This window comes from Saccopteryx leptura, chromosome 6 (genome assembly GCF_036850995.1).
Source record: "Saccopteryx leptura isolate mSacLep1 chromosome 6, mSacLep1_pri_phased_curated, whole genome shotgun sequence".
NCBI classification, from domain to species: Eukaryota; Metazoa; Chordata; class Mammalia; order Chiroptera; family Emballonuridae; genus Saccopteryx; species Saccopteryx leptura.
The window spans coordinates 151,660,256-151,782,151 of record NC_089508.1 but is presented as its reverse complement, the minus strand read 5'-3'; the positions used below and the strand labels follow the sequence as shown (position 1 = coordinate 151,782,151).

Sequence of the window (121,896 nt, the reverse complement as noted above, 5' to 3'; positions counted from 1 at the left end):
GGGTGTCAGCATGGTCCAGTGAGTGCCCTCTTCTGGTTGCAGACTTCTAGTTGTATCTCCACATGGCAGGGCAGGAGTATGGGATCTTCCAGAGCCTCTTTTTTTTTTTTTTTTTTTTTACAGAGACAGAGAGAGTCAGACAGGGACAGACAGACAGGAACGGAGAGAGAGAGAGAGATGAGAGGCATCAATCATTAGTTTTTCGTTGCGCATTACGACACCTTAGTTGTTCATTGATTGCTTTCTCATATGTGCCTTGACCGTGGGCCTTTAGCAGACCGAGTAACCCCTTGCTTGAGCCAGCGACCTTGGGTCCAAGCTGGTGAGCTTTTGCTCAAACCAGATGAGCCCACGCTCAAGCTAGCGACCTCGGGGTCTCGAACCTGGGTCTTCAGCATCCCAGTCCAATGCTCTATCCACTGCGCCACTGCCTGGTCAGGCTGGAGCCTCTCTTATGAGGAGACTAATCCCATTCATGGGGGCCCTACCCTCATGAGACCTAATCATCTTCCAAAGGCCCCACCTAGTACCATCACCTTGGGCATTACTAGGCTTTCAAGATGAATTTTGGAGGAACACACACAGTTTATACCGTATAGTGACACAGTGCAGTGACACAGTGATGCCTCAAGGTTCTGTGAATTCAAGGAAACTAGTTCAGGGGAAAACCAGCTTGGTGGCCAACAGCTTGACTACAGCCTGAGACTCCCCCTTTCAGCAGAGAACACCTATGTTGTGAATCTACTCTCCCCCTTGGCCTACAGACTAATGGCCAAACCCCACAGTTTAGTTGCCACCTCTCCCACCATGTAGCCCCTTCCACAGGTAGCCTCTAGGAGCTGACTCATTCTGTGACAGTGCCTTATGCTCCATGATGTTGTCCATGCTTCTCTTTTTCAAGGACCACCTCTGCTAGAATACTCCCATTCCGTCCAGGTTTAGCATTCTCAGCTTCTTGCCCACTCAAGGGCGGTCAGTCTCTTCCTCTTCTGTGCCCTCATTACCTCTTACTCACTAGTACTTCCACATTTTGCAAAATTGTCAATTGGATTGTATATTTCCCAGGCTAGGCCCCTCCATTTTCTTTTCAGGGGTGAGCCACCACCCCAAAACTCAGTGTTTGTAAAGTAGAACTCCCAGCATTGCAGGGGGCATCTCCTAGGGCCCTTGACCCAGTTCAGGGCTCTAACTCCCTGCAGTCATCTTAAATTTGCACCATGGCCCTGCCTGCCCTGGGCTCCTCTTAGGGTAGACTCAAAAGAAAGTGAATTAGCTGTTGTCTAATAAGAGGGTGGGGCTTGGGGACATTACTCAGGTCACTTGTGAGTTTCATTGTTAGGTGCAAACCAGGTCAGTAGAATGCCTCCTATTGAGAGAAAAGAGCTCAGGCCGGAGGAGACTGACCAACTGCTGCTTCTCCAGGGTAAGAGCCTCCTCCTCTGTTTAGCTCCTGCCTGCCTCAGTCCCCACTTGGTCTCAGTGCTTGGTCTCAGTGCTTGGCCCATACTGGAGGTATGGAGGCTGGAAAGACCAAGCCTTTGGTTCCCAGTGGTGGCTCTCTCCCCAGCAAGCATCCTTGGGATAGCTGACTCAGCTGAGAGAAGCCAAGAGGCCCACAGTTCTTCAAATGTGTGCAGACCCTGGGCTGGGGTCTGGGGATCTAGTAATATGGGAGACATGACCCTCTCCATGGAGACTCTCAGCTGGAGAGACAAACATGGATACATTTACGGAGACTGTAAATGCTGGGGTTCTTTGGGGGAAGTTTCACAGCCCCTGGCATGGAGAGTGCTGAACAAATGCCAGATAGAAGAACGAATGAATATGAGAGTAAATGAATGAATGATTGAGCCGGCTAGGCCTTGAAAGGAAGTGAAATCTCCCCGCCTGTGTAGCCCTTGGCCCTTTCCAAAGGTAATTGCCTCAGTTACCCCATTTTATTTTTGAAACTGATCTATAATGTATGTGGAACTAACATTCCCATTTGACAGATTTAGAAAGTGAGTGTAATTATATGTGACTCTGGGGAGGATTGTTACAAACTGATTTCTTGGTTGTCTGAATAAGACCACCCCACCCACCTCCAATTTTATAAGCTGTTTTAGCACCTACGTATGCCAAACCCTGCACTGGGCATTGAAGAGGCAGAGATGACTCAGGGAACACTGTGGACAAGGGCAGGTAGACATTTCCTCTGTGTAACAGGTGAAGAAACTGAAATTCAAAGAAGTCATAAATGACTTGCCCAAAGTTTGTGCCACTAGTGAGGGCCCTTACTGAGTCACAGAGCTTCCTCCCCCCATCTGCATCTCCCTCAGAAAGGACCCATGCACCTCAGCTTGACATAAAGACTGTCTGCGGTCCAGCCCACCTGTTTCTCCATCAGGTCACACCCTTCCTTCCAAAGGCTCCTACAGGCGTCCCCAAACTATGGCCCCGCGGGCCACATGCAGTCCCCTGAGGCCATTTATCTGGCCCCTGCCGCACTTCTGGAAGGGGCACCTCTTTCACTGGTGGTCAGTAAGAAGAGCACTGTATGTGGTGGCCCTCCAATGGTCTAAGGGACAGTGAACTGGCCCCCTGTGTAAAAAGTTTGGAGACCCCTGCCACGTCCCTGAACTCCCAAGCACAGCAGCAGGACCATCTCAGGTGATGTCTGTGTCCACCCTACATGACTGCTGCAGGGCTGTGGGGCCCCTGATGGTGGGACCTGGTTGGCTTTGTCTGTTCCCCAGCAGCCAGCACAGGAGGCATCAGGAACCAGTAAACGTGAGTGAATGACAGAATGAATGGTGGCACTGGGAACAAAAATCAGCCTTCCTGGCGCCCTCTTATTACACATGCTTCTGGAAACAGAGCCTCTGGTTGATCACTAAGGGATCTTTAATGGTCAGAGGTTCTGAGCTCTGCCTATAGCTTCCTTCCTGTCCCTTCAGAAGGAAGAAAGTAAAGGGTGTGAGTCACAGCCTCCTTGGGGCCTGCAGAGTGAGCCGCTCACCGGGGCTGTCCCTTTCCTCCCACAGGTGGCCACCCGCCCTTGTGGAACTACATGGCCTCCATTGGGCCTGAGCAGGTGCAGCAGGAAGGCGTCCCCGGCTACCCTCAGGAGGGCTCACCCTGTCTCCCAGATAACTCTGAATTGGTGAGGGCAGTACTGGGCTCCCATCACATGCCCGTTCAGGGCTGCCAGGAGCAGGACTGGCTGAAGATGACGTGGGCTGTGGAATCACACCTGTGTGGCCTCTTCCAGTTTCCCGAGACTTTCAGTCTGATCTGGTAACTCTCTCTCCCGAGGTCCCACACAGCTGCAAGGCAGGAATTAGCTCCTTTCTTTCCAGCTCAGAAAGAGAGGGATCAGAGTTGACAGGCCTAGGGTGAAGGCATGATGGGCCTGAGCTGAGCTGAGGAGTTTCGGTCCCAAATGTGTTTCTTTGGCCACCTTGCCAGCCAGGTGCCGCCTCTGCCCCAGACAGGTTGATGTGGTCTAGTGAGGTCCCTCACAGGGTTCCCTGGTAGAGAGCTGTGTCCTTAAGGCCCTTCCTTTCCCCACCTCTCTGGTCACTCCCGCAGGGCCCCCTCCCTCCCCTCCACACTGCTACAGGGTCAGGTGCACAGAGGTTACAGTGCAGCTTACCACATCCTTAGGCAGGAAGCACTTGTATGAGTCATTTCATATCCCTTAGTCTGTTTCCTCATCAGTGAAATGGAGGAAAAGACCCACACGTGGAGGGTCAAGTGCGTTTCAGGAGATAAGGAAGGAACCCGCAGAGCAGCCTCTCGAGGGTTCTGCTGGCACTCCCTGCAACTTCTAGGGTTTTCCAGCTTGTTCTGACATTGCTAGACTTGGCTTGTTGCCTGAACTGTGCGGGCGTCACCCCTCACTGTGTTTCCTGTTCCTACTTCACACAGGTCCCACCTCTGCCCCAGACAGGCTGCCACCATTCCCTCTGGGAGCCACTCACAGCGGCGGTGGGGTGGGGGGTTGAGAGGAAGGCTGCCAGAGGCTCCCACTTGCTTCATGCCCCACCTCCTGAGTCTCCTGCAGGTCCCTCATGGCCCTGCCTGATCATTTTGCACCCCTGCAGGGTGCAAAATGGCCTCTGACTTTGGAGACTTCACAGGGATGCCGTATTTCCGTTGTCTTGGCTGCCCTTCAGCACCACAGGCTCCCCCTTCCCATGGTCATCTGAGGACTTGAGTTAACGATGTCTGGTCAAAACACAGCCCCTTCTCAGAGCCCCCCCCCCCCCCAGCCCCTTCCCGCAGGTCTCTCTGTCACCAGCGGGGCAGTAAAGCAGGCTCTCCAGGCTGCTTTACTTGTGCTCTGAGGAGAGGAAACCCATGTTTCAGTGAGCATGTCCTATAGACCACCGCTGTTCCACCCTTCTCAGTCCTCAGAAAAGGTGGGTGTTAGTTTTGCTCCTGTGGGATCAAGCAGAAGACCTGCTCAGAGGGTGAGGCGCTGGGCCAGACAGGCCCACACACACTGCCAGAGGAGCCACACTGAAGCCATGCTGGGCTGGCTCAGCCTCTCTCTGATACTTTGCTTCTTGCTCTCCTGGTCTCTCCCCACTCTTCCCAGGACGAGAGGCAGTGGGGGAGGGAACACTCCAGGAGTTTCTCCTGGCAGGCTGTGGCACAGCCCCCAGAGTTTGCCAGGGAAATCCCCTTGTCTTTCTCTTGGCTTCTGCCATCTCCTGGTCACTCCTCTTGCACCTCTCCCTGACCCAGGAGGACGAGGAAAAAACATTGTCTGCCCAACCATTAACTCCATAGTTCTGCTCTTGTTGTTAAACAATAAAAAGACATCCCTTACACCTAAACAGCACTTTACACTTTCACTTACATGATTCCCTTTAATTCTTATGCTCACACAACCACTCAATTAACAGACCCTTCCAGAATGGAATGTCTGGCAGGGAGCCCGCTGCCCCACGTGGCCCTGAGATGCAGCAGTGAATAAGACTCAGCCCCTGGCACTGGGGGCTGGGGGCCTTCTGAATGTTATTATTCTTTTGGTTTTTCGTGAGGGGTGATTGTCATCTCAGAGAGAGGTTTGACTTGCCCGGGGCCACATATCCAGGAAGTGTCAGGGCAAGGACTCAGTAAGTTTTCTCATCTCAGGTCCTGTGGGGTTTCTTTGCTGCAACCTTCATCAGCTTTGGGTTCTTATAAAAATTGCTAGTTTTTACAAGGCTTAACATTTGCGTAGAAACATCTCTACAGACAGATTTGTGTTCAAATCTCACCCTGTGCCTTAATAGCTGCTTGGCTTAGACAGATGACTGTACCTGTTTGAGCCTCAGTTTTCTCATTTGTAAACAGAAATAACCCCTCAGCATACATGGCTGAAGTAAGCATCTGCTATGACGTAAACACGGAACTGGGCACCTGGCACTCCTGTTGGGGTCATTTGCCACCTTAGGGACCTGCTTCCCAACTCTTCCAAAAGCAGAGGTGGGACAGAGCCATCCAGCTGCCTCAGTGGGCAGGCAGCCTCTCTTCCAGTTGTCTCCTGGCCTTCTCATCTGGGTGCCCAAGTGATTACTTCACAAATACGGGTCCAGTCTGGGGCAGCAGGTTGCAGAAACAGAACTTGTGAGCAACAAGATGGGGGAGCCTTGGGAAGACCAAGCCCAGGAGAGTGGAGTCATGGACTGGGACCCTCCAATGAACCCAGGGCCGCTTCTGGGCTTCTGTAAAGGACAGGCCAGGGGGTTGTCTGGGGGAGGTTTCCACATAGAGGGAGGTAGTGGGGCTCTTTTCAAGCTCTGCACTGTGGGCTTGTGATGAAGAAACACATGATGTCCTGTGCTCTATTTTCTCTGCCTGCTCACCTGTCCCTTCACTCCAAGCTCCCTGGCCCAGCCTCCCTGGCAGTCATCCCCTGCACTGGGAAAATCCCGTATGCTTTTTCCCCAGATGGCTCATTCCCTTCGTCTGTTTATCTGCTTATTTTCAGCCCCTGCACTGGAGTCTGAGGGCCACAGGGCAGGGCTCAGTGGGGTTGCAGCATTCGGTGCTGGGCTAGGGGGTCCCTCAAGTGATGTCTTTGGTGGGGCCGGCCAGCTGGGGGCGGCTTACCTCTTCATGTGGCCTCTGAAGTGTCCTCACGACAGCACCTCCAGTCCCTCTGCCACGTTTTCCCCAGCTCTGCCCTCTTACTTCAGTTTCCCTCTGTCACACGCTGATGGCAGGTTTGAAGGCGTCATGTGATCTCTCCCGTGAGTCCTGCTCCTCCAGAGGGAGCTTTCCCGGGTGGGACTGAGCCCTGGGAAAGCCTGGGGGTGGGCTCACAGGCCCTCGGACTACCACCAAGCCACATGGCCCACAGGTGACCACCCTGCATGGAGGCCCAGCCCTCCCAGATTCAACACTGTCTGTCGGGGAGAGCGGAAAAATAATACTGATGGTGTACTCTTTTTGTTTTTTGTTTTTGTTTTTTTAAGTGAGAGCTTTGCTTGCTTAGGCTCCAGAGTCAGGTGGATTTGGAGAGGGAAACCCTGAACTTGAAGTTTGATCACAAGTGTGTTCATTCATTTGCTCCTTCAATGACAACTCACTGAGCAGCTTGGCTCTGGGTACTGGCGACTCAGAGCCAGTCAGTTATGGTGTGATGAGAGAAAGGAAAGGCCTGAGTTCAGTGAAATAAAAGGAGCCAGGGCCCTGGCCAGTTGGCTCAGTGGTAGAGCGTTGGCCTGGCGTGCAAGAGTCCTGGGTTTGATTCCCGGCCAGGGCACATAGGAGAAGAGCCCATCTGCTTCTCCATCCCTCCCCCTCTCCTTCCTCTCTATCTCTCTCTTCCCCTCCCACAGCCAAGGCTCCATTAGAGCAAAGTTGGCCTGGGTGCTGAGGATGGCTCCATGGCCTCTGCCTCAGGTGCTAGAATGGCTCTGGTTGCAGCAGAGCAATGCCCCAAGATGGGCAGAGCATTGCCACCTGGTGGGCATGCTGGGTGGATCCCGGTCAGGCGCATGCGGGAGTCTGTCTGACTGCCTCCCCGTTTCCAACTTCAGAAAAATACAAAAAAAAAAAAAAGGAGCCAGGGGTGCAGTGAGCTGAGTGAGGGGCCTCGAGGGAACAGAACAGGAGGAAGTGGGTGGGTCTTTCCTCCAGAAAAGGGCCTTCTGAGAGTGCAGAGTTGGCACAGGCTTTCTGCCACCAGAGAGCCAGCGGGTGTGTAGAGGCAAAGGGGGGCACTGGTGGTGCTTGGGGGACCAGCAACGCTCAGAGAGAGCACAGGCCGGCCCTTAGGAAGCTGACAGAGGGCTGTGGGTCTGCACTGGTGAGAGGAGGTGTGAGCTGGGCAGGGCTGTCCTGTTTTGAATGGAGTTGGGAAAGTTGCCTAGGCCAACAAGACTCCTGCCCAGATGTCGGCCTGTTTCTCCCCAGGTGCAGGAGTGCGTGAACCAATTCAAGGTGGTGGGTCTACAGTTGCAGCAGATCCAAAACAGCCTCCTGTGCTCCATGGAGCAGGCACTGAGGGGCCAGGCTAGCCCTGCCCCTGCTGTTCAGATGCTGCCCACATGGCACTGGTGAGTGACATAGACCAAGACGGGTACCAGGTCTCGGGAGAGGGTTGTAATCTGGGGGAGGGAGAAGTTTCTTTACCCCTGTCTCTATCTCTGAAGTTCCCATCTCTGTGGCCCCTTGACAAGACTGCAGGCGTTGGGAATGTTTCTGGGAGGCAGAGGGCTTGAACTCAGCAGCTGCATGCCTCTCTGTGACCTGCTTGTCCTCAGAGCAAGGATAATTCCTGGTGCTGGAGCTGGGAGCTACGGGGGCCTCACTGCGTGTTCTGTGGGTGACCCTGACAGGCATTGAGGGGCACTGGAGAGAGCCCTGGAGCCAGGAGTTTTTGATCCCCCAAGAGGTGATGATGGGTCCTGGTCAGCAGGTGAGGGCTCACTGCCCAGGCTTTGGGGCCAGCCGGGTGGCTGGGGTTCCAGTGGGCAGAGCTGAGCCCCCCACATGTCCCACAGCTCTTTGACTTTGCTGCCTGCTGCCTGTCTGAATTCCTGGATGGGCTCCCTGTGGGCGACCAGGGCCTGCAGCTTAGGTTCAACTTCTCCATCCCTTGTCACCAGACGGGCCTGGACATGGTGAGGCAGAGTGGGCATGGGGATAGTGGAGGGAGTGGCCACAGTCTTGTGATGGCCGTTGGAGAAGTGACCTTGTTTTTCTGCCCCCAGATCACCCTCATTTCCTGGACCAAAAGTTTTAGGTGCAGTGATGTGGAAGGCCAGGATGTGGTCCAGTGCTTCGAGATGCCATTGAGAGGCAGGGGCCACGGGAGGGCTGCCCATGTGGTCTGCCCTGTGCTTCTGAGGGCCTGCTTTCTTCCCCTGCTTACACCTTTATGCAGCTTACCCTAGGGCAAGTGTGGCTTCCATTCCCATCTTCTAGGTAGAGACTGAGGCCAAGAAAGGTCACATCAATACTTAGCACTGTGGGGACAACAAAGATAAAAAGGCTTGGCCCTGTCCTCAAGTACCTTACAGTCAGGTGGGGAAAGCATTCCAATAAAAGATTGTCCTTGTTGAGGAGGTATTGTCAATGACTCTGGGAGCACCGGGGAGGGCCCATGGTGACTTGAGCGGGGACTGGAAGGAGGAGTTTGCCAGATGCATGAGCAGGGGATGGGCAAGATCTAGTTTCAGGGAAGTGAAAATGCAAAATCTGGATGCCTGAGGAGGTCAGTCTGCCTGGACTAATGGCGTCGTGCTGTGTAAGCGGCTGGGAATCAAGGCTGAAAGGAAGGGGTTTGGGGAGCACACCAGGATGATGATGGTGCATCCAGTGCAGTCTTCAGGGTGCCACAGTGGCTCACCCTGGTCCCGGTTCTGTGGGGACACTGGTGTTCTGAAAGGGATAGCTGAGGAGACCCTCCCGGGCCTTAGCTGGCGGAGGAAGAGCCAAAAGGGTGTGGGATGGGGGAAACCTTCCTCTGTGGGGTGGAGGGCTCAGAGTGTCTGTCCTTGACACAGATGTGTGAGGCACATGGACATGTCCTTCATGAACTCTGGGCATCTCCGGCAAAGATAGGGCCCCAGCCCTGCCCACCTCCAGGTTTCTCTGCCCTGCTCTCTCACTGTCCAGGCCTACAGCAATGATATGGTTGCTGTGGTGAACAACACAGTGGACACCATGATGGGCTGTGAGCTGGGGACCCAGCCATGTGAGGTCGGGCTCGTTGTAGGTGAGCTGTGCACTATTTGTGGCAGGGGGAAAGGGGCACGCTGCCTGGTGGGCAGGCCCTGATAGGGTCGTCTCTGCCAGACACCGGCACCAACGCATGTTACGTGGAGGAGGTGTGGCACGTGGGGGTGCTAGATGAGGACTGGGGCCGCATGTATGTCAGCATGGAGTGGGGCTCCTTCGGCAATTATGGGACCCCTGGGCTAGTGCTGATCACATTTGACCGTATCCTGGACCAGGAGTCCCTGAATCCTGGTTCCCAGAGGTAGCCTGACCTTCTGCTCTTGACTCTATCTCTGCCCTGCTCCCCACCCCCTCTGCTGTCCCTATGCTCCAGCCTTTAGGGTCCAGCCTCTCCCTCCCAGCGGCTCTAGGTGGCTCCCTGAGGGGCCCTGGCCAGCCTCAAAGAAGGAAGGGCTCAAAGTTCTAGAATTCAGTTTTCAACCTTTGGCCCTCCTTTATTCCTGACTGGTTAGCCCTGACAAGAGTTGGATATTGGGGGTAGTTAAGCAAACTGTCCCCTCCCTCCTTTGGGTCCTATCACTCTCCAGAATCCCCCTAAACTTCACCTAAACTGGAGGGGGCAGTGGGACCTCAGGAAACAGCCCCTGTCTCCTCGGTGGCCATTTGCTTCTGGAACTTCCAGTCTGGGGACCCCAAAGAAAATGACCCCTCCATAGGGCTCTTACAGGTAGGCCCCCGTGAGCCAAGGGTTTGAAAGGCCCAGGCCCACTCCCCTTCCCACCTGTGGGTTGAGAAGATGATTGGAGGCCTGGACCTGGGTGAGCAGTACGGCAGGTGCTCGCTCACCTGGCCCAGCACAGGATCATCTTTGGTGGCTACACCTCCCTGCCCTGCTGAGCTGAGGGTGCCTCCTCCCGCAGCACGTGGCTGAAATGGCAGAGTGAGTGTGGGAAGCCAGGGGGATTAGACTGCGGGATCTCTGCTTGGGAGAGGGAGGATGCTCTGTCCCCAGGTAGCCATGGGGTTTTGGGGGAAGAGGGCAGGGAGCCTGTGGGATACTTGAGCCTCAGAGCAGCACCCTGTTCCCTCAGCTCCTTGGCTGGGACAGCCCATGTGCACGCTATCCTGCAGGACTTGGGCCTGAGCCTGGGGGCCGCAGATGCTGAACTAGTGCAGTGTGTGTGCGCAGCCGTGTGCACTCGAGCTGCCCAGCTCTGCACTGCTGCCCTGGCTGCCATCCACACCGCCTCCAGCACAACTGGGAGCAGCAGAGGCTTCAGATTGCTGTGGCCATTGGAGGCCAAGTGTTCGAGCAACACCCCAGGTATTAGGAAAACACAGGATCCTGTGTGAACAGGTAGCAGGAATACAGGTAACACACACCCAGAGGGGCATTCTGGTGCCACGACTGCAGGGCAGTGAGTATGAATGGCATCCAAGCAGAGTGAGGCCAGATGAGGGCTGGCGGTGGCAGAAGAAGTTAGATGCTTCTGCCTGGCTGCGCTGGAGAGGGTCCCTGGGGCACTGGGCATGTAGTTGGTGCACAGCTAAGCCTAGAATTAAACTGATTGGAAATGATGGGGCCCAGGCTTCAGTAAGCCTTGGGGCCAGGGTCTTGTGCCAAGTCAAGGTGGGCCTGGCATGTGTCTGTGTAGGTTCCTCAGCACACTGCAGGAAAAAATGAAGCTCCTGGCCCCCGAATGTGATGTCTCCTTCACTCCCTCTGTGGACAGGGTGTGACTGCCATGGCTTCCTGTCTGGCTGCCCACCGGTGCCTATTGGAGGAGACGCTGGCACAGTTCTGGCTGACCCACGAGCAGCTGGCAGGAGTGCAGGCACGGATGCAGGAGGCCATGGCCAAGGGGCTCCGAGGGGAGGCCTTCTCCCTCCGAATGCTGCCTACTTACGTCCAGGCTACTCCTGATGGCAGTGGTGAGGACCTGGCCTGAGTGTGTGGCCAGGACATGAGCTCCTGGGCATCACAGTGTGTGCTGGGTGAAGCCATCCACTCTGTCCTGGCACTGAGGGTTTCTGCCCCACAGAGCAGGGGACTTCCTGGCACTGGGCCTTGGGCACCAACTTCTGAGTCCTCATGGTACATGTGACCACAGAGGGTGTGCAGATCAGCAACCAGGTCTATTCAATCTCTGAGTGTGTGGCTCAGAGCTCTAGACAACAGGCACCCACAGCTTGGGTTGAGGCAGGGGCGAGGAAGGGCCACCCCAACCCCCACCACGTTGACTTGGCCTGCCCCCCAGCTCTTCCACCACGTCGTGGACTGCATCCTGGACTTCCAGCAGAAGCAGGGCCTGAGCGGGCAGAAACCCCCTGGGCTTCACCTTCTCCTTCCCGAGGTGCAGGCAGCTCAGCCTGGCTCAGGTGAGGGATGGGTGCTGGGAGAAGCCACCTGCAGGGGCTATTCATCCACAGAGCCTACATGGAGTGGGCGCAGGCTCCTGGCGCCCTGGGCTGGGAGGAGGGGCATGCCGAGGCAACACTAAGCTGAGCCTGCACTTAGCCTCCCTTTCCTTAGATGCGCTGTGCCCAGGTGGATGGGTGTGGTAAAGTGGCCTGGAACCCAGGGTCATGAGGAGGTCTGGGAGGGAGAAGGACACATGGACCCCTGGAGGCTGCCAATCAGCAGGAGGGCTGAGCCAAAGTTAGGCCCAGATCTGCCCGACTGCAGCACTGATGTTCTGGCCTGGGGACCTATGGGAGCAGCATTTATTTGCTCCAGTCTCTTACAAGGTCAGTGCTCATACAGGTCCTTTGTCCTCCCTCCCCTTCTGAGCCTTGCTGGGGTCCCTTTCGGTGCCCTGCTGGGTTGGGTGCCTAATTGGGTTGGCCAAGCAGCAGGCGCTCAGCACACATTTCTGTCCTTCAACAAAATGCTGGAGTTTTCATGCACATACCTGAGGCCTGTCACAAAAACCGTCTCTCCTGGACCTCTGGTCCAAGTTCTGAGGAGTCCCCTCCTCATCACCCCAGGTTTCTGCTGAGGAGCCCGCTGCCCCTGCCAACCCCTTGTGTTCTACACCTGCGTCACTGAGAAGCTCCGCTTCCTCTGCGCCAACCAGCCCTGTGTGGCTGTCGCTCTCTGCTCTCACTCCGACTCCCAGATGTGTGCCACTGCACCTTGTCCCCCTCTGCCCTGAGCAGTCCACAGTGTCTCTGCGGGTCCTTCCGGCTCCAGGCGAAGCAGCAGGTGCTTTTTGACTATCTCTTGTAAGGTGTGAGAAACAGGTGGGACTCAAGATACAAAAGCACGTGTGCAAGACACGTGACCCTATTGCCCTTCTATCGCTGAACTGTTTCTGTGTTGAGCCCACATCCTTTAGAGGGGTGAGAACTAAATGTTAACCAATTCAGAGACCCCCTCCCCCAGGTAGGGGTCCCTCTTGGCTACACAACATCATTCTTTGCTATAAAGAATGTGCAGACAAAGCCTTGGCCAGCTGGCTCAGCAATAGAGCATTGGCCCAGCGTGTGGAAGTCCCGGGTTTGATTCCTGGCCAGAGCACACAGGAGAAGTGCCCATCTGCTTCTCCACCCTTCCCCTTCTCTTTCCTCTCTGTCTCTCTCTTCCCCTCCCACAGCCAAGGCTCCATTGGAGTTAAATCGGCCTGGGTGCTGAGGATGGCTTCATGTCCTCCGCCTCAGGCACTAGAATGGCTCTGGCCACTATTGAGCAATGCCCTAGATGGGCAGAGCATCACCCCCTGGTGGGCATGCTGGATAAATCCTGGTTGGGTGCATGCGGGAGTCTGTCTGACTGCCTCCCCACTTCTAACTTCAGAAAAATACAAAAAAAAAAAAAAAAGAATGTGCAGACACCAGGGAGAACTCATGGGGACACACTCAGGCCTCGACTGTCTGGATGTTGCTACTTCCTCTCTTGAGTCTTGGCATCTCCCTAGCGAAGGAGGGCAGAGGCCTCCTCTGCTCTCAGACCACACAAATCCTTTGTCTCCTTCTCTCTCCCCCAGGGTGGGCCCAGGGTTGAGGGCATAGAATACCTTTCCCAGGAAGCCACCTGAAACCTGACTCTGACTTTCCCCCATCCCCGGGACCAGGGATTCTTTGTCTTGTCTTGGAGCAGGAAAGCTTTGCTAATCCTTGTGAGCTGGTCTCCCCAAACTGGCCTCTCTCTCATTCACTCTTTCTCATTTCTGTTTTTGGGACAATGAGCACAAAACACCCTAGGTGTGGTCACATGAGAAAAGGAATAAAAGGAAACATTACTGGGGAAAGTGTTGGTTAGTATTTCTGAAGTCTCCTGCCCCAAAGGTTTTCAGACCTCCATGCTCTCCATGCTCCTACTTGGGATAGAGTGGCCACTTTCTCCTGTGGTGGTGGAATAATCGCCCACCCCTCCCACTGTCACTAAGTTCACAATGTAAGGCCAATTTCTCCCAATAAAGGCGAATCTGTCTTGTCCCCTCCTGTCCTGCCCCGGTGTCGGGTTCTGGCTTTTCTATTAGCCCTTCACTTCCATTTGGAACCACGAGCAAGTCTCCCACTGATGCAGCTTCGTCCCAGCTCTAAGAATTCCTTCTTCAAGTGATTCTGGCTAGTTCTTTTTAGAAGGGCAGAATCTGCTGTCACGAGGACAACTGAGTCTTCCTCACACACACCACTCATTTCACCAGCCTTGTTTCTTCCTAACCCACTTACATTGGCCCATTTCTTCTGGGCAAAGCTCTTAAAAATGGCCATACCCTGAGACCATCTGAGCATTCTGGTACTGATAAAGAAGACATTGGTGGAACAGTTATTAATAGGTTTCTTCACACTGGAAGGCTTCTGAAGGTTGACAGGGGGCAGAGGGTCAGGCCCTCAACTCTATGTCAGATTATTGTGCCTGGGATCCTGCTTGGGGAGAGGGATGTTGTATACTTGAGCAGATGCCAAGTGAGATTCCAAGGGGCCTCCAGCTTCCTGCCCCGCCTTGGCCTCACTCCAGGGCATCCTCCTGAACTGGAGGAAGGGTTTCAGTGCATCAGTTTGTGAGGGCCAAGATGTTGTGTGTCTGCTGCGGGAAGCCAGTGGGCGCAGAGAGGTAAGGAGTCTGCCTCAAGGGTGTTTTGGAACTGTGGCAGGCCTTGAAGGGAGCAAAGGGTCTCTCACTTCCTGAGAGGGGGACCTTCTGCAGTGGAGACCTCTGGGTCCAACACTGGTTGCCATGACGACCATGTTGCCCAGCAACTAGCAGCATCCTTTTGTGTTCAGGCAGTGGAGCTGAATGTCATTGCCATTATCATACAGTGGGGACCATGATGTCCTATGGCTATGAGGACCCCGTTGTGAGGTCAGCCTTATCATTGGCAAGGAGGGCCCTGCTTTTTTGTGCCTCTACTGCCTGATGCTAATTTGTTGTCTCCTGTTGCTTCCTCAGTTTGGATAATTCCCTGGCCTTGGGGATGTGGGCTCATTCCTGTCTGACCCAATGGGCCTCTATTGGGCTAGAAACCTGGAGCTGGGCGTGTGTAGCCCAGCTCGGCTGCTGACTCACTGAAGCTCCTTGACTTGAGATTCTGTTTGCCCTTCTGTTAAATGGTTTGGCATCAGATGAATTTGGGTGGAAATACTGGCTCTGCCAGTTCTACCTGTGTGACCTTGGGCCAGTCACCAAAACCTGTTTCCTTATCCCTAAGATGGAGATAAGAGTAGTGCCCATCTTGAGGCAAAGTGTGGCACAGTGCCTGGCTCATGGTGTGCTCAGTGCTTGGAGCTGTGGGTGGCTGCGGGTGACAGAGAAAGAGCTGTGAGGGTCCTTCAGGCCATCTGAGATTTTAAGTCTTTATTAAGCACCTATCTTGTGGCCAACTGGGGGCTGGAGGAAGGGACAGAAAGACATATAAAGAAGGGGGGAAGCCCCTGCCTTCTCAGAACTGACCATTTAGCAGAGGCAGTCAGAGAGAACTGACTCTGACTCTGTGCGGAGGCGACAGGCTGAGCTCAGAGAGGAAGGGGTCCCAGGATGAGTGAGGCTTGCAAAGAAAGGCTGGAGAGAAGGGATCTGGCCAGGCAGGGGAGGAGGGCGCCTGGTCCTTGGGCGTCAGTCTCTGAGAGCGCACTGTGTGTGATAGCTTCTCATGGGACTGGGGACTTCTTGAACAGAGAGCTCAGAGGGGTGCCCAGATTGTTGTAGTAATAAACCACTGGATGGAGGAATTCCAGGAGGGGCCAGCAAGGGCTCCACCGGCCTAGAGCTGATTGGTGTTGGGGAGAGGGAAGGGATGCCTTTGCCCTCTGCCTGGAATGCTGTTCTTTCTGTGCTTCTTGGCCTTAAGGCCAAATCCCAACGTCATTTTCCCTCTGTAGTTTCTCCTGACCTTCTAGGCAGGAAGATTCACCTTGCACAGGTCTCCCATGATGCTCTTCTTTGCACCTTTATTTGGGCACATACAGGCAGTATCTGAGCTGGCTGCTCATTGCCCCACCTCTGGTTTCTGTGGGGCTCCTCTAGTCTGACTGTCTACCTCCTTTGCTCTTAGCCTGTCACCTGCTAGTTTAACTAAAGTCCCAAAGGCTAGTTCAGGGAGCTTAGGCCTCTTGCATGAAGTGGGGGGCCATTACATGTCTTCCAGGGGAGTGACATGACTGGTGGCATTTTTTTTTTTTTTTGGCAGGGTAGCATGGGAGATGCACTGATGGTGCTGGTCAAGGAAGTAACAGAGCCTGGAGGGCTTGGTGCTGGCAGGTTCTGCAGAGGGAATGTCAGGAAGGAAGGAAGAGCAGGACCTGGGGCAGGGCATCAGAGTGGGGAGATGAAGAGGTAAAAAATGAGACCAAATTTTGCCATCTTAGTATAGGAAAAGCTTAGAGGGGTCTTGTCTGCATTAGAAAATGGCTCCCACACCATCTGGTCTTCCTACAGGAACTGGTACCAATGCCTGCTATATGGAGGAGCTCCGGAATGTGGTGGGCATGGCCGGGGACTCAGGCCACATGTGCATCAACATGGAGTGGGGTGCCTTTGGGGATGATGGCTCACTGAGCATGCTTAGCACCTGCTTTGATGACAGTGTGGACCAGGCATTCATCAACCCTGGCAAACAGAGGTGTGGGCCAGGCTGAGCAGGGTGGCTGGTGGTGGCTTCTGCTGTGGTGGTATTTGGTGGGGTCTCCTGCCCTGTGGGCACAGATACTTTCATGCAGGTTTGAGAAGATGATCAGTGGCATGTACCTGGAGGAGATAGTCTGCCACATCCTCTTGTTATTGGCGAGCATTGGAGTTCTCTTCTGGGGTCAGCAGACCCAGCGACTTAAGACCAGAAACATTTTTAAGACCAAATTTCTCTCTGAGATCGAAAAGTGCCAAGACCTGCATTACCACATCCCACCTCCCCAAGAGGTCTTACTGTTCACTTTGTATGGAATGCTGGTTGGAGAGGGGTCCGCCCTGGAAGATAGAGGTCATGAGAGAGAGGGCCAGACCCTACCTCTCTGTGCTCTATTCCTTCCTGTCCCCAGTGACAGCCTGGCCCTGAGGCAGGTCCGAGCCATCCTGGAGGAGCTGGGGCTGCCCCGACCTCGGATGATGCCCTGATGATCCTGGAGGTGTGCCAGGCTGTGTCCCAGCGGGCCCCCCAACTCCGTGAAGCAGGGGTGGCTGCCGTGGTGGAAAAGATCCATGAGAACCGGGGCCTGGAAGAGCTGACTGTGTTCATGGGCATGGATGGGACCCTCTACAAGCTACACCCCCAGTGAATCTGGGTGCCAGGTTGGGTGGGGAGGCATGGCCAGGTGGGGCCTGGTTGGCTCAGGCTCATCTCAGCCCTCCCCCCTCATAGCTTCTCTTGCCTGGTGGAGGCCACTCTGCGGGAGCTGGCCCCTCGCTGTGCGGTCACCTTCCTGCAGTCAGAGGATGGGTCAGGCAAAGGTGCAGCCCTGGTCACTGCCATTGCCTGTCGCCTGGCCCAGCTACTTGGGACTCCCAGAATAGTCTGTGTGTCACCCCTCTAGGGCCACTGGCCTCAGTCTCTGGCTTCCCCGAGAGAAGCAGCACTTGGGTTAGCAATATATATATATAATTTATTTACATTCACGTCCGCTAAAATCCCTACGCGCCCCGGCGGCCGGGCAAGACTGTGTACATAAGGCCAAGTGTAAGTGCGTGAATGCACTTAAGACAGAGTCAGGGCACGAGCTTCACACGACAGACCCCAGGAGTGGGCACGCCACGGCTCGCACACTTGCCATTGTCCAGCCCGGGACTCCCATTGCATATTCACACGCCCCGTTGGGCAGGGCTCCTCTTGGCTAGGGGCAGGGGGAAGATCAGGGAGGAGCCATTGGGTGTCCCTGCGTGGGTGGGAGAAGGGCAGCATGTGAGAGGCAGGTGTGGACTGATACCGGGAGTGAGAGATGTGAGTGGCCTCCAGGTGTACAGCATGAGATGTGTGTGTGGGGGGATGCGGGTGAGATGCCACACAAGACACGCATGGGCACATACCCATCTGGGGGTCATGTGCCTGAATCCAGGGGCCATCCCCCACCGGCTGTGGCCCTCAGTCCCACAGGCTTGGAGCCGGGCCCCTGTCCGGCAGGCACAGAAATGTTTGCATAAGGTCCAGCTCAGGCAGGAGCCCCGGGGCCATGACCCAGCCCAGTGTGTGCACGCATGCCGTGTGTGCGGCCCAGCCAGGGGCGGGAGGAGAGGTAGCACCACACACATACACACACACACACAGATGGGCTGGGCTTGGTTTGGCTCTCGGGACTGTTCAACCTGGGCCCTTGGGGCAGGTGGCAGTGCCAGCCTGGCTGGGCAGGCCATGGAGGGGCGGGAGCATGGGCAGGGTCTGAAGGGCCAGTGTGAAAGGACAGTGTCCACCAGGAGGGAGCCTGTCCACGCAGCTCCCCTAGGTGTGGCGGAGGGGCCCCTTCCGGCATCTGCCTGTCCCTGGTGGGTCCCAAAGCTGGTGAGAGTGTAGGTGTTGGGGGCCTGGCTGGCCTCAACATTCAGCCTCCGACACTGTGAAGAGGCTGCTGGCTGGCTGGCCCAGTCCAGCCACTGCTGCAGCCAGCTGGCTGAGGTTGCCATTGGGGAAGTGTCTTGCCTCCCACAGGTTGAGGATCATGGCTGTGGGGCTGGGCTTGGAGGCAAAGAAGCCGAGATGGCTGCAGAGGAGAGGGGAAGAGGGAGCCCATTAGTGGCCTGGCTTCAGCCCAAGCTGCTGCCCCTGCCATGCCCCTAGCCCACCCAAACACAGGACCTCCTGTCTGCCAATCATATTGGATGCCTAGGCTGCTAGTGGATAGGTCACAGGCCCCACTGAGTGTCCTGTCCACCCCACCCCTCCTACCCTACCAGGCTGGACTGCTGGTGGCCTTTGCAACCCTTCCCTGCCCATCCATCTCCCATGCACCTGTCCAGGTGGAGTTTCTGGGCCAGAGTCCGCCAGTCAGCACCCCGGCTGCAGGGTGGGTCCAGGCTGGTAATGATCTTCTGCCGAATGAGGAAGGGGATCTTGAAGGCACTGGGACCCACGAGGGCTGGGACCCCCCCTTCACTCTCCAGAGCCAGAAGCTCTGTGAATCTTGTGTCCTGGGGGTGCGAAGGGGTAGAGATACTGTTAGAACTTTCCCCAGCCCAGGCCCACAGCAACCTCCTGCTGGGGGAGCACCCAAACCACCCCAGAGCATGGCACCACATAGGCACCAGTGCTTCCTGGGCACCCCTCACTGGGGCTCAGGGGTGACCTGCCCAAAGCCACACAGCCAGTGAGCGGTAGAGCCATCTGGTCTCGTTCTCCTCCTCCCTCCCCGCAGCTCTCCCCCAGTCACTCCTGCCTGGCTTCTGCTGAACACTCAGGACTCACCGTGCTCCTCTCACTGCCTGTGTCCTTGAACTCAGTGCCTGCTGCCAGAAATGCTGACCCTCCCTCACTGCTGTCTCTCTAACTCATGGATCCTTTGAGGACCAGTACAAAGTCCTTCCTCAGGGAGGTCTGGGGTCCAGGCTGCCCACCTCTCCTTCCTGGGCTCCCACATCCTCTTCAATCCCTTTCCAAGTCCCGCTGCACCTGTCTGTTTGCACCTGCCCCTGCCCCTAGGGACTTGGAGGAAGAGGCCAAGCAGTCCCTGGTTTCTAGGAGGCGGTATCAGGATAGGCCTGGGAGTGTGGCGCACATTGTAGTGGTACTGACGCCCCTCCTGCCCACCTTGGTGATGTTGAAGTTGATGTTGAAGTTCTGCCCGTCACCCTCCACCTGCCACACCCACACCTTGCAGGCCAGGTCACTGGTGCTGGCGCTGACACGCTCCAAGGTGAAGGTGCAGTGCAGGTACTGCTGCGTGCCATTCCAGATGTGATAAAAGGGAATCTCCTGGGGCGGGGGGAGAGGGGCGTCAGGTGTGCCTGCGGCAGGTGAGCCAGGCTGTAGGCACCTTGAGCGCCCTCACCTGGTAGCTGACGAGGAGCTTGCTCTTCCACAGGGAGCTGGGCATATCGTGGATGGACAGGCGCAGGTTGTGGTAACTGTCCTTCAGGTGCAGGACACGAGGCTCCTGGATCAGCTGTCCTCCCAGCTGCTTCTCCAGCTGCACCACCTCCTGCAGCACCCCAGGTGGTCAGTCGAATGTGGGCACTGGGAAAGGCTCCCTCCCCAAGGGCCAGGGCACTCAGCCCTCAGTGCCAGGCACATGGCCTCTCCGCAGCGCGTGGGGGTGAGCAGTACCTTGAGTGCATCTCGGGTGTCGTGTAGGCAGTACACTCGGATGTTGTACTCCAGGGAGGTGCAGGCCACCGGGGCAAACAGAAGCAGCTTGAGGCGCTTGGCAGCAGCCACGCTGAGGGCCTCTCCCACCAGGGCGAAGCGGCCCAGCTGCTCGGTGAAGATATAGCAGGCACCGGCCTCCAGCTGGCAGTAGTAGAGGTGGGCGGGTGCCTCCTCACCCAGGTGCAACACGTCCTGCAGGCAGGCCCGATTGGTCAACTCACACGAGCGTAGCTCTGAGAGGTGGCCTGAGACTGGGGACAGGGACCTGGCCCACGGGCCAGCTGGGAAGCTGGGCTCCACTTGGAGGCCTGTGCTGGCTCCCCTGGGTGGGCGGGTGGGGCTCACCTCCCAGCTGCCCTCGCAGGATTGCTTTTTGAGGCGCAGGCTCCAGCTCTCGGGACTGGGCTCCCCACAGTGGTCCATGGCAAGGATGACAGGCCGGGTGAGCAGGACTCCGGGGGGCCCGCAGCTAACGATGGGACTCAGCAGGGTCTGACAGCCGGCTAGAGGCAACCTCAAGTGGGGAAATGCAGGTGGGGAGGGAAAGGCATCAGTGGACCACCCTGGAGCCAGGCAGGACAGGGCAGGGCAGCAGCACACAGTCAGGAGCAGAGCTGGGCTGAGCTCGGGGGCAGCTCTTCCCGAGGCCCCTCAGGCCAGACCAGGCAAGGCCCAACAGCGATTGGACAGGGTGCTTTCCAGTGATTGCAGGCACAGGGCAGGACCCACCCAGCCCCAGAGACAGGCCGCACCCACACCTCACGTCGTCGGGCTTGTGCAGCGTGAGGTAGATCTCGTAGATCTTTCCACGGGGTATGGCATCCGGGGGGATGAGGAGGCTGATCCCTGTGAGAGAGCGGGAGTGCGGGGTTTACCAGGGCGGCAAAGCCCCCAAACACCTTGGCCGGACCCTGTGTACGCCTCCTTTTGAAGACTGATTGGTACCAGCCTGTCCTGCAGACAGAGGTGCCACAGGGACTGTCCAACTACCCACATAAGCATGAAGCTGAATCACAGTGACCCTGAGAGAGGCCATGGAGCCTGGTTGTGAAAGCACGCCCAGTTAGCCTAGACACTGAAAACACAAACAAAAGGTACCGGGCATGCCGTGTCTGCCTCCCCATCACCTGCTTAACTGTAAGGCCTTTCACCTCCAGCCTGACTGCCTTCCCTGCAGCACTGAGAGCCCAGCCGGTACCGTACACTCGCTGTTCTGGAACTACTGCCCCAAGCTGCCTCTGACTCAGTGCCTTCTCCCTCGGCTCCGGCCACCTATGGCAGTGGTCCCCAACCTTTTTTGGGCCACGGACCGTTTAATGTCAGAAAATATTTTCACGGACCGGCCTTTACGGTGGGACAAATAAATGCACAAAATAAAATTATGCGACCCACATAAAAACTGGTATTTTAAAATATAATTGTCGAACTTACGAGACAATCATCAAGAATGAGTCTTAGATGAATGTAACAGAGGGAATCTGGTCATTTTTTAAAAATAAAACATCATTCAGACTTAAATATAAATGAAACGGAAATAATATAAGTTATTTATTCTTTCTCTGTGGACTGGTACCAAATGGTCCATGGACTGGTACCGGTCCACGGCCTGGGGCTTGTGGACCACTGACTTATGGGGTAGTGGCTCTTTGCCACCATGCATGACTTTGCTCCTCACCTGGCAGGGGCCCCGTCCAGGTGGGACCAGGGCCTTGAACAACCTTGTGCACTGGGTAGCCCTCCCTGGTCTGGGAGCCATTGTCATGTGTCTTCCTGTCTGGCTGATTCCTGTCAGCCCCAGCGCCTTGCAGGGCTGCATCACAAAGTGCTGCCGAGGGAAGAGTGGCTCCAGGGGCCAGGCTGGGGGCCAGGACAGGGAGCCCAGAGGCTGGGGAGTCACTCTGGGGATGTGGCGAGGGATGGTCCGGCCCACCTTCCAGCCCTTTTAGGACAGGCAGCCCCTATATTAGGAGGGGGAAATTGTTACTCTGTCCCACCAGTCTGGAAGCACGTACATGCTCTCCAGAGTGGGTGGCTGGTGGGCCAGCTGGAATGTCACCACTTTCCAGGAACTGAAGCCCAGGAGTGGGAAACCAGTGGAGTATTCACAGCTACTGCTCCCTCACCAGCCTGCACTGCCTCCTGGTACTGGCTCCCAGTGTTGGGGACAGTCCCAGAGGTCTGAGCATGTACACACCTGCATTCTCCCTCAGTGAATGCTCACACCAAGTACAGGTACTCAGAAAGATGAGAGAAAGCCACAGGCCCTGTTCCCAAGTACCTGGCCCACGGGAGAACAAGTGGATGCCAGCCGAGAGTCCTGGGTACTGGGGAGACTACCCTGTGGTGGTCACTGAACACCCATGTGTGCCTGCCCTTCCCTAAGAGCTTGGCATGGACCCTCTCACCTCATCCCTGTGGCAGGGACATGAGGCACAGAGAGGGGAAGGCACAGACATGGCCCAGCAGGTGGGGGAGAGGGACTCGTGTGTGCAGAGGGCGGCACAGTGTGCGTGAGCTGCTGGGAGCCCACTATGGTTGCCCGTGCAGGAGGGAAGAGGCCACCACAGCTGGCCAGCAGGGAGCGGGCCATTGTGGCCTTGTCACATGGGCTTTGCAGGGGGTATTGGGGAGCCCTGGAAAGGGTTCAAGCAGGACAGGGACATGATGAAGTGTGGCATCACTGGGACCCATGTGACAGGCAGGGGTTGTGGTCAGGCCAGGTGAGGCTGTGGGGAAGACAAGCAGAGGGATGCAGGAGCATCTGAGGACTGACAATGGATGGGTGACTGAGGCTGGTGTAGAGGTGAGGGGGCAAGTGAAGAAGAGCAGATCAAGTTTCTGACTCGACTGCGATGTCCCTGAGGTGGGGAAAGCCAGGAAGCAGGAGATTGTGGGGGAGGGTGGGAGATGGTGCTGCTTTAGGTACAGGGAACTAGAGGTTCTGTGAGACATCCAGATGGAGCTGCCGGGAGGCAGCTGGGTGTCTGATTCTGTCGCCCAGGAGAACTGCAGCTGGGAACTGGGAGTGGGGGTGACCTGCAGAGACATGGTGATTAAAGCTGTGGAGCGGGAGAGGACTGGCGGGAGCTCTGACGAACACCTCCGTTTAGGGAGCAGACGCCGGAGCAGCGGAGAGGGGCCAGGACACAGGCCTATGTGGGCTCATCCAAGCTGTGGCCAGGGAGAGCTTCAGGCTGGGAGCAGTGACCAGTCACAACAGGGCTACGGGGCTTCTTCGAAAGTTGACCACAGAAAAGGTCCGCAAACTCTTTCAAGGTGTCTCAGGGACCCTGTCAGAGGAGTTTCTGTGAGGTTAATTCTCTGCTGTCTGTTTACCTGCCCCACCTCAGGGCCTGGGCCAGTGGTTCTCAACCTGTGGGTCGTGACCCCGGCGGGGGTCGAACGACCAAAACACAGGGGTCGCCTAAAGCCATCGAAAATTACATATTTATTATACAATACATTTTTAAATAAAATATGGCCTGGGCCCTCCCATCTTGGCACAGGCAGGCTGGCTGGCTGTGTGCATAAAGGAACAGTCCTGTGCCCCAGGCCATGGAAGGGAGACAGCTCTGGCCATGACCTCAGTGCCAGCCCCACGACCAGCCATGACTGGATCGTCTCCCCACTCTATTGCCTCTCTACGGCAGCCTGGCTCAGAATTTGGGGTGAGGCTGAGCAACACAGGAAGAACATCGGGGAATGTCCTTATCCTCCTCCAGGAGGGACACAGGGGCCAGTCTTGCCTCTCAGAGCTCCCCAGGGCACTTTGGGGCCCCTCCCACCTGTGTGAGGGATCATCAGCCGGCCCCCAAGGAAGTTGAAGGTCCCGTAGGCCATGTTGCTGGTGCCGCGTGGCAGGGAGCGGAAGTAGTTCTGTGCGGACAGGCGGGAGACAAAATCCTCGGCCTCGGAGGTGGGTGAGCTGTGGTGCAGCGTGTGGCGGCCACCACTCAGCGGGCTGAGCAGGTGCCCGTTGGTGAGCTGGAACTTGGGGCTGCGCCCGTCCTGCCGGGGACACAGGCTGCCCTGGTAGGTGGTGGTGGTGGTGCTGAGGTCTGGCTGGATGGTGAGCAGATGGGGACTGTCTACAGGATAGAGACAGAGTCAGAGAGTGGCATTGGGAGTGGCCCCCTCAGAGGGCCCCGGCATGGGGCCCAGGGCAACAGCGCTAGGGGCAGGGGCACCACACCTGCTTTGCTGGGCTTGATGCTAACAGGCTGGAAGCCTGAAGTGAGGATGGAGGAGTCTGCCACGTCCGAGTCTAGCCCCTCCTTCTTGCGGCAATAGACTAGGATGAGGACAAGCAGCAGCAGGAGGAGGCACACGGCCACGGCAATGAGGCCCACGTAGAGGGCCACGTCCTCAGGCCCAGAAGCAGCTGTGGGAGAGAGCACAGCCTTGGAGGGGCAGGTATGGGGGGTGGGGAAGGAGAGGTCAGGGGTCTCAGCACCATCAGGATAGCCAGTCTGGTGCAGGGAGCCAGGAGTCAGCGTGCATGGACCCCAGCCCTGCATCTGCCACCATCTTGCTGTGTCATTCTGAGCAAATCACATTCCTCACAGGCCCGATTCAGGCTGGGGCTGCTGCTCCTGGAAAACAGGGAAGGGATACTTCCCCAGAGGGCCTAGCATGGGGCTGCTAGACTAGCCCTGCTCTTCTGGGGCCTGGGGCAACGGGGGCTTTGGGGAGCTCTCGGGGGTCCTCAAGCAGGGGGTATACTTCCTGGTGGGCCTGCCAATCAGGTTCCTGGCAGGTCCCTGCCAGGGTTCCTCTCCTTGTCTGCCTCTCCAGGCCTGGGGCAGGGCTGGGGAGAGCTGATTGACTGCCTGGAGGAAGCTGTATTGATTTTAGAAGGGCTTTGCATAATGGAAGAAATGTCCATCAGAAAGGAATTGACACAGATAATTAGGTTTTTAATTGAAAGAATGGGGGAGGGTGTGTTCTAGAGAAAAAAATCCAACAGAGATCTTTAATTGTTAGTTATGGCCTTGTAATTAACAGGCCTCACAACCTAGTGTCCCCAAAGGACTTGCATGTGCACTTGGGGGACAGGAGGAGGGGAAGCTGCATGGGAGGTGGGGGAGGGTGGGAACTAAAACCGGGCTGCATGTGCACAGTAAAGGCTCAAATGCATGCAAGTCCAGGGGAGGTGAGGGATGTATGGGGTATGCAGAGGCATGTGTGTCGGTTTTATGAATGAAAGCCCCTGAGGGTCCTGAGCTTTGGAGAGGGGTACAGCGTGTGGCAGACTGAACCCCTCAGCCACCACCTTCCTGAGGCTGGGCAGGGCCAGTCCTGGCAAACTCGGGACTTTCAGGCGGAGAGGACTCACTGTGCACACAGAGGTCGCTGGTGCAGTTCCGGGTCTCCAGGTCCATGCCCCGGCACTCCTCACCTCCGTTGCGGGGTGCTGGGTCAGAGCACTCGCGGCTTCGCCAGTGGGTGCAGTCAAGCCCACAGGCTGACCACTTGCTCCACGGGCTCCAGCTGCCATCCACTAGACAAGAGACAGACACAGATGGAGAAGACACAGCGCTGTCAGCCTGGGAGCCAGCTCAGGCTCCGAGTATAAGGCCAGGCCCAGGCCCAGCAGTCTGCATGCCCTCTGGTGTCCAGCTGGCCTGATGACACATGCTAATGATGGGAGGCACAATGACACCTGCCTGTATGGCTCTACCAGGGGGCCATCCTGGCCCTGGGACAGTGTGGGGGCCCCAGGCGGAGTCTGGCCCTTGCCCCACAATGACTGTACCTGTCCTGACTATCTCTCAGACCCTGGGAATCAGACCTTCTGCCAAGACTGAGCCGGACATGGACTAAACCCTGCCTCCATCACACTGAACCCCATCCTGGCCTCAGACTGAGCCTGGCCCTCTGTGAGGGCGGGTGGGATGGAGCCATGGGGGGCAGGCTGGTGGGTGCGATGGAGCCAGGGCACGAAGATGGCGAGGTGAGGAGCGATGTGGGAGGCAGCGGCCGCTGGTACCTGGGCACAGGGTGGCGCAGGCTGTTTTCTGGACATTCTGCCCCTCACAGAAGGCACCCCCGTTGAGAGGCGCCGGGTTGGTGCAGCTTCGGCTCCGTTTCTGCCAGCCGCGCCCACAGCTGGCGCTGCAGACGGACCACTCGGTCCACGTCGACCACCCACCGTTCACTGGCCGGACAGAGAAGGACTGGGGTCAGGGAGCGGGGGCTTCCTCAGACATGCTGCCCCAGGAACAGGGGCAGGAGGGCTGGAAGGGAAGCCCTGGAGGGGAGGCCATGCTATGCCAACTGCCCCTGGGGCTGGGCAGCAACCACTCCACAGCCCCTTCCTTCTGTCAGCAGGTGCTGTGGGCAATAGGGACAGCCAACCCTAACTGTAGCTCCCGGGCCCTCCGGCTCAGACTCTAGCCTTTTACAGGGGCAAACCCCGCTCCCCTCCCTCTGCCTGCTCCTGGGAGTGCCCACCGCGGTCACTTTTCCTAGTCTCCTTCTGAACTCTCATCTCTGTTTGCACAATGCCCCTTGCTCACAAGTAAGCCAAGTGAATGTGTGGCCATAGATGACCACCGATCTGCCCCACACCTTTGCCCAGACATGCCCCTTGGCTCCCCAGCTCCCCAGTGGCCTTCCCAGTCAGGCCACAGCCTGGCTCACCTGGCCCTGGCGCCCAAGAGGGCCTGCATAGTGCCACCCCCTCCCCCTCCCTGCCAGCACCAGGGCTCACCATAGACGATGACAGCAGCAGAGGCGCTGCGGCGGCGAGCGACGATGTTCTTGGCCACACAGGTGTAGTTGGCGGTGTCGGCCAGGCGGGCCTGCCGCACCACCAGGCTGTGCTCCTGCGTGATGTACACGTTGGGGTCCACAGACGGGTCCACCAGGTCCTCATTCCGAAGCCACTCCACCTGGGGGAGGGAGCCACACCGTTGCACCGCCTGCCCCTGCTGGCCCTGCCCTGAGCGGGAGTGTCCCCTGGTGGGTCAGCCTATGGGCTGGGCAAGCAAGATCCGAGACTGGGAGACCCCTCACCTCTGCTGGGGGGATGCCCTCCGGTGGGCGGCAAGGCAACACGATACCCTGCTCCAGGGACACCTCCTTGGCAAGCGGCTCCTGCTCAAAGTTCTTGCGCAAATCTGGAAGAACAAGAGCGCCCTCCAACCTGAGTGCCCCACGGTGCAGCCTGGCCAGCTCTGCTCCTGGGCCCTGTGGGGCCATGGCACACGGCAGGAGGGTGTGCCAAGTGCCCAAGGTCAAGGGGTGGCTGGGCACTGTCCATAGACACTTCTTTCCATCAAGGCAGGACCTGAGGCTGATAGGATCTCTCCCCCAGTGACACCCTTGAGCCCCCCACCCCTGCCCCAGGGTGGGGCCCAGACTCACAGGCAATGCGGATGTAGGCCTTCTGGCTCTTGGTGGTGCCTGAGGAGCTCCAGGCCACACACTGGCACCAGTACTCCTCCAGCCCAAACACCTTCTCCACCTGCTGTCTTGAGACATTGATGCGGACCTCCATGGCAGGCAGGCCTGGGGACAGGAGGGGTGGGTAGCTAGGGCCGGGGGCAAAACTGAGCCTCCCCAGTCCTGTCCAGGAGAGCAGACACTGGGTGACTCTCAGCCTGGAAGCAACTCGGGACCCGAGAGAGCTCAGTTCACATCTCCTGAAGGCCAGGAGTAGGTTCTTAGCACTTCCATTCTTTATACTTTATTATCCCGGGCCTGTCTCTCTGGAGTCACTTATAGAAATGTTCCTAACAGGGCTTGCAGCAGCAGGGGCTGGCCTCCCAGGACCCCAGCAAGAAGGGGTGGGGCAGACTGGCCAGCCCTGAGAGCTTTGTGGGTCCAGAAGGCTGAGGAAAGACCTGACTCAGCTCCCTGGGGGTTAGCAGGTAGGTCCTGACAAATGATAACATAATAGTAGCTATTAACAACATAATTACAGCCATTGTTTAGTATGATAATAGACCCCTAGATTTAGCAAGCAATTCCCCCAGGCTGCTTATTCTGTTCCGCCCTCCACGCCCCTTAGCCAGCACTGCTCCCACTCTGCGGATGAGGAAGCTACGGGAGCAGTGGCTTGCCATGGGTCCTCCTCCTATGGCTGTTTTAATCCAAAGCGTGTTGGGGCACCCTGTAGTCACCCCGTGGTGAGCTGGGGGTACCCAGGCCATAGGAAGAAATGTTGGCGCGAGTGAGGAGGTGGCCCACAGGGGGAAGCTGGCCTGTGATGGGGGTTGGGACCTGCTCTGCACCAGGTGGGCTGGAGGACCTCTCTCAACAATGGACTCAGGCCTCTGCCCTTTGCCACTCTGGGATGGGGAGGGGTGGTGCGAGGAGGGCCTAGACCTTCTGAAGAACCAGGAGGGGGCACAGCAGCTTTTCTCTAGCTTCCTGGCCCTCTGCCAGAACCAGCATCTTTGATTGAGAAAAGGCTGTTTGTTTCTAATTTCTCCTCCTTCTGACCCCAATTTCCCCTGGGTCACTGGCTTATCAGAAGGCAGGAGAGAGGCCTGGCAGCAATGTGTTCCCATTGTTAACAGAGAAATTCAATTAGGGCCGCATTGCGGGAGGAGCAGCCTCCCGGCTGAGCAGTGGGGCCAGCTTCTCTCTTAATTTCTCTACCGTGTCTCCCCTGACCTCCGCCCACACCTTTCCTCACCAGTCTCTCCGGCTCACACACCGGGCCCCCAGATTCTCCTAGCACAGCTGTCAAGCATACTGAGTCTTGAGGCATTTGAGTAGAGGCCATGCACACACCCCAGGGGTGCAGACCTCCAGAACATTCTGAACTAGGAAGTTTCTCTCTCCAGGTGGACAGGCCTATGGATGGGCCACTCCATCCCCATGGAGGTGGGGGAGCTCACACACCTCCAGGCAAGTGAGCCTGGGAGAATGGCACTAACTTTAAGCACGCCTGTTTCTTCCTGCCTCCTTCCACTGTGTCCTGCCACCTCCATCCTGCTGCTATGAATGGGGGCCGAGTTTGTCTGCCACATGCCACCTCCAGGCAGCACCCTTGACCCACAAGCTCCAGGAGGGCAGCAGACCCGGAGGAGACTCAGATGCTGTCCTGACCAGTCCATGAGGTGAGGGGCTGTGCCCTCTTGCCTGCAGGTCACCAAGCAGCCTGACTCCTGGGAGCAGTTTCTGGGCACGGCTGTGTCTGCACCTGCCTGGGAACTGTGGGCGGAGGCCAGCTTTGGGGAGCGATGGGGAAGGTGGAGGGGTCCCTGCCAGCTCAGGAATATGTGGGGTGTGAGCAGGAAGCATGTAGGGAGGCCTGGCTGGGGGTGTGAGCTCTGAGGCTAAGGTTGGGGCCCAGGTTCTCACCTGCTCATCAATCACATCTAATGACCAATCAATGTGTGCAATACAGGAAGTCTCACCCTGATGGGACTCCGAGGCTTGGCTTCAAAAACCAGACTTTTCCGGCATCAGCAGGTTTGGGTTGAAGGTTGCCTAGTTTTGGTCCCTAAACCCTGGCCTTCTGGATAGCGAATGGGCGTAACTGAGGCGGCACAGGAGTGCTCTCTCCTGGGGTGTCCGCCCAGTCACCCTGGCCCCACACAGGAAAGGGTGTGGTTGCAGTTCTGGGCTGACTTCTGATGGCCGCTATGCCTGCCTGACCACAGAATGTTTTAGAGTTAGGGTCCTTGGTCTGTGTGCCTGCATGGTGCCACGCTGTGGCATTTGTTTGTGGGTGAATGAGGGAAGCCTGTCTCTGAGCTTCAAAGCACTCAATGGCTTTGGGTTGAGAAACCAAGAGCAATGGAGTCAGATGTGCTGGCTGTGGCAGCCCTGAAGCTGGTGCTCAGGCTGGGAGGGTCCCTGTGGTTACAGGTGGGACTTGTCCCCATGAGCTCTGCTGCTCTGGCTGGCTGGAAGGGAGCAAGGCCAGCAGAGCCTGCCGGGACTGTGGGTGGGGGACCCTTGGTGTGCATGCTGGGCCTGTGTCTCCGCCAAGCCATGGAGTCCAGATCTCGTGACAGAAGGAGACAAGGAAGGGGAGGCTGGGAGCGGCAAGGTGCTAGCCTGGGACCTTCCAGAGGGTCCAGGACAGACCCTCAAGGCTGTGAAAAGGCAGGTCTCTGGTTGGGGCTTCCTCCTTGCCTGTTCTTTCCATGGAGGACCTGCAATAGCAGTGGGAGAACTCATTATGCCAAAAAGTGACTCCGGGCCTGGGAATCGGTAGGGAGTGAAGGCCTGGAGCCGGGCTCCGATAGGAAGTATGAGATCTCATGACTTCCCCAATGTACAAGGGGCCCTCCTCATCCTCATATATAGATGAGGAAATGATGCTCAGGGAGGGCAGCAGACCTGCCCTAGGCGGGTCAGACTTTCCCACTGGGACAGTGTGAGTCCTAAAGCTGCCCATGTGGGCAGAATGGTTCTAGCAGAGGCTCTGGCTCTGGGAAGTGCTGATGGGTCCAGGGACTCTCTTGGGCCTCAGAGGTCACTGACTTTCTCCATTCTTTCACGGGTGGAGGGCAGAGCTGGGTCACCTGCTCCAAGAGCCTTGGGGACTGACTTCCTAGCACCTAACTCAGGCCTGGCACAGAGCAGGTGCTCAATAAACACCCAAGGACTAAGGAAGGGAGCTGCCTGCAGTAGGCATGTAGTTCAGGGCACTGCTGGGCTCAGAGGCCTGGGCAGGAGTCACCAAGGGGGCGCTGCTACATGCAGGAAGGAGACGGTCCCTGCTCACTCTGGCAGGGGAGGACAGAGCGTGAGTTCTGTGGACCAGGACATGTGGTTGGAGCCCTTTGGGAGCCCTGTAGGCGTCAGAGCCAAGGCCCCCATCCCATCTCTAACTGACAGGTTAGTTCTGAGGACTGAATCACACCTGGCCTAAGCTCAGAGCTTGATGGATCTCACCCAGGCCATTGTGGGAGCCCCTCCAGCCTGCCTCTGCCCTGCACCACCCTTACAGTGCGTCTGGCCACAGCCTGCCTCTCCCGTACAAACCCAGTCCCACTGCTGGCCTGTCAGTCCTGCTTCATATCTCTGGGCCTGGCCTGGGAAACACTGGTTCCAGGGGTCTTAAGATGAAGCTTGGATGGTGCTCTCCTCTGGGGTCCTTCCTGGGTCACTCAGAGCCCCCTGCCTGAAGCATGGGTCACCTCTATGGGCCCGTGGTCCTCTGCCTGCCTCAGCATCAGCGTGAGTTGTCCTGGGCAGTAGGCTGGGGGTAGGGAATGGGGTATTCCACAGAAGGGTACTTCTTGGGTCTGCTCATTGCCCTGGAACCCCTCCCTGTGCGTCTCAGCCCAGTCCCACCAGTTCCCTCTCCTCAGAGTCTCTGGATCTGCCTCTCCCTTCAGGGCCCATGTGTCACCCAGAGCTCTGTCTGTTACATGGCCGGTGGACATCACTCGGGACTGTGAGCTCACTCCAGAGCCAAATGGGTGAGGCTCCCGATGGCACCACTGCCCCGTGCACACGCCACTCTCCCTGCTGAATCAGTGGGCACACGGCTCCTCTGCCTACATGGCCGTTCTTGCGCTGTGTCCCTTGCCTGGGACGGCCTTCCCCTCTTCTCTCCCTGACCAGTTCCTATGCCTCCCGCTCCGTTTCCCTGCTATCTCCCCAGGCAGCCCAGTCCTGCTCCCCTCTGGGCCTTCCTGAGGTGTCACCATGCTGCCCATATCTCTGTGAGGGTTGGTCCCCCACACAGAGTGAGTGCTCAGGGAATGTGTAAAGTGGATGCAAAAATTAAATAATCACAGATTGCGAGGTCTGTGAACTCTTCAAGCATCTGGAACCCACTGCCTCCAAACCCTTTCTCTGCCGCACAGCTGCCTGGGTCCTCCCTGGGTGACACCACTGTGGGACTGCTCCTCCTGCCATGACTCCCGGCACATCTTCAGGGTCTTCCCTCTTATCTCCCCAATGAGCTGTGAGGTCTGGTGAGGGTACTCCTAGGGCAGGCCTTGGTGGAGGTAAGGGAGCCCTCGGTGTGGAGTCCGGCCTCTACGGGGATCTGGGTGGCAGACACAGAGCTGGCTACATCCTGACCTCCTGCCCACGGGCTGCAGCGGGATGGCTGCTGGCCCCTTTCTGGGCCCCCACCTCATGTGGCCCACCTGCCACCCAGCCCGCCTCACCACTGCTCCCATCGGTGCTGCGCTCAATCACGTGGTCCACCTGGCGCACCCACTCCCCATTGCACTTGAAGAAGATCTGCGTGGCAGGCATGGCCTTGCACACCAGCAGCACTGGCTTGTTCTTGACGATGTACACATCCTCGGGCTCCACCAGGAAGTTGGGAAGCAGGTCTGGGTTGGTGCCGGGCACTGGGTTAGCTACAGTGGCACTCTGCTGGGCACCTGCAGCAGGGCAAAGGTGGAAAGTGAGCCAGGCCTCCATCTGCTCAGGAGCAGGGCCAGGCCATGGAGGCCTGCTGCTGGGGCAGATGGCGGAGTGGGCAGTGCAGACTGCCACTGCCAGCTTGGCTATCTGGACTGCTGATGCCCACTCGCCTCTGCACTGGGGGAGCAAGTAGACCCCCTCCAGTTCTGTGGAGAGATGAATGAGACCCCGGAAGAGTAGTCAGGCTTGTTATGACCCTGGTAGGAGTTCAGGGGTCCAGGAGAAAGCAGGAGGGAGGGAGAGGCCCCAACAGGCTAGGAGTCCTTCCCTCTGCTGCCATGGCTGGCTCTCAGCCGCTTCTGAGTTGATCCTCATTGCAGGCCCCTCGCACAGTGGGTGTTCAAAAACCATCAAGCCAATGAGGAAAGGGAGGCAGCAGAGCCTACAGGAGAGGCCCTGGGGGGGGGGGCGGGAATGCACCAGGGCTGCTCTGCGGCCCCAACGGGATGGATCCAGCACAGTGTGTCTAGGAGCCTGAGGGACCTGGGCCAGTCCCACCCTTTACGGAGACCTGAATTGGGTTTCCTTCTAATTTTAACTGAAAACCACAACCATCCCATGAGTCATTTGTTGCTAATTACACAGGTAATTGGCTCTGAGGCTCTGGCAAAGGTAAACCCCAGCAGCCTGACAGGCTGCTGAACCAGCAGGGCCCCTGAGAGGCTGGGGGCAGGGAGACAGGGGGAAGGGGTGAGGAAGGAGTGGGGGCACCCTCAACCTCCCCACCCAGGTGCCCACTGAACAAGCCCCTGACGGCCTGGCCTCAGGGCTGCAATGATGTCCCCACAGCACATGCACAGCCCACAGGTGCCTCTGCGCTGAAAGAGGCTTCAGAGACCCATTCTGCCCCCTGCTAGTGGTGACCTTGGGCAAGTGACCATCTGTGCTATGCAGGTCTTGTCTGTCCATGGGGAGGTCTGGAGGAACCTCACCAGGTCAGCCTCCTGGCTCCACGAACCTACCCATAGGCAGCGCAAAACTCACAGAGGGCATCTGATAGGCAGGCTGACTCTGTGGGCTTGGCCCCATCCCCCAGAGGGCATCCACATGCCCTTCTCTCCTGCCTGCACAGAGACCCTCTTCCCAGGGTGGGAGTTGGCCCCCACCACCCCAGGCTGTGATTTGGGGGAAGGGACCTGTGCTGGGTCCTGTAGGTGTCCAGGGCCAGGCAGGTGAGCCACGGATGCCTGCTGAGGAGCTGGGAAACCTGGTGGACTTCAGGAAAAACCCCCCAATCCCACAGCCTCTTTCCTCACCTGGAAAATGGGGACATGGTACCTGATTCTAAAGGCTGTTGTGAGGGTGAAGTGAGGAAAGGCACTTAGTGTGCTCAGTGCGCGCGGGCCACTGATGCTCCCCTGCGGCTCTGCACTGATGGCAGAGCTTTGTCTCCCTGAGCTCAGGACCCTCACAGCAATCTCTTCAGGGGTAGGAGCTGATGAGAAAACTGAGACACAAAGCTGGCAGATGTCTTTCCTTCTATATGGGGGGTTGTGGGGCACAGGCAGAGGGGAGAAGTCACTTAGATACCTTACAGATGAGGACTCTGAGGCCTGAGGGAGTCACCCCAGATACCTCAGCTCTGGCCCTTGACTCAAAAAGCATCTTGGGGTAGCCTTGCATCCTATTTGGGGACTGTGGTGAACTTACTCTCTGCTGCCATGGCTGGCTCTCAGCCGCTTCTGAGTTGATCCTTACTATATGTGCTCTTCACTGTCATTCATCAGCCACTACCAAGGCCCCGACCCAGGCAGCTAGCTCAGCCAGGGGAGGGCTGCCTTGAGCCAGGCCACCAGTCCAGAGAACGAACTGGATGGTGAGCTCCCAGGTGTGGACCTGGAGTGGGGGAGCTGGTAGGTCCAGCGGCCTCTTCAGACATTTCCTGGGGAAGCCACAGCATCTCAGCAGACTCTGGGGCCAAGCTTGACCCCTGAGCAGGCCTTCAGGGATGTCGGGGCAGGAGCCACAGGCTCCAGGAGGACTTGGGAGTCCCCAGAGGCGGTGCTGGCTACCTGAGGCCTCAGCTTGCAGACTCAGCGTGATGGCCTGTGCCTGCTGACTGGCTGGGGCTGGGTGGGCAGGGTCCTGGCGAGGGGTGCGGGCAGGAGTGGGTGTGTGGCCCTCCAGCCTCCCTACTGATCCCCTGCGCCCAGTGCTGCTCAGGTCCGCCGCCCATTGAACCTAGCACAACCCCTCGTGTCTGCATTTAACTGCTAATGAAAAACAAATGTGCTGTAACCAATATGGGACACAGCTCACTTCTCTGGCACCTCTGTCATGCTACTCTGGTGTGGCCTCCCCTCCCTACCCCGGGGGTAGCATTTATTGAGTAGAACCCAAGGAGCACCCTCAAGGTTACAGCTATGTCCTCTAGCAAGGACACTCTGAGGCCTTGGGTGGGGGGCGTATTCAGGCCCCACTGGGTGTCCTCTTGGGGCTATAGACGCTGCATGGGCGGCCAGAACTGCCTTCCCTCCCTCTGGTCCCACAGCCCACCATGCGACCTCCACCGTTGTGTTCAGTGCCTGCAAACTGCCTGACGCCTGCCTGTCCCAGGTAGGCCTCTCTCTTGAACTAAGGCCAGTGTAAACTCAGTTCTCTCCATTTCACACTGCAGGCCATGGAGTGAGTGTGTTTTCTCTTTGACAAGAACCCTGTACTTGTCTATCAAAGATAACACAAAGCAGTTCATGCTCACTGCCAAATGACCTTATGATAGTTTCAACAGGGCAAAAGCTCTGTAGTTCACCACAGTCCCCATTGCTCCCTATTGCCTAACCCTGGGCTTGCTTCTATTTCTGTGGCTTCCATGAGCGTTTCAGGATGGTGCCAAGTGCCTTTGGCTGGTACCCCTAAGCCTTCACTCTGGATCAGTCAATTCTCCAGCCTTCTTGTGCAGAAATACCCACTGATCCCTCTAGGTACTGCCTCCCACCTTCAGGTCTCTGCCCACGGTCCTCTTGGTCTGAAACACCCTTCCTTCCTTCCTCCTTGCCAGCAGCTCCTACCTTCTCCTCAGGGCCTAACTCCACTGTCACTACGTCTGTAAAGAGCAGCCAGCATGTTTTCCCTCTGGTAGAATAGCTCCTAACACAGGAGAAGCAAGAAGCAAGTGAGTAGTGGAAGCCTCTGTCCCTGCTACCAGACTGTCCATCCCTGGTCCCTGCCTCCTGAGTCAAGGCTGCCTAGTCTAATGTTAGTGACTGGGGACTTGGAGAGGGGGGCCTATCGCTGCTCTTTCTGGGGCCACTGAGGTGACAAACATGGAAGAAATCTCCACCATATTCGGGCCCCACTGGTGTCCTCTTGGGACAGCTGCACCAGGGCTGCAGGAGGGCAGGCAGGTGTGGGCCCCTCGGCTGGCTAGGCCCCTCTTCCTCCCCCAGTTCTCCTGTGGCTCCGTCTACCACACTCGGGCAAGGCTTCTCCAGCCCCATAGGATGTGGGCCAGCGGCCCCTGGAATTCAGCTAGAAAATCTCCTTCACTTACTAGTGGTCCTCATGGGCTCTTGGTTACCAGGAACTGCAGATAGGGCTGCATGAATGTCTCAGGCCCTGATGGGCACCCAATGCCAGTGAACCCTGTGGCTAGTCCGCTGGTCCCTATCTACCTCAGGGGGGCATTGACACCCCTGTTCTGGCTGCTACATTCAAAGTGGGAGCAATGAACCTGGCCATGACCCACTGCCGGCCCTGGGAAGACCACATTTGTGTGTGTGTCCATGTGTGTAGGGAGGCTGGGGCCAACAGGGGATAAGAGACCAGTGCAATAGACCATGGTGGACCATTGTGGGAGCTCACTTGGTTTATCTGGGAACTTCCACCCAGCCTTCAAATTTCGGCAAGGCCTCCTCCATGAGGCCTTCCTGGAGCTACACTCTTTGTTATCTACCTGAGTGCCCACCCTGTTTCCCTCCAGCATACATGCCACATTCAGAACTAGGGTGGATTTGTTTGCATATTGCCTTTGCTCAGGGCAGGAACTGCCCATGCCTTTAGGCCCCCTCTATGTGCGCCCTGCGGGGAGGCATCCTGACGGCCTGCAATTTCTCGAGGGCTGTGTACATTCTGTCCCCAGGTCTGTCCTCGTCCCCATTTCTGCAGAAAGTGCCCACTCCCACCCCATTCAGGCTATATAGTCATTCAGTCCACGTGGCCTGACTCCATCTCTGGCCCCAGAAGTGGGCATATGACACTGACTGGTTCCCAGGGCAGGTCACTCCATCCCAACAGGTGAGATTCTGGGAGCTTCACTAAGGGGCTGGGCTGCTGGGAGGAGAGAATCTCTTTCTGCGGGGCCGTGTGCAGGCATGTGGAAGCCGAGTAGAAGTGGAGGGCATGCTTGGTCTGACGTAGAGACTTGGAGAATGGAGGCAACCAGGCAAGTGAGGACTGATCTCCCAGAAGCACTGAGGCCCGGTCTTTGGTCTCACAGATCCCGATTCCTTTCTTTGGATGAAGCCAGTAGAAATGAGACCCTTTTATCACGTTGATTCACCTGCCCATCTGCGATCTGCCTGGGTGACTTCTCCTTGCCCTTCTAGTCCTGCTTCAATGCCCCCTCCCCCGGGAAGCTTTCCTGGCCCCCAGACAGAGCACGCTACACCTCTCTGAGTTCTCACAGCCCCTGAACGTACTTCCTCAGCACTCGCACATCACATTATATTGTCCCATATACAAATATGTCAGCACCTTGAGGGCAGGGACTGAACGGTGACATCCTCCCACCCTTTGTGTGTCCTTATAGATTGGCCAGGGTCTGACAAAGTGAGTGCCCAGTGAATGTCTGTTGAGTGAATGTTCAACAGCATTCCCTCATCTGGGACCAGAGACCAGAAAGGGGGTTGGGAGTAGAGGACACACATTCAGATTTGGCTAGGGCTAGCTCTGCATATATTTCCAATCAATCAATCAAACAGTCAATCAAACAGTCAGTCAGTTCCAGAAACCTGTGCTAGGTCCAGGGGAGGCAGAGGCTGATCTGGGGAAGGCTGATTGGGCTGGAAGCCACAGCCAGTGGTGGGGCTGCAGGGTTACAGACACGTGAAGGTAGGGGGTTTGCGTTCTCCTGCAGCCTGGTGGCCTGAGATGGCTTCATGAGTAATTTTTAAACTTGGGACAGTCTACGATAAGGGAGCTTCACTCAGGCTCTGAGGAGCAGAGACGGAATCTGCACTTGCTGCCAGTCAGATAGACAGACAGACAGCTTTGGTGGGGGGAATAAGGGGGTGGAAAAAGGTAGTTGGGAGGTCCTGAGATGACAGACTTGGGGCCAAAGAACCCTGGTATTCCAAGAGGCAACTAAGGCATGAACCTGCCTACGAGGACACCAGGACGCCATGGACCTAGAGCAAACTGGGTGTACTTTCAGAATTCTCCCAAATCCAGAGCATGGGTACCTCTGCACGACCTGCCAGCCACTCCCAGGGTCGCTGCCTGCCCCAGCCCCTGTGCAGGCCAACTCTCAAACCTCAGTTTCCCCATATGGGGTGCACCTGCGCTGGGTCAAGACTGCCTCTGCCCAGGGTCTCAATGTGCTCCCCTGCCTAGTCCCTTTCTTCTCTCCCTTCTTAGCCCTTCGCTCTGTCCCTTAGTCATCTGCCTCCTTGGCTGTCACTTCCAATAGCAAGGACTTCCTGGAAGGGCAGGTCCATGTCCAGGCTCGTTTGCGCCAGGGGGTATTCAGTGAACAAGAAACAGGATGACTGTGGTCTCTCCTGCCTAGGAGTGTGCAGGAGGTGAGGGTGAGCAGGTGGGGGTGACAGCCTCTCATGGGGCCTTAGGAAGGGAGAGCTGCTCTTCTGACCCATGCTCACACACATGCGTGGCATTCTGGTTTCTATGGTAATGTGTGCATGAAAGTGTCAGAAGCAGCAGCCACCTCCCCAAGTCACCCTGTTCCCCAGAGGGTTCCTGGGGCCCACCCAGTCCTAAGGACAGACAGGAGAACACGCATACAGGCTGAACTGCAAAGGACAAGAGGGTGAGGAAAGGTGCGTGGAGAAGGCACCAGCTCACCGGCTCAGAAGACTGTCACACCGAGGGAGGTGCATGGCTGGGTAACAACACCGTCCGCTGCCAATGCCACAGACTAGGCAGCAGCTGCACTCAGGTGTCTTCAACTGGCCTATTTTGCAGACAGGGACCATGAAGTTCAGGACTTGCCTAAGGTCACACAGCCACAGAGGGCAGAGTGGGCTCTCGTTACCTCCCAGTCCAAGAGGGGCACAGTGCAGGCAGGTCTAAAGTGTTTCCTAGACCAGTGTCTGGCCCGCCTGACCCTGTTTCTCAAATCCTCCAAGCTGATGCCAGCACTGGGCCTTTGCGCTTGCTCTTCCCACTGCACCTGCTCTTCCATGGATGCTCTCCTCCGATCCCTCAGGTCTGCCTCCTCCCAGAGGCCCTCCTTGACTGCTGCTGGGCTTCCTTTCCCAATCTGTTTTCCTCAGGGTGTTCACCACCATCTGAAGTCATCTTATTACTGTCTGTGTCCCCTTCCCCTGAAAGGGGTCACAACTATGGGGACCACACTTGTCCTGTTCACTGCTGTTGTCCCAGAACATGGCACAGGGCGTGGCACAGAACAGGTGTTTGATGAACATGTGCTGAAATCATGAATGACCAGATACGGGAATGTCTGCTCTGTGTCCAGAGCCCATACCAGGGTTGCACCTCTGCCATGGCTCAGAGCCCCAGACCCACTAGTAAGGGGACTTCGAAACTACTGGGATGCCCTGGGGTGAGTGCTGTGATGGGGGACAGGCCCCAGGGATGCCCTCCTAGGGCCCTTCCTGCCCCAAGGCCTTACTCCAATCCAGGGAAATAGTTAATAAAGTTGAGGCCTAAATAAGCATTTGATTAACAAACGATAAAATAGCTATTGTGTCCCTGAATTAAGCTGTAATTGTGGCTGATAATTGGCTGGTTACAATTTAATAAGCTGCAATGAGATAGAATGGGATCCAGGGCAATCATGTGGCCGTGCAGCCCATCGAGAACTGGGGAGGAAAGGCTTCTTCTGCTTTGGAATCTTTCGTTGGCGCAGTGTGTGCGGCTGTGGCTGTGTTCTGGTGTGTGTGTGTGTGTGTGTGTGTGTGTGCACACATGCATTCATGACAGGCCTCCTCCACCTTTCCGAGCCTGAGCCCTGCCAGGGTCTGTGACAGTCCCAGCTGAAAGAGACATAAAAGGACCCCTGGCATAGTTCCCTGCAGGAGTCTGGCCTGCCAGTCTTCCTAATAAGAAAACTGGGCTCAGAGAGGGGAAGGACTTGCTCAAGGTCACACAGCCATCAGTGGCCAGGTGGGGACTGCCCATGGATCAACGGTAACTCTGACTGGTCAGCAAGCTGTGGAATACCCTCCCTACCCTACCAGGTCACCAGGCACCCGTCCCTATTTCCATTTGTGTCCTTCATACAAGTAATGACGGTGTGGCTATTCCACATACACACCCTTAAGACAAGGTGTACCCTGCCCCCTCTCCCAAGGCTGGCCCACCCACTGTGGCCCTGGTGGCTACAGAGCTCCCTGATGGCCTCAGCCCAGCATGCCCCCACCCCCCGGCCCCAGCAAGTTGAGGGGATGATGAACGGCATCGCCAACTTGCCGTTTATGACCCATCAGCACTTTTACAATGTTGCTGGCAATTAATTTAATTAAAGACTCTGTCCCGGATATGGCAGCGCTTCATATCTCACTGGTTTAATGGGAGCCTGGCCAGAGCAGGGGCTGGGGTGGTCTGGGAACTGCTGTCCCACTCCCTGGCAGCTCAGCCCAGTGGGCACAGGGCAGAGCAGGGGCTGGGGTGGTCTGAGAGCAGCTGTCCCATTCCCTGGCAGCTCAGCCGGGCGGGCACAAGGCAGAGCAGGGGCTGGGGTGGTCTGGGAGCAGCTGTCCCATTCCCTGGCAGCTCAGCCGGGCGGGCACAGGGCAGAGCAGGGGCTGGGGTGGTCCGGGAGCAGCTGTCCCGTTCCCTGGCAGCTCAGCTGGGCGGGCACAGGGCAGAGCAGGGGCTGGGGTGGTCTGGGAGCAGCTGTCCCGTTCCCTGGCAGCTCAGCCCAGTGGGCACAGGGCAGAGCAGGGGCTGTGGTGGTCTGGGAGCAGCTGTCCCGTTCCCTGGCAGCTCAGCCCAGTGGGCACAGGGCAGAGCAGGGGCTGTGGTGGTCTGGGAGCAGCTGTCCCGTTCCCTGGCAGCTCAGCCCGGTGGGCACAGGGCAAAGCAGGGGCTGGGGTGGTCTGGGAGCAGCTGTCCCGTTCCCTGGCAGCTCAGCCCGGTGGGCACAGGGTAGAGCAGGGGCTGGGGTGGTCTGGGAGCAGCTGTCCCGTTCCCTGGCCACTCAGCCGGGCGGGCACAGGGCAGAGCAGTTGTGGCTCTGAGATGTGGCCCAGAGACAAGAGGGAGGCCACACAATGACCAGCCATTGGAAGACGCTGCCCACAGCCACAGCCAGCACGTGCACATCCACAGGGCTCTGACACACACAAACATGACAACTAACTTTACATGGATTTTCTTATTTAACTCTCACAAGAATTATAGGAGCCATAGAACTACTTTAAATCTCCACTTTCTAGGCAATGAAACCGAGGTACAGAGAGGGGGGTAAGCAGTGAGGGACGGATGCCTGTCCAGGCAGGCTGGCCACAGGGCCCCCAAGCACCTAACCAGGACACAGGCAGCCAGCCATATGTGATGGACATGACATACTAGGTGCTGGGCAAGACAAAGGCCACAGAACAGTGCCCAAGATGGACTCCAGTCCCTGCCCTATAGGGTGTCCAGTGACCACAGCCCCAGCCAGCAAGTCTTGGGCACATAGGATCCCAGAATCACACTCACCACTCCTGGGTTCACATCCCACGCCCCCTGTCCACACACTGTGCACAGCACCACTGCCTACTGTTCTTGAGGCTAAGTTTGGTTGGGATGGCTGATTCCCTCACCAGGATGGCCCTCCTGCAGCTACTGGTCCACAGTCACTCTGTGACCCCATTCTCAGCAGCTAGAACCCTCTTCTTACAGGGACCCCCAGGAAAACCCAGTCCAGACCCAGCACCTACTTGCAGCAGCAGTGACGGGCACATACCCCAGTTCCTGCTCTGCCCTTCGTCCATGTAGCTGTCTGGCTGTGCTCTTCTATGCCCCCCCATGCCAGCCATTTGCCCACGGCTCCCCAACTAGGGCCCTTGGCTCTCCTCTCTGCTGAGCTCCATCCTGACACTTTCTCTGTCCCTGGATGTCCTCTAGAACCTCACACCTGCCATCACAAGTTGGGCTCAGCAGCTCCCCCAAACCTGTGCCGGGTGTGTCCAGGTAGGGCTACACCCCCAAGGAGCCTCGGGAGGGTCTCACAGCCTCCTTACTCCCTGTCCCCTATTGCAGGCCCTGAGTGCCCCAAGCCTCTCCTGCCCATTCCCTCCTCTAATGTCATGGCTACCCAGCTCACTCAGCCCCCCACCCTCAGCCTCCACAACCTTGCCTTCCTGTGACCACCTGCTGGTGTCAGTGCCATTGTCAACTATACTGCCACAGAGCTATTTCTCAAAAGAAAATCTGATCTCATACTTCAAACCGCTTCAAGGGTTTCCATTGCAGGGCAAAGGTCAGCTCCCAACACCCCCAAAGCCACGCAGCAGCCTCATCCCTGGGCACTGACCACACCTTGCAGCCAGCTCAGTGCTTCCACCAATGCCTTCTCCCTGCACACTGGGCCCCTTGCCCTAGCATTCCCTGCATCTACAGGGTGCCCCACCCACTCTCAATGCCCTCAGCCCTGTTAATTCATAATTCAAGGTGTCACCTTCTCCAGACGCCCTCCCTGGTTCCTCTACACATGGGACACATAGCTCGCTCTGGCTGCGCGGCTGAGAGACCATCACCTGACAGATACAGGCTGGTGATGCGGGGGGCGGCTGCCTCCTCCACCCACTGTGCATACAGCAGGCTCAAGCTGCCTCTTCTCAGCAGTGTCCAACTCAGGGGCTGGTAAGTTGGGGGTCAGTGACTATGGTTGAGTTAAGGTATTCCCCCCCCTCACTCCTTGCAAACTCTGGGGTGGGCACTGTGCCATTTCTGTCCCTGTCAGCAACTGGCCACAGCATGTACTCACTGAGGATCTCCAGTCACCAGCCACTCTGCCTCTACCAGGTTGTGTGGCCTTGGACAAGTCACTGCCCTCTCTGGGCCTCAGAAATGTCAGGGTGGCAAACTCAGGTGTCTTTAGGGGTTGGATAGAGGCCGGAAAAAGTGGGGAGTAAAATGCCCGTCTGAGTGGTCAGCTTGGCCCAGCCAACGGCTGCTGGCACAGGCAGGCTGGCCAAGAGGTGCCAGATTTTTTCTTTCAGGAGAATCTGGAAATCCATTTTTATGTGAAACTTCCTGTTTACAAAGATGACAACAAATTTAAACATTTGAACACAGTGTGGCAGGCCAAAGTCAGAATGGACAATGTCCAAGGACTACTCTGACTTTATAAACCTAAGGCTCAGAGTCAGACACAACAGGTGAAGCAGGGAGCCCCCCTCCAACATGCTCTGATGCCTCCCCCTCACTCTTCCCATTCTTTTATCCATTTACCGAGACCCACCCTCATCACAGCTCCCTGGAGGAACTCCCCTGCATCTGGGCAGAGGCTGGAGGGATCATCCATAACCCCAGGTGCTTGGGATTTAATTGTCAGCACCAGCCACACCCTTGGCTGTGACCTGAGGGTCTTAGGAAGAGCTGCTCCCTGTCCGAGAAGGTGCTGTGGTCAGAAGGGACACACTGTGGGCTGTTCTGCCTTGCCTGCCCTTGGCCAGGTCCTCAGATCCTGACCCAGGAAAAGGCTACTGGAGACAGAGACACAGGTAGATGGCGTGTGTGGAGACGGAAGGCGCTCCCCAGAGGAGATCCCTGCAATGACCCACCCCTCCCAAATCTCGGTGGGCAGGAGCCCAGGCCTGGATGCAGCCTTCCAGCTGGGAAGAGGGTGTTTGGCTGTGCCTATCACACCCCCATCAAGACAGTAATGAGCCCTCACCCCACTTTAATTACCTGCTGTCCAAATAATTACCAGCTTGTTTATTTCATTTAATGGCAGCCATATTTTTTTCTCCTGGTATTGATTTCGTGTTTTCCTGGTTTGTTCATTATCTTTCCTGCCCCCTTAATGGGCTTTGAGGTCTTGCGGGTGGAGGAGAGGGCTGGAGGAAGGGGGGTGGGGGTAAGCGGGGTGAGAGGGAACACCAACGAGAGAGAGAAGAATGGTGGGTGGCCTTGGCCTTAGGCAAGCACTGCCCTCTCTGGGCCTTCAATCCCAGAGCCCCAGGCCCCTCATGGCCCCCTTGTCCTTGATGCAATCAGGGTGAGGTTTTAAAATGAAGAGGGCAGCAGAGGAGAGAGAAGCGGTGTTCCCCTCCCAAGGGCCCCTACAGGGATAGGCAGACTCAAACAAGCGTGAGTAGAGGGATATGGGGGAGCAGAGGGGGTGCTGGGGCAGCACTAAGGCCAGAAAGAGCAGGGATGGGGGTGCCCTGGAAACTAGCTTGGAAAGGCCACAGTGTGGAGGCTATTGCTTGGCTGGGGTTCAGGAGAGGCCTCCTTGTCCACAAGTCCCTCAGGTCTGGTGGGGAGGGAGCAGGAGCCTCCATGCTCACAAAAGCCAGCCTCCCCCAAGCCTGACCTTCATCCTTGACCTTTGCCTCACCTGCCTGCCATCACCATGGAAACATGGGTGATGCTGTGATGTCATCCGGGCTGTGGAAGAGCAGCTCACTGCTCTGATTTGCAGGGGGGCAATGAGAAGAGATGGGGGCAAACAGGGAGGGAAGGGCCAGGGTCTCTTTGGGCAAAGATTTAGAGCCTCTTGAAGGGGTCATTAGCTCTTAAATCACTAATAACTGCATGAATATTTAAATCTTAATAAAAATATACAGTGGGCTCAGTGAGTCTCTGTGTGGGTATTTATTGCTATTGGGCTGGAATATATAAAAGTTAGTATCGGTCTGATTGAACTGCTGTTACTGCTGCAGCTAAATGGGTAATTGGAAGTGAGAGACGCTATCAGCAGATACAAATTACATACAGTAAACCAAGGGCATTAACTGAGAGTTCATTATCCATTATCTCTGTACTTGTTCCCCTTAAAACAGCTTTAAGTATATTAATGAGAAATTTGCAGGTCTTAATGAATTGAGGGATGCTAAGGGTGCTGAGGGCCCCCCACCTCGGGCCCTGTTTCCTTATGGGGGTCCCTACCCAACAGGGGCTCTGGAGGAGGACTCACAGGTCATGGTGCCGGCCACACATACCAGCTGTCCTGCCTGGACCAGCAGGGACAATGGTCAGTCCCTGAGGCCAGCCCTGACCCTGTCCTGAACCCCCATCCCAGAGAGCGGTGCTGGTAGGAATGAGCCTCCCAGCTGCTGTGTGTGGAGAATCAGCAGGGCCCGACTTCAGCTGGACATGGACAAGGCAGATCTTCATCCGCCCCCAGACAGACGAGGCTTCAAAATCCCCATGGCAGGGTCTTTGGGCCCATCCCCACAGGATGTTTCGTCTCAGAGCTGCTTTGTGGCTACCACACATGGTCAAGCTCCCCATGCAAACAGCACTGTCCCTGCCCTGGCAGAAGACCCCTGGATCTGCCTCTTCTGTCCTTTTTTTCTCTTCTCCCTTCAGGTATCACAGGCCATTGTCCTCTCAACTCACCATCTAGCATCCAGCTTTTCCTCTGTTCTAGCATTCTAAGCTCAGTCTTGCCTCGGAGCCGTTGTACCTGCTGTTCCCTCTGCCTGAATGCTGTTCCTACTGATGCCATAACTCACTCCTCATTGTCTCATGAGATCTCAGCTCCTGGCTCCTTCTGAGTCTTTCCCTGAGCACTGTGTCTAAAATAGTCCCTCCAGCAGTCTCTAGTGCCCACCGCCTCTGACAGTTTCCCTGTCTGGCTTGTTTCTTTGTTGTTCATTGCATAGAACTGGACTGGAAGCTCCAAGAGTGGACGACCTGTCTGTCTCACTTAGTGGGAACAGGGCCTTGCACACCACAGGCCCCCACTACATATTTCTGACTGAAGGAATGATGGTGTTTCTGTGCCAGGGTCCAAGCCCTGCGGGCTTTTGGGATGCTAACCTTCCCAGGGAAATCAGCATGTGAGTGTGCAGCATGTATGCCCTGCCACGGGAACAGTGGGCAGGGAGGGAGGATGCTGCTTTGCGGAAAAGGCGTAGGGAAGGGCAAAGCAAAGAATTCGAGAAAGAACGTATTTGGTGGCAGAATGGGTGGATTAGAAAGGGTGCGAATCTGTGCCATGACACTGAGCGTGGGAGAGCAGGGATGGCTCTGGAGCAGGGCCGGTGGAGTCCGAGTTGTAGAGAGATGGCTGTGCTGTGGGCGCAGGAGAGCGAGGCCATCACCGCAGTACAATGGGGCTGTGGGATCTGAACGGACTGTTAGAGAGGAGGAGGAATATTTTTCGAAAAGCATGCGGTGGGGGCGGGAGAGTAGAGGAACCATCCTGGCTGGGAGGGAGGGAGGGAGGAAGGCAGGGGGCAGCACAAGATGACCTGTTGTCATCCTGCCTCGCTGAGTGGGCAGATGGTGATGTGTCCAGATTAAATAACTGGAAAAGCTTTGGCCCACTGCTGGTGCTCAGGGAAGGCCAGACCGGTGCCCTCTGACAAGCTGAGGGGGCCACCAACCCAGCCTGCTATGTGACCGCTGTGTGTCGAGAGCACTGCGCCAGGAGTCCACTGTGACTCAATGCAAGAAGGGCAGGTCTCGGGCAAGTCACTGAGCCTCAACTCTGTCTTCCACCTGGGACAACAGGAGGCCAGGCTAGCTTTCAGAGGCTGCAAACTGCTGGTCTGGTCCTCAGGTTTAAACCAACATTTAAAGACTAGGAAGTTTTACACAAGCAATGGTTTCTACTCCTTGTTGAAGAAGCAGAAACTGAGGCCAAACCAGGCCATGCCCCCTGAGCCACAGCTGGCTACACGCTATAGGCATGGCACGTTTCACTCAAGTCCCCTCTGGCCCTCTTCCCTTACCAGCCTGCTAGAACCAGTGGACACCCGTCTTGGGCTCAGGCTGGCCTTCCCTTCCACCTGGCACAAGCAAAGGCCAGGACAACAGTGAGGCTGGGTGTGGGTGCAGACATCACCCACATCCCTGGGATTGCAGGGGAGGGGGACTCCATGTGTGCCCCTCACCCTACCAAGAGAACTCTGGTGGTGCCTGTGGGATCCTAGTCCACCTCAAAGACATGACAAGGCCCGGCCTCTGATCTGTCCGCTAAGACACTTGCATTCCATTAGCTTGGACTTGAGTTTAGTTACAGCTTTTACTTTAAAAGTGCTTTACTCCTCTAAACACAGCTTAACTCTCTCCAGCCCTCCATCTGGCTTCCACCCCTCTGGGCCCCTCTGCCTCCCTGTTGCCTCTTGCTTGTAAACAATCCTGTCCTCTGTGCCTATAATTAGCCCTAAGTAGAATAATTCATAACAAACTTTCTTTCTGTGGCATCTTCCCTTCTAACATGTTGCGGAGAGCCTCACAGAATCAGCAGGAGGGAAACCCGACTCAGGAAACAGCTGTGTTCTCCCTGTGTGCTCCTCTCTGTTTGTCCACAACCGCAGGGAATGTGCGGGCCGAGATGACCCTTCATGTCCTCCTCTGGCAAACCGGGTGGATGTGGGCATCAGGGCAAGGCCAGGGATGTGAATGACCAATCTAGAGACACTTCTGTGGGTAATCATACCCATAACAGTGAATAATAACAATAATAATAATAACACATAGTGTTTACTACGTCTGGTTCTGCCTTTTAAAGATCAGGATTCTTTTTTCAAATAAAATAATACTCACCCCCTTTAAATCTATAGTTTGTTGAGTCTCTGCAAATACATCTACTACCACAATTAAGATAAAGAACAGTTTTGTCCCTCCAAAGACATCCCCTCAAGCCCCGTTGACGTCAACCCCTTCTGCCAACCCCAGCAACCACCAATCTGCTTTCTGTGGTTGTAGTTTTGCCTTTTCTAGAATGTCACAGAAATCAATTATACAGTATGCAGCCTTTTGTGTCTGGCTTCTTTCACTCAGCACTGTGCCTCTGAGGGTCGTGGACATTACTGCTCGGGCTGGGAGCTGGGCCCCGGTCACCACTTAGCGGTGCTGCAGCAGGTGCACCACAGCGTGCTTTCCTCACTGTACTGTTTGTAGATTCTGGTAACAACAAAGCTACTGTGAACTTTCACATGGAGGCCTTGGGTGTCCATGTCTTCATTTCTCTTAGTGTGGCATTGCAAGGGCATATGATAAGCATGTGTTTAACATGATTAAAAATTCCATCTTTGTTTCATCATATATTTGCATATAGCATCTCACTTAATTCTCTCAACTTCATGAGTTAGGTACTACCATTATTCCCATTTTACTAGTGACAAACTGAGGTTCAGAGAGAAGAAGTAACCTGCCCAAGGTCTCATGACTGACATAGAAGAGCCAGCAGCCTGGCTCCAGGGTCTATGTCCTAAAGCTCTTGCTATGCTGTCCCTCAGCCCTGGTGAGGCTCCAGGTGGTGGGCAGAGCTCTCATCTGGGAGCAGAAGGCCTGAGTCCAAGTTCCAGCGCCCCCTCTGGCGAGCAGCGTGCCCACACAAGTACCTCAGACTCTGGCGCATCGCTGTCCGCAAACAGCAGCATGACTGCCTGCATCACTGAGCAGCTCTGTGGCTCGAAGGCAATAAATTGGAGCAGACATTTGGTGCTCCCTGCAACTTTAGCTTTGAGATCATTACCATGTTATCCTGACCCCAGGACCTTACAAGTTTAGCAGAAGAGACAAGAATGGTTCCTGACACTCACATTGCCAGTCATGGCTTTCAATACACAACCAAGTCACATGCATCTATTCAGTGCCTAGTCATTCATCCCTCTCTGCTATAGACTGAATGTTTGTGTCTCCCCCTGTCCCCCACAAATTCCTACATTGAAATCCTAACCTCCAATGTAATGGTTTTAGGAGCTAGGGCCTTTGGGAGGTGATTAGAACATGAGGGTGAAGACCTAACAAATGGGATGAGTGCCCTTCTAACAAGGTCCTCGAGCGCTCCTTCGCCCTTCCATCATGGAGGGCACAGAGAAGACGGCCATCTATGAACAAGGAAGCGAGCTCTCATTAGACACTGAATCTGCTGGTGCCCTTGGTCTTGGACTTCCCAGCCTCCAGAACAGTGAGGAATAAATTTGTTTGTAAGCCACCAAGTCTGTGGTATTTTTATTATAGCAGCCCAAATGGACTAAGATACCACCCTCTCTCTGGAAGGTGAAGTTCTCCATCGAGGAAACCAAAGCCTAGGCATCCAGAGTGAGGGAATCAGAGGCAGCAGCCTTCCCCACCATGGCTGCTCAAGGACAGCTGGGGCACCCACGAGGACGCTGTGGGTGGGGGAAGCAGGGCACTCTCCCTAGCCCCACCCCACCTTTGCAAGGTCATCAGTATGGGGTCACCAGGGCAGGCCTCCCATCATGTGGCCCTGCTTGACCCCTGCAGAATGAGGTTTCTCTAAAGTTGACTTGGACATGCTGACCCCCTTGGTTAGTGATTTAGAAGTGATCATCAGGGAGGCTTGGGGTCTGGTTGGGGAGAAGCCTCCCTCTGTCCTTCCCACTAGCTCCCTCCAGGGCTCTAGGTGATGAGCAGAGAACCGGCACTTGTCCCTTACATACGAGCCTTTGGCCACCCTGAGCTCTTCTCCAGACCAGAGGCTCTTGGACTGGGTGAGAGACCCTGTCAAACAGAGAGAGATCAGGACATGTGGTCGCTCCCTTGCTGAACCTCTCTTGTTAAAACAAGAGCACAGAAGGGAAAGTGCGGATGTGAGTGCTGTATCAGAAGGAGGCTGTGAGGTCTGGTGGTGGGAAAGAGTAATAGTTCTGGCCTCTTCCAATGCAAAGCCCAGCCCAAGTCACTGCAGCCTCTCACACCTGCCACTCCCAGTGCCCTGAGTTTCTTTCTTCCCCCTCTGACACTCAGCATTAGCCTCGTCTTCCTCACAAGCCCTCCATTCCCATCGACTCCCCCGCCCCTGGTCAATGCCAGAGAGGCCTGAAGAAGGTTAACATGTTGAGGAGAAGGAAGAGGAGTGAAGCCACAGAGGGTGTTTCCTGCATCTAATGTCTGCTCTGGGACCCCCACAGACCCTTTCTCAAGTCCTTCCACTCTTGAGCTGAGCCGCCTCCTCCACGCACATCCTGTCTTCCTGCCACATTTAGACTGGTCCTGCCAGGGCAGCTTCAGGGACAAAGACTCTCCCACAGACTGGGCAGGTCCAAGCTTTCACTGGGGGTGACAGCAGGGGGCAGCCAAGGCCGTGTGGACCTGGGCACCAGGGATAGCCCTGAGCCTGCCCAGTCAGCCAGTCCTCCTGGTCTGCCTATGGCTCAGCAATGAGGTTATCCCACTCCCTGGAGCCAACATGACAGCACCCATCCATCATCCAACTCCCACATGAGCCCTGGGATGCATGTCCACTCCCCTCACTGCTTGCGATCAAGAAATGGTGAGAAGACAGGATGGAGAAGTGAGCCAAGTGCAGGCAGGGATCAGAGCAAGCAGACATGACTGACTCCCCTAAGGGAGTGACAGGAGTGGTGTCGGGAAGTCAGGAGCATTTGAGAAGGGCTTTGAAGGTGGCACAAGGGCTATCAGTAGGTGGGACGACAGGGGACCAGCAGGTACAAAATCACAGAAGCAGAAAACGAAACAGCATGCTCAATGACTGACACCGGTTGACTCCTTCTCAGTCTCCAGTTCTCCCATTGCCCCAAACAGCAGCCCCAATTCTTTGGGGGTACCCTGTTGTTCCATATTTATCTGTGTGGGTGAATGGAAATGACCACTGCACCAGCTCCAGGAGTGGGCCCTGATGGGCCTGAACCGACTGAATTTCCTCCCTGGTTGTGGTGATTGGTTTGGGAGAGCCATGGGGACCAGTCAATGAGGAAATGTGCTCCTCTAAATGGTGGAGGGGTGAGGATGTGGGGGCTGGGCTACTACAGTCATTCCATTTCCAAAACAGGGAGGGTATGGAGTGGCCAGGGGCTGCTGTGAGGAGGCCAATGACGGAAAGAGCAGTTCCAGAGCAATATTGTTTGAGCTGGTGGATCAAGCCTCATCTGAAGTCAGCCATACCTTTGAGCTTTCCAATTACAAGAGTCAATAACATTCCCTTACTATTTAAGTCTGTTTGAGTTGAGTTTTCTGTCATATTGCAACCAAAATATTCTTAACTGAGAATCCAGTTTAGTTGGAATATAAGAAACTGAGAAGAGAGGTAAGAAACTAGAACTGGCAAGATGGAGCAGGAACATTTTAGCAAAGGGCTCGAATGATGGGCACTGCTATGTATTCCCAGAGGCACTGAGAACCATGGAAAGCTTTTCAGCAGGTGCATGACTGGATCACACTAGAATCCTAGAATCCTAAAATACCATCTGAAATGGGCCTTATCAATCCCTACTCCCTACTTCACACGAGTTAAGTAGCAGAAGCAGGTTTGCAAAAAGCATAATCCATTCACCCTCCATGGGCCTGCCGGGTCACCTTACCTGGAACACGCCCTGGGGACCTCAGCGGTAGCCCGTAGGGGTGGGAGTTCACCTCCCAGAGAACACAGGCTCCACCAGGCAAGTTTGAGTTTTATTCAATAATGGGCGCTCATCATTCAGTAACGTGCTCCCAGAGTCGAAAACAGTGACTGGCGCATAGCAGGCAGGTACTCAATAAGTCTCAGCTAATAGATAAATGAATTCTCCAGAGATGGTGGTGGGCATCTGGTCAGAGGAGGTGGCAAAGGTAGGTAGCGGACCCAAAAGAGGTGCAGGCTCAAGAACTGGCTGAAGCACCGGGTGGAGTTGTCCGTGGTACTGAAAGAGAGCGCCTGGTCCGAGACCGCTATCCGTGGTGCTAAAACAGAACTCAGCAAGCGACACAGCCCATCCGTGGCGACTTAGAGAGGACTCAAAGCATCCTAGGAATCATGATGGGGAAGCAGAATCCGTAATCTTGTCTCCCCTGCTAATTCCAGTCCCTCAAGACATTCTGAAGGAGACAACCTGGCACAGACCCAAGCAGGCCTGTTACCTGGTGGTGACCCTGTCTCCAGTGTGATTGAGAGTCCATCCTCAGGTGCCCAAGCTCTCCAGGTTTGTGGATTTCTGAGGGGCTTGAACACCAGCCCCCATTCAGCCAGCCCCTGCTGGGGTCCCTGGGAGAGGCAGCCGGTTAGAGACAAGCTCTGGGCAGGCAGCTGGAGAGAGAGGCAGCATGCCAACAGCATTAACTGGAGGGCTGGCAGGAGCTTCCAGTCCTCACCTGTCCACAGGCACTGCCAGGCAAGGTGCCTGTGCTAGAAGACAGTACACTGTACACAGAGAGGGGGTGGATGCTCTGTGGTGACAGGTGCGCTGGAGCACAGGTCAGCACCGTGAGAATGGGGACGAGAGAGTGGGGCTGGGGAACTCTGTGGAATGGAGTCTAATAGGGGAGTGGGGGTGGCAATGGGAGCAAGGGACTGAGGAGGAAGTAAAGGGTGTGGTAAGAGAGAAGCCATCCTCATGAGGTAGAGACAAGCTGGCCCTGAATACAGACTGTCTCACTACACATACAGATGAAAGGGTTACAGGTTGCTAGGTCCGGCCTGGGCACTTGGCTCTGCTGGGGACGTGCCCCATGCCATCATCCTCTCAAGGCGCAAGACTCCTGATGTCCTAATTTTGCCCAAGAACTACTCTGACTCTGCTATCCATGAACTTATCTAAACCTTTCTGGAAGCAATTTATATCTCCAACCTGTATCACCTCTGGGGAAATGATTTTCAAAGTTCATTCCCTGCTGAGTGCTGCAGGAAATGTCCTGTTACTGCTTTTAAATGTACCTCTCCTGAGTTTTGGTGGGGGCCAGGCCCTGGAAGGCATTCATTCTGTTATGCTGAGGTTTAGTGAGGGAGCCCATATCCCCTTTTCTGTGCCCTTTCTGATTTTATAGGTTCCGACAATATTCCTTCTCAGCCTCTCTCTGTAAACTGAAGTTGTCCCAGACGTGCTAGTGACTTTCTACGACAGTTCCCTTCCTATCACAACTTTTTTGATAACAACCACTCATAGTTGCACTGAACTTTTTAGTTACCTCCTCATTGGCATTTCTAACACCTTGTGAAGCAGGCCCCCAGGGATCTTTACCCCCATTTCACAGACATATAAACTGAGGGTCAAGGAAGGAAAATGAATCGCCCAGATCACATGTTTGTACCAAAGCCCAGATTCCCCTAATCTCGGGCTGTTGCTTCCCTAAAAAGGCACACCACATTGTTGGATGCAGGTAGCCCTCACTCATGTATTGGGAGAAGGGAACATTTATGTCTTGTTTCAAACTCCCTTCTCAACCATGTGCAGCCATCTGTTGCCGACCTCGGTCCCTCTTAAAAGAGAAGCTCCAAATACCCTTCCCCAGACACCATCCATGTCATCTTCCCAAGCTAACACTTGTTGGCCATTCTCTGCCCAGAAAGGCTATAGCCTTTCAAGATAAGATTTTCCAAAAGCTCATCGCTCACCAGCTTGGCATTTTACTACCACCCAGGAGAGTTTAGATTTCACTGCAAACTTGGTGATTTCACTGTACACATCTTCTTCCAGATCTTTTATTTAAATGTTAAAAAAAAAAAAAAAGATTAGCTCCAATTCTTGGCTGAGCTCACATTTTACACTTTTCTATCCCGGGGACTGTTTATTCATTCAAACCTTTTGTTTCCTTTTTTTTGTCAGCTCCTATCAATGTTAAATTAGTTGCTTTGAATTCCAGATGAATTCATTTTAAGATACACTTACACATGGGACCCATACCTCAGAACACTTGAAATAAACACAGTTGGGAGGACAGACACACATATACACAGCCTTTATCAAAGCATGCACTGATACTGATGCTGCTGCCTCGACACCCGTGCTCAGACACAGAGTTCCCCCATACCCACTCCCCCATGCTCAGTGTTCCCCACCCCACTCCTCCATGCTCAGTGTTCCCCACCCCACTCCCCCCATGCTCAGACACAGAGTTCCCCACACCCACTCCCCCACGCTCAGACTCAGAGTTCCCCACACCCACTCCCCCCACACTCAGACACAGTGTTCCCCACACCCACTCCCCCATGCTCAGACTCAGAGTTCCCCACACCCACTTCCCCCACGCTCACACACTGCATGTTGAGGGGGACTCATGCTGCCCTTTGGGAAACCCAGGGAGTTCACATGCTCCACAGGAGAAACGGGGATGGAGCCAGGCAGGAAAGTGCCAGCACATGGAGGAATGGGTCGGAGGCTCTGGGGCATCTGGAACTGTTGGGAGAGGATCAGGGAATTCCCTGAAATTTGGACTGGGTGATGAGAGAATCCTGGACGTGGACCTCTCTCAGCCATAGGCAAGGGGCCCAGTTAGTTGCCCAGAGGCCACACCCAGGAGCATTTGTGTGAAACCCGCACTGAGCACACGCCAGACCAGGCAGGCAGCCTCTGCTCACACTGAGAAGAGAGACAGCTTGGCAGGTGGTCCTGAGCCCACAGGGGCCAACCTAGAGGGGTGGGCATTCCTGCTCTCCCAGCCTGCAGTGAGGTCACCTTCACCCATGTTCACCTCCAGGTGTACAAGCCAGACCTGTGCCAGAGGCCCCATCTCTACACTCTTATAATGTGTGGGAACACTTGTCACCCCACCAGGCCACCCTGAGAACACCTCTCTCCCTGGCCACACTGCCTGCAGAGTATAAAGGTTACCCATGGTGCAAGGCAGGGTCCTGGAATTTCCAAATGCCTCCATGAGAAGCAATTGCCACTTAAAATCCCAAAGGGGTGATGACTCTCAGCCTAGAGAGTCACAGGAGCACCAACTAGGGCCCAGAGCACTCCTGCCAACCTCTCTCACTCCATTCTGCTCTGGGGCAGGCATACTGGCACATGTCTCCCCTAGCCACCTGGCACAGGGGATGGAGCGCACTGAGAAGGTCCCTATGGAACCCTCACAGCACACAGATGGCTCCTCAGAGAGCTGCGAGAGATGAGGGCGGGACACCGGCAAACTGAACTATAATCAGGGACACCACCTCCCAGCACCTGGGGAGAGCCTTTCCCAGGGAGGGTGGGATGGGGGGCTCGGACTCCTGCAGGGACACAGGCAGAGGGCAAGATGGGGGTGAGTGGGAGGCACTTATACCTCTGGATAGATTCTCCTCGAGCAAGCAGGGCCCTGTTCCCTTCTGCATCTGTCCCACTGCTCGAGAATTCTGCAGTAAGATCCTTTATGCTCTCGTTTTCATTCTCCCCTAGTATATTTCTTCCTCGCAGGGTCCTCAGAGGAGAAGGTTCCATAGTAGGATTTTTAAATGAATGGTCCCTCCCGGGCCCTGGGGAATATATTTGAGCTCTGAAGAGACGGCCGGAACAAAGGAGTAATCCAGGGAAGACAGAGAGACATATGGGGCAGGCTTGGCCACTAGTGCCAACCATGCATCTCGGCAGGGCTGGGGAGCACGAGCCACTTTTCACAGGCAGACAGGACAGAGACTGAGGAGAGAGGAGGGGGACCTGTCTCAGCCCCTTCTTTGTACTCCTCTGCATTCCCAACAACATGCAATGATTTTATTTCTTCATTTGTCCTCTGGCTCTTTGCCTATCTCAGAATATCGGCCCTGGGAGGGCGTGTGTGCAGCTCCCCACGCTCCCTGGCCTCCAGGCCTGGCTCAGAGATGGCGTTCAACACATGAAGACATGAATTGAAGAATAAACAAATGAGTAGGTGATGAATGAATTAATGAGCAAAGCCATCCCGACAGACCCAAGCCATCCAGCCTGCTGCACCAAAGCCTGTTCAGGGGACAAAGCCAGGCTCCTGAGGTTGCTCAGAGAAGCCCCACCCCAGTTCGGGGCAATGGCCTAAGGATTCTCCTGAGTTCAGTTCCTCCCTACTCCAACTTGGCCCTAGATGTTCCTGCTGGGCCTCAGCCAATTATCCACGTCCTGGAGGCAAGAGTGGCCACCATGCGTGCCAGTCCCACGGCTGGCAACAGAGAGGGAAGAGAGGATATAAGAAGGTATGAGTGTAGGCAGAAGCCAGCCCCATACAGACCTGACTGTCCTCTCTCTCCTTTGCCTGAAGGGTGGCCATGCCCTGCCTGCCCACTGCCACCATGGCTGCCACACCAGCCCTCCACTGGAGCCTTCTGTACTGAACTGTGCTCTCTCACTCACAGATCTGCCACCAAGAGCTTTCTAAAACCTAGATCTAATCACACGGCTTTTCTGATTTAAAATCTTCAGCAGCTTCCCACATCTCTGGAATGGCTCAAAACCCTTTGCTGTGGCATTAAGGGCTTTGTAGAATGTGGACTCGACTTATCTTCACAGACTCAACTACCAGCCACCATTACCATGGCAACAACAAGGACAGCAGCTAACAGGTCTTAAATTTTTACCACACACCCTGCCCTCAGCCACATTCTATGACACTGGCTAATTTGGTGCTCTCATCCTATGGGGTAGGCGAGCACTGTCTCCTCCACAGATGAAGACAGTGAGGGGTAACTAGAGAAGTTAAGTGGTTTTCCAGGTAGAATAGCAAAACAACCATAAGAATTATTATTTGAGTAGAAATGCACTCTATTCCTGGCACCATTCCAAGCACTTCAGGACTGTCACCCTCTTTAGTCTTTGGACCAGCCCTCTGAGTCAGATGGCCAGCCACACACTTGCTTCTCCACACTTTGGTCAGAGCACGGCAACAGCCCTCCTCACTGCTCTGTTGTAAGTCACCCATGAGATCACATGTGAAAGGGCTTAGGACAAAAGCAGTCTGCTTCCTGCGCAGAGGTGTCCACGGGGGGCGCTAGAGAGACGCAGGCACAGCGGTGGGGCCAGGCTGGTTGGGACCAGGATGACTGACGAGGAACTCTGCCATGAGGCAGTAGCCTGTGGTCAGGCTCTAAAGAGGGAAACGGGGATAGGGGATGAGGAGACAGGTTCAAGGTCACCAGGCTTATGGGGGGGACCAGCTCTGGGTGGTACAGGAGTTCAGGATGGTGTCAGGGCCCTGGCCCCGAGTGGCTGGAGGATGGCGCCACAGCAGAGCAAGGGTGTGGGGAGAGGGCCTGTTTTCCGAACCCCAACCCCAACAATGGCGTGTCTTCCAAGGAGCAGAAAGAGGGGCCGATCCAAGGCTCACCTTGCTGGGTGTGGGGCCTCGAGGAAAACTCCTGTGTATAAGCTGTCTTGAGCACTTCTGGGCTGAGAAGGTAAGTGTCCCTGTGTCAGCAGAAGTAAGAGGGACAAAAGAGGTGCACTGGCCACTGGCACTGTAGACCTCACCCCAGGGACAGGAAGAGGAAGCCCTAGGAACTCCATACTAGCTGCCAGGAGCTGCCAGCTGCAGTCCTATAAATTGCACCCTGGACCAGGCTGGCATTCCATTAACATGAAAGGTTTTATTGTACTTTACAGTCTCATTGTCTTGTACACGACAGCAGGTAATTAAAACAATAATTGTTTTCTGATGTTGCTTCTGCTGAATGATAAGAACTCCGGTTATTTTCCTTTCACTGGGGCATGCAGTGGGAGAGGTCTGATCTGGGGCTGGGGTGCAGGGTCAGAGAAGGTGGGGAGGCACAAAAGGGTGCAGAAGGGCCTCCTGTGTGGCCAGGACAGAGACGGGCCTGCAGGAGCCTGACTCTCACTTGGCAAAGCTCTGGGCACATCCTGTCACACCATATACAAGCACGCACGTGCCACACGTGTGCCCCCTGCAGGCACTTAGCTGTCCTGTGAGCTGCTCTGGAGAGGGCCACCCTGCTTGGGAACCACCAGGAGGAGAGCAGAGAGCTCCTGGCCAAGAAGGCTGGCAGCAGCTGGGACCTGCAGGAGTTGGTTTGTCCAAAAGCCCAGGGAACCCCTCACTAGCTCCCATCCACCCAGAGAGGAAGGCACAGACAGGCGCTAAAGAGTGGGGGTGATAAGAAAGAGCAAGGGGCTGGAGGCTTATGAGTACCAGCCCCAGTGCTAATGAACTGTACTTCCCAGGTGCCTGGCTGGAAACCTGGCACACCAGAGATCGCTTACCTGAGAAGGGCTGGTGTTCCTCAAGTCCCAGAGGGCACTTGACTCAAGGATGACAGGACACGTGGTATGGCAAGGGTCTTCTGTGTCCCCTGAACAACTCTCCATTCTCCCTCTGTCTACCTGCCCTTCCATCCATCCATCCATCCATCCATCCATCCATCCATCCATCCGTCTGTCTAGCCAACAAATAATGAGCTTCTATTCTAGTACCAACACTGTCCTAGGCATGGGGACACAGCAGTGAGCAGGCCTCAGTCCCTCGAGAAGCTTATGTTCTAATGCAGGGAGTGGGGAGTAGAAAAGAAAGATATAAATAAGTCCATAAAGGCCATTCCTGATGTTGTAAGTGCCAGGGAGAAGTGAAAACAGGGTCAGGATGCTACTTGAGGTTAGAGGGGCTGGGGGAGCCTCCCTGCAAATCCACTCTGAGTGAGGCTTGAGTGGCATGGAGATGAGGGGAGAAGACGGGGGTGGGCTGAGGCATTGGGACCCCAGTGTCCTCTAGGGACCTTTAGATTCCATGCTTTCCCCCTACCCTGGGTCCTGTCACTTGTCCAGTCTTTGCCACCTCCAGCCCCACATCCAGGAAAGCCACAGTGGGTACAGGGTAGTGACTGGCATGAGCTCTGCTTGGGCTGGTACCCATGAATGACATCATACTTGGGGCTCGCCTGCCCCCACTACCTCCCAGGCCTGCAGTAAATCGCCCTGATGCTTTAAAACAAATACTTCTTAATCACTAAAAATTGAAATGATTTCATGTGAAAATGTTAATGTATTCGGAATCACAGCCACGCACTGCGTCTGACAAATTAGCACCCAGCCGCTGCATTGTTTGTGGCCACATTTATCTTGGTGATGAGGCACACGTGCCAAATGGGGCAGGGGCAGCACAGGCAGCTCTGGCTGGGGCCCTTGGAGAAGGAGGTAAGGGGTGGAGGGAGCAGGGGTCCCAGAGGGCAGGAGAGGCCTAGCCCCTCCTGGTGGCAGATGGCCAGCCTGACCCACTGCTGGAGGTTAGAGGGCCAGGGAGAGTTAGTAGAGTCCCGTGCCCCCAGGTGCCCTGGTCCCCCAACCTGCCCTTTGATGCCAGTCCTGGACCATGAGACCAACCAGGTGGGGCTTGGCAGCCTGGTGGCAGGCTCCACCCAGATTCAAGCACTTCTAAAGCACCAAGAGAGGAGAAAAGTCGTTTTTTTTGTAAGAATTTAATATATCAAAAATGAGCATGTGGAGAAACTGGAACCGTGGGCACTGCTGGTGGGAATATAAAAGGGTGTGGTTCCTAAGGAAAACAGTTTGGCGGTGCCTTAAAAAACTAAACCCAGAATCACCGCATGACCCAGCAATTCCACTCCTAGATATATGCCCAAGAGAACTGAACACAGGTTTAAACAAATACTTGCACACAAATGTTCAAAGCAGCATTACTCACAACAGTCAAAAGGGGGAAACGGCCCACGTGGATGGTGACAGATAAACCAGATGTTTCTCCGTACAATGGAATGTAATATTATTCAGCCAAAAAAAGGGGATGCAGTACTGATGTTTCTCCATACAATGCAATGTAATATTATTCAGCCAAAAAAAGGGGATGCAGTACTGACGTGCTACACCGTGGGGCAAACCATAAAGCATTATGCTGCAGGAAAGAAGAGAGTCACAATAGACCATGTGTTGATGACTCCATCTACATGAAACACCCAGAAAAGGCACATCTAGCGCAACAGAAAGCAGGCTGGTGTTTGCCAGGGGCTGGGGAGAGGGGGGATGGGAAGTGACTGCTAATGGGGTCTCCTTTGGTTTTGATGAAAATGTTTTGGGACCAGATAGAAGTGATAGTTGCACAGCATTGAGAATGTACTAAATGCCACTAATTTGTATGCTTTAAGATGGCTAATTTTGTGTTATATAAATTTCACCTTAATTAACTACATATATGTATATGCATCAATGTGCTTGAGAAGAGGGTGAGAATCCACTTCATCGGGCTAGTAGCTGATAATGGGAGATGGTGGAGACAGGGCCACTGAGGCTGTAGGATAGTGAAGTGGCCTGTCCTGCCCTCTCCCCATGTCCTCCCGTCCCTGCCTGCATCTCTGCCCCTGCCTCTGGATTAGCTCCATTATAGCCCAGACCCAGTCATTCTGGATCATTCTACTCATTTTACAAATGAGGCAGACAGTTTGTCTGGTATGGGCTCACACTGAATACAGAGCAGACCTGGGACCCAGGCCTCCTGACCCCTAGTCCAGGCTGTGTCCAGCCACCCAGACCTGGGCTCTCCCCATAACAATGCCACCTCTGAGTCACCTCCCTCACCCCGACTGGCCTTACTGGACCTGCCTCAGAAACTTTGTGCCTTTCGGGGGCCACAGGGTAGTAACAGTATAAATGAATGCAGATACATCTATGCTGCCTTTTCACCCAGCCCCACACTTCCTGTGCCCAGACCACATGGGCCCTCCAGTGACCAAGTTTATTCCCACCTCGGGGCAGCTGTGCCCACAGTGGACTCCTTCCAGTCACTCAGGACTCAGCTCACAAGTCACCTCCTCACAGGTGCCTGACCGTCCAGTCTAACTTGCCACCTACCACGCCCTCTCTGCCTGCCTTCCAGCTCCTGAAGAGCAGTCAGTATTCTCTGACTCTGTTGTTTATGGGCCTTTCCTCCCACTAGAATATGAACTCCTGAGGGTGGGGACGGTGCCCACCATGCATGCTTCATTCTGCAGGGCCGAAGGCAGGCCCAGCACACAACAGGGTTCTGTCACTGCTCCTCTACCGATTGAGGTGCCTGCTCCTCCGAGCCCTGTCCCCCAGTCCAGCCTCCCTACTTCCCTCAAGAGCTCAGGGAGTCCTGAGCCCTCCAGGCCCCCTGCCCCCCCCCCCCCCCCACACACACACACACAGATGGGTGCTCAGAGAGCCTGGGGCTGGGGCCAGGCTCTGTGGTGGCTGCTGTGTGGTGTGAGAAAGTTACTTCCCCTTGGAGCCTACCTGCAGGGAGCTTATCTGCAAGTGCTTTGATGATCCTGCCCCTCCTTCTCGGAAGCCTTCAAGTAGCCCAGCCTTTTCTGGCTCTGACAGCATTCCATCCCAGCTCTACTAACTCCAAGTGGCCTCTACATCCTGCCCACCCACCTCTTCCCAGCTCTCTAATGTGCTTCTGAGTATTGGCCCTCAAGTGGCACCCCTTGCCTCCTATGGGGCAGGAATCCCCCAGGGACTGGGCAGGACTCTGCCAGGCCGCATCCACGTAGCCTTCCCTACAGCTTTCTTCACAGCTGCCTCATGCTCCTTCTCAAAACCTGGACTCCTCCCTGGGCTCCCACTGCTCTCTCCCACTGCTCACTGCTTGTCAGAAAGGTCTTTCCTAGCCTCCTGTGTCTCACCTGCTGGCTGTGACCCTGCCCTCTGAGGTTACACAGAACAAAGCAAAAAAATGTCGCTCCTGCCTTTAGTGGCCTGAATTAAATAGGACAGCCCATTGCCACCCTGACCTTTTGAGAACCTTTCTCCTAGAACATGGCTTTACAGCTGTCCCTCTGCTCCTACTGCATCTGTGAGCTGTCACCACCCTGTGATGTTCCCTAGGCTTACCCTGGCCAGAGTCAGTTTCTGTTACTTACTGCCCGAGCGCCCTGCCTGACAGCCCTGCTCTGGGCAGGACCTGGCAGGGGAGTTCCTGCTGGAACCCACCCGGCGGGGCTCTCTTGCCCTTTTGCTTTCTCCCCATTGTAGCTCCCCGTTCATTTTCTGTTTCTGACATCACTTCCCCAGGCTCAGAAGCTCTGAATCATGTTTGTCCCCCCCCCCCACACACACACACACACATCCAGAGGCCCCTCCTTTCCAGTGTCTCCCACATCCATCTCTCCTACTCGGTCCCTGCTGCCTGCTCGCTGGGAAGGGAGCCCTCGTCATTTCTTGCCTGGATGACCACTGTGGCCTCCAGGCTGGTCTCCTTGCCTCCGGCCTCTCCTTGCTCCCATCTATCCATGCGCTGCCAGATTAATCTTCCTTAAACACTGCTCACTGCCTGTCGCTCCCCAGCTCAACTACGCAGCCAGCTCTGACGCTTGCCGGCTCCCCACAGGCACTGTTTGCTCCAGCCAGGCTGTGCCTCCCGGCTCCCTGCACGCACGTGTCACCAGGGAACGCCTGTGTGCTCTTCTCCCCTTTTCACTGTCTGGCCCAATCCCACTACATGCCAAGGTCCCAGGCAAAGTCCCTCTCCTCCTCTGGCCTTGGGGCCCCCACAACCTGGGATTAGAGGACGGGGAGGTTGGCCAGGAACCAGCCTGCAGGCCAGCAGGAGGGTTGTCCTTGCCCGGCCTGTCTGGGCTCTTCAATGTCACTGTGGCCCCTGCATGTCCTAGGAACCCACCTGGCTTCCAGGCTGGCGGGAGTCACAGTGGACACATCACTCTGGGTGAGTCATCCTTCACCACATTAACCTTCCTTCTCAAGCCCTCTCATGGGGTGAAAGCTCGTCACCCCAAAATGAGCACTTCCCAGGATTTTAGACCTTCAGGACCCCATGACCCCCTCCAAACCACACACACACACACACACACACACACACACACACACACACACACACACACAGGTCTTTGTCACAAAGGGAGTCCAAAAGTGAGCATAGCTGCTTCTACCCACTCAGCATGGGTAGGACCTCCCATTCATAGAGCAGTCACTGTGGGTCTGGCATAAGGTATCCACATGGAATAACCCATTTCATCCTTCAAACCCTCTGAGGTAGGAGCCTTTCACTCCCCACATGTTCTGGATAAGAAAACCAAGGCAGTGAGAGCAGAAATCACCTGCCTACACCATCAGCTCCAGAGCTTTGGTTTTCAATCACAACCGTCTGGTACCTAACCAACTCCCGACCTCTCAGCCCACCTAAAAGCCTAGTGCTGGAGGGAGCAGCCCCTTCAAACCTGGGGAGGTCAACGGGTCTTGTTGGTAGAAGTCTAAGGAGCCTTTGTCACTCCCTTCCTGGGAACAGGGAATAGCAAGGTGCTATAGCCAGTTCAGCTTGGCTCAGGAGAGCCCATCACTAAAATGTCTAGAACTTTGCAAGTTCAACATTACATTGGTAGCTTGAAATAGGCCGTGGTGGGAGTATTTATACCACAGGAATTGACAAATCAGTCTCCCAGCCTTCCCTGAGAGCCACTGTTAAATTCACTAGCAAATCTTGCTGGGAAGGAATGCTGACCACCCTCAAAACGGTGTCTTAGCCTATGGGAGGTGGGTTTCAGGGAATTCACACCAAAGACAGGCCCCTCAGTATAGCCAAGCGTCTGAAAGAAAAGGGGTCTTGGGAGGACTGGGTGGGTCTCAAAGATGACCTCTGGCTGTGTGATCCCAAAGGATCTAAAGGAAGAAGGAATCTAGGGAAGTGTCAGGGTGGCTGCAAGACATCTGGGTAGGCTCAGAGTCTGGCAGACGTGCCCAGCACGAAGAGATGATCCGAAACCAAGCACAAAGTCACCAATGAGAGGCATGGAGTAGACAACTGAGCAAGAAAGGCTGAGGTTTGTGGAAAATGCAACAGCTACCAGAGAGCAGAAGGGGCTTGGAGAAGGACCAGGAAAGGGTGGGCCTGAGACTGGGAGGGCACTGGGAAGCCGGCCTTCCCACTCCCCCATTTTGTACATCAGGACACAGAAGTGGAGAGTGGGGACAAACTCTAGTGAGAAGGCACTCAAGAGCAGAAGGAGAGGTCAGGATGGGCTGAGTGGTTGTCCTGGATGAGGTCAAGTCTCTTGTCCGGGTAAATCACCAGATTCTGGCAGGGCTTGTAGAACCCACTGCTGATCTCTGAGAAAGTGGGGGTGAGGGCATCATGGAACAGGAGATGCGTAAGCTGCAGTCTAGTTTTCAAAAAATGAAAGTTGTATTTGGTGAAGGGATCAGTTAGATGTCCCCAGATTTAATAAACTTCCAAAATCAAAAAAATATATGCAGGCAACAGAAGCCAATTCTCATACATTTATGAGCTAAGGAAAAATAGGCTTAAAAAGGGGGCTGTGGAGCAGAAAAGGAACTAGGACAGGAGAAATAACTTACTTATTCCGCATGGGCCCTACCACTGAGATGAAAGGGTTCCTGCAATACCCACCGAAGCTGCTCTCTGGTGGGACCGGGAGCGGAAGCTGGACAGATAGAAAACCAAACAGCTGGAATAGCCATAGCCTGGTGATCCTGATGCAAACCTCAGGCACAATTCTGGCCGGGCTTCTCAGTCAGCTGCAGGTGACCGAGGGAAGCCAGGACACTGAGAGACATGCTGGGACCTCCTCCACAGACCCGGCATACCAGACCAGGTTCCCTTACTGTAAGGTGACTGTTCTGGTAGATCAGGGCCAAACTGGTAACAACAGTGTGTCTGGATTGCCAGGCACCTGATAAAATATCTCAGGATCAGCAAATGGAGATCTCTGAAACAAACGACAGCACATTTAAGGCAATGCAAAACATGTTACATGCCCAGCATTGTTTTCTAGCATAGTTCGTGTAAATCCAGAATCAGGTCTTTACCCTTGAGCCTCAGGCTATGTGCTATTCAACATTTTTATAAAATACTTGGGCAAAATGTATTGATGACATAAATCTGAGGACAATGTGCCCAACCTTTTTTTAGTTGTCAGGAAGCTATGAACAGTGGCAAACAGGCTGAGTAATAGGATAATGGCTTTGGTGGCTTGGGCCCAAGCTCAACTGCGTGTGCCTGGCTGTGCTGACTGGCTCACACACACACAGCACTTGAGCAAGACCAATGAGGAAAGACCTGGAGGACATCTGTTGGATGGCTGAGGGAAGAGACACTCTCTGTCCCCTCACTCCCATGCTCCCAGACTGCACCTGCAAGGATGTAGCACTGGTAACTCCTGGCAGTGACCTTGGGACTTCGAGGAGAGAGGCTGGTGGTGAGTGGCACCAGTACCCCAAGAGCAGAGAAGAAATGAATCCTGGTCACAGTGTTCTCCCTGGATCCAACCATGCCTGAAGCCAGAGCTGCACCCCTGGCTCTTCAGTTACATGCACCAATAAATCGTGTTTTGTTTTTGGCTAACATCAATTTAGGTTGGGACTTCCATATTTTCAACAGACACATGCTGGTGAATTTTGTCACAATGGGGTGAGCTCCTGGGATTGACATCCAGAGACAGGGGGAAGCCATCCTGAGTGGCCCCAGAAGGAACAACCAAGAGCCATTTGGAGGAGCTGACAGAAAAGGATTTCACCTCAGCATGAAGCATGAAGACCTTTGGTCCTGGACAAGTCAGAAAGCTATCCCGCAGGGGGGTTTGTAATAAACACTCTGTGATCTGGATAACAACCCTGCCCGGTTTAGGAAATAAGGAGGTAGAGGAGGAAATGGGCACAGGGATTAGTCTCAGCATCAAAGCACTCTGACTTTCTCCTGTGGGCTGACAGAAATGGCCACATGGGAGGGTAGGAGTGGGGAAGGGGTGAGGCCCACCAGTAACAAGGTCTCAGCTCTGTCACTTCTCTGAGCCTCAGCGTCCTCATCTGATAAATGGGACTAACTGCACTTACTTTGTACATTGTCAGACAATGCAAACAGAGCCCAGCTCAGGCCACTGGTTACCACCAAGTTAATTAAGAATAAAAAATGTGACAGCCACGGAAGGTTCCTGCTCTTCCTGCCCCAGGCTTCTCTCCTTTTAACGTGAAAATGCGTTTGGGTGTCAAAGACCTAGACTAGAACCCCAGATAGACGAGAGTTTGGGACGCAGCCCTCCCATGTCTGTAAAATGGGACGACCACAGCGGTACATCTGAAGTCCCCGACCTACAGGAGGTGCTCTGGGGGTAGGGCGTTCTCCGCCATTCCGGGGTAGGTCAGCCCGGTCTCCGCACGTCCTACACGCCCGAGACTGCCAGTGGGGCCCACCGCCCAGCCACGTCGCCGGGCCCGGGAAGGCGGCGGGGGCTGAAGCTGGCGCGGGAACTGGGGAGCTGCGGAGGCTGCCAGCCGCCTGCCCGGAAGCTGGACGCTTGCTCCCCCGGTGGCAGCCGAGCGCTCAGCCAGGAACTTGTTAATAGGCCCCGAACAAAGAGCCGCTAATCCGGCGGGCGGCCGCGGGCGGGCTGGCGGGCGGAGGGACCTGCCCCTGCCCCGCGCCGCGCGGAGTTCACCGCGCAGACCTCCCTGCGCCGCGCGGGGGCGAAGGCGCGGGCAGCGGGCAGGGCGCGCAGGTCCCTCCCTGGCTCGGGCTCCCATTGGCCCAGGCGCCGCCGCCCCACGGCGGCCCAAGGGTCCTGCAGCCCGCCCGGCCCGGCCCGGCCCGGTCCGAGGCCCGCCTCGAGCCCAGGACCCGGCCGCCCGTCAACTACACGGACGAGCGACCGAGTGGGGTTGTTTTGGGGAGGGGGTAGGCCCTGGTCACTGCAGGAGTTATTGCTCCTACCTGCCCGCGTTTGGCGCCCTTTGGGGGAGGGGGTGGGGAGATACAGACATGGGAAAAAACAGCAGCCCCTCAACTCCAACTGGTCTACGCCTCGATTAGGAGGGGTAGGATCTAACTCGGGGTGTACCCCCGGCAGGCTGCCAGCAGGGCTTGCTGGGGTGGGAAGCTGGGAATTCCAGCTGCCACCCTGGCGGTGGAGGGGGATGGGGCAGAGGAGACAGGGCCCAGAGCTCCTCCCCAGGAGCCCTGCAGTTGTCCCTCAGGCTCAGTCCATCTACACTGACAACCCGATCCCAAATCCCAGACACATATTTGCCTGGAGCTCAAGGTGACCCTGAGCCTTGCAGACGGACACAGCTCTGACATCCAGGCATGGGGAGGAGCTGGTCTAGGGAATTCAACAATCACGACAGGATACTGGCACTCCTTGCTCTCACCATGGCCCCACTCATAGGCAGGGACTTCAGGGCCCCCTCCCTCACCTGAATGGAACCTAAAACGTGTCCCTTTTGACCTACTCGGGATGAGCAACTGCTACTTAGGCCTTTCTGATCTCTATAGTCTCCCCCTCTCCCCATCTCAAACGGGGCTAGGATGGGCCAACCAACAACCACATCTTGGGGGGGGAGGGGATGACACTATGACTTCTATATGTCCTGCCCCCGCACCTCAAAGGGGCAGAGAAAAGACTTTATCCCAAAATGGAGGCCTCCCCTCAGGCCTCTGCCCTCCCATCTGAACCCCTAGCTGCATCTTCTTCCACAAAGAGGGACTACCACACTCCAAGGAGTGGACAGAACAGTGCCCTCTGCTGTATCCAGCACCATCCATCGCGAGCATTTATTGAGTGCCTACTGTGTGCTAGGACTGCCATGCATCAGATTGCCTAATACACACAACTGCCCTATAACATAGGTCCTTTTATGATTCCGTCTGACTAACAGGGAAACTGAAAATGTACAGGGAGGAGTGGATCCACAGCCAGGACTAAGGGGCTAGGGTGAGGCCCAGGAGTGCCCAGGGCTCTCACTCGCAGGGGCTGACCTTGCACTTGCATCCAAGGCCCCTCCACTGCCTCACTCTAGTCCCAGCCCTGGTCTAAACCCAGACTCTAGAGTAGGGGTCCCCAAACTTTTTACACAGGGGGCCAGTTCACTGTCCCTCAGACCGTTGGAGGGCCAGAATATAAAAAAAAAACTATAAACAAATCCCTATGCACACTGCATATATCTTATTTTAAAGTAAAAAAACAAAACAAGAACAAATACAATATTTAAAATAAAGAACAAGTAAGTTTAAATCAAACTGACCAGTATTTCAATGGGAACTATGGGCCTGCTTTTGGCTAATGAGATGGTCAATGTGCTCCTCTCACTGACCACCAATGAAAGAGGTGCCCCTTCCGGAAGTGCGGCAAGGGCCAGATAAATGGCCTCAGGGGGCCGCATATGGCCCACAGGGCCGTAGTTTGGGGACCCCTGCTCTAGAGCCTGCTAACTAACCCACCCCTCCTCCACATGCCTGGGGTTCCGGCTCCTGGGCCAAAGGCTGCTTGCTGCATCTGACATCAGTGCCTCCACAGGGGGGGACCTCAGGCACTGGCCCTGAGAAGGACTGGGGGCCCTAAGAAGGGCTGTTTTAGCCACTGAGGGTGTTCAGTAGCTAAAGCAGAACCCTGGTTCCTGGCTTGGGTGCAGAGACTCAGTTTTTACTTTTGCCTCACAGCCACCTTCGGCCCTGCGGCAGCAACCCCCTGGCTCCACGGCAATGCAGCCAGATGCTGCCAGGGTAGCGGGTGGCTTTGGTAGGTGTTGGGCAAGTGTGAGCAGTGTCTAGGGGAACCTGCTGCTGAGTACACAGTCCACCCCAGACTCCCAAGGCCACCTCCTGGCACTTGCCTCTGCCCCAATAGCGTCATCAAGTTCAATCCTTTAGTATTCAGAGACAAACAGCCCAGAGAGCTTAAGTCATTTGTACAAGATCACAAAGCATTCCAACGGCAGAGCCAAGACTAGAACTGAGGTCCACCCAGGGCCCCCATCCCTCTTTGCTGCCATGTTCTGTGTGTCAAAGGCGACCATCAGCACACAGTTCCAGGACAAGCTGAGCCCAAATCATCTTCACAGAACCCCCAAACAAGGCTCTGTACCCTGTGGAGGTACTCAAGCCTGAGTCCCTGTAGGGGGTGGTGAGTGTGCAGATGGGGAGTGGGGCAATGACTTCTGCCTGGGGCTGGAGCAGGAAGAAGTGAAGCAGCTCACATGAGGGACCTTCTCCCCTATCTCCAGGCTTGGGCCCGAAGCAGCTTATGACCCCACCTGTCCTAAATTGTGCACCTTCAAATGCCAGAAAAATGGAGGAAGGAGACAAACCATAGGCACTCCACTCCAAGTCAAGGCCCACCCTGGGGTGCTCTCTATGTTGCCCATCAACTTATATCATAACCCCAGGAAGCAGATGTGACCCCATAACAGATGTGAAACAGGCTGGGGAGTAAAAGTTCTTTGTTGGGTGGCTTAGCCTGAAGCCTGGGCCCATCTGCCTCCAAAACCCCTGCCCTTCTCCACCTGATAGGAAGAGGGGCTGAGTCTTCCCAAAAGGCAGGAAGACCTTCTGAAACCATTCCCATGGGAGCTGACAAGAAGAATGAAGGGTGTACTGGTAGATCTGCTTATAGGAAGCTGAGCACCCATCTGAGCAGCAAGTGTGGTGGGGACCGGGGCCGGGCTCTCCTGGGGCTCAGTCTCAATCAGGAGCTCCAAGTAGGTGCTGCACAGAGCAGCCCAAGTCTTGGTGTCAACTCCAGCCCCAAGGATGGGGGTGGGGGTGGGGCTGAGGAGGAGGCCCCCAGGGCAGACTGTCCATTCAGGGTGGGCAATGCCATGGCTTAGTGCCCCTCAGCTCCACCTTTCAGGGGGTTGAGTCTGCAGCTCTGGGACCCAGAACGACATTCACATGAGAAGACAACCATCTGGGAACATCTATGCCTGAAAGGGGTAGAGGTGGGAAGGGGTGTTCCTAGTCCATAGACACGGATATACAACCTGTGTGAGGAATCCACAAACACAGACAGTCATGGGAGATGCCTTGCTATCTGTATAAGGGGCCAGGGCACAGCCACCCCACAGCAGGGTCTCACCTTGCTCGTCCCTGCCCTGGACAGGTGCCACTTCCAGCCGCCCTGGAGCAGGGCAGTCTGTGTTCAAGGACAGGGATGGGGAGAAGCGCTGAGGAGGCGCAGCAAACTTCTCTCCCCCTCTGCAGCTGCAGCAGCCCTCCCTGCTTAGCCAAAGACCCCAAACTCAGGCAGAGGAAATAAAGAGGGGAAAAAGTACTTGCTGGCTGTGACTTGGAGCATGCTGGGGGCTGAGAGCAGGGTCCTAGTGCCATGGATAATGGCAACACTTGTGGGAAGCATTTGAACAGCAAGTGAACAGCAAGGTGGCTCAGTCCAGAAGGGCAGCTGGCCCAGGCCACGAGTGCCTCTCCAGGGCCAAGGACCCAGCACCTCTGTCCTGTAGCCCACTCAGCGCTCATCACTATGCCTAGGCCCCCGCATGGGCTCTAGGAGGAGTTGGGGAGGCCTTTTGGAGGAGGCTGGATTAAAGCTGAAAGCTGCCTGACCTGTGGTGGCGCAATGGGATAAAGCGTCGACCTGGAATGCTGAGGTGTTTGCTGGTTTGAAACCTGGGCTTGCCTGGTCAAGGCACATATGGGAGTTGATGCTTCCTGCTCCTTCCTCCCTCTCTCCTCTCTAAAAATAGAATAAATCAAGTCTTAAAAAAAAAAAAAAAAAAAAAAAAGCTGAAAGCTAAGATAAGCAGAACACTCCAGATAGAGCTGAGGATATTGGGGTGCAGGGTGGGGAGTGTAGCTGGCAGGGCCAAGGGGTACAGGTTCTGCAAGGCAAGGGCTCTCCAGCCTCCTTGAGGAGGCTGGCGATTGTCTGGGGTGTGGATGCACAGCCCAGCAGCAGTTAGAATTAGGGAGGGTACCTCCCTTTGAAAAGATCAGCCCAGTGAAGTGTGGTGACTCAGGGGCGTCCCGAAGGGTCCCTGGACTTGCGGCTGGAGGCAGGCACTGGCGAGGCTCAGGATCCAGTCTAGGCACCAGGGGCATTGGTCTAGGTGGAGGAGGCTCGGGAGAGGCATAGATGCGGGTGACTATGGAACTGGTCTAGGTGAAAAGGGTGAGAGAGAAAGGAGTTTGGGGGAGAGTGACAGGAGGAGAGAGACACAAACAATGTCACAAGTAGGACTGAGCTGGAGGACTTGGTGACAAATTAGAAATGAAGCGAGAAGGAGGAGGGAGAGTTGAGGGAGACTAAGTTTTCCAGCCCCAGGCTCAGGGAATAGGGGCGAGGGGGGAGCAGGAAATGTTTGGCCTGGAATGAGCAGGCCCAGGCATCAAGTGTGTGGACACACGTTCCCAGGAGGCAGCCAAGCCCAGCACTGGCACCTTCCCCTGGAGAAGGGGTGCCCCACCTGGGGCCAATGGCAGCTCCTGACTTCTAGGCTGAACAGCTAGAGTCTGCAGATCTGTGGCCCAGAGCAGCGCCAACAGGAGGAAGGGATGTAAGACAGTGGAGGTCAGGGTGTTTGGGGGGTGGGAGACTGGCTCCTGGCTGAGACCAAAGTTGGCTGCTCCTAGGAACCAGGCCAGTGCCTCTTGATTGGGGTTTTGGTACCTGAATCTATGCCAATCCCTGGGCTCCTCGGGGAAACCCCTCCCAACACAGGCAAAGGGGAGTCAGAAGATCAGCCTTCTTCTGGAGGCCCCAAAGCCTAGCCCCCCCATCCCCAAGGCAGAGTGAGTGAGAGCAGGGTACCACTTAGCCCTAAAGAATTAAGACGCCCTCCCCCCAATCAACTGTTCCAGTCTGGGGGTGAGAGGTAGACAGAGGGGTCCCAAACCAGCCCTGAGGATGGACGTGGGGCCTGAGGAAAAGGCCACCAGGACAAATTATTGGGGTCAGGATGGGTCAGTTCCCCACGTACTCCTCCCCCAGGACTGTGGAGATCTGTGTGAAGAGAAACCTACAGGTATGTGCAGCCCACAGGGTCAGAAAGGCAGGTGACAGCATGAATGGGAAATCCTGTGAGACAGGTGGGTCCCATGTGTGCGGCACAGAGAGGGGCCTACCGGGTAAATGTGCTGAAGGGACAGGTTTTTGTGTGACCCAGAGCAGACGCTCACCCAGGGAGCAGGAGGCTGCCATCAAGCTGGCCCCTGGCGCCCCCTGCTGCCTGGCTGGCAGTCCCTTCCTCAGCCACTCACATTTTTTTCCCTAGCTGATGTTGTGAGGAGCTGATGGGCAATGCAGAAGGAGCCAGGGTCAACACAGGGCAGGCCTGTCTGGGCACATGTGCCCAGAGCCTGTGGGGGACAACAGTAGGAGGCCCAGGCGAGAAGGAGGGCCCCTCTGTGCCCTTCAGCAGCAACTCCCCCAGGCTGTGAGTAGATGCCTGAAGGCAGGCTGTTTGAGGCAGTCCTCAGCACAGGGGCCCACCTGCCAGCTCCCCAGATAACCTTGTCCAGGCCCCAACAGGTGCCCCACCAACCAGGGATGCAGTTCCCTGACTCTGTGACCTCCTGAGGAATCCATGTGCCCCCTACCCCATGGCTGTGGTTCTCTGTCTCACCAGCACCCGTCACTCCCTTATCTACACATGCTCACCTGTGCAACTGTTCACAACTGTCACACATGTGCGGCAGGCCACAGATATACCAGTGCTGTACACACCGCCAGGCCCCTTCATCACCTGGGCACACATGCCAACCCACAGCTCTTACATGTGCTCATGTGGGCAATATGCAGATATGACCACATAACCCTCTCACACATCCGACTCAGTAAACCTTCCCTGGACACCTACTTGGTGTCCGGCAACACCTTGCCTGGGTGAGGAACATGAACACCTCCAGCTCACCACGGTCAGTGGTGCAACGTGCACCCCTTGACTGTAGCACACACACTCCTAGCATGCACATGTGTGAAATATGGACACACACCCAGTGGCAGTGTAGCCTCCCAGCTCGGTCAGGATTAGAAGAGGAGATAATGGGGCAGAAAGGTTTGTTAAAGTGAGGATTTAAGAGGGGTGATAGGGTGATTTAGAAGGGAAATGGAGTGGATGGGATGGGGTAGAGGGAAGACTGAGGGGCCCGGATGGGAGGACAGCCAGACAGTGGTGGGTACAGGCTGCACTACACAGAGTCCCTTTAGGGAAACAGCTATCAGCCTCAATCATCAGGCTGGTCTCTGAACACTCGCTCATTGATCTCCAATCAGTGTGGCTTTGAACCTTGGGAACCCTAACCCTCTCCTGATACCCCCAGGATTAAAAATGGGGAGCACACAGAGGAGCACTTCCCTGGTTCTTGGGGTAGCAAAAATCAAGGATTGCTATGGCAAGCCCCAGGCCCTCTTGATCACATAAATGACCCCCCCCCCCCCCATACACACATAAGTTCAGCTCTGCTAAGTACATGGGTTGGGAGCAGAGATCAGGTAGCCCCAACAGCTCAATCTGGAAGCTCAGGAAGAGAAGACAAAGGATGCAGGAGACTCGTCCTCCCCCCTCCCCCCAAAAAGGAGGTGGGTTGAGGGCTGAGTTACCAAGCAGGTTAGGGTGGCCAAGGAGACATACAGGGCTGTGTAGAAAAAGGGAAAAGGGGAAGCGGCAGTAGACCCACCTTACACAACTCTGGCCCCCACGCACCAGGGAGGCAGGAGCCCCAACCCCAGCCAGGGGCCCGCAGTGCTCTGTGGGAGCTGCAAGGACTGGGGGCTGGTGTATGCACCTCCACGCCTGAGTGTGTACGTGTGCGAGCGTGTGTGGCGGGGACAGAGGAAGACACTGTGTTCTGGACGTGGGCAGAGGCCAGGTGCCAAGCTGGGAACTGCGAAAAGCTGTTCGAGGCAGATGCTACCCATCCTCGATTTCCTAGGGATGTTGTTAAATCCGCGACCCTCAAAGTAAGGCTCCCTTGGGCGTTGATTCAAACCCCTGACCCTGCTCTGGGGCCGGGCAATCAGCAAACTTCCCCCGCCCGGAGACATGGGGCGTCTACACTAGCCAGCCCCGCGCGCTGACAGCTGCTCCTGGACTTGGCAGAACCAGGCTGCCGGGGAAGCGCGCAAGGAAGCTGCGCAGCAACGAGAGGCAGCCCCCGCGTCCCGCCTTGCAAAGTTCGGCCTCGGGGGGTTCCTAACAGGGTCCGGCAACGCGGGTCAGGGACCCCTCCCCAGAGCAGCGAGCGTTAGCATGCACTGTCTCCCGAAAGCCTCCCCAGAGCGTGCACGTGACTCACCCGAACCGCGGAGCCAGGCGGCGAGGATTATGCCCAGGAGCGCTGGCCACAGGCCGGGCTGGACAGCCATAGCCGCGGGTGGGCGGGTAGGCGGACGGGCCGGGAGCGGGGCCCCGCCAGCCCGAGGTTGGCTTTTAGCGCTTCAGCCCAGAGCCCCAGCCCGGGGCGCCCTTGGGGCCCATGCCAGCAGACTGCGCTGCTTCTGGGCGGCCGGCAACGGGGCGCACGCGGTGCGTGGCTCCCCTGGGCAGCCGGAGCGCAGCAATGCAGCCGGGGCGGAGCGCAGCGCCAGCCGCGCCGCGCAAGCAGCCAGCCGCCGCGCGGAACCCGCAGCCCGGGAGCGGGCCGGCGGGCGCCGCAAAACCCGGACTGGAATAACGGAGCGGGGCGGCGGCGGGGCGGCGGCAGGGCGGGGCGGGGGGAGGAAGGAGGGGCAGAGTCACCCCGCGCCGCGCGTGGGCCACCGCCAGCCTAGGCTCCCTCGGGGAGAAGTTGGGGTGGTGGGCGGGGAGGCCTCCCACCGCCGCGCGGTCTCCAGGGACAAGGCCAGAAGTCTGAAACCCGGAGTGGATCGATTCTCGGATCCGGTCTCTAATGGGCCCGCCAGTCTGCACACAGGTGGCTCGGGAGGGGCCCAGAGCTGCGGCGACTCCGGCGCAGCGCCAGCCTGCAGAGAGTGGCCCGGGGTAGGGGTGCCTGGGACAGGTTCCGCTGCAGTTCTGTCTCTCCACTCCACCCCACTCCCGCCTCCTGGCCGCGCTCCGAAGCCGTCAGCGCACCGCGGTATGCCACCAGCCCGCGGCTTGGATGGGGGACTGCGGGAGAGCGCCGGAGGCCTGGCCGGCTCGCAGAGATGCCCTGGCTGGCCAGGCTCGGGGCCACCCTCAGTCCCAAGCACATAACCCAACATTACCCAAGGTTTCCTTAACCCCACAGCGCCGTTCGCCTAAAGAAAACAACCCCAGGGCGCAGCATATCTGACTGGGTGCGCGGTGTTAGCTCCCCGAGCGCGCGCAGCGCAGGAGACCTGGGCGTGAAGGAACCAGCTGGGCTTTGGAAACTAGAGAGACTTGGGGTAGGGTCTAGGCGCTTTTGCCTTCTAGCTCTTTGACCTTGGGCAAGTCCTGTTTTCTTCCAAAGCCTCCAGCAATGACCGCTGGAGAATGGGTGTTCCCCACCCCCATTCCCTAATCAGGTTAAAATAAACAGAGGGTTGCCTTGAAAGACAAAGAAAAGCGACCATGTGCGCCTGAGCTAGTGGTCAGAAAAAGAGAGGGTCCTATACTGGGTCGGGAGGGGGATGAGAAGGGTGAAAGTAGGGTCGCAAACTAAAACGCCTACAGCGCGGGGCGATAATATAAATTGGTGCTGCACGCTGGACGATATAAGAATGGTCTTTGCTTCCACAAAAAGATAAGAAGTCTACTATATTTCTTGAAACACGAGGCCCTCTCTCGGTCTGTCTTTTGTTTCCCACTATTGATAGAAAAGGGTTAAGAAATGTTTTTGCTTTTCTCTTAACTCTACTATAAAGAAATATCAGCTAATGTCCAGATACCCATCTACAGGCCCCCAGCTCAGCGCCAAGGAGGAAGCGCCAGCACTGGAGACTGGGCATGGGGTTCCATGGAAAGGAACAGGTGGCTCTTCTGCTCCAGGTGCCAGTTGGGGTGGGTGGGTGGAATATGGCCCAGTACTGGCCACGTCTTTCCATTTTCTTCCATAGATCTCAGTAGAAGCCATTATATGTGAAATCTTCTGATTCAAAATCTTTAACTGAAAAACAAAAATATTGAAACCTGTTGTGAACCCAGATGAAAATGTCCACAACTATGTATCAGCTCCTGGTTTTTGAACTCTTCTTAGGGGGTTACTTGTACCTATGTGTCAGGAGGAGCTGATTTAGCCAACTGGAGTGTGTGTGTGTGCGCGTGCGTGCATGTGTGTGTTTTAAGGGGAGCTGCTCCCAAAGAAGAGGTAGCAGATGAGGTGGAACAGGAGCACAACCTGCATTTGGGGCTCCCAGGAAAAGAGGGAACTAATTAGGATCTGGGGTTTGGGTACTGGCAGGAGGTGTCTGAGGATGAAAGACTGAGATTAGGGACTGGATTATGAGATAATATCATAATGGTGTGTGCTGGTCTCTGCTCTGTCTGTTTAAACATTTTTATTTGGTTTGTTCTTCACATACAGTCCTGTTAAATAAACATTATATCCCCATTATACAGACGAGGTAACTCAGGCTTGAGAGAAGGGAAGTGCCTTATGCTTCAGGCCAACCTTATTCAGTGATTTCAGGGCTAGCCGAGATGGGTCCCTGGGAAGTTTGATGTCAATGTCCATGCTCCTTACATTTCCTCCTACTGCAATTTCTGCTCCGGGATTAAAATTTGGAAATGAGGTTTGGGGTACAGGAAAGTAAACAGACTTCTTTTCTGTTCAGTTTGGTTGATCTGTTTACTTCTCTGGTTCTGTCTCTTTAGCTGTGTAGCAGTCAGGATAGAATAGGTATGTCATGGTAACAAACAGTCCTCAAATCTCAGTGGCTTAAATCAACAAAGGTTCATTTCTTATTTGTCCATCATGAGTCTGCTGTTCCAGACATCCTCACTCGCTGACCCAGGCTGACAAAGCAGCCATTGTCTGGAACACTGTTGGTCAGTGAGGAAGAGGAGAAAGGAGCTCTAAGGGTTCATCCACCACAAGCAATGCCTCAGCCCAGAAATGACACATGTCACTTCCACTCACAATTCATTGACCAGAACTGGCCCCCAGCCCAAACCCAAGAAGGCCAGAAAGTATAATCCTCCCATATGCCTGGAAAGCAGCAGCTGAAGTACATCAACGGTGGTGTTCATGATGGCCACAGTCTTCAAGCCCAGCATGACCTGCCCTGCCTACCTCTGTTCAGGCCATGTGGCCACCCTTGTGTTTCTTCAGTGTCCAAGCTCATCCCCACTGTCAGGACTTCCTATTTGTTTTACTCCTTGGAACACTCTGTCCCCAGAGCTTCGCACATTGGTTCCTTTTAGTCATGCAGATCTCGGCTCAGCTGTCCCCTTCCAAGTGGTACTCAGGGAGTGTCAGGAAAAGGGGCAGGATGTCCTTACAAAGATGGGATTGTACAAGTTTCTCTGAATCTGCTTAAGAATCAGGAGGGCTGCCAGGAAGGACCTATCCCAGACCTGAAGGTAGATGGCCAAATGGAAGGAGGGCTCCTGACATTGGGGGAGGAGGCCTTGAGCCCCAGACTTGAAGAAAGGGAGGGGTCAGACCCCATCTAGGTAGTACCCGCCAACAAGAATCTATAGTCCCTTTGCAATATCCTAGTGACAGGATGTAGGTTTCATCTGCAACCATTCTGCTGGCCAGGAGTTTCTCTTCTCTAGAAAGCAAGAATCTGCTGCTCATTGGGTTTACTTTCTGGATCCATACCAAGCATGTCTGCTCTCTTTTGCTTCTGTTATTTCAGAAGATTTTTTCTTCTTTTACTTCAGAACACAATGTCTGGGTCTACTCTGAATTTTCTCCCTCTGGACCATACACTTCTGCTTCTGTCCCTGGCACAGCAGCAGGGTGGCTCTCCAGCATGGTGCTCTCCAGCATGGCTGCTCCTCTGAAGTCACCTCTTGAAGGAAGTTGGCACATCTCCTGCCCATGTGGCCTGATGCATAAGCAGTGTCCCAATCATTTGTTGGTTGTAACATTACACTGTTAATGCCAACTGGACTGGAGGAACTTAGAGCCTGTGGTAAGGCCATCACTGACTTGGAAATATGCCAGAAGCTTCTGTGATGCTGGTTAACATGCAAATCTCTAGGTCCTGACTTATCCCAGTACCATATCTGGGAGGGACCTAATCATCTGAACTTTTCCCAACTACACCCCCCCCCTCGTGGCTATTTCTACTTACTTCTAATTGCCAGCGACCTTAAGACTGACTTGGAAGCATACTGCCCTAGGTCTCTGCCATAAGTGTTGCCAACCACTGGGTGCTCTCTATCTATCACTGAAGCACTGGTTTTCTGAATTTAAATGCAGAGACTTTATTTCATCTCAATTCTATTTTATTCCATTGTATTACAACAAATACCTCTTTTCCATATGGAATTTTTCAGGGTGTGGAGGCAGGGGATTTGCTATTTTCTTCAGCTTCCAGACATTCTCAGATGAGATTAGGAAGTCTTCCATATTTTCAACCAAGTCCTTACTAAATAGGTGGCTGAGGCCAAGACCAAGGACAGAGCCTAGCAGGTCACACTCCAAGCTACCTTGTGAGTGGCACAAGGGCAGTAAGTCAGCTTCTCTTTTTGTCCACTGGGGAAATTTCTAACTGCACCATTGTTGAGCTCACATCTCACTGCTGCATCCACAAAATAAATAGAAATGCCCTGCGGAGCCAGGATGCTCCAGACTCAGGAGCATCCAGCATTGCCCTGATCCACCAGGCCAACAACCCACTCAAACAGGTAGTTCAGCAGGCAGGACTTGCTCTTGGCAACCCCACATTGGCTCTTGATGGTCCTTTCCCTGATCCCATCATTCAAACCTTCCCACAGCTCAACATCCAGTCTCTATCTTTTAGAAGCAGCATCTCCCCATCTTTTCTCTAAGGGTCACCATCCCCACTGTAAGTGCACGAGATCGTGTGATGTTACCACCCAGTTCCAGAGAATATTCAGGTCTGGCCACTCAGCAGCTGCTATCCCATGGAGCACAGGGATTCTTTCCGGAGTGCCCATGTGATCAAAGCCATTTGACTGGAGCTAATTTCTAGGACTTGTTGGAACTAAGAAGAGAAAGACTGTCTTTCTTTCTAGACTTGGAGCAGGGAAAAGGATATCCTGGAGCTGTCATAATGTGAGGAACATGTGTCTGAGGGTAAAGTCTGGGCAGAGGAGAGAAGATCCTGGAGAAGAGAGATGTTGAGCCCTGGTTCATCATCCAATAACCCTGGATCCAGCTGCTCCTGAAGCTCTCAGATATGTCCCTGCTTTTTCAGTTACATGAACTTATACACTTTCCTTTTTGATATTTAAGCCCAATTTGAGTTTCTTTCATTTGCATTTGAAAGAATGATACAGAATTATCCTTCATACATGCCTGTTCTAGTGCCTCTCCCAAGAAAGGGCAGGCATTGGCCAGTGCTACTATTTGCAAGGCTCAGTGCTATCCATAGAAGGAAGCTGCAGACTGTGGGAGAAGACATAGATATCCTCCCTGATGTAAGTTAGGGTGGAATGACAGTGGGTCATCATGAGAGTGAAGTATGTGTGGGGGTTAAGAGGGAAAAGAGAACTAGAAAAAAACTCCTTCAGAAGATCCCCCCACCATTCTGGACCAGTCTGTTCTGCACCCAGAGCCACAACATCCAACCCCAATACCCTGAATCAAACACACATGCATACGTACATGCACACGCACATGTGCGCACGCGCACACACACACACACACACACACACACACACACACACACACACACAGTGTGACAACACCCACAAAGTCTCTACTCCTGACATAAATGTGCACTTCCCACACCTAACTCACACAGTTCCATGCTGGTAACTGAACACAATCAATAAAAATGTATGAGTTCTCTGTATATATTCCCATACATGTAAATCGCTTCCACATAACCCCACTTCTTTCCTGCACAGACTATTCACGTCCCCATTCTCCATGATGCCTTGAGCTACTGAGAGCTTCGTGCCTGGGTCTCTGGTGCCCTCAGCACAGCTATTGAGAGTTCCTCTGGTAGCCTTCAGGACTATGGACAGTGCCCAGCATTCCTTGAGCCCTCACTATGCCCAGCACAGGACTAAATTCCTTACCTGGTTTATCTCTTTCAATTCTCACAGACTCTTATGAAGTAGATACAATTATCATTTCCATTGTATTGATACAAAAACTGAGGCACAGTGAGGGGATGTAATTGTAACTTATCTAAAGCCACTCAGCTGATTAGGGATAGAACAAAGATTTAAATCTAGATGGTTCTCTAGAAATGTGGGCTGAGTGATTGCAAGAATGTTCAGTCTAACAAAAATGGTTTTATTAGAGATACATGCTTCTATGATATATGCGCTATCACACACACACACACACACACACATGCATGCATGCGTGCTCAGAAATGCACACACAGAGAAATACACTCAGAGACAACCTTTCCAGCTATATGAGCTTCATGGCATCTCAGACTCTCAGGTTTCCCTGGCTACACAACCCCCATTTCTAGTGTCCCTACTGGGTACTCTCAGGCAGGTTGGAAGGTGAGGTGTTCCCTGATGAGGGGCCTTGTGAACAGGAGGGGGCGGGAAATTGTCAGAAATGGGCAGGAGGAGCTGAGGAGGAGGAGAGCGGGATTGGACCAAATGGAAACCTGGCACCGTGCCCTCTGCAGATGACCTGATGAGCATTTTGCAGAGTTAATTTCATTAGCATCTCTGGGAGATGAACAATTAGCAAGATGCTCTGATGCCTTGAAAAGCTTAAGAGAAGGAGAAGGATGCCTTCCTGGCTTTCCCACCAGATCACATTGCCCCCTTCCCAGCTCTTTCTCCAGGTTCCCTCTATCTCCATCTCCTGCCCATGATCATCTCACCTCCCTCTCTCCTGCTATCATGCCCTGACTCACTTCTACCCCAGCCCACCCCATTCCTCAGCCACAACGATGGCCTCTCTCTCTCCCTCTTCTAGGCTCCCATCTGCCCTGGGGTGGTGACCCTTTGCTGAACCACTACTCACAGCAAGTCAGTTGGTCCCCTATGTTATGATCACTCAGACACCCAAGGCTGGGGCTTAGCACTGGTCCAGTCCTCCAAGGGGGCAGAGCCTTTTTTTTGGCCCCCACAAAGAGCAAGGTCAGGTAGGGGGTCTTTATTTTTTATTGATTTTGTTACCAGCTCCTTGGCAACTCCCAGACAGGGTTCCAACTCCTGACAGCTTGAAGCTCCAGTTCCAATTCAAGGGCTGATCCAATGGGCAGGGCAAGTTAAACTGCTTCCTCTCCCAGTGCTGAGCACATTGAGACCCCAGGACTGGGGGGAAGGGAGGGCTTCCAGAAGGGAGGTCCAGGTCAGTGGAGAGGGTCATCTGTGCCTCTATCAAACAAATGGAAAATGGGGTGCAGGCACCTTGGGTCAGTGTTCCAGGCTCCAGCCACATGGTCCTGGTCTTGGGGACACACTCTTCATCATGCTTCTCTGAGTCCTGGTCAGTGGGATAGGCTCTAGCCCAGCTGCCAAATCTCTGGGGCAGCTCTAACACAGGGGGCCCATGATAGCCAGGGCCCTAGCCTTTGTGGTTGATTCCAAGTTCTCTAGGGTTGGGTGGAGGCTTCAGACAGATGCTCTCCCCTCAGACTAGGTGGTCCCTGATTGTTCTAAACTCCCTTCTTCCCCAGAGTCCGACGTTAGCCACGGTATCAGAGTCCCCTGGGAGCTTGCTAAAGTCTGGGTTTCTGGACTCCTTCCCAAGCCTACTATGGGATCTCCAGGTGGGGCCCAGGAATATTCATTTTCAGAGGGTTCCAGTTGGGCTCTCAAGACTGGAATCATGGCACATGATGCCAAGGCCATAGGCTCTTAGAACCAGAAACTCTTGCTCTACATTATGAATTCTCAATAGGGGCAATATTGCCTCAAAGGGGAAGACACTGGCTCTTTTAGGGGTGGAGGTGGGTGAAAAAAATTCTGTCTTTCTCTCTATAAAGCACAGATCTATATTCAATACATAACCAGCTATACAGTGTGTCTGTGGTATCACAATTTCAGAGAGGGGCAATTAGGAAAAAATGTCTACTAGGCCCCTTATAATGGTGATAGCGTAAAACAGGTTGAGAAACATAATAGGTCGAGGAAAGTTCTAAGGAGCATAAGCATAACACACTCCCCACACCCAGACACAGACACACACAGACACACACATGCCAGTGCATCCCACATGCAAATGAACAGAAAGGCTTCTCTCTCACACACGCAGATGCACATGCTCCCATCCTCACCTCCCACACAGACACCAGGAGGCTCCAATGACACTGCGTTAGTGAAGAGGAAACTAGGTGAGGACTTTAATAAGCTTTCAAATAAGTAAATATAGAAAAACCCCTTTACCGGAGCCTTTTCAATTCCTAGCAATGTGACATCCTGAGCTTCATGCTTCTGGAGAACAGGGGAGTCACGCAGCATCTTCATGCATGTAGGCGTGTTTCTGAGATGCTGCATGTTCTATTCGTGGCTGTGAAGGAGAATGTATGTTTCCATGTGTGGTGTGCAAGTGTCTGTGAAGTGTGTGCTGAATGTGGGTGGGTGACTGGTCAGGAAGGAGTGAGTGTGCTCGCACGTGTGTGTGCACATGGAGGGTGACTCTCGAGTCACCCAGACATTCAGTCTCTAAATTCCTCCCATTCACTGTTGCTGACTTGCCAACACATCGTGAATGCTCCATAAGTGTGCCAAATGAATGAATGCATGAATGAATGAATGGATTTAATTTACAATGCACCTGGACCTCTGTTCTCTTAATTAAACCTCATAAGTTGCCCCCTGTCCTACGCAGTACTGTGCTCATTTTACAGATGAAGAAACTGTGGCCGAGGGCACTTAAGGAAGCACCTATAGCATCACTGCCCAGTAAGTAACAGCTGAACAAAGTCTTCTGGTTGGTTCCAGGCTTTTCCCAGGGCACGTTGCTACCCTGCAGGCACTTGGGAGACACAAGTGGGGTGGTCCAGGCTGAGTTCTCTGTAGCAACCTTGCACAGGTTCGCTTGCAGAAGAGGCAGCCTTATTGGAATCCAGAACCCACAGCAAGACCCTCCTAAGAGGTTCCTGACAACCCCTACCCACTTTTTCCTCTGCTCCACCCCTGCCCTCAGAGACCATTGCCCTGGTCTCTTGCGGGCCAGCTGAAGGCAGGGAACAGCAGATGGGTAATGCTCACCAAGCGCGGCAGCTCTGACTCAGCCCCCCGGGGGTGGTACATACTGTGTGCCAAGGTTAATTAAACTGGTAATTAGAAAGAGAGATGCTTTATCTATCTGGTTAGTAAAACAACCCGCCTCGCAAGAGCACGCGGACGCTGTCACTCGGCGGGCAGGACCGGAGGAAGCAGAGATGCTGCAGCCCCGAGGGCGCGGCGGCGCAATGGGATCACGGAGCGGAGCGCTCTGCCTCCTCAGGCCCGGCCTCCCTCTCCCTGCTCCCTGAGTCCTGGAACTGAGTCCTGGTCTGCCCCAGCCACCTCAGCGGGGAGCTTCAAGGAGGGTCAAGTGTGGGAAGGCAGCGGGAGGTGCCCTGTCGCAGGGAAGCTCCAAGGGTTTGTCAAGTCCTCGCGCGGGGTGGGGGCGTGGGGGGTGGGGGAGCTCCTACGCCAGCGGGGACCCTCCGTGCCCTACCATGACCCTTCATGCCACTTCCTTCCAAGGGAGGGCTGGCCCTCACATGTTAAATTACATCCTTGAAACATCTTTTTAAATTAATTTTAAATTTCACATATATAACATGAATACCCTATTTTTGTAAAAAAGAAAAAAAAGGCTACAAATAATTCATCTTCAAATCTCAGGTTTTTCCAAGAAGGGAACTACTAGTGGAAGCTTGACATGTAGCCTTCTGCGCCTCTCTCTGCATGCACACAGGTATGCATGTTCATATAACCAGACATAATTTTGCTTAATTTTAGATTTTTGCAACATGGCATCTCACTGTGTGTCTTTCTGCAGTGTGCTCCCCCCCCCCCCCCCATCAACAATGACATGAGGAGTTGATGTTTCCTTCAATCAGATTTCACTGAGATGGAATTTTTCCAAATAGAGAGAGGAACTTCCCTTGCTCTTGGGACATCATGCTAAGAATGGCCAGGACATGGATCAGGGTGTCCCCTGAACATGGTCTCAGCCCAGTGGGTCCATCCTGTTCCTGACAGGGTCATTGCCCGCTGCCCGACCTGCCTGAATGTTCCCCTGGATCCTGTTTCTGCTCAGCGTTCGGAGTGAGCCAAGGTCACAGCAGTGCCCCTTCCCTCCTCCAGCATGTCGCTGAGACACCAGCACCAGGCCAGCTTGCAGAAGGCTGTCTGAGTGTGAGGCTGCCACAGCACCACCTTGGCAGCCACCCCATGCCAACCTCACAGCCCCAAGTTCAGGTGCAGGGTCCACAAAAAGACAGGCCACTTTCCACTTCCCACCTTCCAGAACAGCCCTTAGGGGGACAGGGCCTGAGTGACACACCTCCCTGGAGGCTGCTGGGAGGACTAAGCTTGCCTGTGTAGCTGCCAGGCAAGGGGCAATGAGCTCTCTTCCAGCTCCTGGCAACAGTGACCACAGACCCAGGCCATAGGTAGCAAGGAGCAGGCAAAGGTAGAAGTGTGCACTTGTAGGAAAAGGGGTTTTATTAACTTCCTAATGATCAGTTCAATGGACTTTGAAGTCAGGTGAATTCAGCAACTAGAGCAAGTGGTCCTAAGATCGCAGTGAACTTGTGTGAAGTCAGGGTCTGGAGGGTCTTTAGCTACCAGAGCTCCAAATCAATTCCTACTCTAAAGGGAGTAAGAGGCAAATGTTTTTTAAGGACGAGAACAGGTGAGAGAATGAGGGCAGGACTAGATAAGGCATGAGCTCAGCCCAGTTATCTATCCCCCTATTCACTCATCCACTCACCCATCCACCCCTCTACCCTCCTACCCACCCAGCCATGGACTCATCCACCCAACCACTCTACCATCCACCTACCTACCATTCATACACTCATTCATTCAACAAATATTTCTTGATCCCCTACTGTATGCAAGGCCCTACTGTGTGTAGATCCTGTTTTCTTGGGCCTGGTTATCCCAGTGGTGGTGACAGGCAGGAAAAGAACTAGCAATAATTAAGCCAACAAATAAACCAACAAGATAATTCTAGCTGGTGGAGAATATAAAATGGGTAAACTGAGAGAGAGTGCAGGGAGGTGTGAAGTACCTACCATGGCCAGGGGAGTCTGTGAAGATTAAGTTTTAGTGGGGACCAAAGTGATGAGAAAGTGGCAGCTATTTGGAGATTTGGGAAGAAGTATTTTGGTCAGAAGGAACAGCAAATGCAAAGCATCCAAGAAGGACATGAACTTGGTGTGTTTGTGTGACCCAATGGAGGGGCATCGGAGCTGGAGGACATGAGGATGGCTAGAGAGGGTGAGGTGGGTGGGGTCGGAGTGGGGGCAGGGACCAGACCCCAGGGGCCCTTGAGACAGGGAGGGGAACCTGGACTATTCCCAGAGAAACTGGAAGCCGGGGAGGCCTGAGGCAGGGCAGTGACAGGATAAGATCTCTATCTGAAGTTCATTCCTCTGGCTGCCTTGTGATAACTACAAAGGGGGAGGGAGCATGATTTCCAAGCCCCTTTCAGTTCCAGAACCCTGTAGTTCTCCACACCACTCCCTTCTAAAATAACGTTAAGGATACTCTCAAACATTTGAAGGGTGTTTTCACTGTTTTCAGACCACATTCATGGAACAACTCTGTTTAACTCTCACAGACGCTCCAGTCAATGCTTGCCCAGGGAAGTGGCCTTCTCTGAGCCTCCGCAGGCTGCTGCAGCATGGAGCTTCCTGGAGCTGCAGCCCTAGAGTGCTGCTCCGCAGTGCCAGCTGAAAGGGGGAGGATGCCACCATCGGTCTTGTCATGAGTGGCTGTTATTTGCCAGCCGGGCTCCCAGGCCCTCTTCCGGCAGCAGAAGCCCATTTTCCTTTGTAGCACCTTCACCATCACCACTCAGTGCCTATGGTTCAGATAGAGCTAATCCCACCCCTGCTCCAGGGGTGGCCAATCAGAGTCTCCCAGTCCTGGCTTCTATATAGGCTGGTTCAGGTTGGACCCTGGTTTGTACCAATGAGAATCAATCTTGGGACTTAAGCTGGGATTTATTCAGGAGATACTCCCTTTCAGGTAAGATTAGTCATCTGTCAACCTGAGGGCCGGGTGTGGCTAATGGCTACCCATTGACAAAAGCCTCCCTAAGAAGGGAGTCCCACAGGGGAGAGAGGCTTGTGCCACAGAGAAACAAGTGTGGGATGTGGAGTCACAACCATACTCTTTTTTATAAGCAGTGTGATTTTGGACACTTGGGGCCTCAGCTGCATCATCTGTTAAATGGGGCTAATAATATACCAGCTGCAGGCGATGAATATTAATGAGGTAAACCGAGGAAACTTGTGGTTGAATGGGCATTGGCATTGGGAGCTGTAAGGCCAGGAGCCGCCATCGTGGCCATTCATATGCAGGTTCCCATTGGATTCGGGCAGACGATAAAGAAATGGCGGAGTCAGAGGACGGGGGGCCATCCTATTTATTGGTGTCTCACCAAGACAGGCAAACCACAAAAGAAGACAAGGGAAAAGCAGAAAACCAGCTCTTCCCATGAAGGGCAAGGGATCAGGGAAGCCCCTGCAATTGTGATAGCAGGAACTGTGTGTCCAAGCTCCTGGTCTGTCCCACTTTATAGTGTAGAAAACCAAAATCCCTTAATCCAATATACAAACAAGGAAGTCTCTGATACAAAGTCACTTATCCAAGGCATAATTGGATTCCTCATGAGAGTGCACCACCCAGATCATACAATCAGTCAAGGGTGTGGGGAAAAGCTTAGTCCCAAAACCAAACCTTAGGCTACAACGACCTGGCCTGCTTATAGCCTGTCCCCCACACCCAATATAAGTCACAAGCGAGCAAACATATATATCATATTTACAAACTTATTTGACCAACATTCCACCCCTTTTGCTCGCTTTACAATCTAAACCACAGGCATCTTCCATGATGGTCACTGTGCAAGGAGTAGGATACATTGCATAAACAGAAATAGTACCAACTACAGCAATAGGATTAACAGATCAAAACTATGGGCGAAATGAGAGAGCTGTCAGTGGCACCAAGAGAGGCAAATCTTTTCCCTCTGGCAGAATACAGGCCAGAGTTTTGTCTGCAGACAGCACCGTAGCTGGCACCAGAGGCTGCCCTGAGCGGGCATACCAAACCTTATTGGCCAATACACCAGCATCTGCTGGTTCTATGTGTAGTAAAATAGGGGAACTCATTATTGGCCATAAAGAAATTACAAAGGTGCCCTTCAAAATGCTGTCCCCTTGAGCACTCAAGGGATAATACACTTCTACCTTAGGTGGCCAGGTGCTGGTTGCCCAAGGAGTTAACTGGAGGTCCACCTCTAACCCCTTTACCCATTGTGCCAACAAGGCCACCCATCTCAGATGGGGGGCCTGTACAGTCCAGGGCCAAGTCCATTGAAGCCGTTGTCCTTTAAGAAGGGCTGTTGGAGCAGGCAAGAGCACATTGCCCTGCTGTCCGAAACCTGGCTTGAGTAAAATGTCCTTGGTGCATATCTGCAACTGAATAGGGGCAGCTGTCCGATGCAGGAGGGCCTCTACTGGAGCTGGGCTTCCCCGTCGAGGTCGCTCATTCAAAATCCGAAGTATTGTCCATAAGCGGCGTGTCCATCCAGTAAGAAAGCCGGTGTCCCCCTCCTGTCGCAGTCCCTGCTTTAAGAGTCCATTATAACGCTCAATGATACCAGCAGCCTGGGGGTGGTAGGGAACATGGTACTTCCAGTCCACCCCCAGCTTTTGAGCCCACTGCCTCACCGTTGAACCAGTGAAGTGGGTACCATTGTCACTTTCAAGGACCAGCGGTCGCCCGTATGCAGCACTCAGGCGGTCCAGAGCCTGTATGACTGCCCTCTGGTCAGGGTTACGAGCGGGGTAAGCAGCAAACAGCTCGGTGGCAGTATCTACACAAGTGACTGCATACTGGTACCCTTCTGACTTTGGTAAGGGTCCAATGATGTCTATCTGCCATCGTGTCAGTGGGACATGACCCCTCTGGATCTGTCCAGGTGACACCAGTGGTCTCCGAGGGTGTTCCTTGGAACATACTGCACATTGCTCACAGGCTGCAAGTACCTCTGCATAGGACACAGGCAAGTTCCAAGCCTTAACCGTAGCCCACATAGTTTTCTGTCCTGCATGGAGCAGGCGCCGGTGGAGCCACTGTGCCACATCACCTGCAGGTGCAGTCTCCAACCATCGCACCCTTGCCAACGTATCTGCCTCATCATTCCCAGGATGGGCTAGAGGGGCATGCCCTGTGACATGATATACTGTCACCTGCTTCTGGCGTCCTATTTCCCATAAGTCCTGCCACATGGCCTGACCCCATAATGGACGGTGCATTACCATCCACTGGTTAATGTGCCAAGTAGCAATCCAAAGGGTCAGTCCACGATAGACAGCCCAACTGTCAGTACAGATCACCAGAGGTGAAGGTTCATTATGGGCAACTAGCCAAACAGCTCTTAATTCTGCCCATTGGCTGCTTTGGCCTGTACCCGTGTCCATCCAAATAGTCTCAGTGACCGGATGGAAGGCGATAGCCGTCCATTTGGCAGGTTGGCTCCTGCTGGAACCATCAGTATACCAGGCATCTTCGGGGATGGGCACCCGCCCCTCCTGGTAGGGACTGACCTCAGCTTCTGCCTCCTGAGCCCCAGTTGCACCTGACTCTAAGGTCGCATAGGTGACTGGACCCAAGACTTCCTGCAGTTCTGCCCTCAATGGGCTGGTGCTAAGAGCACAGCGTTGTTGCAGATAGGCACCCCACTTGGCCAGGGTAGACATTTGGGCCATACCACTACGTGGTTTAGTTGCCCAATCTCTCACCCATCCAGCTATAGGGTATGTTGTTTTGACTGTAACTGGTGTTGTGGTTGTAATACTCTCAGTTGCCAGGAGGGCAGCATACACAGCTGCCAGCTGCTTCTCTACTAATGAGTAACGAACTTCAGCACCTTTCCACAATTGGGACCAAAATCCAATAGGTTGCCGTAGGCGCTCTGTCCGCTGCCACAAGCCCCATCCAAACCCCTCCGAGGTTACATGAACATCCAGCTCACAGGGCCTGGCAGGATCAAACACATTCAAGGCCTGTGCCACCTTGACAGCTCTCTTAGCAGCTGCAAATGAACCTTGCGCCTGCTCAGTCCAATCCCAGCGAACCCCCTTTCGAATAAGGTTGTACAAGGGGCGTAGTAACTGAGCCAAATGCGGTATAAATGCTCGCCAATACCCCAACAAACCTAAGAATTCCTGTAACTGTTTTACCGTAGTGGGCACAGGGTATGCTTGAATCTTATCTATAACTGCGTCAGGGATAACTTTTGTCTTACCCGACCAGACAACTCCCAAGAATTTAACGGATAACCCAGGTCCTTGTAATTTGTTCTCATTAACTGCCCAGCCACATGCTTTCAAATGGGATAGCAGGGTAGGGACTGCTTGCTCCAATTCTGAAAGAGAATCACTAGTTAGCATAATATCATCAATATAATGGTACATGCGGACTACCTCTGGCTGTTTCCATTTAGCCAGGTCAGCAGCCACCAGCCCATGGCTCAAGGTGGGGCTATGCAAATAGCCCTGGGGTAATACTGTAAAGGTCCATTGTCTCCCTTCCCAACTGAAGGCAAATTGGTCTTGACTCTCTGCGGCTATATCAATAGAGAAAAAAGCATTGGCCAAGTCTGCCACAAAGTGGTATGTCCCCAACTCATGGCTTAGCCGATCCATCATGTTAGCTATCGAGGGAACAGCAGCGTGCAAAGGGGGAACAACTTTATTAAGTTCCCTGTAATCTACTGTCATTCTCCAGGTTCCATCTGCTTTGCGCACAGGCCATACTGGGGAGTTGTAAGGACTGTGTGCTGGCCGGATGATCCCCACCTTTTCTAGTTCAAGGATTGTCCCTGTGACTTCTTCATAACCACCTGGCAGGCGGTACTGCTTGGTGTTAGTCACACGCCGAGGGACGGGTAATTGCAAAGGGGAATGTGATGCATGTCCCCGCAATACTGCCTTCACAACCCTGATCCGCAGCCGGAACTCCCCAGCTGTAGTTTCCAACCACAGTCCTTGCAAGACATCTACCCCCAAAATATATTCAGGAATAGGAGATACATACACCTTATATGGCTTAGGAGGCAGTCTCCCTATCCCCAATGGAATAGTTATTGGCTTCACTTGAACAGTTTGGCCCCCATAACCGTCAATGGCCACTGGGGTCCCAGCAAACCGCTCTGGGTTTCCATAGAGAAGGGAACATTCTGCACCTATATCCACCAAGGCCAACACCTGTTGTACATTGGAAGGGGACTAGTGGATAGCCAGTTCCACATGTGGCCTCCGGTCCCCGCCCATCCCCGTTAGACGGGTCCCTCGGCCTTTTTCCTATTCAAACTGGTACAGTGGGTCTTGGGAGTTCCCCTCTCCCTCGGCCGTCTCTATCATATAATCTTGTAACCGAGCTGTGCGCGCACCAAACGTTTTATTGGTAGCTGCTGGGGCCTTTCGTCTCAGTGGCTGGAACTTCTGTTCTGGTTTAAGCTGCCGCCAAAGCTCCAAAAGAATTTTATTAGACTGGCCATCCAATTTCCCCTTATCTGCTCCAGCTGCAATCAAGTCTACCCACATCTGCGTTCGGGTAACCTTTACAGGCCCGTTTCCCTTGTTAGTTGGGGGGGAAACATAGGCAGCAGCCCTCACTGCTTTATGATCCCGAGCGGCCTCCAGCTCTCCCAAATCTGCTACCATCTGTGTAACTGCATTGATGGGCTGCCCCACATAGGGGCCCAAGATAGCCACAAGTGACCCAAAAAGGGCTGACGGGGCGCTAGCAAGGACAAATTCCCTCATTTTGGCCGTAAACACTTCCTCGTCTGGCCCACGAGACCCAGGGTTGAAAACAGCATTCTTCATACCTAGTTCTCGAAGGACCTTTACTAACTCACTGTAGCACTGCCACCGACTCATTGCCCCCGGCAGTTCTCCAGCATTCTGCCAGACCATACGAATGGCAGCCATCACCCATTCTAATAGGGTATGGTCTCCTGGGTTGCCATGGCAGTTCTGAAGACGCTGCCTCAAGGAAGACTGTGTGGTAATGGCGGCCAATTTCTCCATCTCTGTTCCGGAGAGCATGATGCCATCCACCCCTATATCCCATAATCGTAGTAACCAGGCTACCAGGGATTCAGTAGGTTTCTGCCTAAATTGTGCCCCCAACTCCATCAGCTCTGCCTGGGTATAGGGCCAGACCACAGAGTGTTCCATTACCTGGGCTGGAGGCTGTGGCTGCCCCTGAGGGACTCTTTGTTGCTGGGTTTTTACCTTCTTGGCGACAACTGGTTGGGCTCTCAGTGTGCGTATGGCAGCTTCAGCCTGAGCCTTCTCATCCTCAGAAGAGGAGTCGCAAGCGCCTGCTTCCGCTGACTCAAAGCCAATCCACTGGCACGGATGCTGTTGCTCCTTTGGTGACCGTTTAGGCTCCTGTGACTGCTGGCTTTTGGCCAGAAGCTGAGACTCGAGCTCTTGAATCCGCAGTTGTTTCTCCAACAACTGCCGGTGCAAACGTTCAGCTTCCAGGGTAAACTGCAACTCGCGAACCCGTAATTCCTTCTCCAGTGCTCCCTCCAATTCCAGCCTTTTCTGCCGTTCTATTTGCAATTCATACTGAAGCTTTTGACCTCAGGCAGTTTCCTCTTGAGTAAAAAACATGTAGCCCATGGCCCCTAAAAGGACAGCCATGGGGAGCCAGAGCAGCAACCAGTACTCTATCCCACCCATCAAGGGTGGTGGCTCCATACCAATCTCTGAATCCTGCCGGAAACTACGCCAGTTGTAAGGCCAGGAGCCGCCATCGTGGCCATTCACATGCAGGTTCCCATTGGATTCGGGCAGACGATAAAGAAATGGCGGAGTCAGAGGACGGGGGGCCATCCTATTTATTGGTGTCTCACCAAGACAGGCAAACCACAAAAGAAGACAAGGGAAAAGCAGAAAACCAGCTCTTCCCATGAAGGGCAAGGGATCAGGGAAGCCCCTGCAATTGTGATAGCAGGAACTGTGTGTCCAAGCTCCTGGTCTGTCCCACTTTATAGTGTAGAAAACCAAAATCCCTTAATCCAATATACAAACAAGGAAGTCTCTGATACAAAGTCACTTATCCAAGGCATAATTGGATTCCTCATGAGAGTGCACCACCCAGATCATACAATCAGTCAAGGGTGTGGGGAAAAGCTTAGTCCCAAAACCAAACCTTAGGCTACAACGACCTGGCCTGCTTATAGCCTGTCCCCCACACCCAATATAAGTCACAAGCGAGCAAACATATATATCATATTTACAAACTTATTTGACTAACAGGAGCCTTTTGGAGATCTCTCTGGTCCTGGTCCATCCTCCAGCTGCACAGTCTTCTGTCCTGTTCAGTTTCTTGGGCACATACCCCCCCACACACACACCCCAGGCCACTCAGCTTCTTCTTCTGTGATTCATCCATTCATGGAGGAATTTATTAAATGCCAATTGTGTTCCTGTGCCCCAGGCAATGAAAAACAACAGTGAACAAGACAGGATCTTGTATTTTAGAGGGAAAAGACAGACCAAAAACACGCAAAGAAAATATTTTTACATAGGGGTTATGTGTTATGCAGAAAACATATGAGCAAATCCCAAGAAGACGTGATAGAGTCTGGAGGAAGGAGGGTACTAATTAGGATGTGGAAAGCCCTCTCTGCTGAAACCTAAATGAAGAGAAGAAAGGGACTAAGGCAAGAACTGGTGATCTGAGTGTCCCAGGCAGAGAGCACAGCAAGTGCAAAGGCCCTGAGATGGGATTGGGTTGAAGGAACAATAAGGATGGTGCAGAGGGAAGGTGGTGAGTGAGGAAGAGCTGGGATATCAGACTGGAGAGGTAGGCAGGGCAGATCCTGGGCTCTTGTGAGCCATGGGTAGAAAGAACGTGAGCTTCATTACGTGTGCAATGGGAAGCCATGGGAAGGGGAGAGAAGCAGGGAAGAGACAGATCTGATGATCATTGTCAAAAGAGCAGTCTGGCATGGTAGGGGCACAGAGAAAGTGGGGCTGCCAGCCTGAGCCACTCCTTGTCCATACCCTGCCAGAGCTGGTGCCCCTCAGCCCAGCTCAGCCCACCTGCACCAATTACAGTGTGGGAGCCCCAGCTCTGGCCTAGGGAAAGATACACCTTGACAACATTGAGCACACACTGGTTTCTCCAACAGCCTCCTTAGCTCCTCCTTGATGACTCACCCCCAGTTAAGTCCCCCCCCCACCCCCCGTGAAAACGACTATCACCAACAAGGGCACACTTCCTTATTCCACAGGTAATTTGTGCCAAGGGAAGATCCTTCCCCCAAATGCCAGAGACTATTCCTTCTCAGTAGGGTCTCAGAATTTTTCGGATCCCGACATTCCCTTACCCCATTCTCACCCCATTTCCTGCCCTTCCATGGCTGCAAGAGACAGCTGTGTGAGTACCATGTGTGCATGTGAGGACACTGCCCCTGTGCCCACAGGTCCTTGCCTGTGAGAGCTATGACCTCAGGCAGGAGGCAGGGCAGGATCCTGGTGAAGCAGAGAAAGGCCCCAGGCTAGTCGAACCCAGAGGCTGTCTGTCTGTTCCCATCAGGGGATCCATCCGCCTCACCTGCTATCTCCTCTGTGTTTATTTGTCTGTCTGCCTATGTCTTGCTCTATCTTCTGATGTTTTTCTCTCAGCCATAAGAAGCATCCTTAGCTGGAGCTAGTATTTCCAAGACAGACCCATCCCACATCTTTCTCCCAGAAGCTGGGCATATACATGCCGTGGCCACATACACCAGCCCCTCTCTGGGGGCCGGTCTACATCCCATGAGGAAGCAACACCGGTTCCTCGGCAGCGCAGTACTTTACAGGCATGTCTCTGTTCCACGCATGTTTAATGATATCCCTACCTTGTCATCGAAGGAGTTCAGGACACCAGCCCTCTTGTGTGTTCTTCTCAGTGACTCTGTGAGGTGGGCAAGGGTGGCCTAACGCCCAAGGACATTGCAGTTCAGCGGGGCTTTGCCAAGGGCATGCGGCCAATCAGCAAGCTGTAGGAGCAGGACTGCGACTCAGCCTCTGGCACGTTGGATTGCCAGTGCAGGAGGTGCCGGAGTCCTCCTGCACCCAGAGGTTTAGAACTGGCTCTGCCTGCAGGTGACTCGCAGGTAAAACAGGACCCGTCCTGGCTCTCTCAGACCCAGTCCCAGCTTCAGTCCTCTGTCTGGAGTTCCTGCAGAGGCTACTGGGAATAGGAAGTTGGAGGACCTCACAGGAAGTGGGGAAAGGGAAGGGGACTGAGAGTCGGGGTGGGGTGGGGTGGAGGGGCAGGCGGGGTGGTGAGGGTGACAGTTTACACCCCTGCCTGTGCCCTGACCGTGCAGCCTGACCATGAGGGGTGGAGGCCTGAGGAGGACTGAAAGGGTCTGGTGGGGGCGTGACGGGGGAAAGAAGAGGCTGCCCAGCTGACAGCAGGTGACTGGAGCCCAAGCTGCTGCCGCTGCAACAAAGGAGGGGAGCAAGGGAAATGAGGAGGCTTGGCACCCGCTCCCCAGCTGCTCCGGGTTTGAAGCTGAGCCACTGTGCTGGCTCCAGCACAGTGCGAACAGGTGGCAGCAAGATTGGCACAGCCAGGAAACTTCATCTGTGGAGGCCAGTGTGCATCAGAGCAGGAGAGGAGCAGCCAGACAGAGGGAAGGATGGAGGAGGAGAGAAGGAGGGCTGCAGGAAGGGGACCCTCCACTCCACTCCACAGGGCCAGCCACCCCCGGACAGGTCCTCTCTGCTCCTCCATCATGGGCATCTGCCTGTGCTTATGCCACCACCTCTGCACACCCAGGCACTCAAGAGCCCTCAAAGGTCCTCAGGGCACACAGACGGGCCAGGTCTTCTACCACAAAGGTGCTCACAGGACACCTGTTGTTCCCTTTCGCCCTCCTGCCCGTATCTTCTAGCCAGCTTACCTTCCCAGCTTCTGCCAGCTGGGCTTTCTGGCATAGGGGACTCCTGGGAACCTGGGGTGGAGGGAGGCACCTGGACCTCCCAGGTGGGCTCCCAACTCCAGGAGCTGCAAGCCAAGTTTTCTTGCTTGGTTTCTTGCTCTGTCTGGATGGGAGCCCTCAACACATGCTGGGGTGTCTGGCGATGTGACTGGGAACGGGCTCACTCTGCAGTGCCCTGACTCACAACACATGGCCCCCCCAGAATCTCCTGAATTCTGCCCGAGTGAGATGATGTTTGCCGCTCAGCAATTACAAGTCTGTGCGTGGCGTTACCTAAACACCCAGCTGATGGCCACATAAACCAGGTGGCTCTGGCATTTACTCAGTTCACGTCTGGTAGATGTCTGTGAAGGGTCTACTTTGAGCCAAGCACTATTCCAGGTGTGGGGGACACAGCAGGAAAGAAGACAGACAGAGCTCTTGGTGCTTACATGGTAGAGAAACAAATCAAACAAACAAGGTAATTTTAGATAGTGATTGGTTATGTAGCAATAGAGTGATGTCAGAAGGAATTGGATAGGTGTCCTTCTACATGAGGTGACCAGGGAGGGCTTCTTTGAGGAAATGAAAGTTAAGATAAAACTTGAATGAGGCACTGATCATGAAAAGGGCAGGAAAAGATTGTTCCCAGCAGAGGGAACTTCATGTGCAAAGGCCATGAGGCAGATTTACTTTGGCCTGTTTGAGAGACAGAAAAAAGACCAGTACGTTGAGAGCAGGTAGGGCCTGGATCATGCAGGACCTGAAGGCCATGGAGAAGAGCTGTGATTTTTTTCCTAAATAGGATGAAAAGCCTTTGGAGAAGACATCCATCTGTTGACTGTGGAGGCGATACACTAGACCAGGTAGAAAGAGAGGTGATGGGAAAATGGGCAGAAGCAGCTGCTGGACTCAAGTAAAGGTGGGGAGGAGGTGAGAAGCAGCTGGATTTGGGTTTGTTTTGGAGCACATGGGACTGCTCTGGTGTTGGATACAGAAGAGAAAGAATTAAAGATAAGTTTGGGGTTGAGCTGGGAGAAGGAGGCATTCTCTGGGCTGGGAGAACTGGGGACTTCTCTGTAGTTATAAAGGGGTCATAGAGGACATTCTTTGCCTCTTCCAAAAGCACAACCCAAAGGGGATTCCCACACTCTGCTTGGCCCAGAGCAGTGCATGCCCCTGACTCTCATCCCCACCTGGGAGGCAAATACCCATCCTTACCTCATGGACACAGCCTCCCAGACCCTAGCTCTCCAGTGCGTTCTGAGCAAGTCATGTCCCTCCTTGAAGATGGATGGCACTTTACAAACTCCATATGCTCAGTTTTCTTTTATTATTTTAATTTCTAACTACTTGGGACGATTTCCAGCATTGGCTTCTGCTGTGATTCTGGTGCCAGCAGACACATTTCGCTCTCTCCCTCCCATCATCCCCCCCTTGTGCAAACTGCGACATTTCTTCCAACCCAGAGGAGAGCTGAGATTCAGGGAGCGAAATTCAACCAGCATGCAGGTGCCCCGAGGGTCTGGTCAAAGATGCCTCTGACCCCAGAGGCAGTGGAGCGCAGCAGACAGGACCCACCCTGGCAGGTGGGAGCCCAGGGTCTCACTCAAATGGGGGTTTCTAAAGATGCAGTCAGAGGGGTCCAGTGGGGACTGCAGGCCTTCCCATACACCCTGGCCCACAGGGCACCCCGCCCCCCATGCCTCTCCCACAGGTTGGTGGCCCCTCTTCTGCTCCCAGGACCCTCTCTCCCCAGCAACGGATTTTCTTTCTGTCTTGAAAACAACTCCCAGGACATTTTCTCTGCCTTCTGCCTGGAGTGCTCTCCCCCCAAACCTTTACAAGGGTCACCCCTTTTCTCTCCAGTGTCCCCTCTTCTGCAAAGCCTTCCCAGTTGCTTAATCTGAGTTGGCTCCCTGTGACAAGCTGAAATTTCATGTGTTGCTTTGATGACATGTTCCCACAGAAGCAGGAAATTATCCATCTTTGTTTTGTTTGCTGCCGTACTTCCAGTGACCGGGACAGTGTCTGGCGTGGACTAATACGGACTTGTTGAATAAATGGGTGGGTTTCCTGGCCATCTCCTCCTCCTGCCAGCTCCCATTTGAGGAAGGGATTCGGGATGTTCTGTTAACACACAGGTATGTGGAAGAACAGGACAATTATTGACTGGCCACTCATGCCCAGAGCAGTACAAGTGACCTCATTCAATGTGTTACTCCATTTCATATTCAAGGAAATGGATGCTCAAATGAATAAAGGAACCTGCCCAGAAGCAGACAGCTCACAATCTGGGAAGCCATGGTTCTGACTCCTGGCTTTGCTACCCACCAGGCTGCTGGACCATAGACAGATGACCAGTTTTCAAATAAGTGGAATAATAAGTGCACTTAGCGCCCCATACTGTTATTGATTACACGTCAATGGCACCTTGATGACTCAGAAGGTGATGATTTCAGAGCCTCACAGGGTCTGTGCTGGGCCCTGGTTCCAGCATGGGCCACTCCTATACAGAGTGTAGGGCCAGGGTAAAGCTGCAGCGACTCTGCTGTGCCCTGGGGGTTACCTTCTATGCGACACCTCTCATTTCTGCACACCTTGCTTTGCTCTTTCATTCTGAACAAAAGGGGACAGTGCCTTGATATGGGGTTCCCTATGGTGTGTCATCATGACCAGCAGGAGTCTCCAAACCCAGCCTCAGCTAGGAGAAATGGCGGCATGACCGGGTTCTTCTGTTCCTCCCTCCTGCTGCAACCCTTCCCGGGGCATCTGTGAAGCCACAGTCTCACCTTCTAGCCTGCGCCTGCTGCCCCTCCCAGGGAAGCTCGCCCCAGTGGGTTTGCAGCCCGTCCCAGATGCGCACGCAAGCAGGTCTCTGATCACCCTCTAACACAAAATATGTTGTGTTTATTTTGGTGATGCCCTCCTGCCTACCTGTCCCCATTAGACTGTAAACTTCATGAGGGCGGGGGTTTCTGCCTGCTCAGCTTCTGGCTGTATTTCCCTCACACCACAGGCAAACAGCGTTCATGCAAGTAATATTCTTTGAACTTGGGTCATTCACATCCTATCTTCACAGTTTTGGTCATATCTGTGTCCCACTTGTCCTATCTATTATTTGTCTTTCAACCAGCCACCTTTAAAAAGCATAAGAAATGAAATGTAAAAGGAAGATTTTTATCACTGTCATAGATGGAAAGCCAATATTGCTTGCCATAAATAGAAGACAACTGTTAAAATAAATGCCACAAAAATAAAACAGTGTGAGGAAGTTTGAACAAGAGCCTGTTGCCTGTGGAAGGCAGGATGCTGAGGCCTGTTCTCTCTGCCGGGAGGAGTGGTCAGCGAGTTCAAGGCAGGCACCAAACTGAGGCTTCGTCCGTCCGTGGGAGGTTTCAGAGGGAACTGCATAGGGAGTAACTGTCTCATTTGAGTGAGATGGTGTGACTTGACTCCATTCCTAGTGCCTCCTGAAATCCAGTCCTGCCATAGTCCTCACTCCACACTTTGGGGAACGTGGAGTCTGGAGAACTTGGTAGGGATAGCTGTGGAGACACTGTTCCCCCAATGCTCTTGGCACCTGTGACCATTCTAGAACCTAAGGAGTTTTTTTTTTTTTTAATTAATTAATTTATTTATTTATTCATTTTAGAGAGGAGAGAGAGAGGGAGAGAGAGAGACAGAGAGGAGAGAGAGACAGGGGGGAGGAGCTGGAAGCATCAACTCCCATATGTGCCTTGACCAGGCAAGCCCGGGGTTTTGAACCAGCGACCTCAGCATTTCCAGGTCGATGCTTTATCCACTGCGCCACCACAGGTCAGGCAGAACCTGAGGTGTTTTTGTGCAATTTGGAAAAAGACACTGTCTCTGGGTGGAGGTGACACCCTATCCCTGGGTCCTGCCTTCCTGCACCATCCTGTCTCCGGGCTCCCAGGGCCTGTGGGTCATATCTCAATGTCAGGATTTATCCCTGTCCTGTTTGCATCACTGAGTTTTGTCTGAGCCCATCTTCCTCACCTAACCGGGAGCTCCCCGCTGTGAGGACTGTCCTGGTAGCACGTGTGTCTTCCATCACTTGGCAGGGTGTCCCTATATGACTGACTTTCAGGAAACATTTGTGAACTTGAATGGAATTGGTGATTAATCAAATTCCAAATAGCCAACATTTGCTCCTGTCCAGACTAATAATAACAAAAAATTCATCTGCCTTCTCAGCCTGGGCTTTATCTGAAGCGTTCTCAGCACCAGATAGGTGGGTGGTGGATATACTTCTACCTCCCACATCATTTGGAAGAATTTTGTCTTCCTGACCCTTGAGCAATCCTTCCTGATCTTTTCTCTGTCTGGTCCAGCTCACAGAGAGTTTTAGTTAGACTGCTTAATGTTGCAAGTGACAGGAAAATACAGGTCACTTGGTTATATCATGGGAGAGTCTATTGAGCTATATAGTTTTAGTCTGCAGATAGTATTAGCATCAGGTGAGGCTTGGTCCAGCAGCTCCAAAGAAGTCACTAGACCTTGCTTCTCTCCATTGCTCTGGTCTGACTTCCATGTTGTGAGTTTTGCCTCAGGCTTCTCACAGAGCCTCCCTTGAGCATCTCTAGGCTATTGCTTCCTGGTAGCAAAATGGCTGCCCTCATACACCACATAATTCAGGAGAACAATGAAGATCTCTTCCAGACATCCAATGTAAGAAGAAGAAGACCTTGTTTTCCCAGAAACTTTGGGAATGCTGTCACCTCTCATTGGCTCTGATTAGGTTACCTGACCATCTCTGAACCAACAGCCATAGCCAGGGGGAGGGGATATGCAGAGTAGCCAATCAGGGTCTGCCCCTGAAGGTGGGTGTGGAATCAGCTCACCAATCATAGGCTGAGACATGGAGGGGGTTCCCAAGGAGAGTTTGGGAGGATTGTTTCCAGAGAAAGAAGTGATGAATGCTGAGAGCAAACCACAGAAGTCCTGAATGTGGGGGCGGTGAGGCAAGCAAACTAGCCACTGTGAGACTCCTTGGACCTTCATAACAGCTTCTTTTCCTCCCCAGGATGCAGTCGAGTGGGACTATAGGATGGGACCAATAGTCCATCTGTGAATGATATGATGCTGGGTCCAGAAAGGACAGGTTTAACCATGTGGGACCCACCTCCAGGACCCCCACAAAGACACAGAAGGTTAAGACTAGAGGAATCATAAGCTCAGGGTCTTAACCAAGGATCTGTGTACAGATTTCAGTAATCTGTCATATCTGTGGGGCTTTGTGTGTGCCTTTTCTGGGCAAAAGATACACAATTTGTCTCAGGGTTCTGCAGCCTAAAAGGTTCACTGAGAGGTGTAGTTATGTTCTTGGTTGTACAAAAGCTGGAAGCAAGATCCAGACTAGAACCTGGTCTCCCAACTCCCCTGCCTCTGTGTCTTGGAGATGTCACCACCAACATTCTCATGTGTGCAAGCCAGTCCACATGCCTCATCTCATTTGACTGAGTCCACTGTGTGCCCTTGGAGTAGCTGCCATCCCACTTGGCTGATGAGAGAATCCATGATTCGCTCAAAGTCATAAGTGGCACAGTGGGTTCCAGGCAGATCTGACTCCACACAGCCATTCTTTGCAGCACACGGAGATGTTTTTCCTTATTTTTCCGCTGTCATACCTTAGAGCCACCCTGGTGTGGAAGACCAGCTGATAGGGTCACAAAACTGCTGGTCTACAGTCTATAAAAGAGAACCCGTTTTTTGCTGAGCCTCTAAGGATGCTCTCCTGGGGACTGCCAGGCACCTGTCTTGGCTTCCTCTGAACCCCATGATTCTCAACATGCTGTGTCACCTCTCAGGGTTTAGGTTAGCTCAACTTGAAATGGGGCTAACAATCCTTCCCTTGTAAGGTTGTTTAGTCGGTCTCCATGGGTCCTCACTGTGACAATTCCATGTGCTTGGCCAGGCCCAACGCAGGTGAGAAGCTGCTCTTGGTTGTGGCAGACCCACAGTGTCTTTTAGAAGTCATCGGTTGCCTATTGGGCCCCTGCTTCCCCTGCAGCCCACAGAGGAGGCAGGAGAAGCATCCGAGTGACAGCATGGCTCAGAAAGCCAGCTCGCATCAGATGTTTGCGTGTATGATCATCCTTCATTGCCTCAGTTCCACTAGACAAGTGCCATGGACATCCTCATTTGGCAGGCCAGGAGATGGTAGCTTGGGGGTGAAATTACTTGGTCCAGGTGACAGAGCATTGGTGGAGTCAGTATTTGAATCCAGGTCTGTCTGAGGCCAAAGCTGTTGCATTTCCCCTGTCCCTTGCTCACTGTGAGCCAGGGGGCAAAGTCTTGTGCTGTTTAATGGAGGCACTTGGGATGGCTGCAAGGCTGGCCTGACCGTCAGTTAATTTAGACTTATTCTTTGCAAGGTCAACAAGGAGGTGCCAGGGGCCGTGGCCTGGTTGGGGACAGCTTGGCCCAATCTCATTGTTTCTCCCTCCCAGCCTGCTGCCTTAGAGTCTCATCCAGCACAGAGGTCACCAGACCCAATGCCCACTGTAGGGCCCGGCACCTTATAGGCACAGAATTGGGGGTGATGCAGGAGGCTTCTGGCTCCAGTGTGTGAAGTCACCACCACCACACACTGCTCTAAAGGCTCTGAAAGCCATAAAGCAGCCAAGAAAAAAATGACAGTGGGTGAGGGAATAAGCCATGGAGGAAATGAACTCATACCCAGGGAGCCACGCAGCTTTCTGCTGACAGAGAGGGCCAGTAACCTCATAAAACCAAACACTTAAACTCTCCTCTTTACAATAATTACAGGGCCTCAAAAGCCTCACCCTCTGCCTGGGCAGTGCAGGGCAGGGCGGGGGCTTAGGAGAAAGAATGGAGGTAGTGTGGCTGCCCAAGCAGGGTCCCCTCTGAAGGGGGCTAGCCAGAGAGCCAGAGAAGGTCAGAGCTGGACAGGGACTTGGGAACCAACTGCTCCAACCCCCTCATTTGACGGATGAGAAACCTGGGGAGCTCGGAGAGGATTTAGACCACGAGAAGGTCACCCAGGCAGTTAGAGTCGGGATGACTAAAAGCAGCTCCTCTCTTGTGGCAGTGAGACTTCTGCCCTAATTTCACAAACACTCCCTGAAGCCCCTCTGCGAGCCAGACCCTGTGCCAGAGCCCAGTGAAAAGAGCAAGGGCCTGTCCTTGGCGCCAGTTAAAGAGTGTCCTGAGGGACGGGACATCATCTGTTCAGAGCAACACCCCACACCCCCTGCCATCTGGGGCAACCCAAGAAGACTGGTAGCCCACTGGGAGCTTCCCAGCAGCAAAGAGCCTCAGGAGCCGAGGGTGTGCCTGCCAGCAAGCCGGTGTCAGACTTCAAGTCACAGAGGACAGGCTTCTCTCGCTGCACCAAACTGCTCTTTGGACTTTTGACCTGTCCTGTCTTCAGAGCTGCCCAGTGGCTCTGCTACAGAAGACCCCTGTCCTGCCTTCAGGGCTGCCCAGTGGCTCTGCTACAGAAGCCCCCTGCCACTTGTGACCCCTCACCTGTTCCCTAGTCCCTCCACCCCCTCACCAGCCATTCTTCTCCAAGATTCCTCCTCGGCTTGGCAGGAGGAATCCAAACACTATGCTCCAAACACTCCTCACCCCAGAGTGAGGGACAACTGTTGTTTTTTTCTGCATGCACCAGTTCCCCTCTGTGGGACCAGTTCTTGAGGTTTGGATGAAGCTGATCACTCAGGGAGCAGTCGGGGTGGCATATACCTCAGGCCTGGCCAGTCAGTGTCTCAGCAGCCTGGTGCAGAGATAGTTTGGAAATGGACAAGGAACTCAAATTCTAATCTGGGCAGATCATGGGGTTGTTGGGGATGCCCTCTTTCTGTGGAGACTGCTGAGCTGAGCATGTGAGCCTGATGCTGCAGAACACTTGCAAATTAAGCCACACGAGGGAAGTGATCTGAGATGGGGACCTACAACCTGGATCCAGCAGTGCCTGAAGTTACCTGAGCAAGGAAATAATATTGCTTATAGTAATTATTATTATATCATTATTCAAACTATATTATGTAGAATTATATATATGATATATACCAGTAATGACATTATTGATTATATAATTTTTGTGATTTACATATTGTAAATAGTCATTTTATTATTACTATTCTGCTTCAGCCAGTCTGAATTTAGTTTCTCTCACTTGCAACCAAAAGAATCCAAGTCCTACAGCAGTTTGAGGAGCCAGCTAAAAGTGCAGCGGTCTCTCCTCAGTTTCTTCCCATGGAGCAGACCAGGCTCTGCCTGAGCCTTGGCTTTGGGCTCTGTTATTTTATACTGCCTCCAAGGGGAAGGCTGGCTCTTTTAGGTTTGTTCAAAGACTTTGCTCTCTGTTACCTTGTGGGCAACTGTCTTGAGCAGGAGGGTCCAGCTGTTCCTGCCCCTGCCTCTTGAGGTCCATATCAGATCCTGGCTGTCAAAAAGGTGAGCAAGAATCCAGCCAATTTAGCCAGGTCCGGAATTTGATGTTTTCTCTGGTGAATCACTGTGCATGCAGATCCGTTAGTTCAGGCGCTCTTATATTAGAAAGCACATCAGGCTACTGAAAATGAAAAAGGCAGTTAAGAATGAGCATAGCAGCTCCCCCACTTGTGCCGGCCCAGCACCCCCCTCCTTACCCTCTGTTCCCCAACACTGTCCCTCTGGAATCAACCCTCTCCGCAGGTGCGCTCCTGGGATAGGCACCTGGCCGAGGCTTGCCAGTGCAGAGCCTGTCATCCCTGACACAGTGTTGTTAAAGTGGACACATGACCCTGGACAAACCAAAAGAATTTCATTCTGGGACATTTATCACATCCTTTAAAAATGAAGTCTTCTTGTTCCTTTGGAATACTCAGCCTGTAGAATAGAAATCTGGAGCTGCTGTTGAAAGAGGCCGCCAGAGAATGAAGCCAACGCAGAGGAAACTGGCTGGGTGGGGCTGAGGAGGCAGAGTCCTGATGACAGTGTTTGTGCATCTGGATCCAGCCATGCCTGAAGCTGAAGTCATACCTTTGACTTCCCAGTTCCTTTGTTTGCTTGAGCCTAATTGAGTTAGGGTCTTGACTCTGACAAACAAAAAAAGTACTTAATAAAGGAAAGTATTCCAAATAAGTCATTTTAAAGAAATAACAATGATAACAGTTTATAAGATGCCAATGTCATATACAGAACTGGTACAGAAGACAAGATAAAGAGCAAGATTCATAAGCTGAGAGGAGACTGGTCCCTATGTACAGGCCAGACCCTGCGAAGCCAGGGTGACCAGAATGGTGTTTTTATCTTGTCCTTTGGCATACACAGTGACTCTGAAGTGGTGGGGTGACCTCTACCACCTCATTTACAACTGGTTTTATGTAGTTTTGTTGACTCGCTCAGACTTTCCCTGCCTTTCTTGTCAGGGAACACACGAGTCACCATTGTTAGCCGGAACCTGAAGTCCGGCTGCCCACACACTTTTGTGCCCAGAGGGGAAGACATGAGGAGCAGGGGCTGTGAGTCAGGTCCCCTGTGCGTCAGGCCCCGCGTGAGTCAGGTCCCCTGTGCGTCCTCATTCTGGACCTCCCTGCACCGCTGTCCACACCATACAACCGCGGGGAGCGCCCTCTGCAGACACACTGGGTGGATGTGCCTGCCCCAGAGCACTCAGCATGGTGGCCCTGCCTGTGCTCCGCTGCTGCTGAGCACCAGGCTGTCAAAGAAGTCTATCTGGAAGACACATTATCCAGGAAGACTTGCTCTCAGGACCCCAGTTGTTAATAAATTGCTTCTGGAGTTCTGTTTACCTCTATTTCCCTTTTTTGCACAAAGAAAACAAGACACAGATGGCTTTGAAAAATTCTCCAAAGGAAGTTGCCAGGATCTTTAACCTTCTAAGTTCTCTCTCTCTCTCCCCCATGTGTCACTCACTCCCCTGCTCTGAACCCCTCCTGGCAGCCTACTGAATTAAATCCACAGTGTTCGCCCTGATTCTAACCGCCTCTGGGCCATGCTCCTCATAGTTTCCTGGAGACAGGCCTTAATGATTGCAGGCACCCCATCTCCTTGAGGCTCCCTGAGCACACCTGGCAGGCGCTTGTTGAGCTCATGCTGCTCCCCACCTGTGACCCCAGTGCTCCCACAGGCGCACACAACTGTAAGCCAGAGGCCAGGGAGCCTGGTGGCTGGTCATGAGCATCAGCCTGCCAGGCACAGAGCTGAGGGAGGAGAGGCAGAGTGCCAGAGTGGGGATGGCTGGATATGGGGCGGGGCAGATATGTACAGGTTTCTGGTTGCTGTTGTAATAAATTATCACCAGCCTGGAATCTCAGAACACACGTATATATCGTATCGTCTTACAGTTCCAGAGGTCAGAAGTCTGAAATGAGTCTCACTCGCTGAAATCAAGATGCCACCTGGGCTGCATTCCTTTCTGGAGGCTTTCAGGGAGACCCTCTTTTCCTGCCTTTTCCAGCTTCCAGAGGCTTCCCGCACTCCTTGGCTTGTGGTCTGTCCTCCATCTTCAAAAGCAGCAGTAGCAGGCCCAGCTTCTTGTCACCATCTTTCTGGTTCTGACTCTTCTGCCTCTTTCTCCCCCATTTAAAGACCTTATGTGCCGACTGGTCCAAGATGGCAGCAGAGTAGGAGGACGCACAGACACCCAGCTCTCACCACCAAACTGGAATACAAATCAATTTAGGAAAAATCAGCATGAAAAACCAACTCTGAACTGCAAGAACAGCTCTCAAAAACCAAGGAGCAAAGAAAAAGCCACAATAATCCTGGTAGGGAGCACCTGAATCTCCTCTGCTTACAGGAATGGAGGGGGGGGGGGTGAGGCTGAGAGCCCAGAGGGGATCTCACATAGGGAAAAGAGCAGAAACCACTGTTCACAGCCACTTACCTGGCGACCAGGGAGCAAGGTGTGTTGAAAAGACCAGCTTATCTCCCAAGTGGAAAGGACAGGGAGAGGGACAGACTATGAGGGGCTAAGGAATGCAGGAAACGAACTAAAAAGGCTGACTCATCTGTGCTGGAGGTGGCCATAGCTGGGGGAGGGACTGAACCTTTCACAAAACAGAGCTGAAGTGCTTTCAGATCAGAGATCTCAGGACATCTATCCAGCTCCAATCAATGCAACAAGACACAGCTGAAAACAAGAAGTGGAGAGGAGGGGCAGTAACTCAGGTCTCCATGGAGATCTGAGATACACCTCCCCCTACTGAAGCTGAGAAAACACCCTGCACCCAGTGAGATTAGCTGGCTAAAGAGGCCTTCAGCATCTCAGGTTACACCCATGGCATTCCTGGATACCCCCTGCTGAGATCAGTAAACAGGACTATCACCTGTTAAGAAAACAAACAAATCAAGACTTCAAAGCTGCCCAAATCCAAAAGTGGATTACAGATAACAGCTGATACCAACCCAAGAAGACCTAGAAATAACACAACTGAAAACTGGAGGCAGACAACACCAAGCCTAGACTCAACCAACTCTACAAATAAAACACCCAAACACAATGAGAAGACAAAAAAGTGCAATCCAAATAAAACCACAAGTGACACCTTTAGGAGATGAACTGAGTGATATGGAAATAATCAAACTTCCAGAAGCGGAGTTCAAAATAATGATTGTAAGGATGCTTAGGGATCTTAGAACAACAATGGATGGTCACTATGAACACCTAAATAAAGAAATAGCAAGTATAAAAATGAATCAGTCGGAGATGACAAATACAATATCAGAAATAAAAACCACAATGGAAGGAATTAAAAACAGGATAGATAGAGCAGAGGATCGAATCAGCGAGTTAGAGGACAACTGGAATGAAGGCATGAAAGCAGAGAAGAAAAGAGACTCAAAAAGTCAGAGGAAACTCTTAGAGAGCTCTGTGACAACATGAAGAGAAATAACATCCGCATCATAGGGGTTCCTGAAGAAGAAGAAAAGGAACAAGGAATAGAGATGTTGTTCAATCATATCATAGCTAAAAACTTCCCTAAATTAATGCAAGAGAAACTCTCACAAGTCCAAGAAGCACAGAGGACTCCATTAAAGAGAAACCCAAAGAAACCTACACCAAGACACATCATAATTAAAATACCAAAGCTAAGCGATAAAGAGAAAATATTAAAAGCTGCAAGAGAAAAAAAAGTTATCACCTACAAAGGAGCCCCCATAAGGATGACATCCGACTTCTCAACAGAAACACTTGAGGCCAGAAGGGAATGGCAAGAAATATTCAAAGTAATGCAGAACAAGAACCTACAACCAAGACTACTTTATCCAGCAAGGCTATTGTTTAAAATCGAAGGAGAAATAAAAAGCTTCCCAGACAAAAAACAACTCAAGGAATTTATTACAACCAAACCAATGCTGCAGGAAATGTTAAGGGGCCTGTTGTAAACAGATCAAAGTGGGAAAAGAATATAGCAAAAAAGGAATACACCTTTAAAGAAGAAAATGGCAATAAACAACTACATATCAATAATAACCTTAAATGTAAACAGATTAAATGATCCAATCAAAAGACATAGGGTAGCTGCATGGATAAGAAAACAGGACCCATACATATGTTGTCTACAAGAGACACACCTTAGAACAAAAGACACACATAGATTGAAGGTAAAAGGATGGAAAAAAACATTTCATGCAAACGGAAATGAAAAAAAAGCAGGGGTAGCAATACTTATATCAGACAAATTGGACTTTAAAACAAAGGATATAGTAAGAGATAAAGAAGGTCACTACATAATGATAAAGGGAGTAATCCAACAGGAAGATATAACTATTATAAATATCTATGCACCTAATATAGGAGCACTCAAATATATAAAGCAGACTTTGATGGATTTAAAGGGCGAGATCAACAGCAATACTATAATAGTAGGGGATTTCAATACCCCACTAACATCACTAGATAGATCCTCAAGAAAGAAAATTAACAAAGAAACAGCAGACTTATTGGAAACACTAGATCAACTCGATTTAATAGATATCTTCAGAACCTTTCACCCTAAAGCAGCAGAATATACATTCTTTTCAAGTGCTCATGGTACATTCTCTAGGATAGACCACATGTTAGGGCACAAAAGTGCTCTCAACAAATTTAAGAAGACTGAAATCATATCAAGCACTTTCTCCGATCACAATGGTATGAAACTAGAAATGAATCACAACAGAAAAGCTCAAAAATTCTCAAACACATGGAAACTAAATAGCAGGGTGTTAAATAATGAATGGATTAAGAATGAGATCAAATAAGAAATAAAAAAATTCCTAGAAACGAATGACAATGAGCATACAACAACTCAAAATTTATGGGACACAGCGAAAGCAGTGCTGAGAGGGAAGTTCATAGCACTACAGGCACACTTTCAGAAGCTAGAAAAAGCTCAAATAAACAACTTAACCCTGCATCTAAAAGAATTAGAAAAAGAACAGCAAGTAAAGCCCAAATGTAGTAGAAGGAAGGAAATAATAAAGATCATAGCAGAAATAAGTGACATAGAGGCTAAAGAAACAATACAGAGGATCAATGAAACTAGGAGCTGGATCTTTGAAAAGGTAAACAAGATTGATGAACCTTTAAGTAGACTCACCAAGAAAAAGAGAGAACTCAAATAAATAAAATTAGAAATGAGAGAGGAGAAATAACAACTGACACAACAGAAATACAAAATATTGTAAGAAAATACTATGAAGAGCTGTATGCCAAAAAACTAGACAACCTAGATGAAATGGACAAATTCCTTGAAACATATAATCTTCCAAAAATCAATCTGGAAGAATCAGAAAACCTAAACAGACCGATTACAACAAATGAGATCGAAACAGTTATCAAAAAACTCCCAACAAAGAAAAGTCTGGGGCCCGATGGCTTCACAACGGAATTCTACCAAATATTCAAAGAAGAATTAACTCCTATCCTTCTCAAACTATTTCAAAATATTCAAGAGGAAGGAAGACTTCCAAGCTCCTTTTATGAGGTGAGCATAATTCTGATTCCAAAACCAGGCAAAGACAACACAAAGAAAGAAAATTATAGGCCAATATCTCTGATGAATATAGATGCTGAAATCCTCAACAAAATATTAGCAAACCAGATCCAACAATATATGGAAAAAATCATACACCATGATCAAGTGGGATTTATTCTGGGGAGGCAAGACTGGTACAATATTTGTAAATCAATCAATGTGATTCATCACATAAACAAAAAGAAAGAGAAAAACCATATGATAATTTCAATAGATGCAGAAAAAGCATTTGATAAAATCCAGCACCCATTTATGATCAAAACTCTCAGCAAAGTGGGAATACAGGGAACATACCTCAACATGATAAAAAGCCATCTATGAGAAACCCACAGCCAACATCATACTCAATGGGCAAAAATTAAAAGCAATACCCTTAAGATTAGGAACAAGGCAGGGGTGCCCCATTTTACCACTCTTATTTAACATGGTTCTGGAAGTCCTAGCAACAGCAATCAGACAAGAAGAAGAAATAAAAGGCATTCAAGTTGGAAAAGAAGAAATAAAACTATCATTATTTGCAGATGATATGATATTGTATATAGAAAACCCTAAAGTCTCAGTCAAAAAGCTACTGGACCTGATAAATGAATTCAGCAAAGTGGCAGGATATAAAATCAATACTCAGAAATCAGAGGCATTTTTATATGCCAACAATGAACAGTCAGAAAGAGAAATTAAGGAAACAATCCCCTTCACAATTACAACCAAAAAAATAAAGTACCTAGGAATAAACTTAACCAAAGAGACTAAAGACTTGTACTCGGAAAATTACAGAGCATTGATAAAAGAAATCAAGGAGGATACAAACAAGTGGAAGCATATACTGTGCTCATGGTTAGGAAGAATAAACATCATTAAAATGTCTATATTACCCAAAGCAATCTATAAATTCAATGCAATACCAATTAAAATACCAATGACATACTTCAAAGATATAGACCACATATTCCAAAAATTTATATGGAACAAAAAGAGAACACGAATAGCCTCAGCACTCTTAAAAAAGAAGAATAAAGTGGGAAGTATCACACTTCCTGATATCAAGTTATACTACAAGGCCGTTGTACTCAAAACATCCTGGTACTGGCATAGAACAGGCATATAGATCAATGGAACAGAACAGAGAACCCAGAAATAAACCCACAGTTCTATGGACAACTGATATTTGACAAAGGAGGCAAGGAAATACAATGGAGTAAAGACAGCCTCTTTAACAAATGGTGTTGGAAAAATTGGACAGCTACCTGCAAAAAAATGAAACTAGATCGCCAGCTTACACCACTCACAAAAATAAACTCAAAATGGATAAAAGACTTAAATGTAGGCCGTGAAACCATAAGCATCTTAGAAGAAAACATAGGTAGTAAGCTCTCGGACATCTCTCAGAGCAATATATTTGCTGATTTATCTCCACGGGGAAGTGAAATAAAAGACAGGATAAACAAATGGGACTATATCAAACTTAAAAGCTTTTGCACAGCTAACGACAACAAGAACAGAATAAAAAGACAAACTACAGAATGGGAGAACATATTTGACAATACGTCTGATAAGGGGTTAATAACCAAAATTTATAAAGAACTTGTAAAACTCAACATCAGGAAGACAAACAACCCAATCCAAAAATGGGCAAAAGAGATGAATAGACACTTCTCCAAAGAGGACATACAGATGGCCAATAGGCATATGAAATAATGCTCAACATCACTAATCACTAGAGAAATGCAAATTAAAACCACAATGAGATATCACCTCACACCAGTCAGAATGGCGCTTATCAACAAAACAACACAGAATAAGTGCTGGCGAGGATGTGGAGAAAAGGGAACCCTCCTGCACTGCTAGTGGGAATGCAGACTGGTGCAGCCAATGTGGAAAACAATATGGAGATTCCTCAAAAAACTGAAAATCGAACTGCCTTTTGACCCAGCTATCCCACTTTTAGGAATATACCCCAAGGACACCATAGAACGGCTCCAAAAGGAGAAATGCACCCCCATATTTGTGGGAGCATTGTTCACAATAGCGAACATCTGGAAACAGCCCAAGTGTCCGTCAGAGGACGAGTGGATTAAAAAGCTTTGGTACGGCCCTGGCCGGTTGGCTCAGCGGTAGAGCGTCGGCCTGGCGTGCGGGGGACCCGGGTTCGATTCCCGACCAGGGCACATAGGAGAGGCACCCATTTGCTTCTCCACCCCTCCCCCTCCTTCCTCTCTGTCTCTCTCTTCCCCTCCCGCAGCCAAGGCTCCATTGGAGCAAAGATGGCCCCGGGCGCTGGGGATGGCTCCTTGGCCTCTGCCCCAGGCGCTGGAGTGGCTCTGGTGTCGGCAGAGTGATGCCCCAGAGGGGCAGAGCATCGCCCCTGGTGGGCGTGCCAGGTGGATCCCGGTTGGGCGCATGCGGGAGTCTGTCTGACTGTCTCTCCCCGTTTCCAGCTTCAGAAAAGAAAAACAAAAACAAAAACAAAAACAAAAAAAATAAAAAGCTTTGGTACATATATACTATGGAATACTACTCAGCCATAAGAAATGATGACATCCGATCATTTACAATAACATGGATGGACCTTGACAACATTATACGGAGTGAAATAAGTAAATCAGAAAAAAAACTAAGATGAATCCATACATAGAAGGGACATAAAAATGAGACTCAGAGACATGAACAAGAATGTGATGGCAACAGGGGTGGGGGGTGGGGGAGGGGGGATGGGGTGAAGAAGGAGAGAGGGGTTGGGGGAGGAGAGGGGCACAAAGAAAACCAGATAGAAGGTGACAGAAGACAATTTAACTTTGGGGGAGGGGTATACAGCACAATCAAATGTCAAAATAATCTAGAGATGTTTTCTCTCAACATATGTACCCTGATTTAAAAATGTCACTGCATTAAATTTAATAGATAAAAATTCTAGAGAGAGTTCAAAAAAAAATAAAAAAGACTTTATGTGCCACTTGGGTATCATTTACCCTTGCTCCACTATGATTTGGGTTTTTTTTTGTCGTCCCCCCCTCACTGTATGAGTTTCCTAGGGCTGCCTAACAGTCAACTACCACAAATGGAGTGGCTTGGACAGCACATATGTATTGTCTCATCACACTGGAGGCTGAAGTCCACAATCAAGATGTCAGCAGGGTTGGTTTCTTCTGAGAGCCGCGAGGGAGGTTCTGTGCCATGGTTTCTCCTCCTTTCCGGTGGCCTCAGGCTTTCTGTCTTCAGATGGTGTGCCCTTCGTGCATGTCTGTCCAAATTTCTCTTTTATAAGGACAATAGTCATATTGAATTAGGTCCACCCTAATGACCTTGTTGCAACTTGATTACCTCTAAAAAGACCGTATCTCCAATAGGTTGGGATTAGGACTCCAACTTATTTTGGGGAGGAGAAACAATTTAACCCAGAACATCTAGCCTGTTCCTTCAAAGCCATACATACCTTGGCTGACTGCCCCTGTTGTTAGCAGTGAGGCCCAGCAAAGTGTTCTTGGCTCAGTCAGAGTTAGGCAGTAGTGCTACAAGATTTTGGAGGTGACAGAAAGCAGGGTGTCTTTGGAAGGAGCAGGATCTGGGCTTGGGAGCCATGAGGTGGCCTGTGCCAGGGCAGAGCAGTGGGACAGTGAGGAGGCGGCAGAGCCAGGACGGACAGAGGAACTGAAATTCAAGGGTTTGATGAGAACTTGGAGGGGCTGAAAGGGAGGCATACGTCAGTTTCAGGTTAGAGGGGACAGGTGGGCAGTTGTACTTTTGTTGAAGGAGGGGGCAGATGTTAGCAGAGGTTTTGTTCAGGGTGAAGACCACAGGCTGAGGTGAGGAGAAGACAGAGATATTTGCAAGGAATATCCATTGGAAGAGACTGGGGTCCAGGCAGCAGAACGAAGCAGGGGCAGTTCAACAGGCAGGAGGACGGGAGGGGCACAGAGAAGAGAAGGGATCGGGTCATCTCAGGATGGCAGCTGCCAGGCCTCCCACAGCCTCTGGAGAGCATGTGGCATGGTCAGATTGGTTTGGTGGTGCCAACCCTTCACCCTCTCTGTGTCTATACTGTTTCTCATGTGACTTTGCAGTTTCTGTCCCCAGCCCCAGAAGCCGAGTGTTCCCCTGCCCTTTCACTTTGGGTTCAGTCATAGACCAGCTTTGCCCAGTGTAATGTGGGCAGAAGTGTCTGTTCCAGGCTTGAGCCTTCAGAGCCACTTTGTGTTCCTACTGGTTCTCCTGTGCCTCTGCCATCGCTATTTGAGGAGATGACCCATCTACCCCAGTAGTCCAAGGAAGATGAGAAACACGGGGCAGAGCCAGACCTCGCCACCTGTGGAGCCCAGGCCAAATCTGCCAACACCCAACCGTGAGTACGCGAAACAAACACCACTTACTGCTCATGGTCTCTCAGAGTCTAATGGTTGTCTGTTGCTTAGCAACAGCAGACTATGGTGCAGTCAATTCACATCATTTTGCAGATGAGGAAACTGAGGTCTCAACAAGTTAAGAGACTTCTCCAGTGGTGTATAAATAGTAAATAACAAAGCTCTCTTGACACTCAGCCCGAGATTCTTTCTTTCTACTCCATTGCAGTGACTTATGGGTTGTTCATTCATTCATCCAACAAAGATATTACTAGAGAGAATGTGGATGACTTAGGTTTTTTCTTAGCCCTCCAAGACCTCCATGTGGTGGTGATGGTGAGACAGACCCCAAACAGGTCATGATAAATGTGGTAAGTGAGGCCATAGAGATGTGCTAAGGCACCAAGAGCAGGTACCTAACTCAGCTAGGGAAAATCGGGGCAGGCTTCCTGGAGAAGGGGATGTCTGAGCTGAGTCATAAAAAATGAGATGGTGTTGAGCAGGAAAAGCCATGGAGGGAAAGCATTGGCATGAATGCAGGCTGGAAGTGAAGCACACCCTGGGCTGTGTGTGTGATAGGGGCCCAGTGGATGGAGGGAAGAAACAAGTGAACTTCAAATTTCTTAGGTGACTGGGGCCTTTGCTCATGTGGCCTGGGATCACTCAACTGATTCCCTGGGCTTTGGTTTAACCTTAAAGAACAAGAAAGTCTTAAAGGGTCTTTTCAGCTCTAAAACCACTGTGGGGGATTGGCATGGGTGGGCACACCACATAGGAGACTGTCCGTCCTGGTGGCTGGTCCACTCTGTCTGTAGGATGGGGTTTGGGCAACACCGCAGGGAACCAGGCCCTCCTCCTCTCTGCCTTGGCAAGGAGGAGGAACTGTCCTCTGAGCCAAAGGCTGGTCCAGGGACATGAAAATATGGACAGATTAGACATTCAACACTCAGTATAGGAGCATCCAGGTAGAGAAAATGAGTTTCTGTTTTTCTTCCTCCTCTTCTCACAGAGGGAGCATGGGGGTTAGGAGATGGGACAGTTGAGATTAGACAATAACCAGAGGGAAGGGTCTTTTCAGACTACAGTCCAGGCTCAAAGAGCCATATCCTTGCTCCCTGCCTCAGTGCCCCAGACAGAGGCCACATAGAGGACAGACAGATGTTAACTGGAGCACCCCCATTTAACAGAAGGGAGCCAACTCAGCCAGGCTGGCAAGAAAATTTAAGGGAATTGATGTTATTATCCCATTGACTATGTTCTGCTGGAAAAGATTTTGGTTACAGGGTATAATCAAATCACATTTAAGAATTCTACTAAAAGATTATTCTTTTCAAAAGAATTGTTATTTGAGAGGGGAGAGGAGAGAGAGAGAGAAAAAAAAGATGGAGAGAGAGAAGCATCAACTCATTACTTCACTTTGTTGTTTCATTTAGTTGTGCTCATTGGTTGCTTCTCCTTTGTGCTCTGACTAGGGATTGAACCCATGACCTTGGCACACCAGGTCGACGCTCTATCCACTGAACCACCTGGCAAGGACCAAGATTACTTTTATCATTAGAAAAAAGATTCCTTTTAAAAAGGAATCTTTGGTATAGCCTCGTTGAAAAATAGAAAAAAACCCATTCTCTTGAATGCAATCGCACTTGTGGGAATCAGCTTTGCAGGTGCTTGCACACATACACATGTGCACCTGTGTGTGAAAAGATGCCCTTCACAGCACTGTCATTGGTGGTAGAGATTGCGAGCAACCTCAGTGTCATCAGGAAGGGAGGGGTAGGCCAAGCAATGGTACATCCATATGGTGAAATCCTACACAAACATAAAGAAGACCATGGCAGTTGTCCGTGAGAAAGACTTTCAAGCACCACTTAAATGAACAAAGCAAGAGAAAGTAATTGAGCATGAACACAAGGGAGAGAAATACAGAGAGATGGGCAGAAACTCTGTATTAGTTTCTCATGGCCACCATAACAAAGTATCACAAACTGGTTGCCTTGAAACAACAGGACTTGATTCTTACTGTTCTGGAAGCCAGAAGTCTGAAATCCAGGTGTCAGCAGACTGGTGCCCCCTCCTGAAGTTCTGGAGAAGAATCCATTCCTGCCTTGCAGTTCCTGGTGGCTGCCAGCACTCCTCGACTGAGGGCCACGCCACTCCAGTCTCTGCCTCCAGGGTCATGTTGCCTCCTTCTCAGCCCTGTGTCTCTTTTATAAGGATATTTTTATTAGATTTAGTGCCTAACGTGGATAATTCAGGATAAATTTCTCATCTCCAGATCCTTACTTAATTATATCTGCAAAGACCCTATTTCCAAATAAGGTCACATTCACAGTATCAGGGATTAGGTAATGGGCATATATTTTGGGGGACCATCACTTTTTTTTCTCATTATAGAAGTAATTTTTTAGTAGTTTTCTTAAGTGTGATTTGATTATACCCTTTAACCAAAATCTTTTCTAGCAGAACATAGTCAATAGTAAAATGACATGAATTCCCACATCAGAGTCCAGCTCCACAGACGAGTAGAGGCCTCTGGGAAAAGAAGCCAAGAGACCAGGGGTTCACAGGAGTGAAAACTTGGTTTTCACAATAACCCCCATGTATCGTTTGACTTAACTATTTTTACAAACTTCAAGCAATAGGTAGTCCAGCAAGCCAATTTTCTGGGCACCTTCAAAGGTCTTTTGTACACGTCACTCACCAACTGCCCTTTTGTGAGGCTGTGGTCAGAATATTCAGCTCTCCAGGGGTTGAATGTAGATTTATTTTTAAATTATTCCATTGATCTGAGAGGGGGGAGAACACATCAGCTGATTCCACTTAGTTGTGCACTCATTAATTGCTTTTGATATGTGCCTTGAACAGGGATTGAATCTGCAAACTCGGTATACCAGGACAATGCTCTAGCCAATGAGCAAGCCGGCCAGGGCCTGTAAATGTCTTTATTTTATTTTATTTTTGAGTGGGGGAGAGAGATGAGAAATATCCGCTTGTAGTTGCTTCACTTTGGTTATTTATTGATTTCTTCTCATATGTGCCTTCACTAGGGGGGCTCAAGCCCAGCCAGTGACCCCTTGCTCAAGTCAGTGACCTTGGGATCATGTTGATGATCCCACATTCAAGCTACCAAGCCTACGTGCAAGCCAGTGAGCTTGGGGTTTGAAACCAGGGCCCTCAGCATCCTGGGTGGACGCTCTCCACTGCACCACCACTGATCAGGCATCAGGGCCTATAAATGTCTTCAGTGGGTCATAACAGCTGTCAGAAAGGACCTGCTGATGGGATTTGAAATCTATATTCAAATAAAAACTGGTAACTCTCAGGTTCACTAAGAATACAACTCATGATATTTATAATGTTGCAGCAGTCCCAGAGCTTAAAGTCCCAATAGGGAAAAGTTATACACACTTAAAGTCCCAATAGTGAAAATTTAGTTCCCAGGGTTGCCCATGCAGTAACAATAGGCCAGCCGGGATATCGCAGGCCCGCTCGGGCTGGTTTCCCATGCATCTCCATGGAGTCTCTGTTTGCATATTGAACATGTAAGAATTGTCTCTATTTCCTCAAGAAATTGTTTCTCCCTCATCTTTTCTATCTCCATCTGTGTTTTGTTTGCATACTTTTGATAAAGAGGAGCTTTGAAAAATAAATTCCTTTCTTCTTAAGTCTCCAAAGAGAAAATCAACTGGGAAAACTTTTAATGATAAATGGCAAGTGATGCTTGGCCTCCGGGTGGGGAGGTCTTGGGGGCTGATTGGGACTGGAACAAAGTGGACAGAGCTCTAAGGGATGGCCACTGCCCAGTCCCAGCGCAGCACTGAGGCCCAGGGCTATCAGACCTTCTGGCTTTTCCAGAGAAGCTGAACATCTATATTTTAATATAAACTCTCCCAATAATTTAAAGTAGAAGTGTGATTTAAATTCTTTGTAACTGCTGTGTTGCTCAAATAAACCACCATGGTCGGATTTAGCCGCAGCCTCTGTTCAGAGCCTCTGTCCTAATGCATTAGCGTCTATGCCCATACCACCCTGAACGCGCCCGATCTCGTCTAATGCATTAGCGTTCTCAGTCCTGACTAGCCTCAAGCCATGTCTTCACTTCCACTTATACATTCAAGCAAATGCTTATATATATATATATTATTTTTTTGTTGTTGTTGTTGTTTTGCATTTTTCTCATTTCTTAGACTAACAGCTTCATGTGGTAATTACAAAATGGTCTGAGATAGTGCGCTGGGCTGGGGACGCACAGTCTGGGTGGATCCAAGCAGAACGGCCGGCTCCAGCTTCTGGTTTGCCTGGGGGGCAGCGCCCAGCGCAGGCTGCATGGCGGCAGTGTCGGCTCCCTGGCTAATTGCCTGGTTGTTTTGGACATTGCTTGTGTAGACTGTTCTGTTCTCAACCTAATGATGCCAATTTTAGTGACTCATTAAGATCCTCATTAAGAGTTGTTAGCACATCAAAACAGTGTTGGTGAGGGTTGGCAGAGGGCGGTGGGCATTAGCAGTTATCTGGATTTCCCTGGCAGCAGGGAAAGGACAAAATGGCAACAAATGGATTCCCAAATGCTGTGGATTCAGAGGGCGCTGTTTCTGCAGCAAACACTTAACTGCACCTCCTGTGCGTGCAGCAGCATACAGTGGCTTTCTCAGGGAGGAGTCATCAACTCCTACTCTTGCTCCTCTCAGCATTCCAACTCACCAACCTTTCTACTCTGCAGACATGGTCTTGTCTCTGCCTCAGAGCTTTTTCACTCGCTGTTTCATTGCCTGGCGTGCTCTGTCCAACCCTTCACCCCAAACAGCTCCTTTCTGGAGAGATCTTCTCTGACTCCCCGACTGCAGTTGCAAACCCTCACTCATCACTCTTCAGCCCACTGCTTTATTTAATTTCAACCTAGTGATTTTTACCAGTTGAAATAATCAAGTTTACTTTTTTATGGTTTACTGTCTGTGTCCCCTTCCCCAAGAATGTCAGCTCCATAAGGGCAAGGACCTGTTCTGTTGGGTCCCCAGCTCCCACAAGATGCCTGGCACATAGTAGGCATTCTATTAATATTTGCTTCACAAAAGGGAAATAATGAAGAAGATACTGACCACATCTCCTCAGCGTAGGGTCACCAATGATCTGGCATACCCTGTAGACCCTTCCATTGTGCATTTCCAAGGAGTAAGTCTCATGGCTTTATTAAAGAAACCTGAGAGGTGGCAGAAGTGAAGGTAACGCATGGATTTCTTCAGTACAATTCTCTCACAGGGATACCGTGCAGGGGCACCAGCCCTGGCCCCGACTCAGTCCCCTCTGGTCAGCACTTGGGTGAGCTCCGGCACCCAGCAGCAGGCACAGCTTGGGCAGGGGCATCCCAGGGCCAGGCTGTGCCAATAAATTATTTCTCTGAGTAATTAAGTTGGAATTAAAAATTAATTCTTTCTTTCAGCTGACTGAATTTCAAGGGATAAACTGAGTGTTATGGCTTTTGTGAATTTTTTTTCTCCCTAAATTAAATTGGATCTTGTTTACTGAGGTGAAGGAAGCGAGAACACTGAGGTTGATCGAGCAGCTACAGTCCCTAGGGAAGGAACCAGGTGATTCTGCCTTGGGAGCGGTGAACACGAAGGTGCAGGTGCTCATCTCTCATGGTGGACTTGTCCCTCACCCCCAGAGCAACTTGAGTTTGTGCTGGAGACCCAGCAATTCTGATCTGCTCTTGTCACTGTCACATAGGACATCAAGCTACCCAGTCTGCTTTCCGTGGGGAAATGAGTTGGGCCAGCCAGCTCCAGGTCTGCTCTGCAACTTGCCAGTGGCAGCTTGTCTCAAGAAAGCTTCTCGCCCTGAGCCCCAGCTTCCTCATCTGTGAAATGGGTATAAACTGCTTGCCTTCCAGGAGTCAAAAGCATTATACGATAGGTAGGTTAGCCAGTGGCATAAGTATCTCACAATATGTGGATATTTCCATTCATAATCTCTATCTTCCAAGCTATAGAGAAGGGGTTTTCTTCTTTTCTTTTAGATTTCATTCATTCATTCATTCACCAAGATCATGTATTTCCATAATTTAAAAATCAAAAAGTAGAAAATGATATACAGAGAGAATCTCCCTGACATCACTGTCCTCAGAACCCTGACTCCCATTAGCAAAGCCCACCAGTGTTATCTGTGTCTTGTTTCTCTCTCTAGAGATATTTTATGTCCTCATGAAAAAATGTGTTCACATCGCCTTTCCCCTTTGCATATTTTTCCTTTGTTTTGTTTGTTTTTGTGGGTTTTTCTTCATAAGTAATATATTTTGGAGAATATTCCATAGAATGCATTAATATGGTTGCTCTGTCATGTCTGCATTTGGCTAGGTCTCCATTGCATGAATGTTTCATGGTGTATTTAACCAGTCCCCTCCTGATGAACATTCATTTTGTTTCCAATCTCTTAATGTTTCAAAAAGACAGGACTAATCATAAGACTATAGCTATTTCTCCTGACTCCACACATTACCACCATATCACTAAACTTATATTCACCACAGTTCCTTTTATTCAGTTCAAAATGCCCAGCTTTCAACAAAAAATTATAAGGCATACTAAATGGTAAAAAACACGAGACAGAATAAGCATCTGGCCAGATTCAGGCATGACAGAGATGTTGGAATTATCAGATTAAACTATCTAGGATTAATATGCTTTGGGATATAATAGAAAAAGTAGACAACATTTAGGAACAAATGAGTACTATGAACAGAGAGTTGGAAATTCTAAGAAAGAATAGAAAAAAAATGCTATAAATTGAAAATACTGTGACAGAAATTAAGAATGCCCTTGATGTGTTCCTCAGTAGAGTGGACACAGCTGAGGAAAAATATCAATGAGCCTGGAGACATGTCATCTGAAAAAGCCCAAACCAAAATGCAAACAAAGACACCTAAAACAATGAAACAGATTATCTAAGATTTGTGGTTAATTACAACAAGTGTAATATACACATAATGGGCATCAGAAGAGAAGAAAGAGAGAAAGAAACAGAAGACATTTGAAGCAATAATGGCTGAGAATTTCTCTAAATTAATGCCAGACACCAAGCATTAATTCTCTGAGAACACCAAACAGAATAAATGCCCCCCAAATCACACTTAGACATTACATTACACTTCAGAAAATCAAAGATAAAGAAAAAATCTGAAAGCAGCAAAAGGGGAGAAAGCATCTTACTTAGAGAAGAACAAGGTTAAGAATTACTTCCAACTACTCAGAAACCTTGCAAGCAAGAAGCTAGTGGAGTCAAAATTTTAAAGTGTTGGGAGAACCCTCTCACCAACTTGAAAATATCCTTTAGACTTGAAGGAGAAATAAGGACCTACTTAGACAAACAAAAATTGAGGGAATTTGTCACCATTAAACCTACTTTATAAGAAATGTTAAAAGCAGTTCTTCAGAGAGAAGGAAAAAGAGATAGGTCAGAAGCTGAGATCTACATAAAGAAAAAGCACTAGAGAAAAAATAAGTGACAGTAAAATAAAATCTTTATTTCTTTAATTCTTAATTGGTCTAACAGATTTGTTTAAATAATAGCAGCAATGTATATGATGACTATAGCTTATGAATAAGTGAAATGTAAACCAGAAACAAAGGGGGAGAGGGAGGAATTAGGTATTTGCACTACCTGTGGTGTAATGTTATTGAAAGTGGACTCTGATTAGCTGTAAAGGTAAAAAGAAAGGAAGAAGAATGTGTATGCTAAGAAAAAAGAGAGAACAGCATTATATAAAATGCTCAAATAAACCACAGAAGACAAGAAAATAGTGGAAGACCAAAAAAATAAATAAATAAAGAATGAGAACAATGAATACAAAACAGTAACAAAGAGAGCAGATGTTAATCCAACTATATCAATAACCAACTTAAATGTCGAGGGTATAACAGCTTTATTCTTAACTGCCAAAACTTGGGAGCAACCAAAATGTCCCTCAGTAGACAAATGGACAAATAAACTGTGGTTCATCTAGACAATGGAATATTATTTACCATTAAAAAAGAATAAGCTACAAGCCATCAAAAATAATGGAGGAAACTTAAATGTATATTGCTAAGTTAAATAAACCAATATGAAAAGACTACACACTGTGTGATTCCAACTATATGACATTCTGGAAAAGGCAAAACTATGGAGACAGTAAAAAAAAAAAAAAATCAATGATTGGAGAACAGAGTTGGAGATCTCACACTTACTGATTTCAAAAGTTACTAAGAGCTACAGTATCAAAATAATGTGGTACAGACATCATGACAGACATGTAGAACAATGGAATGGAATAGGAAGACCAGAACCCTCACATATATGGTCAAATGTGATTTTTGACAAGAGTGCTATGACCATTCAATGAGGAAAAAACAACTTTTGCAACAAATGGTGCTGGGAAAACTGGATATCCACAAGCAAAAAGTGAAGTCAGAGCCTTCACAAAAAGTAAAGTAACAGAGCCTTTAATCCACAGAATGGATTAAAGACCTAACCATATGAGCTAAAACTATAAAATTCTTTGAAGAAAACTTTATGACATTGTATTGGCAATAATTTCTCAGATATGACACTAAAAGCACAGATGATAAAAGAAAAAATTGATAAATTGGACTACATCAAAATTAAAAACTTTTGTGCATCAAAGGACACAATCAACGGAGTGAAAAGTCACGAAATATTTGCAATTCATATATCTGATAAGGTGTGGTGTTGATAGCAAGAATATATAAAGAACTCTTACAACAAAGCAAACAACTTGGTTAAAATGGACAAAGGACTTTGCTACATTGTAATATACTAAGAAATATATATTTACTTGATCTTCATTGCTGGTTCCTGACACAAGAGTTTCAAAGACCCTTGTACTCTACAGAATGACAAAATGCTTTTTTAAATGCTAATGAAGTGACTGAAGGGGTTTAGATAGCTTCAGGATGGGGGCTGGTGGCTAGGGGAACCAAACCAGGTGATTTGAGGGTTGTAACTTACTGCCCACCCCCAACCTACAGGGAGGGGGAAAAAGGTCTGGAGATTTAGTTAATCATCAATGGCCAATTATTTAATCAATCTTGTGTTATAATGGAACCTCCATAACCCCAAACAATAGGGTTCAGAGAGCTTCTGAGTTGAGCACATCCTTGTACAGGTAGGGTGGTGTACCCTGACTGCATGGGGACAAATTCTTGCCTTGGGATCTTCCAGACCGTGTCCTATGGGCTTCTTCATCTGGTTGTTCATCTGTATCCTTAGTAGTATCCTTTCTAATAACCCAGTAAGTGTAAGTAAATGTTTTCCTGAGTTCTGTGAGCTATTCCAGCAAATTATGGAACCTAAGGTAGGGTGGGTGGGTTGTGGGAACAACTGATTTTGTAGCCAAGTCAGACAGAAGTGTCAGTACCCTGAGCACCCATTTCTTACAACTGATATCTGAAGTGAGGGCAGTCTTGTGGGACTGATCCCTTAACCTGTGGG

General features: G+C 52.5%; 2 protein-coding genes across 2 annotated transcripts; one reads left to right on the top strand and one right to left on the bottom strand.

Annotated features, from left to right (window-relative positions):
• Window positions 1–1,359: 1,359 nt before the first annotated feature.
• HK3 (hexokinase 3) lies at window positions 1,360–17,130 on the top strand. Its single transcript, XM_066343687.1, is given in 27 exon segments — window positions 1,360–1,423; window positions 3,024–3,142; window positions 7,393–7,558; window positions 7,743–7,897; window positions 7,983–8,102; window positions 8,193–8,306; window positions 9,100–9,199; window positions 9,280–9,465; window positions 9,951–9,983; window positions 9,986–10,042; window positions 10,045–10,102; window positions 10,254–10,399; window positions 10,402–10,486; window positions 10,818–10,894; window positions 10,897–11,094; window positions 11,205–11,341; window positions 11,421–11,485; window positions 11,487–11,541; window positions 14,126–14,221; window positions 14,392–14,419; window positions 14,422–14,460; window positions 14,463–14,486; window positions 16,043–16,226; window positions 16,324–16,479; window positions 16,639–16,691; window positions 16,694–16,871; window positions 16,959–17,130. Coding segments are annotated over 27 exon segments (2,865 nt in total).
• A 55-nt stretch (window positions 17,131–17,185) lies between these two features.
• UNC5A (unc-5 netrin receptor A) lies at window positions 17,186–73,490 on the bottom strand. The gene is made up of 15 exons (XM_066342450.1): window positions 73,155–73,490; window positions 31,979–32,200; window positions 27,258–27,401; window positions 26,907–27,010; window positions 26,602–26,782; window positions 25,225–25,389; window positions 24,082–24,270; window positions 23,675–23,977; window positions 20,648–20,735; window positions 20,235–20,403; window positions 19,848–20,081; window positions 19,573–19,722; window positions 19,332–19,496; window positions 18,537–18,715; window positions 17,186–18,288 (listed from the first exon to the last, which is right to left on the bottom strand). The coding sequence occupies exons 1-15, from the start codon at window positions 73,222–73,224 to the stop codon at window positions 18,123–18,125; spliced, it is 2,529 nt and encodes an 842-aa protein (XP_066198547.1). The 5' UTR covers window positions 73,225–73,490; the 3' UTR covers window positions 17,186–18,122.
• Between the last annotated feature and the right edge of the window lie 48,406 nt (window positions 73,491–121,896).

Coding starts and splice junctions, on each gene's coding strand:
- UNC5A (XM_066342450.1), bottom strand. CDS start 73,224: ATGGCTGTCCAGCCCGGCCTGTGGCCAGCGCTCCTGGGCATAATCCTC. Junction 24,271..25,224: donor CAGCGACCTCTGTGTGCACA/GTGAGTCCTCTC, acceptor TCTCTCCCACAG/CTGCTTCTGGGCCTGAGGAC. Junction 20,736..23,674: donor GCTGATGATCCCTCACACAG/GTGGGAGGGGCC, acceptor GCTCTCTCACAG/GGATCAGCCTCCTCATCCCC.